Here is a 133,332-nt window from a genome sequence, read left to right as displayed (position 1 = left end):
ACAAAAAACAAATATATACCCATTTCAATTATTCATTTTTACCAGTGACACCAATATAACATCTCCACATTCACAAATATACATTTCTGACATTCAAAAACAAAACAAAAACAAATCAGCGACCAATATAGCCACCTTTCTTTGCAAGGACACTCAAAAGCCTGCCATCCATGGATTCTGTCAGTGTTTTGATCTGTTCACCATCAACATTGCGTGCAGCAGCAACCACAGCCTCCCAGACACTGTTCAGAGAGGTGTACTGTTTTCCCTCCTTGTAAATCTCACATTTGATGATGGACCACAGGTTCTCAATGGGGTTCAGATCAGGTGAACAAGGAGGCCATGTCATTAGTTTTTCTTCTTTTATACCCTTTCTTGCCAGCCACGCTGTGGAGTACTTGGACGCGTGTGATGGAGCATTGTCCTGCATGAAAATCATGTTTTTCTTGAAGGATGCAGACTTCTTCCTGTACCAGTGCTTGAAGAAGGTGTCTTCCAGAAACTGGCAGTAGGACTGGGAGTTGAGCTTGACTCCATCCTCAACCCGAAAAGGCCCCACAAGCTCATCTTTGATGATACCAGCCCAAACCAGTACTCCACCTCCACCTTGCTGGCGTCTGAGTCGGACTGGAGCTCTCTGCCCTTTACCAATCCAGCCACGGGCCCATCCATCTGGCCCATCAAGACTCACTCTCATTTCATCAGTCCATAAAACCTTAGAAAAATCAGTCTTGAGATATTTCTTGGCCCAGTCTTGACGTTTCAGCTTGTGTGTCTTGTTCAGTGGTGGTCGTCTTTCAGCCTTTCTTACCTTGGCCATGTCTCTGAGTATTGCACACCTTGTGCTTTTGGGCACTCCAGTGATGTTGCAGCTCTGAAATATGGCCAAACTGGTGGCAAGTGGCATCTTGGCAGCTGCACGCTTGACTTTTCTCAGTTCATGGGCAGTTATTTTGCGCCTTGGTTTTTCCACACGCTTCTTGCGACCCTGTTGACTATTTTGAATGAAACGCTTGATTGTTCGATGATCACGCTTCAGAAGCTTTGCAATTTTGAGACTGCTGCATCCCTCTGCAAGATATCTCACTATTTTTGACTTTTCTGAGCCTGTCAAGTCCTTCTTTTGACCCATTTTGCCAAAGGAAAGGACGTTGCCTAATAATTATGCACACCTGATATAGGGTGTTGATGTCATTAGACCACACCCCTTCTCATTACAGAGTTGCACATCACCTAATATGCTTAATTGGTAGTAGGCTTTCGAGCCTATACAGCTTGGAGTAAGACAACATGCATGAAGAGGATGATGTGGACAAAATACTCATTTGCCTAATAATTCTGCACTCCCTGTAATGTTGTACTGTGGACATTTATGTGCTTTCTGTGCAGAGGAGTTTTTTTGTTTCCTGTTCTCATGCTGTCCTCCTATAGCCCAGCATGAGTAGAGGTCTCTTTTTTCCTCTTGTACTTTCCCATTGTAGTGTACATTTCAGTGTTTTTTCTGTAATGCAACTGTTCTCTGACTTTTATCCCCATGCGATGTCTGTGTTGTGTGTGTATGGGGGGCGGGTTCATTCCACTGCAGGGCAACCTGCCACTGCATGTGGCAAATAAAATTTGAACTTGAACTTGAACTACAAAGATATGATTTTATAGACTATGATAAATCACCGTAAATTACACAGGATATAAAGTGTTTAAAATAAGCTCAACATTATCCATCAATGTTAGTACTACTGTGAACCACATAACTGTCACGGGTCTGGGTCCGTTGGACCCAGTATGTGGAGTTTCATGTTTTTGTTATTCCATGTTTGAGGTTATTATGTTTTGGTTTTAGTTTGCATCAGGGATTGTTTTCTTGTTCTCTTGTTGTGTTTATGATGATGATGATTATGATGTTTCTTATTTGAGTTTCATGTTTAAGGAATCGTTCTCGGTTGTATCTCACGTTTAGTTTAGTTCAGGTTCCATGTGTCATTCTGTCTGTCTCTCAGTGTCAGGTCTGCGTCTTGGTGTGGTGTTCTCATTTCCTGTTTTATTGTGAAGGTCTGGGTCTCATGTGAGTGTGTTCAGTTTTACCTCTGTCTCGTCTTGTTGATCATTCCCAGCTGTGTCCACCACCTGTGTGTAATTCCCCTGTGTTTCTCTGGGTGTATTTAAGTCATGTCCTCCGTCATTGTAGTTGCTGGTCCGTCTGTGTATTCCACCCTGCCTCATCTGCGTTTCTACCATGTCTCACCCGTGTGTTCTCCCTGCTCTCCGCCGTTAGTCTCTTCTGGTCGTTCTCGTTAAGGTTTGTGCTCTGTAGTTTAGTTGATCCCAGTATAGTTTAGTTCTAGCTCCATTTGCCGTTTGTATTTACTTTCACGTTCAATAAACCACCTTTACACCTTCACGACTACCTGCATTTGGATCCTCCTTCATTTCCTCCACACGGCTCACCTCACTCGCCGTGACAATAACACTATTGAGGAATATTTCTCTAAAGAATAAATACTTTATTTTAGAAGTTTAAGCTCGTCTTTTTTGGAGGTTGCTGGGTGGGGGAGCTATAGTCTCAGCTATCCTTTCTGTACAAGTACCTGCATGCCACGCTTTTAATGTATATGGGGAAAACAGGGAAATGAAAGTTCAACTGGAATTGCACATTTGAACTTGAAATTCCAAATGCTTTCATCCAACATTTTATTACTGAAAAAGTTTCATAGGCTATACATTTTGGGTTGCTGGTCTAGGTTACCATTAGCAATGCTACTAGCTGGTGCTTTTTACTTGAACTGTTATCTTAATCAGCCAGCTTACATATAGATACATATATATGTGCAAGAACAAGTTCTTTATAAAAATGGGTATTTGAACAGCATTTTCAGTGGTTTCATTTGGCTCTTTCATCATGAGAGCTTTTCAGATCTGCTGCAGTTAGAGGACTGGTTAGGTAAAGGCAACTAATGGTATTATAAGAAGTTGCTAGCACTGAAAGTTGGAAAAAGAAAACAAGCGCCCTTATATATTTAGATGGGTGCTATTTGGTTATTGGGTCTAAATACCATACTCATGAACCCGATGTGTCCTGTCTTGAAGACAGCAGCCTGGGGTATAAATTTAAATGCTGAAGGTAGTTATTCAGAAAGGATTCATTGCTTCGTACGTATTTGACAAATACTATAAAAATAGATTTTTTAAATGATTTAAGCTTTCCTACTTTTTATTTTTATGTCATTTTCAGGCTTAAGAATATAATGTTTAAAAAATCAACTGTAAATTGCACCCTAGTATGTCTAGCAAAAAGAGTGTGTGTGCGTGTCCATCCATTCCTGCAGTGCAGTGGTGCATCCAGGGAGTTGATAGGAGCTGAACTGTAATTGTGTCAGAGCAAAGACCCAGAAAATGCAGAGAGACAGCCAGATAGATAGAGACAGTAAGAGAAAGACAGAGTCCCCCCATCGTCCTAAACTTAGCTAAATGTCATCCATCAAGGCATTTTAGTATTTTGTAGTTCAGTCTGCTGCACATGGAATGCTGCGGAATTTGTTTGATTCACCAGCTTTCCACTTGCTTTACATGTTCTGTTATCAAGGCTCCAGCTGGTGCTGATCATAGTCTAATATCATGTAACCTTGAATATATTATTTTGATTAAATTAGTAATAATAATCTGTGTAGGATACAATGCAGCTCCACTGAATAGGAGGTTTAGAACAAAGCAATGCTGTTTCTATGCCATTAATACCAGGCAAATTAAAATGATGTATTTAAATGGCCTGTATTTGTATAGCACTTTACACTACATTCAGTCATCCACCCATTCACAGACTGGTGATGGCAAGCTACATTGCAGCCACAGCTGCACTGACAGAGGTGAGGCTGCCGGACACTGACGCTACCGGGCCCTCTGACCACCACCAATAGGCAATGGGTGAAGTGTCTTGCCCAAGGACACAACAACCGAGACTGTCGGAGCTGGGGCTCGAACCGGCAACCTTCCAAATACAAGACAAACTGCCAACTCTTGAGCCACGATCGCTTTGTATAGTCAAAAATGCAAAAAAAAAAAAAAAATACTGACTGACTGTTTTTTAAACAGAAGTTCATTTTGGTGACATTTGAATATTTTTTTGTTTTAAAATGCTCATACTTCATGTTTATAAGGGCAAAGAAACGTGTTTTGGAGAGTATCACGATGCATGCTCTGTCATGGTCCTGACAGACTCATTTTGTGAGTTTTGTTTTGGACTTGTTATTAACTTCTTAGAAAGTATAAGTTAATTATATTCTAGTTCCTGAGCATGTTACTTTCCACACCCTCTGTGTTTGTAATTATAGTTTTTGGTATGTTCATGCCTGTCCTAGTCTCATCTCCGTATTTTTTTTCTTCAGTCTCCCTGGTCATGTCTCCATGTCTGTTTATCCCCAGTCCAGGTATCAAGCCCAGGTGTCTTAATCTGAATCTCATTATGTGCATGTTACTTCCTGTTTTATTTTGACAGTCTGATTCTGTTCAGCTGTGTTCCCAGGTATGTCCACTCTGCCCTAATCTCTAATCTCTCTTGTGTGTATATATTGTCTGCATCTCCTCTGTTCTCTGTCGTGTTGACAATTCAAGCTTTGTGTTTCTGTGTTTCTCGTGAGTTCTGTGTCATCCTTTTTTTGTGTGTGTGTATGGCTAAACTTAAACCTGATGTTTAGCCGTGTCTGCAAGTCCTGAATTTGTGTCCTTACCTTGCCTGCCATACCAAACCCTGACAGAATGACGTGACCAGAAATGGACTGAGCGGACTTTGGAAGACCTCAAAACCCCACTGCGGGTTCTAGGAGGGGGGAATTCTGGCGGGTCCTGGAGCATGGGTTGTCTTTCAATTGCCCCTAGGGGTTCCCCAAAGTTGCTTTGCCGCTCACTCTCCAGCCTTACCGCTTACCAGCTCCTGTTCCCTGCTGCTGGACAGCTACAGGTACTTTGGTGTTCACCTGAACAACAAACTGGACTGGACTCATAATTCAGACGCCCTCTACAGGAAAGGGCAGAGCAGGCTGTACCTGCTGTGGAGACTCAGGTCGTTTGGAGTAGAGGGCCCACTCCTGAAGATCTTCTATGACTCTGTGGTGGCCTCAGCCATCTTCTATGGTGTGGTCTGCTGGGGCGGCAGCATCTCTGCTGGGGACAGGAAGAGACTGAACAGGCTGATCCGAAGGGCCAGCTCTGTTCTAGGATGCCGTCTGGACCCAGTGGAGGTGGTGAGTGACAGGAGAATGGCGGCTAAGCTATCATCCCTGTTGGACAACATCTCCCACCCCATGCAAGAGACTCTGACAGCACTGAGCAGCTCCTTCAGTGGGAGACTGCGGCACCCACGGTGTGGGATGGAGAGATTTCGCAGGTCTTTCCTCCCCACTGCTGTCAGACTCCACAACAAAGACTTTTGCAGCTGATCAAACCGTCACACGTGCAATAAGACTGCTATATGTGCAATTCTTGTACAATTCTTCTTCTGACAAAGTTGTACTTTTGTATTTTCTTACTCAGTTGTATATAGCTATTTTATTCTATTGTATATATTATTCTATTCTATTTTATTCTATTGTATATAGTATTTTATTTTATTTTATTTTATTGCATTCCAGTGTTTTCTAATTTCTGCTACATAACTTTGCACTTTTGCTGTAACAAAACAAATTTCCCACCTGTGGGACTAATAAAGGTCATCTTATCTTATCTTATCTTATCTTATCTTATCTGCTTCACACTTGGGAAGGCGTGGCTTACGTTGGCGGGGGAGTTTGTTTGGGTGACCTGCAGCCTCACTCCGCTGCAATCCTTCATCCTGTTTATTGGGGCTTCCTCATTCCGAGTTGCACAAGCTCTATGACTCACTGCTGCAGCCGAAGATCAGCACTTCTTCACCACTTACCTATTTGTCTGTCAGCTTTCCATTGCCTCGCCTTCCACCCGACTCCTCTGGACAGCAAGCTCCTCAGAGGAGGAACTGCCGTTTCCAGTGGCAGAACGGGCAGCCCCTGTCTGTTTGGAGGGAAGCGGTGAATGAAGTTGTGTGGAGTTTGTGTGCAAGTTCAGCAGTGCCCTAGCTTCTAACTTTTTCCCTTGCCTGAGTTTTTGAATTTTTGTATTTTGTTGAGTTTTCTGAATATTACAGCAATAAAGCTGCCTGTTTCAGTTTACCCATTTGTTTGAGTCCTGCTATTGGGTCCTGCCTTCCCTGCCACATGGCATGCCAACCTTCACATGTTCTCTTTGTTACAGAGCCTTACGTCAGCTTACACCTTTTTTTTTAATTTTTTTTTTATAAATATTAGCTGCTCCTTCTTGTTTAAGTTCCTTGATGTTATTGTTATTTTGAAGTTTTTAGTTTCATTCAGGGTCATAACCATGTGTCCAGTGATGTAGTGTTTAACAGAATACATTGGGAAGTGAAAGGCCACTTTAGCTTTTATTCAGAGTTATGATCAGGATTTATAAATCAGTAAGGTTCCTAAAGGTATTGTATTTAATGTGTAGTAGCTGTGTTTACAGAATACACTTCTGTAGAGACTACGTCTAGAGTAGCAATACAATCAAAATCAGAAAGGACTATTTTATACAGCTTACAACTTTAGCAGTCGCAGCTGGGTATTTACAAAAATGGAAGAGTTTTGAATGCATAAAATAATGCAATAAAAGAAAAATAACAATAGAGAACTTGAAATTAAAATAGAGTAAGGGAAAAACAACCTCATGTGTCAACCTAACCTCCTAAACACAACCCAATCACACGCAGGGCAGATTGTAACTTTGCAGAATTATTTTCAATGTTAAAGCCATCTAGTGCATCACTCATTAACTCATTCCAATTGTTGTTTTGTAAAAAAACAAAACAAAAAACAGCTTAATAGCTGGTTATGCCATGGTTCATGTGTAAATAGGTTGGCACAAAGTAATTTAATACGTTATGGATAGAGAGGGGACAGCAGATCTTACCATGTCCAGTCTAATATAACAGATAAGCTGACCAGGTGTAGGCTCAGCTAGCACAAATCCCATTAATACAGTTTTGCTGTCATTGTCAACTAATAGTAAATACATTTTGTTAATTTTACCTCCTAGGACCTGGCATCCACATATGTGGACATCACATTTTGGGATGTCTAGACCAAAATACAAAATTTTGCTCTACAAGGGCCTGATTTCCACTTATGAGGACATTATACTGCCCCTGTTCTATCGAAATGTAAAGCAAATATCCTCATATGTGGATCTCATTTCTCTCAGAAACAAAAATCAGGTGAAAAAAATAATAAATCTGGTAATTCTTTGTTTTTACATTAATCAGGTCCCAAACAGCCCAAATAGCAAAGAGAAATTAAAAATGCATGCCATGAAAGAGTTCGGGTCTTAGGAGGATAATAGATATTTATTTAAGTATCGAGATAAAAATATTTTACAATTCAAAACAATGTTTGCTTGTAATTGGTGGGGGCATCTGCCAAGGGGCAAAAACACAAACTATCAGAGAGTTAAGAAAATCACATAGACAGTGAATAGATGTCAGTGGCGAAGAAATGCTTAGTGAATTATGCAGCCTGATCCTAGAGCAGCATAACAAAGGGATGTTTGAGGATCAACAGATGCCTATATGCTTTATTAAAAAGGAAATTTGAAGCCTAATCCTGTAAGTTCTTCTCAATATTGTAATATCAGCTTTTTTTAAATGACTCTGGCAGTGTATTTTTGCTGTTTTTAGAGGTTTTGTGTTTTAAGTATAGATTCTTGGCCTTGACAACATTGTATGTTCTTTCAGACTTAATACGAATTCCCCAGTTTTATATAACACACACTCAGTGTTGGGAAGGTTACTTTTAAAATGTATTCCATTACAGAATACAGAATACATGCCCCAAAATGTATTCTGTAACGTAATCCGTTACGTTACTCAATGACAGTAACGTATTCTGAATACTTTGGATTACTTAATATATTATCATGCTTTTTACAACAACGTGAATGTACTATTGCTGTGTGATTTATTACTATTACTGAAGGTCCGCGACTCCGAACTGTAGTAAAGGGACCTCTGACTAATACGGCGGGGTCCCTGTCAGCTCGTAGCCGAAAAATAGCTTTACTTTGTTGTGTGGGTCAACTTTTCTTGCGAGAGACAGAGAGAGGCGTCGAAAGGCTGCTCCAACGGAACTTATTGTTTTCGGAGAAAAACACGAACACAGTGTACAGTCGAGTCTTAATAGCTTACTTACAACTGGGCTCGTCAGGCACTCTTCTTGGCTGAAGTGGTTATTATTATATTTACATGCTTCCAGCTCCCGTTTTTCCTCGATGACAACTCGTACCTTTCCACTCCCCTTTTTCTCCCTCCTCGCGCTCACAGACCCATAACGTGTATGGCAGTCCACTCTCCCTGCAACACGGACTACACTGCCCATGATGCTACATTCTTTAGAGCTATGCTTGTAGCATTCTGCCTATTAGCTTAGCACAACAACAACAACAACGAAAACGCGCTCTCTCACCCAGGAAACACACAGTCGCAGAGAGAGAGAGAGAGCGTCGCCCTGTAACCATGGCAACCGTAACGCTGCCGCCTGGAACAACAGAACGTAGCTGTCAAACAAAACCCAAACAGTCCTGACCCACCACAATATGAAACAGGAAAGTACCGCAGTGTAATCCATTTATTTCAACAAAGTAACTGTATTCTGAATACCACCTTTTTAAACGGTAACTGTAACGGAATACAGTTACTCATATTTTGTATTTTAAATACGTAACGGCGGTACATGTATTCCGTTACTCCCCAACACTGCACACACTGTGTCTCTCTCTCTCTCTCTCTCTCTCACACACACACACACACACATTCTTTTACACATTGTGCCAATAGAGGGCATTAATTGTGCCTGACTGTACACATTTAACACATAGTTTACAAGCTAAATTTGAGCTGAATTCAGAAGAATTTAAAATGAAGCCAACACAAATAAACAATTATGTATAAAATTTGCTATTTCATGATCGTGTCTTTTCAGGCTCTAATTAATCTGCGTCTATCATTTTGTATATGAGGAAATAAAAATATAAAATATTGCTAGTGGTGATGTAGAGGGAGAATATTGAGTTTGTCAATATTGTAACACAAACACAAAACACGAGGATTCAAAGCAAAGAAGAGAGTGAAAGGGTCAAAGACAGACTAATGCCCTGAAATAATTTGAAGCAGATCAAATTAGGAGATATCAGCATAGTTGACAGCTTGAGGATGAAAATTATTCCTCTAAAAATAGTCATAATGATAGCTTGCTTTGCAAATTAGGCAACCGAAAATGTGATTTAATTGCTTTCAATTCAGACTAACTTAGCAGGGTGTCATGGTTAGAAGACGGGGTCGCCAGCCCACATGGTGACTAAACCCAATCTCTGCTGAGCAAGACAAGATTTGCAGAGGATTGTGAGCTGATCATTGATCCTTGAATCAGATACAATGGGAATTAAAATGCAGAGAATAAATATATCTGCAAAAAGTCATTAAAAATGGCTGCAGGTCAATAAAGCAAAGCCAGCAGATTTGTTAAGTCGGAGCCCATTTCACAGAGACAGAAAGGGATCTGAGATCAAACAGTAAGAATTCAGGTAGATGTCTAAACTGCACAAAACTGTCTACCTCTTTATCTGTCTGAAGGAGGGTTGACTGACTCACCCAGCATTGGTGACTCCCCTCACTTCATGAGAAAATACTTGTCTTTAGGTGGAATTCAACAGTTAAAAGAATATTTTCCTGGGAATATCCAGGAGAGGACAGCAGACCCTATCATAACATCTCAGTGCAGTTGGGTCTGCTAACTTGTCAGTCAGTCAAGCCCAAGATAGTTTATTTTTTGCTTCCATCACTTATTACCACCAGTCAATGTCAGTGACTTTGTATTTTGGTCATATTGGGGAGCTTCTCGGATGAGAGGTGAAACCATTTGACCTTAGAACTGAAGAAGCTTCTCGGATGAGAGGTGAAACGTCTTCAAGCAACTTAAAGAAGTCCAGACGCTTTTCTTTGCAAGCTCCTTTGACTACAATGACCTGGATGACTGAGAACCTTCACAGACATTGGGGATATGATATTGATGCTGATCTGTTGATCTTCAACATGAAGCAATCGTTTTGAGGAAAATGCAACTGAAATATATAAAATCAAAGGTTTACTTATTCAAATAATTAATCATCAGAGAAAATCTGCTCGTATAAACTGAATGTAGACCAGTCAAGGAAATCCCATTTGAACGTTCCTACTAATGTAGCAAACTAACATAGAAAAATGACATGTAATGAAATTACTTAAAGTCAGCATTTTGGGAAGATTTTTATTATCATTATTATTATTATTATTATTATTATTAATTTTAATTTTTAATTTTTAATTTTTAATTTTTAATTTTTATATTTTTATATTTTATTTTATTTTATTTTTTTGAATGCAGGACAGCCACTACAAACATATGACTTTATAGAACATGATTAAACTGCCAGTAAGATTAAATTGTCATGCCAAGTCTAATAGAACAGGTAAGCGGAACAAGTGCTAGCTCCACCAGAGCTTTCATATTAGCACCTCTGAGAAATCACTTGATTAACCAAAAAACACTGATGGGAAATTTCTCAGCAGAAAAACCCCTTAATTTCATTTTACTTTCATTGTGAGGTTTTCAAAAGCAGTGGTTCTAAAAAATTCCACGACCATTTGGCAGCTACAGTAGATAGTGAGATAACTAAGGTAGTAATAAAATATATACAGTTCTACTGCCAGGAAAGCATGCAGAGAGGGGAAGACCTCTGGAAAAAAGGACAGTGTTATTTATTACATTTGTATTCTATTTTATTTTATATCTATTTTATGTATGTATTCTTATGTATTCATGGATTGCACTGCTCGTTACTGTGTGTTTTCATTTAAGTTTGGTGTTTCAACAAGTTGTTGTACCTATTTCACATTTTTATAGAAATATAATGACATCTACAGAGATGGGCAGTAACGCATTACAAGTAACGCGTTACTGTAATCTGATTACTTTTTTTAGCGTAATGAGTAAAGTCAGAGATTACTGTTGCAAAAAAGTAATTAGATTACTGTTACTTTCCGGTAAGCACACTGCGTTATTGCGTTACTAAAACTGATTTTTTTGCGAGAGTGTCTCATGACAATGACGTAAGCGCATGCGACGTCCATGGTAACAGACTTGAGTAGATCAACAATAGATAATATAGAGTTTGTGAAAGTACTGACCTTACTTTGAGTTTGATTCTGTGAAAAGTGACAAAAACATTAGCGTCCGCTGTACACTCTGTGTGGGAAGAAAACATCTATCTAAAGCGAAAAATTAAACCTCAAATCTGAGCGAGCAATAAACACGTTGCCACGGGAATGTGAAATTCACAGAGAAACACCCAGATCCCCCCACTGACATGACCGCTGCAGCACCGGGCAAATCTCCGACTGCTCCGCTGCTGCTAAACAGGTGACAAGAGATTTAAAAGCGACAGGACTCAGTGCCACTGAGTCTTTGATTTTATTTATTCTTATTCTTTGCTGTGTTTTATTTGCATCTATTTGAAAGAATGAGTGTAAACACAAATTATTTTATTTTATATGCTGGAATATGCAGAAAATATAAATCTTAAACAAATTTCTTCCAGTCAGTGACTGTTGCATATAATTTAATTTTTGCTTGATGCAATGTGCATAAAGTTAAAAGCTAAAAACTAAGTAATAAAGTAACTGTTGCGGAGGTGTGGTCCCTGGGTCAGCTGCAGGGGAGGAGTGGTGCAGTGAGGTCAAGGGGGCGGTACCGGGAGGCAGGTGAGTAACCAGTGTTGGCGATTGACTGATGATGGTGTTTCTTTCCGTTTCCCTATATAGTACGGCAGAGTCGAGTGGGGAGAGAGAGAGCAGGACTGGAATGGACTGTTTCCCTTGAGCACAGAGCTGTCAGTAAAATACAAATACTCGTGTCACATACTTTATAAGTGGTGCCGAAACCCAGGAAGTGGGATGTCTGACCTACACAATGCATCACCCGCTCAGCCTGTGCAGTTGTTGGCACAGATGCTGGCGGGGTTGGCAACAGTGTGCAGAAACACCTGATTAAACTGCAGGAACACCCAGGTCCTGGAGCAACTGGTTGGGGCCGTTGCAAGTCCCCGCCTCTGCCAGTAGCGATGCACTGGATGGGGGGATGGCGACGATCCCCAGATTCTTTTGGAGGCATTCCGTGCAACGGAGGAAGCGTGCCAGTGGCCACAAGCGGAGTGGGCCCCGTGGCTGATTCCACTACTGTTGGCGGAGGCTCAAACGGCAACCCTAAGCCTACCGCCGACCTCACGGGCCAGCTTTGCTGAGGTGAGCCGGGCTGTGTTGGACCGGATGGGCCTCACCCCGGAAGATCATCGCCGGTGGTTCCGAGCCTGCAGGCTGACTTGGGAGGATTCGCCGTTCGCATGGGCGGAGTGGTGGCTGCAGCTGGGGCAGTTGGCAGGACAAGCCAAGCTGGTGGACAAAGTTGTGCTTGAGCAGTTTGTGGACGGGGTGCCGGCGGAGACAGCTAGACGCATATAGTTAAGGCTGTGGTTAGCCCGCGCCTGTTGCATCCCCTTATCTTGGGCATGAATTGGCCGGGGTTTCATCAGCTGTTGGGGCAATACGCGGGGATGCAATCATGACCATTAGTAGCGTGTAGTGTCTGCGTGGCACTCAGCGGGGTCGTCCGACACTGACTCCGGGGAGGGGGAGACAGCGGGCCCTTCAAGGGAGGACCCGCCGGCTCTGGAAATTACCCCCACGGGAGATTTCCCACTGGAGCAGTCTCGTGATGACACCCTATGCTCAGCCTTTAACCAAGTGATTGAGATTGATGATCATGTGGTGCGCCCTGAAGCCGTCCGGACCTACCCACGATTCATGTTATTAAAAGATAGGTTGTATTGACTATGTGCACGTTAGCATATGCTACTTCCGGTGCGGAAACTCCTGTGGGGAGCTTTGTTTCCGGTGTCCTATTCACGCCCTGTTTACGGTCCAAAACAAGTTAAGCAAATGAATGAATCAAGCGGCGATTTACATTTCTATAGATGTCTTGGGCATTTACCCAATATATCTGTAAATGATGTTCATCGACTTGTCGATATTTTTTCCCCGCGCTTCAGAGCAAAAGAGAAAAGGGATGCAAATGTTATATATCTCAGCTGTCCATCGTTTATCGAGGGTGTTATGTTCTAAAAATAACCAGCGATAGGTGAAATCAAGTAGCCAATTTTATTTTTTGACGGTGCAAAACGTTTCGCGGACATCGTGGACATCCAGTACTGCACTTCAGAGTCACACTGCTAGCGATCGATCACCTGTAGTTTGAATGCTGAACATTTGCCTGTTTAAATCATAAGACCAGTCACTATACAGAGATGTGCTTCTGAATGTGGACGATGTGTCTTCTGCATTCAGTAATGCAGTTCTGCTTGTGTTGAGTGATGTAAACAACTGATCGATCTAAACTCTTTAAACGTCAGAATTGATCATTAGATTTTTTATGACACAACAGTGGCGAGTGTTCCCACCTTCTGCTCTTTGTAACTTAACGAGATCTTTCCGTTTTCGAGTTTTGGACATGATTTTGGAGTATATCTTCGCAGTAGCGATTGACCGCAAAGTAAAGCTACCGGAAATGTACAACCCCACATCCGGTCTCAAACCAGGAAGTTAGCATTTTCTCGTGCACAGGGTCAATTGAGTGAGTCGTGACGCTCGCACACGTGGCTATCGCTTTGTATTAGTTCTGGGGGATTATGCAATGCGATACCTGGAAGCAGTGCCACTGCGCACCATCTCTGCAAAGAGCATGGCACAGGCATTGTTTCAGGTCATCTCCCGAGTCGGTATCCACAAGGAGATACTGACTGACCAGGGCACGTCGTTCAGGTCTTGCACACTGCGGGATTAAAAAAAGCCGGGAGGATGGTCCGAGCCCTGCAAAGAATGCGATTCAGTACGTGTTGAACCTGAAAACAAAACTCTACCCTTTGGGGAGGTTATCACGGGAGAATTTGCTCCAGGCTCAGCAGCGTCAGCAACACCTGTATAACAGAGGGGTTAAACTCAGGCAGTTTTCACCGGGAGACAAAGTGCTTGTATTATTACCATCTTCTAGCTCAAATTTACTAACCAAGTGGCAAGGACCCTTCGTGGTCACACGGCGAGTGGGGGACATTGACTATGAGGTCGCATGGTCAGACAGGGGAGGGGCCACACAGATTTATCACCTCAGACTCCTGAAAATGTGGAGGGAGGCTGAGACCGCTTCTCTGGTGAGCCTGGTTAAGGAGTGAGATGAGTTGGGGCCGGAGGTGCAAAATTCCATCATTCCCGCCTCCCTCCTTTGTGATGACCGTCTCACTTTGGCCAAGAGAGCGGATGTTGCCGCGTGTTCTCCCCCCTGCCCGGCCGAATGTCTCTCATTGAGCATCATTTTGAAGCGCAGCCTGGTGTGGCGGTGCATCCACAGCCCTACAGGCTTCCTGAACACAAAAGGCAAATCGTTCAGAGGGAATTTGCTGAAATGCTGAAAATGGGAGTAATAGAAGAGTCACACAGAGCCCCCATTGTTTTCGTGGTGAAGAAGGATGGGTCTATATGGTTCTGTGTCGACTATCGCAAGGTGAATGAAGTGTCACGCTTTGATGCTTATCCCATGCCCCGGGTCGACAAGCTCCTGGACCGGTTAGGCACGGCCCATTTTTTCACGACACTGGATTTAACCAAGGGCTACTGGCAGATTTCCTTGTCTGCGAAGTCCAAGGAAAAAACGGCCTTCTCCACTTTTTTTCCCGTACAGTTTTTACCAGTTCGTTACGCTTCTATTTGGCTTGTTCGTAGCCCCCTTCCAGCGCCTAATGGACCGGGTGCTGTGTCCACACGCTGAACATGCTGCCGCCTACCTGGATGACGTGATCATCCATAGTGACACTTGGGCGGAGCATTTGCAGCGGTTGGCCGCGGTCCTGGAGTCTCTGAGGCAGGCGGGGCTGTGCGGTTGGATGGAGGGAGGTACAGTATCTGGGGTACCACTTGGGGGGCAGGCAGGTGCGTCCGCAGGTGGAGAAGACAGCGGCTATTGCATCCTGCCCATGCCCCAAGACAAAAAAGGAGGCGAAGTGGTTCCTGGGGCTGGCGGGTTACTACCGCTGTTTCGTGCCAGGGTTTGCAGAGCTGACCAGCCCCTTGAGCGGGTGCTCCAGATCTGGTCCATTGGACACGGCCGTCAATAAAATACAAATACTCGTGAGCACAATCACCGTGTGTGACGCATACTTTACAGTAACTAATTACTTTTGAAAATAAGTAATCAGTAAAGTAACTGGATTTCTTTTTTGAGAAGTAAATAATAATCAGTAATTAATTGCTTTTTTCCAAGTAACTTGACCAACACTATATGTGTTATATATGTTTCAGCACATTTAGCTTTTTATAGACAAAATGAGCTGCCTGTGATGCATCGCATACCAGTAAAGAATGTGTTTATACATCTGTGGATGTTTAGACACAGTTAAGTCCAGGTTAGGTTTTTATATTATGTTTATGTTAGATATTTTTTGTGATGTTGCCTTTGTACACCACCACAGATTGAAGTGCAGACTTAATTCAATGAGTGTAATTTAGGCATTAAAAATAAGAAATATTTAGATTTTGACCTCATAACTGTGGTGTTATCTGTTTAAGTATATCCGGTTTTATGCCGAAAGGGGTTAGGTACCGGAAGTGACAAATAAAGGTCGAAGTTGTTTGCTCTACAAGGTGTCGTCTCTTTCCCTACCGAGAATCACGACATGGTGTCAGAAGTGGGATGGTTGTAAGTGCCTTATCATCGGGGAGTGACAGCAAGCGACTTTGGGAGTGGTAAAGAGTTTTCTCGAGACGAAAGATGTCGGACGAAGAAGCGGGAGCTAGCGCAACAGTTACGCGGCCTCGCACGCCACCGCCCCACCAGCGAGCTAACGGCGGCTACAATGCTAACGCTAACCTACCCCCGAATGCCACTTTCACCATCCAGCCCCCCCGAGCTGTTCGATTTCTCGAAGCCACAGCAATGGGAAAAATGGATACGGAGGTTTGAAAGATTTCGACTCGCAAGCAACCTACACCTTAGCTCCGAGGCTAACCAGGTGAACACTCTCATCTACTGCATGGGGGATGAAGCAGATGATATCCTCCGAGGACAAGCGTTATCTGACATACAGAGACAGCAGTATCAAGCAGTAAGAGACACTTTGGAGATGTACTTTGTTCCCAGGAAAAACATTATCTACGAGAGAGCCCGCTTTAATCAGAGAACACAGCAAGCTAATGAGACTGTAGACTCGTTTGTCACTGCACTTTACGCTTTAGCTGAAAACTGCAGTTATGGTGCGCTGCACGATGAGTTAATAAGAGATCGCCTCGTCGTGGGTCTGAAGGACATCAGCCTAGCAGAGAGACTTCAAATGGACAAAGATTTGACGTTAGAGAAAGCGGTTAACCAAGCCAGGCAGTCAGAAGCCATCAAGAAGCAGCAGTCGGACATCAGAGGGGAAAATAAAATGGAAATAGACGCTGTGTCAGTTAAGCACAAGGAACAAAGGCATTCAACGTTCAAACCCCGTGGAGATCGCAAATACACATCAAAGGACAAAACATCTAATGGGAGATCATGCTACAGGTGTGGGAAAACCCCTGCACATGGTAAAGATCAATGCCGAGCGAAAGATGTATCTTGTCACTCATGTGGTAAAAGAGGTCATTTCAGTAAAGTGTGTAAATCTGTTAAATCTGTGCATGTGATAGAAGCCGAAGAAAGCGATGTTACGCCCGTGTTTCTTGGTTCTGTAGACGTAGGCTCAGATCCTTGGTATGCAGATCTCACTATCAGAAACCACAAGGTCAGATTTAAGATAGACACAGGAGCTGACGTATCTGTTATCCCTGCCCAGACGTTTTACAGCATAAACCAGAACAAGACAGGGTTATGCAAACCAGATAGACCGTTGTTTGGTCCGAGTGGTTCCCCACTTGACGTGTTGGGTATGAGCAGAGAAACACTTTGCAAAGGTGAACAGGGAATACAGGAAAATGTGTACATTATCAAAGATTTGCACGTAGCACTGTTAAGCAGGCCGGCAAGCGTCAAGCTGAACCTAGTGTGTAGAGCCGACAGTATTGACATGAATGTGCTGCACGAAAAATACCCGAAACTGTGTCAGGGTTTAGGCTTAATGCAACAACCTTATTCAATTAAGTTGAAGCCTGAGGCTGTGCCTTTTTCCCTGGCCACACCAAGACGGGTCCCCATTCCACTGTTAGGAAAAGTGAAACAGGAACTGGAAAGAATGGAGTCCATGGGAGTAATCAGCAGAGTAGAAGAACCAACGGAGTGGTGTGCAGGAATGGTCCCGGTGCCAGCAAAAAACGACTCAGTACGTATTTGTGTTGACCTCACCCACCTCAACGAAGCAGTGTGCAGAGAAAAGTACATCCTGCCTTCGGTTGAACAGACTCTAGGTTCTCTGGCGGGAGCTAAAGTCTTCAGCAAGTTGGATGCACCCTTTGGACGCTTCTACTTCAACAGACTTCCTTTTGGAATAGCGTCTGCCCCAGAACATTTTCAGCGTAGAATGTCAGTAATCCTTAATGGGCTGCCAGGCGTGGTCTGTCACATGGATGATATTCTCATTTGGGGACAGGATCAGCAGGAGCACAACGCCAGACTGCACACAGTGCTCAGTAAACTTCAAGAGGCCGGCGTCACACTAAACATGCAGAAATGTGAGCTGAGCAAACAGGAAGTGAAGTTTCTTGGACACATCTTGTCTGCGGAAGGAGTGCAGCCTGACCCAGACAAAATTAGAGCAATCTCAGAAATGAAAGAGCCATCAAACGTCAGTGAAATGCGCAGCTTTCTTGGGATGGTAAACCAATTAGGCAAATTTATCCCAGGACTTGCTGAAAAAGATAAGCCCCTAAGAGACCTGCTCTCGAAGAAAAATCAGTGGGTTTGGAGCTGCGCACAGCAAAAAGCATTCAAGCAGCTGAAAGGCGATCTGACGTCAACTCCCATTCTTGCTCTCTATGACCCAAACAAAGAGTTAAAACTGTCTGCAGATGCTTCCTCCTATGGACTGGGAGCAGTCCTATTTCAAAAAGAGGGAGAGCAATGGAGACCTGTTGCATATGCATCTCGTTCTTTAACGGAAACAGAACAGAGGTATGCACAGGTGGAGAAGGAGGCGCTTGGATTAACATGGGGGTGTGAAAGGTTCAAAGATTTCCTCATCGGGAGACACTTCTCCTTAGAGACTGACCACAAGCCACTCATCAGCCTGTTAGGCCAGCAAGCCCTAACCGAGCTTCCACCCAGGATCCAACGATTCCGCCTAAGGCTTATGAGGTACAGCTACACCATCTCACACACTCCTGGTAAAGCACTCCTCACAGCAGATGCACTGTCACGTGCACCCGTTAACCAAGACCCTGATTCAAAAGCTACAGCTGAATTTCTGGAAGACACAAATATTTATGCGGATGAAATTGTCAAATGCATGCCTGCTACCTCGACATACATCACACAGGTAAAAGAACAGCTAAAAACTGACAGCATATGTTCAGAGGTCATGACTTTTTGTCAGAGCAGCTGGCCAGAATACAGCCATCTCATAGGCCCAATCAAAGCATATTGGCCACACAGAGAGACCTTAACTGTACATGACAATCTGCTACTGAAAGGCACCAGACTAGTAATCCCCACTGCTATGCGCCACTCTGTCCTAAGTGCCCTACATGAGGGGCACCAGGGAATGTCTAGATGCAGAGAGAGAGCCAGAGAGGCAGTGTGGTGGCCTGGTCTGAGTGGGCAAATAAATGAACTTGTGAAAAACTGCACCATTTGCATCAAAGAGCGTACTAACCCAGTACAACCTTTAATGCCGAGCCAACTCCCGGAGAGGCCATGGCAAAAAGTTGGTGCAGACCTTTTTACACTCAATGACAGCAACTATGTGCTTTTGGTGGACTACTACTCGAAATTTGTGGAAGTAGCCAAACTTACCCCCACCAGATCGGAAGATGTTATAGTACACCTAAAATCTGTCTTTTCCAGACATGGAATTCCAGAGCTTTTCTACACTGACAACGGACCTCAGTTTTCAGGACTACAGTTCAAAGACTTTGCAGCAACTTATGGGTTCAGACATGTAACAAGCAGTCCTAGATTTGCACAGAGCAATGGCGAGGCTGAGCGTCATGTCCAAACTGTGAAAAACCTGCTAAAGAAGGCAAAAGACCCATATCTTGCACTTCTAGCTTACAGAGCAACACCATTGGCTAACGGATATAGCCCGGCGCAACTACTGATGGGACGGAGACTGCGCACGCCAGTTCCCCAGCTTCCTTCCCTGCTCAATCCCAGCCTGCCCAATAAGAATACAGTGTTGGCAAAAGCGAGAGAGAGAAGGGCGAGGGACAGTGATGCGTACAACAGGAGACATCGGGCGACTGAACTTCCCCCACTCGCACCGGGGCAACCAGTGTGGATTACAGACTCTAGGCGTGAAGGGACTGTCCTCTCCTCTCACTCCACACCCCGCTCCTATATGGTTGAGACTCCTTCAGGAGCCATCAGGAGAAATAGACGTCACCTCCAGCCATTGCCAGAGTCCACACCTAAGTTACAGACCCCATCAGTCCCAGAGAAAATACCCTGCCAGCTCCCAACCTATCGACGTCTACAACTCTGACTCCCAAGACGGAAGTCCCAGGTCTTGTCAGAACTAGAGCTGGCAGAGTTGTCATAAAACCACAAAGATTGAACTTGTGAGAATAAATAAAGCAAAGCATCTCGAGTTAAATATAGAGTAGCTATGTTTCTGCAATAGGTTCTAAGAAGTAACGAAAGTACAGTTTCCCATATGCAGTAAATGTTTCAATAAGTTGTTGTTTTCTGCGAAAGGAGGATGTGGTGTTATCTGTTTAAGTATATCCGGTTTTATGCTGAAAGGGGTTGGGTACCGGAAGTGACAAATAAAGGTCGAAGTTGTTTGCTCTACAAGGTGTCGTCTCTTTCCCTACCGAGAATCACGACAATAACCAAATAGTGAAAACCAGCAGGCAGTCGTGAAATTCTGAAAAAAATGATCAACCGATCTCCACACAGCGTCACCACCATCTTATGCTTATGGAAGAGCAGCTCCCTCTTCCTGCAGTTTGTAGTAACCATCCCACCCCCCGCCCCAACCACAGCAGGTTATTTTGTGTGTGTGTGTTGATTAGTGGTGTGGTGGGGGATGGGGAGATAAAAGGTAGATAAAGTCATATCTGCACAATATGGCTTCCAGCTGTTTATGGTCTTCATGTAAAGCTTTAGGTAAATGAGAAATGTACGGTTCCTTAATTAAACAATATAAAGCGACTTTAAAATGTCGTCCTTTTTGTCATGCTGCCTCATTCATGTTCTTCTCTTACTGTCTTGTTTTCTACAGGTACAGCGACATGGCTACACCCGCTGTGGCATTTAAGTGCATTTGAATTGATTTGAGAGCGAAAGAGAAAGAAATAGAGGGAGAGGAGGGAGAGAGGGAAGGGTGTGCGTTGCCATGACAACTGCCATAATAATCTTCCTAATGATTGATGTGCTGCGCTCCATTTCTCCCTGTTTGGACTCTCTCCCTCTCTCTCTGTTTTACTTTTTTTCATTCTGTCTGCCCGTCTGTGTCTCTCTGTGTGTCAAAGACTTTGTGTCTTGTTTTTCTGCATCCGTGCATTATAACATGATAAATGCTCATGTGCTAATGAACAAATAAGCAAACACAAACAAACTGATGCTCATTAAAATCTTGGCGGAAAAAGGAGAAATTGTCATTTTACAAAATGCACCTTTGTTAGAACACATTTTCTGCTTTTGTACTGCCATGAATAATGTAGAAGAGAAGAGAAGAGTATTTAATATGATGTGGCCTGTTTAGGAGCTTGAATCAATCCCTCTGTGTCATTGCATTAGACCATTCAGGCGTTGTGTCTGTCTGTGGGTGGCTGGGTGGGTGTATACAGTGTCATAATAGATAGCCCTGCAATATACTATGCACAAATTGCTCCATAAATGTTGAAATGGATTACTTTACTAGCCTGTCTGTATCCAGCCGTTTGATTTGAACTAAACTGAAAAAAGTGTACGTCTCTTGGTGAATCTGTTACTCTTTTATTTTGGCCTTTTGAATATGAGGTCTTTTATATGTGATGACATCTTTTTATGGCTTGGGGGTAGAAGGGGGTAGCACCTCTACCTGCACCCTGGTAGAGGTGCTGGCACGGACTTTCTGTCATAAAAATGTCACTTTACAACATAAATGAGAAATTCAAAAATGTTAAAAGGAATTTGCTTGTGCTTCTTCTTTTCCTGCAGATATGTACACTGGTGGCTGCTTACATCAGACAGAGGGAAAGTCAGAGGTTAGTGCACAAGTAATCCCTGTGAGTCACAGCTCAGATTTTAGACTGCTATGAATGCTACATTTCAGATTTTTTTTCTAATTTTGCCTTTGCATGATGTCAGCAAGAAGGGATATACCTAATATGGATATGTGTGGCACACGACTCTGGCTATAAGCAGAAGCAAATCCCACCTACCTCCTGTTCAAACTGTCTGTTAGGTCTTTGCTATTGGCTTTCAAGGGGAAGCCAATAGGAAAGACAGTTTGAAAATATGAAAATATAATCCAGTAATTAATAATGGAAAAACATGGAGCTGGAAATCTTGTCTAGATGTAAAATATGTACAATTTTACAGATGGCTGACATTTTTTCCAACAGTATTACAACATTGTTTTGGTAAGACACCCTCCATGTCCGCTTCCATCTCATGAGTCAGTGGAAGATTATAATATGGAGATCTTAAACTGTTCTTCTTCACAAAAGCAGCCTGTTGTGTGTTTCACTGCAATGCTGTTTGAACTGTTTGCTATCTCCAGAACATTAACCTGAACATTCAGTTCTTGTGCCTTATTCATTTTCTAAGTCCATCATTTTACTGGTGGTTCTCTTCTGTTCACACATCACCCATTCAGCTTTGTCATGACAGGGTACGCCAGTGTGTTTTGTAAACAGACTCAAATGCAGACACTGAGAGAAGAACTGTAGTCTTTAAACAAAGGCGAGCCTTTATTAGGGCTGATGATGACAAGTGCAAACAACATGAACAGTGACGAGAACTCAACTAACACCTAAACTGGAAAAAAAACCTAAAACTAACAGCTAACGGTGATAACTATGAATCAACTACGAAGACTATGAAGACTAAGACAAGACGTGGAAGGTAAACAGATGACCTGACAATGAACATAGGAAGACAAAGACACTTAAATACACACAGGAGGTGACAGGGGAAGGGAAACACATGGGGAAACAGCTGACTAGAATCAACATAATGACGCCACAGGGGAAGTGAAACTAAGGCTCACAAGGCTCTTTCAAAATAAACCAGGAAACACTGAGAAAATAACAATAATCAAAGAATAAACCTAAAACACACAAAATACTGTGACCCAGTACTGTGACAAGCTTCCCATTGAATGTGTTTTTGTTGCTTTTAATAAACCTTGGATATACTTTGGATATGAAATATGAAGTTTAAAAGAAAAGCTGAAGTCTTTTTATTATTTGTTTCACCTTTTCTGTTCCTTTCTGTGTCTTTTTGATTTGACATATGCAATTTATTTCTTTGACTGCCAGTTTTCATGGTGTATTTTTTAAAGAAAAGAGTCATTAATCATATTTATGTATTAGCTTATTTTTCAGACTATAAGGCGCACTAAAAATCCTTTAATTTGCTCGAAATTTTTCTCTAATTTTCTCGACAGTGTGCCTTATAATCCGGTGCACCTTATGTATGAATTCTGGTTGTGCTTACTAACTTCGAACGGATTTTATGTGGTACACAGCCCTCATAAATCTGACAAAAAATGTTTTAGTTCAACTTTGGTAAGCTACGAAGCTGCACCGCTTGATGGATTGTCGGAGCATTACGGCTACTGTAGTCAGGAGCCTTGTAGAGTAATACGTACTATGCTTCAACATAATATTACTGTATTGTGTGTGTATGAGGACCCCAAAAATAGCACCTGTTAAGAGACATGCTTACGAAGCAGATTTCAAATTCAAGGCTATCAGTCAGTAAAACATGGGAATAAAGCAACTGAGAAGACGAAGATTTGGATTTGTGGAAGAGGAATGAACCGAAAAAGTAAGTGTATTGTTCTGAATTTTATGTGTTACAACTGAACAATGTTGAGAGTTATTGTGAATGAGTTGAATAAAGTTTGACTTATCTGACTGTTTAGTTTCACTTAATACGCATTATGGTCCGAAAAATATGGTAATTGAGTTCTACTTATGTAGTTCAAATTCACAACAATAACTGCCTCAAGGCTCTTTACTTTTTTAACACCTTCAGTTCTAGAGAGAAAACTCCACAAATTTGATGATCCCCTCAAGCAGAACCACGCTTGGTGAGGAGTTGGTAGTTCAGGAGAAAGAGAAGACAAAAATCTATCTTGTAGGTCAGAAAATGTGCATAGTTAGATTCAGCAGGTCATTAAAAATGCTATTGAAAAATGCTATTATGCTATAGTGCTAGCAGGGTATAGTGACAGTGTTGTGCCCAAGCAACCGTTACCAGTATTACCAGTATTACCAGTTAACAACATGATCTTTATCAGTAGAGAGAGATTGACACAGACCAAGTGCAGCCCCACAGGCAACTGCATTTTCCCAGTGGCCACAGTCTTAGCAGGACAACAAAACATTGGAATGGTCTTCCAATTTCCACGATCAAGTTAATTTAATCATCCATGGGAAACACTGGACTGAGTCTGATCTTCATTGTCTTGAAGGAAGACGAGGCTAATGAATGTGGTTTTAATGTTTGGTAAGACAAATAAGGAAGCATAAAAAAACAACAACTTTAGGGTTTCACTTGTTAACATCTACCAGGTTGTTGGTAGGTTGGAGTTGGGTTGTTTTTAGGTATGCTGTATAAGCAATGTTGGGGAGTAAAGGAATACATGTACTGGCGTTACGTATTTAAAATACAAAATATGAGTAACTGTATTCCGTTACAGTTACAGCTTAAAAAGTTGATATTCCGGATACAGTTACTTTGTTGAAATAAAGGGATTACACAGCGGTCTTTTCCTGTTTATATGTTAAGCTATGCCCTCTCTATATTTGGTAATTCCACGCCAGTGGAAACCCAAACAAAACACGCATTAAGATGCTCTAATACCTGTGTCTCAATCCTTGTCATCTCTACTTGCGGCCCGCATAATGACGTGAAGAAATATTTTTAAAAATTATTGTTCAAAAAATTATTTAATATGAAGGCAATAGGCAGAGTGCTACAGGTATAGCCCTAAAGAATGTAGCGTCATGGGCAGTGTAGCCCAGTTGTAAGTAAGCTGCTAAGACTCAACTGTACACTGTGTTCGTGTTTTTCTCCAAAACAATAAGTACCGTTGGAGCAGCCTTTCAACGCTTCTCTCTGTCTCTCGCTAGCAAAGTTCACCCAGACAACAAAGTAAAGCTAGTTTTTTCGGCTACGAGCCGACACGGAACCTGACGTATTGGCCAGAGGTCCCTTTACTACAGTTCGGAGCCGAGGACCTGTTTTATATACGCCCGGAATAGTTTTCTATATGAGATCGCTTCAAAAAGTGCAGCCTTAACTAATGTGCACCTACTGTTACTCATTTTATATGAAAATTTTAAAATCTAGTTTGTATTGGTATGGCGAGTAACCTTCAGTAATAGTAATAAATCACACAGCAATAGTACATTCATGTAGTTGTAAAAAGTTTGACAATATATAAAGTAATCCAAAGTATTCAGAATACGTTACTCTCATGGAATATGTTACAAAATACATTTTGGGGCATGAATTCTGTAATCTGTAGTGGAATACATTTTAAAAGTAACCTTCCCAACACTGTGTATAAGTGTAAATTCCATCCCTTAATCCTAGCCCAAATAAAATGTCACCGGTGAAGGGTTTACTGAGTCTAGCATAATATTATGAAATAATAACTGAATGCAAAGCGTATTGAAGGGCATTTAAAATATCTTCTAGGAGCTGTAACTAAATTCGACAAAAAAATTTAGAAAAAAGTTTGAATTACAGTGAATTACAGAAATGCATTAGATATGAAAGGGAACACACAAAAAAGCCTGAAGTTGTAGGACCCTCTTATATCAGTGTGCATATTCTTGTTCTGATTAGTTTTTTGTTTACTACTAATCAGTTCAGTGCCATAGTATCAGTTCTTTGCCTCACCTCTCTGTCACCTTGACAACTAGCAATTACTTTAAAATCATGTGGTCCAATTTATTATTCCCTTTCTGCAACATACACACACTCTTGTTATATCGGCGTGTGTGCAAGTATGCGCGAATAGGGCAACCTGTCAAAACGGAGTAGACCTCATCGTCACATTGTTGTCAATGCAAACTGACGGGCTGTCACCAACACTATCCCTTCTCCCTCTCTCTTACTTTCTCTCTCCAAGCCCCGTGGTGTGTGGTGATCACATATAGACAGCAGCCAAATAGAAGCTTGAGTCTCTCTGCAAATACATATTAATGCACAGTGAGCTGGTATTGGATTTTTTCAACACTTTTCAAGTCTTATTGACCTCACTTTAAGCAATTTAACATGAAAACCCACACTCATTCATGTATGCATTCATAAAGAACACATGAGGAGTAACTCAGGGTTCAGTGGCTTCAGATTTATCTTGGTTAAAGCTGAAACATTTATTAAACCCCCCCCCCCCATTCTATCCAAACTTTATCAGGTATATGGGCGAAGTCACATACTTGCTCTCCAGTCTGTCTCTTGGAAACAGGTCAAGGCTACTTTTTCTGACAGTTAACATTTTTCAGCATTTTCTGTCATTTTAAGCTTACCATCATCTGCACTTCCTGACCGATAAGTAGTGAAGATGCTGGGACACACTTTCGACATATTCACTAGTAATGATTTTATTTCTACCATGGCAGCAGAACAATTAACATACCTTGGGAAAATCCTGTAGGTTAACTTGTGCTAAGGGAATTTTCAGATAAAACAGAGCAATACAAACTCATAAATTTCAGCCGTGACTTGGCCTGATCACAACCGATCTCAGCTTATGTCTTTTATGATCTGCTTGGGTTCGCTGGAAATTTGGATCCCGAAAAAATTTACAGGAAACAAGAGTGTAAGCAAAATGGAAAAAAAGCCATGAATGATACCTGCTGTCTTGTGTAAACACTAAAAATTAACGAAAATTTGTCTATGGGCCACATAAAGACGAGTTGGGTTGTTGATACTTGAGAATCATGCCATCATGTCATTTGGAAGAAAGTTTTTAGCTCCTTATTATCAATGTTGAAGAACTTATCTGAAGAGATGGATGAAGACAGTGAGCTATTTGCTAAAAAAAGGGTAAATATTCATTTATTCATTTGTTTTTTGTTGTGCTTCTTGCTGCTTTCCCCCACGAAACACAAATGAATGAAACAGAGTAGTCCTATAGTTTTAAGTCTGTTAGAGCAGCAGTCCCCAACCCTCAGGCCACAGACTGGTACCAGTCGTTTGGTACCGGGCTGCGAGAGTTGATACTTGGATATTAAATCTATGGTTTTCATGGTTTTTATCATTAACTTGGTTTCCCTGGGTCTTTTCCCGTGTTGTAGTTGTGTGTCTTATTTTGAAAGAAATATTTACGCGTTAACACAGCGACCAGAGAGCATTAAGGGGCAGAGAGGAGGATGTTACTCTCAATGTTGTTGGTGCATTTCAGGAGGACGCTGCTAATAAAGTTACACAATTACAAAGTGAATTTTGCAGTTACTATTATATATATATATTCACAAAATACCACAGTTTTTGTCTTGGTCGTATCATTTTATTTTGTTGTATTTATCCGCGACACCTTAAAGGCTGGTCCATGAAAATATTGTCTGACATTAAACCGGTCCGTGGCCCAAAAAAGGTTGGAGACCGCTGTATTAGAGGGTCAATTATTGTACTGCAATTAATGTAATATTTATACTAAACTAAACAAGTTCATGATTTTCTTCAGGACTGCCAGTGACAGTGATCTGATAGACCTAACCTCCACTAATTCAAATCTCACAACTGGACCTCAGCACTGTGTTTGTGCTGTTGCCCCCTTTTGGAGAATTTTAATGGACTTATCTGATAACAGTGTCACTTTCTCTGTAGCACAGTCCAGCATGTTCTTGCTTCCATTTTTGTGAGTAAAATTTGAGCGTTTCATTGGTATATTAGCACAAATTAGGCATAACAAATGCTAACTAAGTTTGCTAGTGTTAGCTGATAACTAGCACTTGTTAGCCGATAACTAGGCCTGCTGACTTCTGGCAAAAAAAAATTAAATCAAATTAAATAAAAAAAAATTAAAATAAATAAAAGACTGGCCAACTTGTCACTGTGGTGACCTCTTTTATTTACAGTTTTTGGAGTACATAAAATTTTTGTGTTAGCGCTAACAGATTCTTATGAACAGAGACCACAGAGATGCACAATAAATGTTGAGTTATCCTGGAATTACTTACGTAGATGCAAACCTCAGTTTGATATTTGAAATCAGTGAATAAATAAAATGAATACATCAAATTGTATCTATTTGGCCGCCCCTCCCTGAGCCTGGTTTTCCTGTTAAAATTGAGTTTTTTCTTCCCACTGTTGCCAAAGTGCTTGCTCATAGGGGGTCATATGATTGTTGGGTTTTTCTCTGTATGTATTATTGTAGGATCTACCTTACAAAATACAGTGCCTTGACTGTTGTTGTGATTTGGTGCTGAATAAATAAAATTGAATTGAATTGAATTTGCTGCACTGTGCTTTGCTATGCTGAGTAAGATGAACACATGGAAATGCTACCAGTCTCTATCTCTACATACATTTTAAAATAGAAGCATCAGTGCCGCCCTGTCATACTGACTGAGTTTTACCTTCATAGAAGCATAGATTATCTCAAAATGCTTCACTGCAAACCTCAACTAATTTCCTGTCACACATATTCCCTGTCAGCTATCTGAGTGAAGATGGAAATGGCGAATGACAGTCTGGGCATGATATGATGTACAGCAAAAACTGAGGGGAGTGTTTCTGCAAACCGAAACAATAATAGTTTGAGAAGGAAGTGTAAGTGCACATTTTATCTTAATGTAATGAAGTCAGAGATAAATTCTTACTGAAATGATCAGAAATGCTCTCACTGACAGACCATTGTTTTCTCCCACAGCATCCCATCTCACAGTACAATTTTCACTTATAGTAAATGCATACTTGTGAGTTGAGCCACTGCTCCTCCTCCTACCTGCGTATGCAAATGTTAAAATTGTTTTTCCCCAAAACAGGATTGTTTGTTGACAGTGTCCAATGTTGCTTCAGCCAGACACCTTTTCTTATCTCTAAGAACACCAATAAATAGCTCTGACAAAACTACTTGCTTGACTCTCTGCAGATGAAATTACCCCAAACAATCTCCTGCCAAGTGGACTTAAGTGACACAAATGTGGTGTTGCACCAGTAATAATTGGGAAGATAATCCAGTCTTACAAAAATATCATTTCAAGGAAGACCTAGCTTTGTGATTCAAGGAAGGAAGGAAGGTTCAAGGAAGCTTCATGATTAAAACCGGAGAGAATTTGATAAGTAAAGTTTTTGTCGCCATTCTTTCTTGTTTTTTATTTTTTGCATTTTTGCTACACTGAAATGTTTCAGATCATCAAATAAATTTTAACCTTTTAACACCAAGTGTATCATATTTGATACGTGAGTTTTTGTGAGTTTTTAGAACTTCTACATCAGTAGGATTTTTCTTTCTCCTCTGAAAAACTGAAATAAGTTGAAGAATAAATATTTAATGAATACATTGCAAAAATAAATCAATAAAAAAATCAATCAATCCCTGATGCAGCAAATATGGTACAAATTAAAAGTTGTAAATGCAAATTAATATTTCATTTATTTTCTAATGTCATCACTAAATGTTCACTAAACTCCATTTTCAAAAAATTTGAATTTTTTGGCAATTATTTAATGGTTCAGGTTTAAATAGTTTAAGATTAGGGTAAGATAATCTGAGTAAAAGCAAAATGCAGTGTTTAAACGGTGATTTTAATTATTACGGGGAAAAAAACTATCCAAAAGTAACCGTCTGTGTCCAGTCCCCCTAAAGACTGGATCTATGGGGCAAACACCTTTGTACTGTTTTTTTGCACCCTTGCCAGCAAGAACAGTGTTCAAGAATTAGCATCTACTTCTTGCTCAAGGATACTTGGCTCGCAGCCTGGAGCAAACTGGGATTGAACCACCAACCTTCAGGTTAGCAGGTGACCTGCTCTACCAGCTGAGTTACAGCCACCCCGCTATATTGAGTCATATAGAGGTGGGTGTGCTGGTGTGTTTCAGATCATTGTCCTGTTACATATACTAAGCAAGCTTGAGATTCAGGGCATAAATTGATGGCTAAATATTCAGGCTACCATGGTGTTTGCTGCTAAAATGTTCCTTTTATGAAATTCAGTCCTGTGACACCTGACTTTCACCCAAACCTTCCAAAAAAAAGTTCCACTTTTGTCTTGTCATCTTTTTTTTTAATCTCTATGATTAAATCATGAATTGAGGCCGCAGTTATTTTATTTGCATTCTTTAGCAGATGAGCTGTTGGTGAGTTGTGGATTCAAATTTGATGCTAACTCTGGACTCAGGAGAAAATGTGTCCTAATGTAGCAAAGGACTTGTATGTAGATTTGCTAGATTTTAAAGAAAATCTAAATGATAGACACAGAGTATAAATGATGAATAAGCTAATCACTTAAATGCTAAGATAACACAAGTGAATTTGAAGACAACGTGCTGCAGTATTTTCACCATACAAAAATTAACCTGAAGTTGATCAGGGGGAACAGTTAGAAGTGACTGATAACAATCAGTCATTATATTATATAATAAAAATCATATATGACAGCTACAAAAGTCTTCAGACAAAATGGCTTGTTTAGTAATAATGTAATTTCCCATTTAACATCAGTAAGTCTGTTATATACTATAAAAGAAATAATACCACCACCATCACAATTTTAAAAACCTCAACAAACTAGAAAATTAACTACTTCTTTTATACCACTGCTTAGTAGAGTCAGCAGCCATCAGTTATGTAACCAAACAGGCCCAAACAGCGTGAGGCAGAAAGAGGAAGTTACCCCATAACACTGAAATGTATATCCTGGAAGACGTGTGATTGGTTGAATTATTAAGAGATCTTAATCTGAGTTACATTTATTTTGCCTGCACTCACAGCTGTTAAGTACAGTACAAACACAGGGCTTTTTCTCTGTACACATGTACACACTGAAGCTGACACTGCTAAAACATAGTCCAGTATTAGAGACACACACATACACACACACACACCTTGTGTTAGCTTTAATTTTATGTGTGTGTGTGTGTGTGCGTGTGTGTGTGTGCGTGTGCGTGTGTGTATTGACCAATATTGGTGAGTTAAGCATCCAGAATAGCTTCAAGGTTCTTGTGTTAGATTCTACAAGTATGCTGGACAGGAGGAACGAAGGTCATTCTTCCAAAACATATTCCCTTACTTGGAAGTATTGTCACTGTGAGGTAAGGTCAATATATAAAGTAGCTACATAATTTCTCTGGAAATCTGTTTAGGTTTTCCCAAATACAAACCTCACGTCACGTCATGTGAAATCTACCAGCAGTTAAAGTAGTATATAAAACTGTATAAGCTTAAGAGCAACTGATTGATTTGCCTTTGATTTCAGTTCCAAACAGGCTACTTCTGTATTTATGCACATCTAATCTGTATTCATGCGGTGTATATGAAGCCATACAGAGGGTTTATTCTAGTGTGTGTGTGCGTGTGTGTGTGCATGTGCTATACAGTAGCATAATAAATAGCCTTGTATGAAATAATGATGAGATGGGGTGTAAAACAGTGACTGCGGGGAAAAATAGGTCTGAATGATGCATCAACCTTCAGCTAAAAATGTGCAAATGAATTCAGTGGGCATTCATCGAATATGAGACTGTCAGATCAGAGGAGACTGCCTGTGTGTGTGTGTGTGTCCAGATATTTCTCACATTATGGCAACAAAGCAAGTACCTAAATATTAAGATGAAGACATATTTGAGTAATGCTGGATTTGGACTGCATAATGTCAGAACAAGTATGGTCTAATCCTGACATCAAAAGGCCTCGGTTGAAGATGAGAATGAGAATAGGTGTCATGTATGATTTTGTCTTCTGTCATACTGGACAAAAAGTGGGAACGCATCTGGCAAACTTCACAAAGTTTAGGCAGAAGAACAAGTGAGATGTTTTTTGGTCTTGCACAAAGATTCTGTCACTTTTGTGAGACCACAGAGCTGTTGCAGGTGTTCCAAAGGTTAACTGTGAAACACAGGGCGTCACACAAGAAAAAAACTATAATACAGTGCTGTGTGTTTATTTTCTCATCCTGCAAGTGGCTAGCTAGCACCTCCTTGCCTGACTGTCCAGCAATGGGTAGTCTATCATTTTGAGAAAAAAATAACAGCTCTAGGTTTGACAGCAAAAAAAAAAAAAAAAAAAAAAAAGACAGCAGCATAAATTAAAGTAAACTTAAGAAAGCTTGTATATACATAATACAGGGGAAAGACAATATACGGTCTGATTGTGCGCCATTATAACACAACTAGCTTTCTTTTGCAGTCGGTTAGTGTGAATATGACTGAGAGAGGCTAGAGTTGCACCAATGACACGCTGTGCTGTCCTCACCACCTGTTGCAAGTCTGTTTCTGTTCTCTCCAGAAGGTCAGAAGGCTCTCTACTGTTGACCAACAGAGCTGATCAGCAGAGGAAAAACCTAGAAAACCACACAATGGCGCTTGTGTGAATGGGTGAACGAGACAAGTTGTATAAAGTACTTTGAGTGCTCAGAGTACAAAAGTGCTATTTAAGAACCAATACGTTCAATAAACAATTTATACAGTGTATCCTTTTGTATTTTTTTTTGTGTGTAGGAAAATTGCACATTTAGTATATTTTCTGTCATGTCTAGCTGAGGAACTTTGATCTATATCTGTTCCTACCCTTCTTGTTACTCTACTAAATAAAATATAATTGGAGTGTTTCCTGGTTGAGTATAGTTATTTCTCTGAGTCTCTACTGGGTCTTTGGCAACCCCACAGTAACAACAGAGCAGGAAGTTGGTGTTTCTGGCCAAGAAACAGTCAGGCATGAAAAAAAAACAAGTTTTTTAATCATGAAAAAAATTAAGAAGACAGAATCTAGAACTTTACCTTCAAGAATCTATTTTGTCCAAATCTATTTTGACCAAAGACAGATATAAAAAGACCTTTGTTCTTTTTATATCTGTCTTTTTATATCTATCAAAATAGATTCGATTGCAATTGCATTTCATAATAACAGCTGTAATCGGTTAATTGTTGAAATGTTGCAGACACAAGCAGTGCCAAGTAATCATTTTGCAAAAATTCTAGGTTAGCCGACTCTTTTTGAAAGGGAAATTAGTTATACTCAACCTTTCTTCATATTTATTTATTTATTTTTAAAGAAAAACTAACCTCAGGCTGTCTTGCTAATAAGAATGAATTCAAGCCAAACTTACAATTTGCCATTACAATCTGTTTTGAGTACCACTAGTTATTCCTTTTCATTTCTTCTCAGTTTATTTGGACAAGATAATTACTTACTTTTTCTTGTCTGCTGTAATGGAATTATAGTGATACACCAATTTTGTGGAATATAAAAAGAAACAAACACAAATTGAGTTTAACTAAATAATGGTTAAGTTCTCAATAAAAATCAAATCACTTATTTGACTTGCATTAACAACCATTACATTTTCATTTCATTTTCTGTGATCAGAGGCTGTGTGTACCTCATTCAAAGATTCAAACATCTGACTCTGATGGGTTTACAGCAGCGGTCCCCAACCTTTTTTGCGCCACGGACCGGTTCATGCCCGACAATATTTTCACGGACCGGCCTTTAAGGTGTCACAGACAACAAAATAAAACTAGTACCGGTACTGAAAAAAAGAAGATTTATTCATAACACACGTGAAAAGACCCAGGAAAACCGAGTTAACGATAAAAACGATAACAAAATAACGCTGAAAACCGATAAAAACCCTGAAAACCACACATTTCACACCTGAGCCTCAACTCTCGTGGCCCGGTACCAAACGACTCACGGACCGGTACCGGTCCGAGGCCCGGGGGTTGGGGACCGCTGGTTTACAGTACACGAATATGAATCATGCTTACTGCCGTAGTTGGTCATTCTGAAAAGTCTGCTATACATACTTTATTATTTATTGGTATTTCTGGTGATTAATGAAATGCTTTATTTAAACACATGTACAGTTCTGCATATGCTGCACTGCCTCTGTTTGTTGTGCCACAGCATTACGACTCACTCCATACAGTATGCTGATAATAATATTTTAAAAAATTGTTGTTTTTTTCAACATTGAATACACAGTCTAACACATATTTTACATATGAATCTAAAATTGCTCTATGTATGTGGATATGCTTCAACTATTTATGTCCATTATCCAATCAAACACCACCTGAGATTGGTCTCACAATCTGGAATCAATACTGTTGGTCCAATCCGAAGTAAAGTCAGGGTTCAGGCTGAGGCCAATGTCTATCAGTTTCTGCAGGAAGTGATTAGTGCGTTGCAGAAAGATGCAACGAAAAGACATAAAAAACACAAAAACAGAAACAAGTGCACAGTAGATGGGAGCACTGTGCAAACATCTGACTGATGCCATAAGCTCATCTGGAAGTTCCGAATCAAAGTATTTTCCAATAGATGTTACAGCTGGAAGTGTTTTTCCAACAGCAGGAGTTCCCTAGCTGCCATTAGAAAGAATGCATAGCAGTATCTGAATGTACTTACTCCAATAGAAAAAGTGAACCATAGCTCAGGTTATGACCAATTATTCAGACTTTCAAGTTCTGTTTATTATTAAATTTTTTATTTATTTTAACTCTTAGTTTCCTTAATGTTTATCTTTTCATCTTTGTATATTTCCTGGGTCTTTTTAGTCCTGAGTTCCTAAATTCAGCTTTTAGAATTTTGAATTTCTTTCCTTTAGTGTTTCTTGGGCCAGCCTTTTGTGTCAGCTCCCTCATGTTAAATTCATTCATGTGATTGCTTTTGCCCTTTATTGCCCTTATTTTTGTAGTTACTTGCATTTAGGTCTTCTTCTTACCATACCCCTTTGGGCCAGTTAACAGACACCCAGACACCAGACAACCTCGGAGTGATTTTGGATAGCTCTCTTAAATTAGAGAAACAAATGTCCTCAGTGATAAAAACCAGCTTTTACCAGTTATGTTTGATATCAAAGGCAAAGCCCTATCTTCCTTTAAAAGTACTTGAAAAACGTATTCATGCATTTATCACCTCTAGACTGGACTACCGTAACTCTCTATACCTGGGCCTCAATCACTCTTCTCTCAACCGTTTGCAGTTAGTTCAAAATGCCGCTGCACGCCTTCTAACAGGTACTAGAAAGTATGATCACATCACCCCAGCTCTAGCTAACTTACACTGGCTCCCTGTCAAATACTGTATAGATTTTAAAATTCTCTTGCTTACTTTAAAATTTTAAACAATTTGGCACCCAGTTATCTGACTGAACTCCTCCGCTTGTACAACCCCAGGAGAGCACTAAGATCATCTTGCCAGATGCTCTTAGAACAACTTAGATCCCGGCTGAAGTCCAGAGGTGATCGGGCCTTTGCAATTGCAGCACCTAGACTCTGGAATAACCTCCCCGCACTTCTGAGTCTATCCATTCTTTTAAAACTCACTTTTTACTTTGGCTTTTGAATCCAATTAGTTTATCTATCATCAGGCCTGTTATATGTCTGTCACCTTTGATATTTGTTGGTGTGTCTGTTGTTGGTTTGTTACTTTTTTCCTGTGCATTGCCTTTTAATGTCTCGCTGATTTTTGCTGATTGTTAAGCACTTTGATCAAGCCTGTTGTAAAATGTGCTATATAAATAAGTAAACCTTAAACCTTAATTCTTGACACTTGACGTCACATTCTTGATCTCAGCAGCACATTCAAATGAGACCTAGCTACATAGATAAATCTTCCAAAAATATACTATGCAAATATAAGCTGTAACTTATGGCATTTACCGAAAAACCCATGCATCTCTACGATGAACATCACTGTGCTTTCATCCATCCATATTTATCACGTCTACTTAGGAAGCCGTAGCACTGATATAGTCTGTGCTATGTCTTGGTATAAAGATGCTCACTGCTGACCCTCATAATGACTGGCATTTACGCTTTTAAATGATCAGACTGAAACCCTTTTGTTTCACATGCTTGATTAACCCAAGCATATATTTTTTCTAGCTCCAAATCAAAACTCTCTAACTCTACAATGGTTGCTGTTAGCCAAAAACAAACAAACAAACAACAACAACAACAACAACACATTAGCAATATCTCACTGTGTTCTTTTCTATGCAACAGTTGCCTTAATAAACTCTTTTTTTTTTCTGATTTCCTTCCTCTTTTGCATAGTCTCTTTCCCACTAGAAAGCTGTAACACATATAGCACTGGCTGTTTTCATTCAGGAGTGCATGGCTGTGCCATGAATCTATAATGTAATCCCCCAACATGAAGGGACACACATCATTCATATGCTATAGTACACTGCAATTTTAACCCAAAATATGTTGGAAAGTTCATGCATGGCAATCTTAACACTGTATGAGGCAGAGTGAGTCATGGAGAGAGAGAGAGTGCGGTCTTTTGTTTGTGCACATATTTGTGTGTGTCTTGACATGTGTGTTGCAGCACAGGCATGTGTATGGGTTTGCAGTTCTGTCCTTGCATCTACTCTTATATATAGGTGTGTGTGTGTGTGTGTGTGTGTGTGTGTGTGTGTGTGTGTGTGTGTGTGTGTGTGTGTGTGTGTGTGTGTGTGTTGACTGGCTCAGTTCATGTGCACATCGTGTGTGTATACAGTCTATGTATGTGTGGAGTTTTATAGAGAGGAACTGTGTGTGGGGGAGGAGAATGTGGAAGTGAATTATGCCTTTTTCAGAGGGGAGGGGTGCATATATGTATGTGTGTATTTGGGGGGATGGGCAACTCAAACACTGTATGTTCGCTAAGTATGTGTGGGCTGGTTTGTGCTGTGTGTGTTTGTGTGATGTGAGAGTATCAGGGATGTATAAAAATAAGAAAATGTATTTTATGATACCTGCTTGTGTGTGCAGTATGTTCGTGAGTGTTCTGGTATGAGCACAGACATGTTTCCTAAGAGTGTGTGTGTGTGTGTGTGTATTTGGACTGCACACAAATGCTTATATGTGGCTGTGGCATAATTATTCCATATAGGGTATAATTATGTGGGGTTCTGCACATACTTTTTGTGTGAGCAGTTTTTTTTATATTTGATGTGCATGTGTGACCATCTGTTTAAGTTTACTGTGTGTGAATCTGCAAGATGAATATATTGTGTGTGTGTGTGTATTTGTGCGTAGGAGGAGAGCTTTTCTTTGTTTATGTGCAACTGTGTACACATATGTAATTGCAGATACTGGCTATATGTTTTGTCATTAAATATCATGCAAACATGAAAGGAATCATTCCTCTTTCGTTTATATTGAATGGTCTCTTTCTTTCACTCTAAAACACACAGCCTGCTTCCTTGTTTCTTTTACAATATCCCTACCCTATGATTATCTTGTTTCATCTCCATGATTTACATGACTTTTGAATTTGACACTATTTATACTTTGCCCAAACCTAAATTAAGGGCTACACTATCAATTATCTGATTTAAAATGAGCACAGGAGACTATAAAAATAAGTCTTGTTTATATCCATACACAAACAATTTAAATGCATTACTTTTCTACCACCACATCTGAAATTAGAGACAACATTGCAGTTTTTACATTTGCTGTTTTTAAATGAAAGTAAATGATTTTCACAGAGAGACAGACCATCACACTTTCTCACATCAACAGCTATAATATGGTAAATTTAGAATAACCACATAATAAACTTGCCCTTTGATGGACTGGAGACCTTTCTGGGAGGAGGGGGACCCCAACCCCAATGCAACCCCTGATGCCCCCCCCTCCCTACCAAAGTTCACACTCATTTATTTGTTTTCCCGTCCACAACTAAACCCAACACTGTCCCAGAGTACCTCCCAGACTGAAAATTAGTGTCATTATTTCTGCTTTTGAAGTCCTCCCCACCCCATTATTTTCTCTGTGGCAGCGTTTTGGGACTTCAATCCACCTTTTAGGAATGCTGTTTGGGACATCTGTAGACAAAACAACAAACAAAAACTGTCACACCATACTGACCTGATAACAGACTGAAAAATGACAGCTGGGCTGAACTGTATTCTGATCTGTAATAAAGTAGATGCTGCATCAACAAAAAGAGTTTTAACCCAGTATCTGAACCTTTCCATCGATTTTCTGACAAATTTCATAGAATGTGCTATGATGCTGATCAAAAACAAAAAAGATGAGCTAAAGGACAAACAGACTCTGGCTCAGCTTCTCCAGACAGGTTGACCCACTGCTTTCCTTTCTTGTTTCTTTACATTCTTGTTTCTACAAGTGCATATTCTGGTGCATATTCATCGTGTGTAGTCGAAATTTGACATTGCACAGCTTGTACTTTTGAAGAGAAAACCTTTGTCTGTTGAAGTGATATCAGTTTCCATTTACGTAAAGGCATTCTGACAGAGGAATAAAGAGAGATGGTATACTCTGCCAACACCAGTTAGACTGCATTGCTCAAACTGAAAAATTAAAAATTAAGTGCAGTTATCACAGGCCCTTTAAACTCTGGTGGAAACAGAGTTTTTTTTCTGGCTTCTGGGTGTTTTTTTAAAAATAGTTTTATTTGAATGTCAGGAGAATGTATTTTAAAGGTTCCACATACCACCTTAGTTCGATAGATTGATCTGCTGCCAGTTCAGGCTTTATTTCTGAACTAGCTCTCAGAAACTCTTTGGAGATCCAAGGAGAAATATGGACCACCAGATTGATGATCATGGCTCCACTGCTACCAGAGCCAGCTCAGACAAGAGAAATGAAAGTAAAATTTAGCTTACTTGTGTGGCATCAAAAGAAATGTGAAAGACGGTATCAGGCCTGGCTGGCCTAACCTGTTTTTTTGTACAGTGAACCTGTAGCCTGAAAATTTGCATTAGGCTACATTCTGTTATAGGTTCACTGTAGCTACCACCAGTGTAACCACCGAATTCAGAAGAGAATGCAGAAGTGTAATTAAATTTACCAGTCAGTCACTGATAGGGTGACCAGGTGTCCTACTTTATGAAACATTGCACAGCATTTCCATCTTTTCTGCCCCTGTCAGACATCTCTAAAGACTGCCTTTTATCCAGTGGCTGTGAAGAGAGCAGGAAGGGCTGCCATTATGGGCCAAGTCACACTATGCATATTTCAGCAGACACGATGGAAACTACCACAAAGAAAGGGAACTGCAGCTACAACAAAGACTGATAATATTCTTATCACATGGGTGAAGCTGGTGGAAGGCAATTCTCAGTTTTTGCTTAGCTTTCAGGTGTATTGTATTTACTCAGAAAAGGAGTGTGGAAAGTTGAATAAAAATATTGCTAAAAGTCCTGTACATGCTAAACATTGTTAACCTGTGTAGTTTTGTGTATTTGTTTTTCATACATAACAACATTTCAGTGTACCTCAGCAGACTGAGTCATTAAGCATGTACAATTCTGGAGTGTTCTGGAACAGGTTCATTTCATAGAAAGTGGGAAACAACAATATTCCTGCCTTGTTGTCTCTGGCAAACCTATGTCCTGGTAAGACTAAACTATAATGATTAGCCAAAGTTTAACAGATAAGCCAACAAGCTGGACAAGGTGATGACAGTCAAAATTAATACATAGACAACAGCTAACTGTACAGCACCTGGCTGGACCTTATAACACTCTCCCACCCCTCTAGATGGAGCACGTGCTACCATAAGCTCCATCTTTTTTTGCCAAGGTAGCTGCAAACGCCTCATACAGTCAGTTACCACCAAAATAAAGTCACTCTCTGGGGAATAGTATATTCTTTTAAATCATTCATCATTATTTTAGTCAGCGTGTTAATTCTACGAAAAACCTGAAAAAGGTAATATTTGTATTGTCATCGCTAAGCTCTTATTTTTTTCTCCTGACAGAACCCGGGCTTTGTGAGGTGAAACGTACTTCCGGCTTCGTTGTGGCTAACTCTCGCTAACTTGACAGAAAAGGTCTTTGTATGACTGGTCCGCGAGGCACCGCAGCACTGAGCACACGCGCGGCGGCGGCAACAGCAGCAGCAGCAGCATCAGCAGTAGAGGAAAATTCAAACAGAGTCCCAAGCAGGGACAGACAGGGTCCACGACGTCCCCTGTCCGAACCATACACAGGGCTAACGGACGCACTAGAGGAAACGGTGCTTTTTAAAAGCACTACTTCATTTTAACGTTTGTTTTTAACGTGAGAAGTACGTGAACAGGGAACTTTGCTCCCCAGAGCAGCAGTTTATTGGGCAGGAAAGCCGGTGTGTGGAGAACAGCGTCAGCCTAAAACTTCGCTGCCTCTCACAGCTTGGTTTAAGAATTATTTCACCAGTTACTTCTGTCTTTGAAAAAGTTGTTTTTTAGAGTAAGCTCAGGTTTTTGTCAAATCTCTTTAATTTTGAAAATACAAAAGCAAGGAAAGAAACTCGGAAGAGAAGTGGATGTATTTCCAGCCATGGATGTAACAGTTTACCCGCCTCCTCCTCAGCCTCTAGCCGGGCCAGACCACAATAGATTGGGACAGATTTCCTACCCTGACCCGGCCTTTGGGACCAACAAGGTAAGTGGGGGAAAGAAAGCAAACTACCGCACATAGGCTTCTTCTGTTAGCAGATAAAATACACTTTTGTGTTGTCTTATTCTGACTTATTAGTCCCTCTCAGCTGTCTCCCCTCTCCGTGTTCATGTTCCGCGCCCTGCCAATTAAGGGGTAATTAATTGGCTTGTTAGGCTCCAGTTAATTATCGTAGTTACTGAAGGTAACTACATTTGAGTGCTTCTTTTTATATTTTTCACTCACTAGAGGGTGCAGAGCCTGTAATTTTATTCCGACGTTGTCGTCTGTGATGTGATGACACCTACAATTAAAAAGACGCCCACTGGTAATAGAAAGGCCATCGGGTTTAAATATGCTGCATATTTGAAGTCCAAACAGAAGATGTATGTTTGGAATGAAAGAGATGGCAAGCATGAGGGAGGAAACCAGGATCTTTCTTTGTAGTATGCTTACAGAGGTGATCTTGTGTAGAATTTGCAGTACTCATTTCTGATTCTATCTTGGTCAAGGTGAATGGAGTTTGGGAAGCAAAGGTCAGGGTTAGATTTACAGCAGAAACCTGGACCTGATAGGGATCCAGGATGGGTGGATGTGGATGCTTAGCTTATAGGTAGATTGCAGTTCAATCAAATCATGCCCATTTGACAGTGAAAAATTGCCTAATTATTTAATTAGGTTTAGCTAATGACTGCATCCAGATGAATTGACTGCTACTATTAACCTCGATTATCCTCTGTCTCAAATAGACTGGTTCATTTTGTAGTTTGGTACTTTTAAATAGAAGTAAAAAAAATAGTAATAATGAGTTCATTACAAGTAAAAAAAAATACTGACTTTAATGAATTATTAATTAATAAATCATTCTAAGTCAATTGTGCACCTGTAGTTAAGGTGTGTTGAACCCTTTCTCTCTATTTTCTTTTATACTTCAATCTGTTTTATTGACATACCATGCAAACAACAGCAACTGGAAGTTCAAATTAAATACTCATGTCATATGAAATTCTAACAAACCTGTGCAGTAGTTTTCATGATTAAGGCCTTTTAACATCAAAATATCCATCAGGTCACTGACAAAGCATGTAGGATTAGTGTTAAGGTTGGATTTCATTCTAGCCACAAGCTAAACATGCAAATGTTCAGAAACTAGAAGAACTAAGTTTCCAAAGCGGGTTATATACATTCAAGTTTGCATTTCATTTTTTTTGCTGTAGAAACTTTTCAGCTAGTGCTGGAAAAAAGGTTGGAGGTTAACCTAACCCAGACTCTACTCGTAATCCTAGATTGGTTGCTAGTAACCTACTTAAGAGGGTAAAATGTAATGCGCACCGGGGGAACCAACAAAGGCAGGCCTGTAGCCTGATGTAACATTACAGTCATTACTTTTGACTCCACCTTTGCTTTGTTTCCACTGATGAGTTTAACTGAACTCTTTCTCATACGGTTGGGTCTGTGCCATTGCGTCTGTGCCCTAAAGTTCAGCCCTGATTATTTCCAAAGCTCTGGAACCCCAAAAATGCCACCGTCAGGATAGTTCCTTCATTGTTGGCCACATGAACAACTGGAGACCATCTAATGAAACAGTCACACCAGCCACGGTGCTGTTGAGCTCGCTGACAAGACAGATGTTAGAAAATATTATATACCAGAGAATGACACTTCAAATGGAGAGAACTTACTTACAAATCACAAATTATGGGATGGGGCTGTGAAGTGGAAGTTGATTAAAATCAGTGAGAACCCATATTTCCTTTGGTGAAGCCCATTTTGAGTTCAAGACTTCTTGAGTTGCTTGAAGTGGTTAACCAATGATAGACATATTTAAATTAGTATGCTCATTGTTAAGTTCTTGTTCAATAATAAAATATGCTGATATACGTGTATATGTGCTGGAATAAGAAATATGCTCGGCTGATGGAGTCTGTGTATGCCACCGCTCTGTTTGGATTATGAATCAGTTTGGTAAAAGTGGGGAGACTATTTCTTGACTCTGACATGACCGTGCTGTGTGATCTCTGATGGTGCACAAATGTAATTTTTCTTTGAATAAAGTACAAAAATAGCAGATTTGGAGAACTTCTAAACTATATGCAGTTTGTAGGTCATGGAGCAGAAGTGATGACAAAGCTGTTGTGACCTCTGACCTTAATCTGTGGTTATTGGGCGTAAGCAGCACATATGTTAGTTATTCCCCCATTTTTTTTTGATTTATTTATTTGTTACCGTAATGACTAAACTCACTGTGGTGTATACTGGGCTGTGTTTTTAAGCTCATAATCACATCAAGTGTGGAAAGGCCCCATATAGCACTGCGCCATGTTGTTGCTAGTGTGTATTTGTTTCAGAAAGAGGGAAGGAGAGATAGAAGATAAGAGCTCGGAGGATGTGGAGAGAGAGCAAGCTTGTGTGGTTGGGGGTAGGGATTGGAAAGAGAGAGAGAGTTGTTGGGGGTAGGGATGTTGTAGATGAGAGAGAGAGAGAGAGAGAGAGAGAGAGAGAGAATGCGAGTGAGGGAGAGGGAGACGCGCGCGCGCACACACACACACACACAGAGGAGGTAGAGTGTGTGTAGTGGGGGTGGGGCCACCAAGGTTTGTACTATATTTTTTTTTTTTCCTCTGTGTCTTTTGATTCACGGCCCTGTCGGCCTGATAGAAGAGATCATATTACTGCATAGAGGGGCAGAGAAAAACTGAAGAAAAGGGAGAGAGGCCAAAAGTAGGAGAGTTGATTAAACATTAATTCAGTTCTTTTAAAGACGTACTTGAGCTTCTTGGTTGGCTCTGAATCTGAAATGAGTGACTGTTTTCAGGAATTCAACCTCAAATACAGAGCAGTTTTACTTTTCTAAAGTGGCAAAATAAGTCTGATTTCACCCTTTGCTCTTACACCAAAGGGTGTAATGCAGGCCATTTACCATTTACACCCTTAAAATACACTGCATTGAATAGCTTCACGGTGAGGCCCATGCTACTTTTAGCTTGTGAGTCTCTCTGTGTTACTGTCTGTGTCTGTTTGTATATCTTTGGCAGAATGTAGTCTTAGAATCCTCACTTCATCAACAAATGGATTAAACAAGATAAATTATCCATCAATCCAAAATAATCCATTCTGATTAGAGCTCTGCATTAAGGCTGCTTTATAGCCAATTCATAACAACCTATTTCTCAAGGTTGAGTATGACAGCTACTGATAATGTAGGGTGTTTAATAAAAAGAAAAATATTGGTGCAAAATTAATCAGTAGCTTGGTTGTGTGGAGAAATGTAATAAAAAAACAAAACTAAATATAAAGAGATAGTTTACAGCCGAGCCTTCTGGCATGCAATTGGCTGCAAATAAAAACCTCGAAGAATTGCAAGTAAACTGTGCAGCATGTCTGAATACAGTCAGAATTTTTACAGATGTGTTGCTACATGTTAATGGGTGTAAAGTTCAATAAGAGGTTGTTGTCACATAGGGTTGGGTGATTGGACAAATATATCGATAGTTTTTACAAGGGCGATTTATTTCTTTATTTACCAGTGAGTAAGTTTGCTAATAATGATGGAGCTAATAGATGCAGTCAACAGAAAAAAAAATAGCACTGTTTTAACAGCACCCTCTTTCATCTGCGAGCAAATGCACCCTCCTCAGAGTGCGCCCAAATGCTTGTTGTTGGAGCTGCAGAAGCTGGTGATAGCCTAGCATACTCAGCTGGATGGTGGACACGTACATGCTCATGCAAGTTAGTCGTGTTTGAGTATTTTGCTCGCAAAGTACTCAAACACTTTGCTGTGTGCCACTTGTACATCTGCACAAGTGGCATGCCGCTTTGGTTACATCCTTAGGTATACCTCTTTCATCTGGTTTAAAGCCAAAGAAATCCCAAATTGGTGACTTTATATATATATATATATATATATATATATATATATATATATATATATATATATATATATATATATATATATATATATATATATTAGGGGTGCAACGATACACAAAATTCACGGTTCGGTCGGTTCGATACTTTGGTGTCACGGTTCGATATTTTTTCGATACAAAAAAATGTTCATGCATTTTTAATTTGTCATTTATTAAAATTATAAATATATATTTTAACTCAAAAGTACAGTTTTTAAATTTAACCCTAACCCTTGTGCGTGTTTTTTATTTTGACAGCGAATGCGCACCTGCGGACCACTTATGTGCAGCCCTGGTTATTTAGCTCATCATATTGCAGCCACAGAAATTCTTTTGTCCATGAAACCATAAAGCTGCACTTTCTTTTTGCCTTATAGTCTGATTTGTCATAACTTCTCCGTTTTGTGGTAAGCTTTTCTTTGGCTGTCACTTCTTCACCCTGACCTGTCTTATTTGGCTCAGCAGAACTGAAATGCTTTTACACGCTCACTCACATAAGCTCAGCGATTCTCTGCGCGATCAACCTCTCACATGTTTAAGCTGCGGGAGATTTCACTTGTCATGTTTGCATAGTAAGCTAACGATTAATAAGACGATGTCAGAGGAATTGGTGCACAAATTATCATCACTCACAGATCAGTGCTGTCGCTCTCTATACACAGTTCGCACGATTGCAAAGTGAAAGCAAAAAAACAAGCGCAAATTCAAACGCGACTTCAATATGTCACATATTGACAGTGGCTCACCGATGCCAATGACATAATTACCCAGCTACATTTCTGAAAGAATGCAAAAGCATTGACATATATTTTTCCTACAATAGCCCGACGGGCAGGGAAGAGAGATTTTGGTAGCCCGACTGAAAAAATCGCTAGCTCCGGGACGTCGGGCTAGCGATATTGCGAGCCCTGTATCTGATTGAGGAATCACTCATCTTTGGAAAAGAGAGTTTATTACAGAGAAATGTCTCTTTCCAAATTAAAAGCTATACTATCCGCTTCTTCTGGGCTATATTCTCAGCAGCATAAGGAGAATCATGTGCTAACAGCTGTCTAAATGACTCGGCTAAAGTTAGTAGCATGCTTGCTTTTTTTTGTCTGCTTCCACTTGTCTTTGCACTAGGATGATGTCGGCGTAAATGTGCAGTCATATTCGTTGTGTTCCCACTAGTGCTTTCAGGTTAATCTCGTTGAAATGACCTTAACGCCACAACACGGCAAATCTCCGTTAACGAGCTACCGCCGATGTTTGGGGCTAGACTGCAAACACGTTAACGAGCTAACTGCGCTAACACACTAGTTCACACCAATGTAATTGAGCATTGCATGGCACATCCAACATACTGTTTTACTTTAGTCCATGACTCGCTTACCTTCAGGGTCATACGTCACATGAAAACCAAAATAATTCCAAACGCCAGATCTGAATGTTGCAAGTAGAGCTTAACTTCTGTCTCGCTAGCTTGCCCTGCTCTCTTCCTTCTGACCATGCTGTCTGTGTTGAGCGCTCAGTGGATCTGCGCTCGACAGTGCAGCCTAGGCGGAGTAGTCGAACACAGATTCACTGAGCGCTCAACACAGACAGCATCGTCAGAAGGAAAATTGATAAAATAAATTACAAATGTTGTATTGTTCGATACATATGCGTACCGAACCGAAAGCACTGTATCGAACGGTTCAATATCGATACGAATATCGTTGCACCCCTAATATATATATATGTATATTTTTTGTGCTGTCAGCGTTAGCGCGGCGTTATCACGACTAGCGTGATTAACAATTAAGGTTTGCGCAGACAGAGTCAAAATCCTGGGGGGGGTGGAATTAGTTCGTCCATGTTTGGACTTCTTCTGTGTTGTAAACGCGCAAATCAGTCCGTGCATGATAACATTGCCCTGCCCATGCGCAGACTTTTTGACGATTGCCGGTTGGAAAATTGCCGGTTGGAAAATTTTTATACATCGCCCAACTCTGTTGTCACATGATTCTTCCACCTCTGTCCAACATTGCTTGTGCTTTTAATATAGAGCTGGGCGATATAAGATTTTTTCATATCACGATATGTTTTTTCATTTCAGGTGATAACAATATATATCACGATATAAGCCAAATAACTATATTTGTAAGATTTAAATGTGCCTTTGCTCACAAGTAAAATGTGAAATAATCAGCAGCTTGTTTTGATTTAAATATTTATTTCCCATAATAAGTTCAACAGGGTAGATATACTTAAGGAACATGAGACTTTTTCAGATAAATAAAGGCAAATATTGCAAACTACACAAAAGGCAGCTGCTAAAGCGTTTAAGTTTCAAAACAGAACAAACAAAACAGACTACTAAATTGTCAATTCCACTTAGAAACAAAATATTAATTCTAAAAATAAATCTTAGTTTGTTTTACAGAAGAACAGACAAAATTTACTAACTTTTGTCAATATCAAATAAACTGAGAACTAAAAGGAAATTCTCAATCTCTCCTTGTTGTATAGCTTAGCTTTTCAAACAGTTTTAACAGTTACTTTAGTCTGACAAAAGCCGAATGATGAATTAGCGCTTTCAGTCAGAGATTGAGCATGCACCGGTTTTGTCATGATCCTGGGTCCTTTTGACCCAGCGTTTTGTGTTTTCTCTTCGTGATTTTGGTTCTGTTCTTCCTCTGGTTAGCGTTTACTCTGTTCTGCCCGTGTGTTCCTGTATCTAGTCCGCGTTTCTTAGTTGTGTCCTTTCATGTGTAAGTTCCTGTTTTATTGTGAAGGTCTGTGTCTTATGTGAGTGTTTTCAGTTTGCCTCCCTAGTCTCGTCATGTTAATCACTCCCAGCTGTGTTCCCACCTGTATGTAATCTCCCTGTGTTCTCTGAGTGTATTTAAGTTGTGTCTTCTGTCATAGTAGTTGCTGGTTCGTCTGTGTCGTTTCCCCTCGGTCTCCCTGCGTCTCTCCGTATGTATTTCCCCGGACCTCCCTGCATCTTCGTTTCTGGTTTGTCTTATTAGTTTACCCAGTTTAGGTTTCTAGTTTCATGTTTTGCCACCCTTGCTGTTTGTATTGACCCACTATTATAAATAAACACTCACCTGCACCAGAACTGCCGCCCTTTTGGTCCTTACTACAAATCCACACGGCTTGCCCCGCAAACCGTGACAGGTTTATTGTATTTTCAGACTTGCTTTTGGCACAATTTACAGTGCGCGCTACTCTGTTTTTTGTCAGACTTGAAATAGCCAAAATACCTTCACACTACGGAACTTCTATGGCTCTTCCGTTCGACAGTCTCTCCGGCATTGGAACCATCATCTGTTTTCTCTTCGGTAACCTTCGGTCACGCTCTCGGTTGATTTTTCTCTAGTCAGCACACTCATTTCCTCCATTACCCGGGCGGCACGGCGGCTGGCTGCTTCCCAAACAAATACACATGTGCGGCTTGGTACTTGTGCTGTACGTAACAAGTCACATGACGCTGCGGCTGTGATTGGTTCGGCTCTGTCTGCGCTAGTTAATTTGGATTGGCTGTAGGGGTGGGCGATATAAACGATATATGATAGAAACGATATAAATTTAGCCAACGATAGAGATTTTGACTCTATCGCGATAGCGCATGTTGATGATGTCATCAAGCTGTGCCTGTTTTGGTCGAAAGCATCGCAGCGGCTAAAACCATTATCATCTGCAAATTATGGCGGGCGACAGTCATAGCAAAGAGATGAAGCACTCTTGAAATATGGGGAAAGCCAAAAACTGCGCTTCCTCCACTTCCGTAACATTGATTCATTAATGTTGAATTCTCTCGCAGCTGTTCTGTTCCCATGTTGTTGCAGTATATTAATAACTAACCTCGTATTGTGGATGAATAATCTCAGTTGTTCTCCTGACTGAAGTTTGGCCCATGTATAGCATCCTGCTATACGATTGCATTTGTCCCTGACCATCAGAATCCCTCACATTAACTTTTATCGAGTGGAAAAAAAGTTGGCGTTCATCCTCCAGCTTCACTGTGCTAATGTTATGCTAACATAGCTGTGTCGCTAGCAATCACGTAGCACAACATTATATACCAGGTAGTCCAACTTCAGTAACCCTGCAAACGCCACTGCTGTTTAGTTTTCTGTCTTCATTTATGTTGGAAGTGGTAGCAGAGCTGTACGTTTTAATTAGTTTCAAAAATCTCTGTCAGAACATGGTATGAAATGTTTAGGTGTAAACCAGCGAGCTGACTTCCTGTTAACTTCTAACTCCGTTAAATGTAATAAATTCTGTTTTTATGGATGCATGGATGTTAAACTTAATTGTTACACCCGATAAAGCAGCAACGCTGATGATTTTATTAAAGATGAAATAATTTAGACAGTTTTTAAAACTTAGTGTTTGTTTGACTTTGGGACCTGAAGTGGACGGAGTTTTGGACCCAGATTACTCCGCGAAGCTCCTCACTACGGCAGCCGTAATGCTCTGACAATCCATCAAGCAGTGCGGCTTACCAAAGTTGTACTAAAACATTTTTTAACAGATTTCTGCACGCCAAAATCGGTTCGAGGTCAGTAAGCACAACCAGAATTCATACAAAGGGCACACTCTCAATTTTTGAAAAACATTAAAGGATTTTAAGTGTGCCTTACAGTGTGGAAAATACGTTATACATATCGTGATATATATCGTTACCGCACATGCTTCAAATTATATCGCGATATGAATTTTAGGCCATATCGCCCAGCCCTAATTGGCTGTTTTTTTTTTTCTTGTTTTTTTTTAAGAGGACAGGAGAGATGAGGCCTATCGCAATAGTTTAACTTTTCTATCGAGAAAAAGTTATTTCGCAATACATATCGTTATCATTCTATCGCCCAGCTCTATTTTAATATACAACTTTCTGCATATACACTGTTCTCCACTTTACTTGGGCATTTGTCCATTGGTAAATTGATTGCCATTTGCAATTAATTTAGTAATAAACAATTCCCCTCTTTCTCATTTTAAAAGTTCAGTTGCTGTTGTCGTTGTGTTCCTGAATGTTTCATCTGCCTCTCGGAGGGCTTTCAGCTGGCAGTTCTTGTTCTACTCAGAGATCCTCTCAGTGAACAGGAGGGCAAATTTAAAGTGTTCGTGTCCACAGGTTGCCAGTATCCTGTTTAGAGTTTTGGAATGGAAGTGTTATCACAGAAGGCCAGATGCCTGAAGACTTGATATGTAAGGTAACGTCTTCTAGCTTCTGAAACTGTGCTTGTTTATGGCTAAAAGCAGGGCTCGCAAAATGTCAAAATCCCTGGTAGCCCTTCGGGCAGGCACTCTTCAGTTTTTGGTAGCCCAAAATAAATTTAAGTAGCCTGAATTTAAAAAAAAAAAAAAAGGACAATTTTTAGATTGATGTTTTGTTTCCTTTACAATCTAAAAATATTTAAAACACAAATTACAACAACAAATTACAATCATCAACTCAAATATTTTGGTTCTAATTGAACAGAAATTTCTATGAACTTGCAAGAACTGTGTAGAACATGAATCAGTGTTCAGTAAGAGGCAAGTGGAACCAAGTGGAACCAAGATCTAGGACATTTGCTTTTTGAAGTTTGCAAAGACTGCTAAATCTTGCCAATGGCTAGCTTTTTCAGGACTTCTTGTTGTGCTTGGTTTATTTTTAGTATGTTTTTTGCAATTGGTGTTAGTTCTGGGAAAGATACTGCAGACTGAGCAATAATGCATTTCTTGCATTTCTCATGGGTTCTGATGGGGGTCTTTCTTAAAATGACTGGTCCTAGTAACAAAGGCGCTTGTCAACTCAGAAATCGAGGGAAACTCACAACACACCCGGCAGAACATTATGTTATTTAGCTCGTCATATTCCAGCCACATAAATTCTTTTGTCCATGAAACCAAAAAAGCTGCGCTTTCCTTTTGCCTCATAGTCTGATTTGTCATAACTTTTCCATTTTGTGGTAGGCTTTTCTTTGGCTGCCCCTTCTTCACCCTGACCTGTCTTGTTTGGCTCTGCAGAACTAAAATACCTGCGTAAATCCATCTGCTTTTACACACATACTTGCAATTCTCTGCGCGATCAACCTCTATCACATGTTCAAGCTTGCTGCAGGAGATTTCACTTGTCATGTTTGATAGTAAGCTAACCATTGATAAGACGATGCCAGAGGAATTGGTGCGCAATTAATCTGTGACTTACCAATCAGTGCTGCTGCTCTCTATACACAGTTCGCGCGATCGCAAAGGCGAAAGCAAAAAACAAGCGCAAATTCAAACGCGATTTCAGTGTGTCACATATTGACAGTGGCTCATCGATGCCGATGACATAATTACTCAGCTACATTTGCGAAAGAATGCAAAAGCATTGACATATCTTTCCTTCCTATGATAGCCCGACGGGGAAGGGCTGAGATGGATTTTGGTAGCCCGACTGGAAAAATCGCTAACCCCGGGACGTCGGGCTAGCAATTTTGCGAGCCCTGAAAAGGTAACCTAAACATAACTTTAAGCAGGGATTACCTACTTTCCACATCCATGAGTCCACTAGGGACTGCTAGGGACTTGGTGTTCGCTTGCTCTGTGGTAGAGTATCACTTCCTGTTCCTGCTCAAACACAGTGGTTTTAAATACATTATTTTTTCATAGTATAATCTTCAGGTGCTTCGTCCGAAGCACACTTTCTGTGTACTCACTACCTAATTTATAGCCAAAGTATTCACTCGCTGTCTCTGTACTGTTTCGCTAGCTTAGCTTAGCTCGTAGCCGACTCGTTAGCACCATGGCTACTTCACCTGTCCCTCTTGCACTTTCTTGCTCATTGTGTCAGATGTTTAGTTACTCCTCGGCTTCCCTTAGCAGTAATGATATCTGTAACAAATGTAGCATATTTGCAGCTCTGGAGGCCAGGATTGCTGAATTGGAGACTCGGCTTCGCACCCTTCGTTCACCCGTAGCTAGCCAGGCCCCTGTAGCTGGTGCAGCCGAAGATAGCGTAGGCCCCGCTAGCTGTTCCCCGGCAGACCCCAAGCAGCTGGGGAAAGAGGGCAGCTGGGTGACAGTGAGGAGGAAGCATAATCCTAAACAGAAGCCCCAGGTACACCACCAACCTGTTCATGTGTCTGTTCATGTTTTCCCCACTCAGCGACACACCCGCCGGGGGTCAAACTCTGGTAATTGGTGATTCTGTTCTCAGACATGTGAAGCTAGAGACACCGGCAACCATAGTCAATTGTCTTCCAGGGGCCAGAGCAGGCGACATTGAAGGAAATTTAAAACTGCTGGCTAAGGGTAAATGTAAATTCAGTAAGATCATAATTCACGTCGGCAGTAATGACACCCGGTTACACCAATCGGAGGTCACCAAAATCAATATTGAATCTGTGTGCAACTTTGCCAAAACAATGTCAGACTCTGCTGTAGTTTTCTCTGGTCCCTTCCCAAATCAGACCAGGAGTGACATGTTTAGCCGCATGTTCTCCTTAAATTGCTGGCTGTCTGAGTGGTGTCCCAGAAATGATGTGGGCTTCATAGATAATTGGCAAACCTTCTGGAGGAAACCTGGTCTGTTAGGAGAGACAGCATCCATCCCACTTTGGATGGAGCAGCTCTCATTTCTAGAAATATGGGTAAATTTATTAAACCCCCCAAAATATGACTATCCAGAGTTAGGACCAGGAAGCAGAGTTGCAGTCTTACACGCCTCTCTGCAGCTTCTCTCCTCCTGCTACCCCCCCAAAAACCCATCCATGTAGAAGCTAAAAATGACAGCCTCAACATGGCATTTAATCTGTTATTAGACTCAAATGGCTTCTCTCAAAATGTAAAAGAACCCACCCACCACTTTAATCACACTCTAGATCTTGTTTTAACATATGGCATAGAAACTGAACATTTAACAGTGTTTCCTGAAAACCCTCTCCTGTCTGATCATTTCCTGATAACATTTACATTTACATAATGATTACACAGCGGTGGAGAGTAGACTTTATCACAGTAGATGTCTTTCTGAAAGCGCTGTAACTAAGTTTAAGAATATAATCCACCCACTGTTATCATCTTCAATGCCCTGTACCAACACAGAGCAGAGCAGCTATCTGAACGCTACCCCAACAGAGGTCGATTATCTTGTTAATAATTTTACCTCCTCACTACGTACGACTCTGGATACTGTAGCTCCTGTGAAAACTAAGGTCTCAAATCAGAAGTACCTGACTCCGTGGTATAATTCTCAAACACGTACCCTAAAGCAGATGACTTGTAATCTGGAGAGGAAATGGCATGTCACAAATTTAGAGGATCATCATTTAGCCTGGAGAAATAGTTTGCTGCCTCCGCAAAGCCAGAACATCTTACTATTCGTCACTGATTGAAGAAAATAAGAGCAACCACGGGTTTCTCTTCAGCACTGTAGCCAGGCTGACAAAGAGTCAGAGCTCTTTTGAGCCAACCATCCCTTTAACGTTAACTAGTAATGACTTCATGAACTTCTTCACAAATAAAATTCTTATCATTAGAGAAAAAATTACCAATAATCATCCCACAGATGTAATATTATCTACAGCTACTCTTAGTACCATTGATGTTAAGTTAGACTCTTTTTCTCCAATTGATCTTTCTGAGTTACTTCTCAATAATTACTTCCTCCAAACCATCAACGTGTCTTTTAGACCCCATTCCTACAAAACTGCTCAAAGAAGTCCTGATATTAATTAATTCTTCAATCTTAAATATGATCAACCTATCTCTAATAATCGGCTATGTACCACAGGCCTTCAAGCTGGCTTTAGTTAAACCTTTACTCAAAAAGCATCTCTAGACCCAGCTGTCTTAGCTAATTATAGGTCAATCTCCAACCTTCCTTTCATATCAAAAATCCTTGTCAAACAGCTAACTGATCATCTGCAGAGGAATGGTTTATTTGAAGAGCTTCAGTCAGGTTTCAGAGCTCATCACAGCACAGAAACAGCTTTAGTGAAGGTTACAAATGATCTTCTTATGGCCTCTGACAGTGGACTCATCTCTGTGCTTGTCCTGCTAGACCTTAGTGCAGCATTCGATACTGTTGACCATAATATCCTATTAGAGCGATTAGAACATGCTGTAGGTATTACAGGTACTGTGCTGCAGTGGTTTGTGTTGTCTCTATCTAATAGACTCCAATTTGTTCATGTAAATGGAGAGTCCTCTTCACACATTGAGGTCAATTATGGAGTTCCACAGGGTTCAGTGCTAGGACCAATTCTGTTTACATTATACATGCTTCCCTTAGGCAGCATCATTAGAAGACATAGCATAAATGTTCACTGCTATGCAGATGACACCCAGCTCTATCTGTCCATGAAGCCAGATAACACACACCAATTAGTTAAACTGCAGGAATGTCTTAAAGACATAAAGACCTGGATGGCCGCTAACTTTCTGCTTCTTAATTCAGATAAAACTGAGGTTATTGTACTCTGCCCTGAAAATCTTAGAAATATGGTATCTAACCAGATTCTTACTCTGTATGGCATTACCTTGGCCTCCAGTAATGCTGCGAGGAACCTTGGAGTCATTTTTGACCAGGATATGTCCTTCAACGCACATATTAAACAAATATGTAAGACTGCTTTCTTCCATTTGCGCAACATCTCTAAAATTAGAAATATCCTGTCTCAGAGTGACGCTGAAAAACTAGTTCATGCTTTTATTACTTCCAGGCTGAACTACTGTAATTCATTATTATCAGGATGTCCAAAAAAACTCACTGAAAAGCCTTCAGCTAATCCAAAATGCTGCAGCAAGAGTGCTGACAGGGACTAGAAAGAGAGAGCATATTTCTCCTGTTTTGGCTTCCCTTCATTGGCTTCCTGTTAAATCCAGAATTGAATTCAAAATCCTGCTCCTCACATACAAGGTCTTAAATAATCAGGCCCCATCTTTTCTTAATGACCTTGTAGTACCATATCACCCTATTAGAGCACTTCGCTCGCGCTCTGCAGAACTACTTGTTGTTCCTAGAGTGTTTAAAAGTAGAATGGGAGGGAGAGCCTTCAGTTTTCAGGCCCGTCTTCTGTGGAACCAGCTTCCAGTTTGGATTCGGGAGACAGACACTATCTCTACTTTCAAGATTAGGCTTAAAACTTTCCTTTTTGCTAAAGCATATAGTTAGGGCTGGACCAGGTGACCCTGAATCCTCCCTTAGTTATGCTGCAATAGACGTAGGCTGCCGGGAATTCCCATGATGCACTGAGTTTTTCCTTTTTAGTCACCTTTCTCACTCACTATGTGTTAACAGACCTCTCTGCATTGAATCATATCTGTTTTTAACCTCTGTCTCTCTTCCACAGCATGTCTTTTATCCTGTCTTCCTTCTCTCACCCCAACCGGTCGCAGCAGATGGCTCCCTGAGCCTGGTTCTGCCAGAGGTTTCTTCCTGTTAAAAGGGAGTTTTTCCTTCCCGCTGTCGCCAAAGTGCTTGCTCATAGGGGGTCATATGATTGTTGGGTTTTTCTCTGTATCTATGAAGCGCCTTTTGTTGTGATTTGGTGCTATATAAATAAAATTGAATTGAATGTAGATGTTCAGATGTAGTTTGTTTTGATTTATTTTCCCCCAAAAAGTACCTAACAAAAAATCTGCGGGCAGATCTGCTTTTTAGATTTTGGTCTCCCTCTCCTCCCTGTACCTCTGTGCCGCTAGTGAGGCACTCCTTCTTTCTCACCCTCTGTTGGAGAGTTAGTAGGCACCCAAAGTGTATGCGTTGTGGTAGAAAAACAACAGACATGTTCTGGCACACTCTGTGATTGATCATTAAACTTGTAAGTTTAACCAACATTGCATCAGGGGCAATGACTTATGTGCAGTTACAGGTTATTTAGTTACACAATGTAGTGCTCATCCCCACAGCCAGCTGTGAAAATATAAAAGTTATTGTCAATGTGTTATTTTTGTAAATCTTAGAATTCACTAAATGTTTTACACCCTCTTGTCTTATTTGTAGGGCATCATTTGTGTTGCACGTAACAATGATTGACATCAGCTGGACTGTGCTCTCGCTGCCAGATGGCATGGTGTATTTTTAATTGGAGCAACAATGTGTGCTTCATTCTTCTAGTTCATTTCTGGGTTTTGTACTTTTTGTTAACAAAGAAACAGAAGGTAAAGAGCATCAGGCTCGTCATCCCTGTGGCCAGCTGCTAGTTTTAATGAAAGTATATACAGAAGTGAGTTGTGCTGAACTGTGATTGGCTGACAGCGCTCATAGTGACTCTGAACAGATGTGAAAAGGAGAAGGTAATTTGATCCAAAAGTGAATTCACTGTAAATTTGAAGTACCGTGAAGTAACATAAGTGCATATATGTCAACACAAGTATTTGTGGTGAAACTGTATGCAAGTGAGAAAGGAATGAATAAAGACTCACTGAGAGAAAGAGAGAGAGCCTAATGTAAACATGATGATTGGGTAAGCTGGGTGAGGTATTTCTAAAGCAAATACTGAGGAAAAAGTGAACATGGTGGAAAAAGGAGGGCATGAGACAAGAACAGAAAAACATGGGGGATAGACAGTAAGCTGTAGCTATCGAGTAATTTAGTTATTTCAGTATTCTATGGATTATTTTGTTGATTATCAGATAAATACTTTTGTGTTGTTAATGAGCAGCAATAAATATTCTAAAGAAAAAATACAGGTCGTTCAAATCAAACTGTTCATTTGTTTAAAAATTGCAGTGTTTTAATAGTTTAACTGCATACAACACCTGTGAAAAACCTAAACCCTCGCATTGTGTTTACATGCAATATCATAATCTTAAAGAAAACATTTTCTTAAATGTAAAATAATCACAAGTACAGTCATGTCAAGGTGTACATGCAACCTAAAGTAAGGCGTAAAATCAAACTGCCTTTACTATGGAAGGCTTTCTTACATTAATATGTAGCAAAGGAGTTCTGACAGTGTTGTGTCTCCTGGATATGAGGGAGATTTGGTGTGTGTTCCTGTGAGTGTGTTTACATGTTTAAGTGTGCAAGTGAAGGAGTGAGTGTGTGTGCCTTTAAGCCTGTAAAAAGAATATGTGGTGCCTGCAATGAAGAATGGCGAGCAGTCTTCTTTGCCCTGTATTTTGATGCAATGTTTCCTGGTCCAGAAAAAAGGACTTGATGATGGTGTAGATGTTAATAGATGTTAATAATTAATGTTAATAATCATTCAGTGTCCAACCTAGCAGCGTTTTACCGGTCAAGGTATATTTTTACTGTCCTGTAGAAGAAGGGGGTGAAAAAAGCTCTTGTTTTTATATTTTTAATTAATCTTAATACTTATATTTTATATTAATCTACATAAATATGGCCTCATACACCCAGCCATGCCTTAGATTTAACCCTTCTTGCTGAGGTATCAGTGCTTGTAGGACGGCTGCCTAATTTAAACATCGTGCCAGACTAAGCTAACAGTTCATCTGCATATTTTATTTTAACTTCTGCAGATCTTTTTTTGCTGTGTAAAACAAACAGCCATGGATGGGCGCAGCTACAAAGTTTGCTTTTCTTCACTTGGATCTTATTGAACAGGGGGTTTGATTTCTGCGAGCTGTTGTCAGTAAAGGTTTTAATGGCAGTTACAGTAACAAACACTGCTCTTTTTGCCGTCTCTTCATTCGCCTCTTTGCTCTTAACGTGTGTGTGTGTGTGTGTGTGAACGCGTGTGTGTATAGACCGACTCTGGCTTCATGTTAAACTCCTTCCATAGTGACAACTGAAGCATTGGAGCAAAAAAATTTGCGTTGAGGACTTTTTATAATTGAGTTATTCAAGTTACTCGATGAATTGTTGCAGTCCTAGTAGACAGCGAGGGGAAAGATGAGGATTTGTGAAACACAGATTTTTTATTTTATTTTTTTAAAGAAAGAAAAAGATGGAATAAGAGAAAATAGAGAACTGAACTTGTCACTAGGGCGGCTCAATTAATCGAATTTTAATCACGATTACGATCTGGGCTTTTAACGATCATTAAAAATGACTCAGCCGATTATTAGCCCCTCCCTCGTGCTGCTCCGCGCTGCTCCGTGTGGCAAATCGAGCGCACCTCTCTGCATTTCGAACAGGCGTCACAACAATTAAGAGGACCCGAGGAAAGCTCGGAAAGCTAAGCAGAAGTTATTTGGAGACAGTGTTTTATTTAGCGAGTTTTCAGACCCCTTAGCGACTTTTTCTCTTAAAAAAAAAAAAAAAAAAAAAAAAAAAAAAAAAGCCCTGAAAGCGCGTATTGCGTTTACTCTCAACAAGCAGCGGGTGCTGTAACGCAGTCAGTTCTTCTTTTACTCTTATGCTGTTTTGTGGATCACAATGTTTAAAATTAAAACTACTTATAAACACACACACACACACACACACACACACACACACACACACACACAGTAACTCCACCAGAGTGCCTATTTTGGGTCACTTTTGCCGGTCCAAGCCCGGATAAAGGAACAGGGTTGGAATTGTGACATTGAAAAAAAAAACAATAATTGCTAAAAGAAATTTAATTTGTAGTTCTAAATAAACTAAATGCATTTAGGACGTTTTTTTACTCACTTTATGTCTCTTCCATGATGTTATTTCTCTCTCCAACAACATAGGTTACAATTAGATTAGCATGACCAATTATGCAAATTAGGCGATGACGTCATTTAGCGACTTCCAGCGACTTTTAGGACAACCAATAGCGATTTTCCTTACTGAGGAGTTGGCAACACTGTTTGGAGAGGAGAGTGACTGCCGTTGGTTGAAAAGAGAGGTTAAAAAAAAAAAAAAAAAAAAGCTTCAGTGGTGTGGAAACATTGTGGGTTTACGGAGTCAGACGTGGATCAAGTAGACATAGTGTGTAAACTTTGCTACGGTGTAGTAGCTGCACCGAAGAGCAACACTGCAAAGTTCACTAAACATAGATGTTTACATTTTTCATTTATTTCTTATATTGCAAACATTTGCACTGTTATCAGTATTTGCACACTATTTTATATTATTTTTTAAAGTCATTATTCAATACATTGTTATTGTTAACCCTTTAAAGTCGGTCAGAGCAGCATGCTCCGTTTTGTGTAACTATTTTTAAATCCCTGTAGAACCTGAACCATGTAAGCTAGCGCAATAATTTTTTTGCATATGAAACTTATATCTTATGCCATCAGCTTGTCCTCGGTCACGGTTTCCTTCCACATATAGCTTTGCAAAAATTGCATAAAAAGCACTTGCAGGAACAAAAACATAATATTCCAGAAACACGCTTTGCCGATCCGATCAGCTGTTCTAACACTTCCCACATTGAAACAGATGTCAGCCGAACTATCGCATTTCCGCCATTTCCTGCCCGAAACCGGAAGTGACGTCATTTTCGCGGAAAACGACGTTTTCTACTTGTAGGCCTTAAAAGCCTATACTGGTGTTTTTATAAGTCATGTTTGACTTTTCTGAATAGTTGCTGGGATGCTTAGAACTCGAATTGCACTGCTGGAAATAGTTTATTTTGATGCACGTGCTGTTTTCTTTGCAAATTTGCATCATAGGATTGTTTTTTTGTTTTTCCTGCAGTATATAAAAATTGCTGTATCTCCAAAATAAAACTATGAAGACAGTCAAAATAAATTTCCTGTTGTTAGAAACTATTTTTTGCAACTTTTTTGTATTTAAAGTTTTGAGGGATAAACCTCTTAAATTTCTCCAAGTAGAAATATATGTATAAAAAACAAAAACGATTTTCAATTTTTTTGTAGTTTATTGCACTTTTTTGCAATTAATGTAGTTACTATGGACTTAATGCATACATATTATTAAAATATGGGCTATAACAGTTGTATAGTAACTTGAAATGCTCCCACAAATGGCACTACAGCATGCAAAAAAATAATATAAGCTCTGGCGGACTTGGTTCTATGGTAGGTCTTAAAGGGTTAAATAAATATCGTCAAATAATCGAGATCTCAATTTCAGTGAAAATAATCGTGATTATCATTTTTGCCATAATCAAGCAGCCCTACTTGTCACATCTTGCACATATTTTAGATTAGTGCATATAATGTACTGTATAATGATTATTTTCTCTTACTGAACATGGTAACTGAACTATAGGTTTGGCTCTCTTTACTTTCTGTAGGTTGTTAGTAAGTATTGTGTTATGGCAGGTGATGCTGGATTGTTTGGTGACAAAGAAACCACATAGCAATAATCAGCTGCCTCTCCATATCACTTTATCTGACACTTTGACATCAATGTCCATCAATGGTCTTACTGCCTCTGGTTCAGATCCCGGGCTATTTTAAAGTAGAATAAGTTTAATTTGCTTCTTTACCTTCATATGCACCATTTTGGCATTAACCATCTTCATCCAACAGATGTCTTAAGAGTGCTTACTTAAAGGCTGCTGGCATCCCAGATCAGTAGCTTTTGAGATGGTTTATGTGCAGGTGGTTATGTGGACTCCCCATTTCACCACAAGTATGAGTTTTTCAAGAACTGGGTCACAGCCTCTGCTATTGCTTCCTAAAACTGGCTTTCAGCTTCCTTCTGAGGAAGTATCCGACCAATCTAGGGGTCCAGGACATACCATGAAAACAGTGAATTGACAAACTTGGGAGCGTCAAATCCTTGGGGTGAGCCAAGGCTTAATAATACAACATCACCAGTTAACAGACTCTTAGATGTCAACTGAGGGTTTTCATACAACCCCAAATTAACCCAACAAACATGCTGGCTTTTACCAAAGCCGACAGGTTATTTGTTAAAGCATTCTAAGTCACCTTGGGGGACTTTACATTATCATCATCACACCCTGTTCTCCTCAGGCTCAGTGTACGCCTGCAGGGAACATGCTCTGTGTTCATGTAATAATAAATCTGCTCCACATGAGCTGGCTGACTTAGCTTACTGTATATTGTAATTGCTGGCTCACAGCCATGTCATAAACAGACGATCCTCTCCACTGTGAAAAAGAATGCACTCCTCACCAAACCCTGATGGAAGTATTAGCATTTTTAAAGAACAATCGCTGTCAATCAGGATTACAAAAAATGAATTAATAGGGATTTGGCAGTGACTTTAAAATGACATATCAGCAGTATGAAAATGTGCTTCTGTGCACAGTGAGTGAGAACAGTGAGTGAGAACTAACCTGCTCTTTGAGTAACAAAGCGCTATGCTGGACTGCTAGAATGCTCTTGTCATTAGGGCTGCCACAAACGATTATTTTGATAGTCGACTAGTCACCGATTATTCTTGCGATTAGTCGACTAATCAGATCATGCATCCATTGGACGTAAAACGTACAGATTATTGCAGCAGCATGCATCTGCTCTTATACAACTATCATTAGCTTACAGCTTTAAGTGTTTAAGGTATGTGAAACTAAAAATAAAGACAAGATGATAGTTTATTAAACTTTTAATGAAATTTCAAGTTTGAAGCCACCCGAAAACAAATATAACAAAATAGCATTTTGTGCTCAGTCCTCACAACTATATTGAACTTTGGGACTATATAGTCAGTATAGCAATCTACACGAGATTATTGTTCATAGCCAGGAAAGTTAGCTTTTCTACATGTTCTGCAGAAAGGCTTGCTCTCTTTTGAGAGCAGATGTTCCCTGCTGTGGAGAAGATCCGCTCCGATGGGGTGGAGGTTGCAGGAATGCACAGAAAAGATTTAGCTAGCTTTGATAGTGTGGGGAAACGTCCCTCATTTTCGCTCCACCATTTAAGAGGATCATCCTTTTTAGAAACTGTGGCTTCTTTAAAGTACAGCTGAACTTCACTTCTCACAACTTGGACATCTTGGTCCTCCTTAGATGCTTCTTCCTCATTGTCACCCTGACTGTCTGTGTCAGACTCAAGGAGGTTGTCCAGAGCAGTCTTTTCAGTTCTACCTGAACCATTGGCTGTCTGCACTTTTGCACGCTCATGTGTCCCAGCATTTGCTTCTTTGACAGCAAGCACTTCAACAGTCCCCTGCACTCTGATGACATCTTCAGGAGCCAAAAACTTCAACTTTCTGTATCTGGGGTCCAAGGCAGCTGCGAGAATAACAGGGTTTTCTTTGTCTGCTGAGAAAGTACATATACTCCCCCATCTCTGTGTTATGCCTTTTTCTGCACTGGCAATGAAAGATTTTCCTGAGCTCGTCTCCAGTTGGCTTTGGTGTACAGCCCGTGTCAGCCCTTTGACCACCTGTGGAAGACCTGAAACCGTTGTGTACTTCTGTCCACTAAGGTAAACAGTAGCAGTCTCAAAAGGTGCCAAACCTTGCTTCAGTTCTTCAAGCAGCACCCACTGCTCTGGCTTCAAGTCGAAGTAGTGTTTCCCCCTTGGCGTTACCTCGGGATCTGAAAGAGTGGCAGTGAGAGGCCAGCGCTGTTCGAGGAGTCTTTCTATCATGTGGAATGTACTATTCCATCTTGTACTGACATCTTGGATCAGTGTATTTTTCTTCACATTCATTTGCTCCTGTTTCATTTTTAGTCTTGTACTAGCCAGCTCGCTTCTCTTAAAGTGCTCCACTAGCTGCCTAGCAGCACCTAGTGCTCTGCTGGTGGTGGTTTCTTTGAGAGCAGTATTGACTATGAGCTGGAGTGTGTGTCCAGCACAGCGGATAGAGGCCCATCCATGTTTTTCTTCAAGCAGTCGCATTGCTGCCACCATATTGGAACCACTGTCATGTACTACTGCTTTTATTTTGGCAGGCAAGATGTCAAACTTTGTTAGCACCTCTTCCATCCATGTCATTATATTGGCACCAGTATGCCTCTCCTCAAGAGGCATGGTATCAAGGATGAAGCTCTTCATCTTCCAATCTTCACTCAGGAAATGGCAAGACACACCAAGGTAGGCCTCTGTTGCACGACTGGTCCAGACATCAGCAGTCAGGGTGAAGAAACCTTTGACACCACCAAGGGTCTGCTTTACCTAAAGATATGAGATGATTTGGAACAATAGTAAGCATTAGGGAAATATATTACAGTATATTTTTTCATTATTAATAATGCTTGTCAGTTTATGCATTAAGATTTGAATTTACCAATTGAATAATTCAGTTACATCAAATACAGTTACGTATGTTAAACAATAAACATTCAACATATCAGTAAAAAACAAAAAACAACAACTTTCCATTACATGCTTTAACCAAGATTAATTTATTGGTTGGTCAGTCAGCAAGTTCTTAATATTATTTCATCATGAAATGTATTAAATTCTAATACAAATTGCTATTTTGTGTTTGTGGTGTGAGAGAGTGGAGAGAAAGAGAGACCAACCTTCTCAAAGGTAGCATCATATTTCTTTTCCATCAATTTGGTGAAGTGGGATCGGCCTGGTAGGTAGTTATCATGGTAATCTGGGTTGAACTGCTTGATCATCTCTTTGAAACCTTGATCATCAACCATAGACAGGGGTCTCATGTCCGTCACCAACATGTTCAAGATTGATTCAGTCAGGACATCTGCTTGCCGAGGTGTACATGTTGTTGGCTTGGTGACAAAGTCGTCCATTGAAGACGAACGTATTTTTTTTAGCAGTCCTGTAATGTTAACAGCTATTAATATAAGCAATAACAAGTAGTGCTCTCAGCGTTAATCTCGTCAATACGATGTTAACGCGGCAAATCCCCGTTAGCGCGAAAACGCGGTGCGAGGGCTGCATGGCACTGACTAACGGGGATTTGCCGCGTTAATGCGGTTATGGCGTTAACATCATACTAACGAGATTAACGCTGACAGCACAAATAATTAGCAGCTTGCTGTTTATAATAATGTTAGCAGCTAACTAGCCAATTAGCTTACCGAGACGACTGTACCACTTCGTCGTCGGATGCCACGACGTGCTTCCTTTTTAGATGCTCGTGCATCGCCGTTGTACTGCCATGGAAGGCAAGTTCCATTTTGCAGATTTTGCATTGGACCTTCTTTTCTTTTGTTTGGTCAAAATGCTCCCAGACTTTCGAGTTTCTTTGCCGAGTAGCCATGATAACGGAGACTGCTGCTTCTTCTTCTTCTTCTTCATCTTTGGCGTTTAACGGTATCCTTGTAGGTGCATTTCCGCCATCTTCTGTTTCAGTCCGTTATTACACTCTTAAATCCTACTGTTATTCCTGCACCTTTCAGGATTTTACGGCATTTAAACGATGTGTCGACTATTAAATTAGGCGTCGACGATTTTGATAGTCGACGTAATCGTGACTAGTCGACTAATCGTGGCAGCCCTACTTGTCATATATCAGCAGTGTTGGGTATTTAAAAAGTTGTACAGTACCTCTACAATAGTCTTACTCCTATAGCACTCTCCAAAGTGTCGGCATTTCATCTAATTATCTATCAGAACACAACCAATCAATCTGTCCGTCCGTCTGTCCGAGTTGGCTGTCATACACGCTACTGAACATCATGCCAACCCCCCCCGCACGATTGGGTGAGTTTCAGCACTGTTGCTTGTGTGCCGGTGTGTCTGAAAGTGTTTCAGTTGGTGGAATCATGGGGACAGGGTGGCGAGGGACTCCTGGTTGGTGGAGGGATGCCAAATGGAACAGATGGGCAGAGACAGTGCGCTGCCAGAAGGGACTAATTATCAGGATTTCATTTCCAAAACAAACATATTGCAATCAAATCACATACTGCATTCGTTGCTGCATTGTTCTGTGTGTGTGTGTACTGTATTAGTGACAATGACTTGGATCAATTGTCGTGGAAGAGATTGGATCAGTTCCCGATTCATTATTCAAGAGCTGTTGCGGCCCATATTTATTTATTTTTATTTTTTTTAGCACTCAGCTTTTGTTCCTGATCATACAATCATAACTGTTGCAGTGAACTGCTAATTACCATGGATAGATTGAAATAACTTTGTCACATTAGAAATGTGTAAACTTGTATCTGTTTTGACCCTGTTTCCTCTTCTCTTATAAACTATCTGAGACTTCAAACAAACTTTTCTGTGATTCTGCTGCTCATCTCAGTGCATGGAGTGTGACGTGTCAGTGTCAATTTAATTCTCTCAGGAAAGGTCAGACTTTTTTCACAAAGGTGCTTGTTTATGATGGATTTTCATAAATGTTACTATCACAATGTAAACCTCAAATCCTGCTGCAAGACAGTAAACATAGCAAAAGTGAATGCACGCTCTGAAGTTCTTTCAGGTATTAAAATTTCTTGCAGTTATATAGGAAATGCTGGTCATGCCATGAGGAAATTGTGCATAACATCATTGTATAATTAGTTGTGTAACAAGTTAAAACTGTGTAACTGTGAAAGCTTTCTGGTGATAAAACTGCAGACATTTAGGTGTGATCTGATTTACAGTCCCCCACAGCTCTAGAGTGACTTTCACTTCATAGTTTAGCAGTTCACTGTTTACTGCTGTCCAACACAATTACTGACATCTGTTACATTGACACACTTGGAGCAGGCCCTTAGTCCGACGGCATTTGTTGTTACCCCTGCCTCTTACAGTTATACCTGTGTCCCTGAGATGAACAGCTTAGGAACATCCACTTTCTATAACATCATACAAAACCAGTAGGGTAAAAAAAAAAAACCTGTCTGGAATATCAGTGGGTCTGCTATTCGTGCTGTGGCATCTCCTTCACCTAAACCACAGTATTTCCAGCAGCGAGGACATCATCTAATGCTCCATCTTACAAAAGGCAAAACTTCACACTGTTTATTCTCCCAGCATTTTCTACAGTTGATGCATTAAAAAAAAAGTTGTTTTTATGCATCACTGTTGGACATTAGTTTAACTCACTGGTTGAGCAGGTGGATGGCATAAATACAGTGGCCAGAGTTCGAGTCCAACTTACAGCCTTTTGCTCTTGCTCTGTAAAAACAGCAGAATACTAAAGGCCACTATGCATTCTCTGCTCAGCACCAAACAGCAGTGGGTTTTTGGTTTTTTTTGGTTTTTTTTTACAGTGAATAAAACATTTCTCAATATCTTCTTCTCTTTTGGTCATTAGTAATGACACATCGCTATTAGAAGCAATAGACCTCTGTAAGTGTGTTTTTTGATCACAGGGTCTGCTGAGCTGAACGTTTGTTATCAAACAGGCGCCAGATCTTCTAGTATAATAACACATACCATTATCACTACAGTAGCTGATTAACATTAAGGAGGTAAAGAGTCAGAGGCCTTCTGGAGTTACGGTGGACCAGAAACAGAACAAAAAGAGAGTGCATATTAAACTAAACAAATTAACAGGTAACCACCAGCACACTTGCAGTTGAAAGTTTGTGTTGCTGGCTAACTGCTGGATGTGTACACAAGCACATTAATCTCATTATGTCAAAGTGATAGCCAGTTGTGTTGGTGTATTGAGTAATTTTGGCAAAGGCTTGAACTACACTTTAACGCTAAACTAACTTTTTTATGATCGTGCTAGATGGTGTAAAATCATAGACTGTATTTAAAGGATGGTTTTCAGATCTGAAATATGAAACTGATGCAGAAGTTTTGTTAAACAAGCATCCTTTGTAATTGCCAGTGGTGGGCAAATGTCCTGGTCTGATGTTATAGAAGTCTAAATAAGAGTGATTCTTTAGCTCACTTGATCTGTGGGCTCAGCAAATATTTTCCTAAAGACTGGATAGTCTGTTTTGAAGTCTTGTTGAACACAACATGGAGCAGATTTAAATGAAATGTGTATAACAGAATGGGTGACTTGTAAATCTTTTAAATTCATATATTGTATTCACAAAAATAAAGAAAACATTAATGAAAAATCCGACAAAGAAGACCTGGGACTGTTGAGGAGCTAGAATCCTGCATCAGACAAGAATAGGACAATACTCCTCTCAACTAGTCTCTTCCGCTCTGGAAGTTCAGACTGTTGTTAGATGAAGAGGAAACGCTACAGTGGTAAACATGGCCCTCTCCCAACTTTTTTTGCTATCCAAGTGAAAATAACCTTGTTTTTTCTTTAAAAAGTACATTTTCTCACTTTAAACAGTTTGTTTTCTATGTTCATAAAATATGGGATTATGAGATTGGAAAATCATTGCATTTTGTCTGTATTTACATTTTAGACAGCACCCCAACATTTTGGGGATTTGGGGTTATATATAAAGTGTAGAGCAAAAGATTTGTCCCCTTGTTTAACACCAAATTTGCCAAATGTGTTAATAGCCTTTTATTTGACTGCGTTGCCTTCGCAGACCTACTTGCCTGTGTTTTGCTAGTCGAAACAAGTAATTCTTGAATAAGAACCTGTGTTCAGGCTTTTGTTCGCTGGTGGTAAGACGCTGTAATTTACAGAAAATATATTAGAAACTCAAAAGACAGTTTGTCTCATGAGATTTATTCAGATTTTATACTTGGATTACTCTTAGCTCCAAATTTAAAAAAAGATTGCTGCTATTTACTGGCAGCATAATGGGGAAATGGCCACCACAGAGCCAGCATAAACACACAGAAAAATATGATTAAACAGCTGTTTCAAGAATGTAAAATTTCCCTTCACACTCAGGCACGCATATTTGAAAGATATTTACATAAAAGTGCACACACAGTCTAAATTTACAGTCAGGGTGAATACATTTAGCCAATAAAATTTGGTTTATATTGTTGTCGGGGTGACAAAGATAAGACAGATAAACAATTGCAGAGCTGAACTATCATAGCTCCCCACATAAGCACGTACAGACACACACAAAATAAGTCTTCCTGTCCTTCTCCATCTATCTCTCTGTACACACTTGTATTTTGATTTATGTCTCCTGATGCAGTTCAGAGTGAGCTTAAATCTATTCACTCTGGTCCAGCCAAGTAGTTTCAACCTCCACCCAAAACCATGAGTGATAAATATGGTTACTTTGTCTTTGTGACACATTTAGTCAAAGATCGCTTCACAAGAAGAGGACATGTCATGTTTCCCACTCCAGCTTGAGCTCTGTGCAAAGAGTAAGTCGAATCCAACGCTGCAAACACGCTGAGCACAGATCGTTTGTTGTACACGCATCTGCAGTTTTTATTGCTGTTCTAACACCTAAAGCTATGCCGTGATCTCTTTAAGCTAAAATTTTACTTTATCCTAAAAATTAAGCTTTTTTTGGTTTTATGATTGGGGATTGATGATTCCTCACACTTAAGATGTTTTTCATTTGATTTTCAGACTCAAGTAGATTACAATATTGAGTGCGAATTAATGTAAAAAACCCCTGAATGAATTTCTGTAACCCTCACAAATGACTTCTTTTGATCTCGTTTACTACACATTTTATTTCTAACCTCTCCCCCTTTCTCTTCCACATTCTGCTCCCCTTTTTCTTGATGCACTGTATTCCACTGTATTCTTTTCCTTTGTCCTTGTCTGTCATCCTAATAGTCTCTCTCTCCCATTTCTCCCCCTTCCTCCGACCCTGACCCACTTAGCTGGCTGCTTGTTATTCAAACCTTTGCTTTACCCACACAAATACAGACTCACATACACAGAAATGAAGAAAGGGAGCAGCAGAGATGAGAGAGTGTGAGAGAGAGAGAGAGAGAGAGAGGCATGAGAGGGGAGAGAGTAAGAGATAGGAATTTGGTTCGACTACAAACCTTGCCATCCTTTTTTGTTCTCTCAGTGGTAGGTTTGAGATGCACACTGATAACTTTTACAATCATTTCTGTTTTGTGGTACGACTACTGATAAGCATATAAGTGTAAGAATGTCTGATTTTAACAGCAGAGTGAAATCGAAGACAAAACACCCAAAACAACACATTTCCACATAAAAGCCACACTGTGCTAATGAGGGTGCTTCCCAATCAGACTGACGCAGAGCTGCTGCCTCAGCCGTGAACTACTAAACCCCAAATTAGTTTTAAATACTAAATTAAACCTAGCTAGCTAGTCTTAATCAGGTACTTACGGTCGACAGGGTTTATAAAACTGATGATTTTATATCTACAGGGTATAAGACATTACACTAGGTTGGTTGGTTACAGAAATGCCGCCCAGAGAAGGTCACAGGACATATAGACCATTCATTGTACTGCACATTAGGTCTGCGCCAGCAGAACACCATCTCCAGAATTGCCAGTATCTTGCTAGTTGGGACTATTTTTGCTCTCCCCCCCCCCCCCCCCCCCCCCCCCCCTTCTTTCTTTTCTCGCAATATATTGAAATGAATGTGTGTGTGTGAGGATCACAAAAAGCGATCCTTTATAAAGTAGCAGAAAACAGAGCTTGCTGTGATTAAGTGGTTAGCACAGCAAGATTGTTCCTGATCTGAATCCACTGGCCTCTCTGTGCCTGCATGGGTTCTCTGTTGGTACACTAGCTTTCTTCTAAAGTTCATAGAAATGCATGTTAGGTTAATTGGCTGTAGATGTGGTTGTGAGTGTGACTGGTTGTCTATCCGTCTCAAATGTACCCTGCCTCTTGCCCTGGGCTGTAGCCCCACCGTGACCTTGGATTGGGGAAGTAGTAAGTTTTCTTTAAACAAAAACACTATTGCAATGCTAATAATAAGAAACACAGACTTTTGTCTCAAGCTTGTCTCAAACTTATGACTTAAACTTTGCCAACCTGACACCTAATTTGCTACAAATTAGCTGCTATAATACCCGTACCCCCCACCCTAAACTGGCTAAGTAGTTAAGAAAATTGATGGATGGATTTTTAATATAGAGCTTAAAGTAATTTTGTTTGCAGAGACACTAGTTTCTCCCCTCTGCTCCATGTTTCACCCTGTGTGTATGTGGTGCATAAACACAGACTGTATGTGGATGGAGAGAGGAACAGAGCGATCGTATCTCACATCATCAACTGAAAAGGATAATATAAGGTCGGTTGGTTTATAGAGAATATAACCCAACTGACTGTATGTTAATTTTGTTGGAGAAAATCCAGTAACCAGCTTGTTGCCCAAAAAAGTAATGGTTTCAAGTTGTGACTTTTTTCTTTTAATTTATATGAATGTTTACAATGGTCATACAACAGTACTGTAAACTGTAGCCATCTGCAGTGGGGATGATGTGAACTCTCTGACATAATGTCTTTAGGAAATTAACAATAAATGGCAGCCCAGCTATCAACCAGCTCATTAGTAACCTAAACAGATGAGCTGTGTTTTTGCTGAGATTGAGTATGTTGCACTGCTAATCAGCATTTGTGACTTTTTGCCCTCAAACATAATTGTGGTTTAGGGTTGCAACAATTCATCAAGTAATTTGATTGTAAAAAATTCTCGACACACATTCTTTGCCTCAATGTTTCTTTTAAGGCACGGCTCTGTAGCAGATGTTTTAAATGATGTAAACAAAGAGCGTTTCACCCTCATTTGACGACTAAAATCAGACCTCCAATAGAAACTTATTTATGAGCAGCCCGTGAATAAAAAGTGTGAAAAAACTGCCCACGCAGCCCCCAGTTTTAAGCAAAAACACTGATAACACACTACAGAGAGGCAGTGACGCTGGCACAGTTTAACGTAGAGGGAGTCTTTTTACAAACAGTGAGGAGCAAAGAGGCGGAGTCATTATTGAATGAAAGAAAATGTTTCTAGCTTCCAAAACAGCAGCGCTGTTTCTGTGATCAGCATTAAAACCTTTACTGGGAAAAAGCTGGTGGGAGTCCTTCATCAAAGCACCTGATCAACAAACTCAGGCGTGAATAAAAGCAAACTTTGTAGCTGCTCCATCCACCACCGTTTGTTTTACACAGAAAAAATCAGCAGTAAGCCTCCAGAAGTTGTAATAAAATATGCAGATGAACTGTTATCTTAGTCTGATACATGTTTAAATTATACAGCCTAATGACGGCCGACAGCAGCCGTCCTATTTTACATGGAAGCCGTACCTGCAGCAAACGGGTGCGTCAAAAGGGGGGGATGGGGTGTAGTAGACCTTATTAATTTCAAGGCTTTCGTAACTTTTTTAGATTGAAAGTGAAATCATATAAAATACTGTAATAATTCAACTGCATTAATATTTAAAAATATAAAAAATTCACAAGCCAATAAAAATGAGCCAACAACCTGAAGGTTGTTAAGTAGGCCACTGAATGATTATTAATATTAAATATTGCCTACACCATCATACGATCTGTTTTCAGCAGCACAAAAACATTGCCACCTATTAATGTCAGAAAGCCTTCCAAGAAGACAGAGTAAGGGTAACATTTTTATGTCTTGCTTTAGATAATTATCTTTTTTTTTATTTGACTTTGATCTTTTAATGTACTTGAAATTATTTATATATTTTTGCATGTAAGAAAATGTTTTCTCTAAAAATTAAATTTCAACATATAATCAAAAGGTTGGATTTTTTTTTTTTTTGACAGATGTTATATGCAGTTAAACTTGGAAACATTGGTCATTTTAGAAATTGCAATGAGCAGTTCATTCTGAAAAAACTGTTTTTTTCTCTTTTGAATATTATTGCTCATTAATAAGACAAAAGTATTTTTTACACAATTACTCGATTAATCAATGGAATAATCAGTAGATTACTCAATTACTTAAATAGTCCACAGCCGCAGCCTTATTGTGGTTAATGAATTGAAATGTGCAATCAGTAATAGTCTCTACAAACGTAATGCCCCCACAATGATACTAGTGAAATCAAGAAATATTTGTCCTTGGTAATGTCGATGGCAAACCACCACCTATTGGTACCTCGGTCAAATAAATGTTAGTGTTTAGGTTGAGGCTGCATCATTTTAACACGGTTGCTGAGCGAATAAGCACAAATTCAAGTCATTGAAAGCAACTGAGATCTGTCTGTCCTTCTGACTTAATGAAAAGCCTAATAGATTCCACTCTGCCTCCCAGACTGAGCGCCCGTTGAAAAGAAATCATCACCATTTCGCTTTTTTTCACCTCTCTGCCCTCATTCTTTCTCATCTCCTCTCTTCTCATGGTACTCACTGTAGGTTGAGAGCTGTATTTGTCTTTTAGATAGCAAGAACACATTAGCCACTTGGCTTAGCATGTATAAATGAGTATTTGTACCCTGGTTTGTAAATGTGGGTCTTGAAATTTTTCATGTTTTTTATGTAAAGTTCAGGAATTGATGAATTGTTATTTATGATTTGCAGAGGGTAAGTGTGCATGGCATTAACACCACAATTTACAGTCTTAAGGCACCAGCATCAGGCTGAGGTTAGATCATACGTCAAAGCAGGTGGTTAAAATAAGAGCTGAGGCAGGTGCTCACATTGGTTGTGCTCGTGTGAGGGATATTACGCAGCCACAAGACTAGAGGAACCTTCTTAAATGAATGCAAGCGGCACCTGAAGTGGAAATTATAAACGTGGATGAATTTGACAGCTGATCAGTGGAAAGTAGCGCAGACTGTATTGTCAAGCTGTTGCAATACATCCTCCCAATAATAAATTATACTGATGCGAAAAAGTATTTTTGTTTTTTAAGTATTTGTATCCTTACACACTTGGCAACATACATCAGTTATGGTTAACTAACAATTGTTTTTGTTATCAGAGCAAATATATTTACTAATACTTGGCTAATAATAGTGGTTTGAAATAGCAGCCATACTCCTTAAACTATTTTGTATGCAGATATATTTTAACCTATATTAGTTTGTTTTCCACCGTGTTTAATGAGATAAAGAAAGAATCAAATGTAGTAACAAATGGTAAACTTGTCAGTCATCAGTCTTGATCCATGATGGTTTTTTGCATGTTGCTATTTGTGTATATTTCTGAAGGGCTTCCCTGTAATTTTTGTGTGTGTGCCTGTGAGATTTCATATATTCAGGTCAAAGGTAAATGGAAGAAGCTAGGTTAGCAGTGAAGTCAGCAGGTCTGCTTGTTTCTTTTTGTCCTCTGATTTTTCTGGGAAACCCACACAGAGAAAGAATGGCGAGGAGAGAGATGCAAATCTCACCTTTCCTGTAATTGTTATGTTTTTTTGAGGACGTGTTCCTTGTAAGGCATTAAAAATTAACTGTTAATTCTACCAGGCAACAAGCAACACTGTTCTTTGACTTTCTGTTGACTCTGTAAACCTACACCTCATTTGCATAATACCCAACAGCTGGCAAATGGATAGAGCAGCTACACCTGTCTGTCCACCTGTCACCTGTGTGTGTATGTGTGTGCGTGTGTTAGTCTACAAGAAACAGTGCTTTGCTTTTACCCACCTGTTCAAATGTTGTTCTTCTGTTTGTGTTTGTCAACCAAGACAATGATTATCTACCAAGGATACCATGATTGATTTGAATATGGTTTCTGGATTCAAATACTGTTTTGTTTAGTCCCATGAGTTGTGTAGGCTTTTATTAGTAATAGTCACTGCTGTTTTACACTAAAGCAGTAGCAGTCAGTACCTTTATACCATAATAAAAGTACAGCACACCTAGCCTAGTCTGGCTTTACAAAAATGTGTGAACAAATGTGTTGTTCTTAAGAGCTCAAAGAATTGAAGTGTAGTATTGTAAATAGGAGGCCACTGTTGTCAGTTTGTGAAATTTCTTCCCTCTTAGTAGGGCTGGGCCATATCATACCGTCCACGGTAATACCAGTATAATGTTGGGCAACAATAAAAAAATGAAATATCGCGATAGAATATGGGTAAAACGCACATGCGCAGTGCCTTTGTTTTCATACGCACATGGTGGAGAAAGCATGGCGGAGACATACAAAACAGCTGCTTGTTTAAGTGAAAATACATTGATGGTTTTTGTTTTGTTTTTTTACACTAATAAAGTTGTGGAGTTGTAAAGTATTTTGTCTAGTGTCAACTAAAGAATGTAGCTTCATGGGCAGTGTAGTCTGTGCTGCGGGGAGAATGGACTGCCATACATGTTATGTGTCTGTGAGAAAAAGCAGAGTCGAAAAGTACGAATTGTCACCGACCAGAAATGGGAAGTGGAAGCATGTAAATATAATAATAACCACTGCAGCCAAAAAGAGTGCCTGACGAACCCAGTTGTAAGTAAGCTATTAAGACTCGACTGTTCGTGTTTTTCTCCGAAACAATAAGCTCCGTTGGAGCAGCCTTTCAACGCCTCTCTCTGTCTCGTGCTAGCAAAGTTGACCCAGATAACAAAGTAAGGCTAGTTTTCGGCTACGAGCCCGACACGAGCCCGACACGAACCCGACGTATTAGCCAGAGGTCCCTTTACTACAGTTTGGAGCCGCGGACCTGTTTTATATACGCCTGGAATAGTTTTCAGCGATTGCTGCAAAAAGTGCAGCCTTACCTAATGTCCACCCCACTCTTACTCATTTTATATTAAAATTTAAAAATCTAGTTTGTATTGGTATCGCAAGTAGCCTTCAGTAATAGTAATAAATCACACAGCAATAGTACATTCATGTAGTTGTAAAAAGCTTGACAATATATTAAGTAATCCAAAGTATTCAGAATACGTCACTCTCATTGAGTAACGTAACGGAATACGTTACAAAATACATTTTGGGGCACAATTAATGTAGCACCATCCACGTGCTATATTGCTAGTTGTTAAGTGTAGTTGCACGTTTAGAGCAGCTGAGCTATTTGTATGTAGCTCTGCACACAGGAAGAGAGAGGCACCATGGAGTTTATTACCCACTTCCAACATGAAGACAAACTAATCTGTATGTATAGCAGCAGGAGAACACAAATCATATTTAACCTTATTTACATGGAACAGTGAATGACTGTTAACTTGCCGACTTAAGTGTTTAGATATCAAATGAACAGATGAAGCAGATAAACAAAATACAAGAGAAAATTTCATATAAATCATTATTTTGCATGTTGATAAAAAAAAAAGGTTAACTGGAACAGTAGGCTAATAGAGACCATAGCAGTTAATGAATTTCGTTTTTTATCACATGAATAGACCTGCTGGGGGAGTCAACCTAGTCTATAAATACACTGCCAGAAACATGTATTTAATGAGCAATTAGAATTATCTTCTTCACTATGAATTTCTTTGAACATTAAATGCAGTTAAAATGAAAAACAAATAGAATACTGAAATGTAAAAACCATCTTGTAGACTGTTTTTCTTCTAGTGGCTTGCCTGTGACATGCAGTGACATTAAAACCCTTTGTTCTTTACTGCTGTCTGTGATGTAGGACAAATAAAAGCTATTGTGAAAGAAAGGGCTTCACAGGAGGAAGTGTTGTGCAGATAAGAGAGAGAAATAAGGAAGTAAAAGGCCCTGCATACAAATAGGATGCTCTGTGTAAATATAATGTTTTATTCTCATAGTATATGAGTTGCCCTGATATAGAGTAATATTTCCTGTTGTGTAACAGAAAGTTATGTAACGTGCTTTAACAAATGTCAGTCACACAGTGACTTAAAATGGCAGGATCAAAATTCTAGATTCAGCATATCAAATTTGCAAACAACAAATACTAATATCTGTCATTCTGAAAATGTCAAATTCTGAAATAATAGGGTTGCTTTATGGTGACTGGCAAAGACAGTCACTGTTAAATCACCTCATCTCTGCTTGTGTATGATGGACATGGACAGTAATAAAACAGAAGTGTGTTTACGGCCCTCTTACTCAGGCAGGTTGCAGGATTTTCAATGTCTGAAGAAGATGGCAAACAGATAGTTGACTGGCAGCCAGCCAGCAATCTGCTACCTCCATCTTTACTTATTGTGTCCTTGCCGGCTTTCCGTTATGTGTTTGCTGTGTTTGATTATGGTTTGTTGACATTGTTGCTCTTGCTTTTTGTTCTCTCCAGCTGGATGGGGACACCATGTTCCTGGGTATGCCAGAACCAGGCCTTGACTTCGCCTCAACCAATCAGGTGTGTGTTTATGAGACTGTGTGTGTGCATTCATTTGTGTGTAGAGACAGAATGTGCCCAGTGAAGTTGTTTGTTTGACTTTCTGCTTTCAAATCACACTGAGCTGTTCTCTAAATTCCTTTTAAAAGTATGTCAGCAGTAATGTTGGATGTTCCATATTTTATTGAATATGGTTACTAATGAGAAACCGTAATCAGAACGCATAGAGTGCATTTTGAGAAAGTTGCAGCTTCTCTGACGTGCAGCCAAATTATCTTGGGGATATCTTGCACCATGGATCAGTGTAACATGGTGACTTCATGGGATGAATGTTACCTTTTTTCTAAAATCATGCAGTGTGGTTGTCATTTATCTGGAGTAAACAAAGGCAGCAGGTGTGTGTGTACCGGTTTAGACATCGTTGTGGGGACCAAAAATTGAAAGTTCACTATACTTGTGGGGACCAACAGCCTTTATGGAGACCAAAATGCCGGTACCCACAAGTTGGAAGGCATTTTTGAGACTCTAAATATGGTTTTAGTGTCAGGGTTACCATAAGGTTATGGATACGTTTAGGGTAGGGGTTAGGGTTAGGCATTCATTTTTGATGGTTAGGGTAAGGGGCTAGGAAAAGCATTATGTCAATGAGATGTCCCCACAAGGATATGACTACACACACGTACGTGTGTGTGTATGTGTGTGTGTGTGTGTATTGGGGGAGTTTGATACAGCATAGTATTACAATGTATGTAGCAATGCAGGGATATCAAATATTGATATTTTATTAAATAAATAAAAATGATCTGGGAATATAACAAATGCGCTAATCTTACATACCAAAATCCTGAGATGACGTTAGACAAGCAAACTTACATTAATTTGACTCCACTGAAAACTCAAATTCATATATGTGATTTTAGACAGTTTATCACAGTTAATTGCTGTATTATCAGAAATGGACTGCATGTACTTGCCAACTTGACCCCATTCAGTTGCTCACTGACATCAAACTGTCTTATGACGACATTTATGGCAGATTTTATTGACAGTGTCTGAGAATACTATTTTGGAGTTTAAAAAAAATGAAGTGAGATAACTTTATGTTGTTATGTAAGTCAGATTTGTCAAAGTTTAACTTTCAGGACATAATTTGCAGTTGAAAAATGGTGATAGATACAATACATGTTATTGCAATACTTACCATATCACAAATTTTAAAAATCCCAATAATACTGCATTGTGAGTCAGGGCTGCAGCTATCGATTATTTAAGTAATCGAGTAATCTATCAATTGTCTTATTAATGAGCAATAATAAATATTCAAAAGAGAAGAAACACTGGTGTTTCAGAATGAACTGCTCATTGGTTTCCATTTTAGAGATTAGTGTTTTATAATTGTATACAACGTGTAAAAACAAACAAACAAACAAACAAAAACAACACTTTCATTGTATTTATCATTTATCATTTTACATTTATTAATGTATCAAAATATTTTTTTTACTTCAAAAATATGTAAATAATCTCAAGTACATTAAAAGATCAAATTTAAATAAAATAAGATAAATGCAATCTAAACTACAGCATGCAGAAATGTAGCTTTACTATGTGATCTTGGAAGGTTTTCTGACATTAATAGGAGGAGTGCGTGTGTGTGCGCGTGTGTGTGTGTCACTGTTTGAATATACATAAGTTGGGTAGATTAGTTTACTAAGAGGGGGAAGTTGAGATTTAGGGATTAGTTTGAAAAACCAATGAGACAAAGCAAGTCGTATCACCTGTATTCAAAGTTGTTATAAGGGAACTCGTGATGCAGACTACTTTGTAAACAGCTGCACTTTACACAGCAGGGCATCACGGGAGAAGAGAAAAAGGCCTCCTATATATATATATATATATATATATATATATATATATATATATATATATATTAGGGGTGCAACGATATTCGTATCGATATTGAACCGTTCGATACAGTGCTTTCGGTTCGGTACGCATATGTATCGAACAATACAACATTTGTAATTTATGTTATCAATTTTCCTTCTGACGATGCTGTCTGTGTTGAGCGCTCAGTGAATCTGCGTTCGACTACTCCGCCTAGGCTGCACTGTCGAGCGCAGATCCACTGAGCGCTCAACACAGACAGCATAGTCAGAAGGAAGAGCGCAGGGCAAGCTAGCGAGACAGAAGTTAAGCTCTACTTGCAACAGGCAAATTGAACCTCATTCAGATCTGGCGTTTGGAATTATTTTGGTTTTCATGTGACGTATGACCCTGAAGGTAAGCGAGTCATGGACTAAAGTAAAACAGTATGTTGGATGTGCCATGCAATGCTCAATTACATTGGTGTGAACTAGTGTGTTAGCGCAGTTAGCTCGTTAACGTGTTTGCCGTCTAGCCCCATGCACGGAGCGATCGGCGGTAGCTCGTTAACGGAGATTTGCCGTGTTGTGGCGTTAAGGTCATTTCAACGAGATTAACCTGAAAGCACTAGTGGGAACACAACGAATATGACTGCACATTTACGCCGACATCATCCTAGTGCAAAGACAAGTGGAAGCAGACAAAAAAAAGCAAGCATGCTACTAACTTTAGCCGAGTCATTTAGACAGCTGTTAGCACATGATTCTCCTTATGCTGCTGAGAATATAGCCCAGAAGAAGCGGATAGTATAGCTTTTATTTTGGAAAGAGCCATTTCTCTGTAATAAACTCTCTTTTCCAAAGATGAGTGATTCCTCAATCAGATACAGGGCTTGCAATATCGCTAGCCCGACGTCCCGGAGCTAGCGATTTTTTCAGTCGGGCTACCAAAATCTATCTCTTCCCTGCCCGTCGGGCTATTGTAGGAAAAATATATGTCAATGCTTTTGCATTCTTTCAGAAATGTAGCTGGGTAATTATGTCATTGGCATCGGTGAGCCACTGTCAATATGTGACATATTGAAGTCGCGTTTGAATTTGCGCTTGTTTTTTTGCTTTCACTTTGCAATCGTGCGAACTGTGTATAGAGAGCGACAGCACTGATCTGTGAGTGATGATAATTTGTGCACCAATTCCTCTGACATCGTCTTATTAATCGTTAGCTTACTATGCAAACATGACAAGCGAAATCTCCCGCAGCTTACACATGTGAGAGGTTGATCGCGCAGAGAATCGCTGAGCTTATGTGAGTGAGCGTGTAAAAGCATTTCAGTTCTGCTGAGCCAAATAAGACAGGTCAGGGTGAAGAAGTGACAGCCAAAGAAAAGCTTACCACAAAACGGAGAAGTTATGACAAATCAGACTATAAGGCAAAAAGAAAGAGCAGCTTTATGGTTTCATGGACAAAAGAATTTCTGTGGCTGCAATATGATGAGCTAAATAACCAGGGCTGCACATAAGTGGTCCGCAGGTGCGCATTCGCTGTCAAAATAAAAAACACGCACAAGGGTTAGGGTTAAATTTAAAAACTGTACTTTTGAGTTAAAATATATATTTATAATTTTAATAAATGACAAATTAAAAATGCATGAACATTTTTTTGTATCGAAAAAATATCGAACCGTGACACCAAAGTATCGAACCGAACCGAACCGTGAATTTTGTGTATCGTTGCACCCCTAATATATGTATGTATGTATGTATGTATGTATGTATGTGTGTATGTGTGTATGTGTGTGTATGTGTGTATATCTATCTATCTATCTATCTATCTATGTATATATGTATGCAGTTTTCTCACTACGCTCTCTTTGTAAATACCAACGGTATGTTTCTTTACGCCAAAACCCAAATTGCACTGGCACAGCACCCCTATAGAAAATTATTTTAATCAAATAATTGTCATTGTCAATCAGAAGTATTTCCTGGTAATCCTAAATGTGGGAATAATTGTTTTTCTTTGTCTTCTGTGATACAAACTTCAAATCCTTGAGTTTTAGATTTGTGGGGGGAAAAAAGCGCTATGAAGGGTCTGCTTTCATTTAAATTTCAACTTACCTGAAAATATGGTCATGAAAAATGGGAAAATTTCCACTAGAGAACAATTGTTCATTATATAAAGTGAGATCAACATAGTAAACATCAGCTGTTACAAGATAACTTAGCAACAGCCCTAGAACAGTACACTGCATAGACTACACAGCAAGTGGGTGTTGCTGCTTTTGAAAGTACACTTCAAGCTCCTAAGGGAAGCCTAAGATGTGTGTTTGTTAGTGCAGAATTACCTCACCACCAAGCAAAGCCTATATTAATAAGATGCACTACTATAGATACATTATTCATAGAGTACAATATAGAGAATATTGTGCAGTAAAGAAATACATGATTTGATGTTTTATTCATAGTGTTTTGCCATAAGAAGATGGGGAGTTGTGTGTGTGGAATAAGAATTTATGGCTTTATTATTGAATCACCACTGCCTTTATAAAGGCAGGTTGTTGTGATGAATGGAACCAATTTCAGTCAAGTCTGACCCTCATCCTTGTCATTTTTGGAAATGTTAATGGAGTGGCAGTAATGTTAGTGTATTAATGCAGAAACAAGGAGAAAGACAGGTGAATCAGTGCTTTGGACGGCATAAAAATAATACGTGTAGGTATGCAGTCTAAAGGTATTGTGATTTTTTTTTTTTTTTTTTTTTTTCTACAGAAAATTCTACATGAAAGAATTGGTAATGTAAAGAATTGGTAACGGTAAAAAAAGTAAAGGTGACTAATTGTTGAATTCATTTCACTGATTAGCCTATGAAATAAATTCATAGACTAATCAACTAGTATGGGTAAGACAAGACATCGATGCAGAAATATAATGCGTTGGCTTCCTGTTCCGCTTTACAAAATCACTGTAATGTGATACCATCTAATTATGGACACTGCAGTGATGAGGAAAGCGAGGATGGTGTTTACCATCACATGCTTATATTTATTGTAGAAAACTTTAAATAATGTGAAAATTGACACATTAATTGGTCTGGAATCTCATGCCCATGGGAATTCTTTTTTGTACATCATTCATGCGTATACAAAAAGTTTTTGTGTAAGAGAGTAGCTGTATAATGATTAGTAACTGCAACTTGATTTCTGAATTTAGAAATCTTCACATTACTGCTTTACAGACAAATGCACCCAGCACTGATTTGAGAGTTACATTCTGATTCCTACAGTAGTTAGTCTAACAGTAACAAAACACTCAGAAAACACGCACTGGTCAAACATTATCTGTTCTATCTTAATGTAGCTGCGAGCCATTTGAAGCTGTCTCAGTAACCAAATGGTATTTTAAATGCCTCTGACATGTGTGGAACTTTGTGCTCTCTATGACCTTTCACATGTACATTGTCTTCTTTTGATGCAGGTTAAAGTTCACATACATGCTGTTAATACTTCCACGCAGTGCAGCAGAATTTTATGAGAAGTCATCTGACCCTCTTTTCCATGTTGCTGGTTTACAACATCATGGAACAGATGATTATATATATATCATCTGATAATGGTGCTAGGTGTTAAAACCCCCCCAAAACAAAACAAAAGAAAACTCACTTTAAACCTCATGGTAGTGCTAGAGGAAAAGTCAGGGCATCAGCAAAGTCATGAAGATTCGTGGGCTGATACAGAATATCAAGCATAACAGCACAGAGGCAAATAAAAGGGTGGGAAAAACTAAACTGCTGAGTGAAGTAAATGTACCAGTATGATACAAGAAGTACAATTTATAGAAAAACTGACCTGCAAATCCAAGAGTATGGAGGTTGTATTCGAGAAAAGATGGATTTATATCATGAAAATAACTTTCTTTACAGTATGTGATAATGTGAACATGTTTATATCCAATAACAAATTAGTTTTTGGTCGGTGGTTGTTGTGTTAGCAGGAGAGTTTGAAATGTGAGTGCATAGAAATGAATCACAGCAGCACAGTGGTGTTAAAAAGAACGTGGTGATCGCCACATTTACTCAAAGTGACTAGCCTGTTTGTAGCACTGTGTCACAATGATGTTTTTATGTGTTTGTCTCGGTCTCATTGCAGCTGTGCAGCACCGGGTAACCTTTTCTTATCGGGGATTAGCTGTGGAGGAAACAAACAAGCAATTTATTTACAGCTTCTCTTTCTCTCTTTCTGCTCCTTCTATCACCTCGGTATCATTGCAGCCCAACTTTCACATAAAGCAAAGCAATATTAGCCATTTATAAAGACAGAACTTTACTTATGTGAGTGAAAACTTGATCTCACTCTGTCTCTGTGTGTGTCTCTTGCTTTCTCCTTGCTGCTTTTCATGACCTTTTGATTTGACCTCTGACCTCCCTCTGACCTCTGGGCCCATTTGAATTTGTATTTGTCTTTGTGATTCTTCCCACAGTTTCGTGTGCCACATCCACCTCACCCTCTCAGCAAGGTGACACCACCCTCACAGCACTGGAGGAGAGACGCACACATGGCCGAAACACATCGCCTGCCCTGGGTGAATGTCCATACAGACACACACCTCTACATGCACAAAACCAAACACTTCCAGGTGTCCACAGAAAACTGTACCAAGTAAAAGCATTGACTGCAGATTATTTGGAATTTAGCATTTCACATCTATAACGCTTGCGCAAAATCAGATGAGAATTTATGCAGCTGAAGTGTTGGTATCATTGCAGCACTATCTCTTTGTCAAAGCCTGCAATACCCAGAATTCAACTGGAGTTGCACATTATGCTTACAGCAACTAAGTTAGGTGGAAGGCATTTGCCCCAATTTCTAGTAAACTCACGCCCAGATTGAAATCAGTTTGAATTTTTAGACTTCACTTGTACATGATATTTATTTTATTAAACGAACAGACTGACCAGAAATTGGTGAGTTCCCAAACTGTGACGCTTTGGCTTACACTAGCCAACCTTGTGGGAAAAGTCATTCAGATCATTTAAACCTTAATGCACAACTGATCTCTGGGATCAATATGTTTGCACCTACAGTTGTACATTGATGCTGCTTATTTTTATTTTCCATGTCTAAAGGTGGTGCAGTTAAGTATGACTTAACAGCCTCTAATCATAGTATTAGTCAAAGGTCATTAATTGTGTTTAAACCATGAACTTTGTATGTTGTATTGTGCGTATTTTGACCTGGTCTAAGGAAAAATCAGCTTTTATTCATCATATGAGGTATATAGTCATAATATATATTTACTGATGCAGCAAGATATGGTTTAGTGAGTGCATCTGAGACAAAAACAACAAAAACAGTCTCTGTACATCTCGTATAATTTAGCTTTCATGTGCTTTCATGAAAATCTGAGCTGTGTATCATACAAAAGAGGTTTGATGTTTATTATTAGATAGCTTTGACCTTGACCTTTAGGTTTTGTCTGTTCAGTTTACACAACAAACACTATAATCAAAGAGTCTGACAGATTTGTTTTCTTGCCTTTTTTACCTTCGTTAGTTCATGGTTTTATTTATTTATTTATTTATTTATTTTTTACATTTTATTTTAAGATATCAGTTTGTTTCCAGTAAAACTCGTCAACATATCTTCATGCAACATTTCTCTTCAGTCTGTGTTTTGCAGTGTGGAAAATCATGATGTATCAGTGAATTACAAATTTAATATGTCAGTGGAAGATATGTCGGGGCACCAAGTCTTCCAAAATCTAAAAAACACTATTGTTTCGATGTTCTTTGCTTTGTCTGTTTCTCAACAAGCTCCCGCGTTTTATCAGGAAGACAACTGACTGAGAAATTCAGCTTTCATAAAACCATACTGTAGCTTCTGTGTGAGTGTGTTTACATCCAGCTCTCAGAGGATACAGTCAGTGTATGTGTATCTCTTCAGTTTACTCTGCACAATCAATTTAAACATCATCTTTCTACAAGCACTATTTTTTTTTTTATGAAGACACAGGAAAGATTCACAGCACAGTGGAATCATTTTCTGTAAATCCCCACCCACGTGCACCAGGGCTTTATGCATCACACACTGCTGTATAGCTGCTGTAACAGCTGGCCACTAGTGGACATTAAAAAACTCTAATTACCACCCCACCATGTGTCAGTAGAATTTTAATTCTATGATTTTTGGCCTTCAGTGATAATGAATAAGGGATAAAATTAGATTTTCATTTTAAACCTGGTGCACTTTCACCTCTATCTAAAAGCCCAAATTCACTCACTGTTTGTCTCCGGATCATCAAGGGACTTGTCTGGTCCAGTTTTGGCTGTATGTGTTTGAGGTGTTGGTTGGCTGTTGACCGACTATCTGTGTGACTACTGTGCATGTATGCAAGGGCAACAGGTAATCCACCATGGCCCTAATCACCCCACTCTAGAGACTGTAGGCCACCAAAGACTTGCAGGAAGCAACTGCTCCAGCTGCATAATTGGCTTTACAGTGAAACAGCCATTAATCGGAGTCTGACTTCTTATGAGACCTTGATATATGACCTTGTGTCCCCCACCACCTTCACCTTCTATTTCTACCATTTATTTGTTTTTCATGTTAATTAGGCTACATTTAAAGTTCAAGGCAATCAACTGTTAAAAGACACATTTTGTAAAGTTCATTAACAACATGATTGTTAAGTAAATGAATAACTGTAGTAAAATAATCATGATTATATTTTTATTTTGCTATAATCCATCAGTCCTAGAACAGGTCTTATGAAGGATAAATCCCGTTTTAAAACTTTTGGTTCAAACTATCATCAAAGGACAGAGACAACACTGAGTGTCTACAGTCGTCTGTAAAACATAGTTGTGGTTTGGGGCTTCATTCCAGTGAGTGCTTTTGCAGATCTTGTCAATATTGATGAAATAATGATTGCATGTACCATCAGATTTGGATGCACCATGGAATACAATCTGGAAAGTGTCTGATTGACAACAACTTCATTCTTCAGCAGGACAATGATCTGAAAAAACACACAGCCAATGGAATAAAAGCGTGCCTGGATAGATTACCATCAGTTAAGAACTGACATCCCCTGAACCAGACCTTAACATTATTGATATAACATGTATAACATTATCTTGACGGAGAACAGAACAGCCAAAGAAGAGCTTTTGGAAAGAAAGCTTGCCTAAGATCAGAATCTGTGCTGAAGAATAAAAGTGGTCATACTGAATATTGACTTTTAAGCAACTCACAGTATTGTAAATTTAAGAAATTCTAACTGAATGCCCATTGGATACTTCACAAATCAGCAACCTGTCTGCAGCAAATGTATTTGATAACCTCCTTCTGTAAATGCTGGCAACATATTACTCACATTCATATGTGCTTTTTTTAAATTTTATGAAATAAACATGGAGTTGTGAGACATGCATTTGTAACACGAACACTACATGTGAGAAAGGGCTTAATCCTGACTACATTAGTCTTTCTAGGAGTTCCAATTGCACAAGGAACAGTCTATTGTACTACCAACATGAATGGAAGAGAGAAGGAGAAGAATAATTTATGCAGAAGTTGAAGGAATGACAGAGTTGGAGAGGGAGGGAGAGAGGCAGACAGACAAGCAGTATAATTTATGCACAGCTCAGAGCTCAACAGTGTAACAGTGATCCAAGAAAACGGACCATTCGGCTTGATGGTTGCCCGATAAACCCAATACGCTTGTAGGGCTATGTAGTTGGTCACACAGGTTTTAGTAAAATTACTGCACTAGATCAAGTTTTACTTAATGGTTTGGTATGTAAAGTTTTGTTTTATTTTAATGTAGAAGTGTCACGTACTCTCGCAACTTTAACAACATTCTTGCAAGATTTAGCTATTTTTCCCTTGTGGGTTATTTTTAAAAAGAAATCACCTCACAAAAGTCCACAGACAGCATAGGCAAGAACTGCTTTCAGAAATCGAGACACACCTTAGTCAGGTGAGACTGATGATAAAATGATAACATAATGCCTCCCGAAACTGTTATAGTTGTGCCATTTATAATTAAGCTATAGTTGAACTGCACTTGACCACACATGCACTGTAAACAATAAAATGGATGTGGGGCTGATCACAGAGAATTTGTGGGAAATGTACTATTTGTGAAATGTTGTTAAAACATAGAATATAATGATATTCATCGTAAGCAGAGTGTAAGCTGTGGAGAACCATGAGTAGTTTGAAAAGTTGCAGAGAAACAGATGGATGAGTACAACAGTGAAAATGAGTGGTACATTTCTTTAATTAGATGCTAAAGTTACATGTTGGTTGTTGATCCTCTTTAACAATAATTAAAGGCTAACATTTCAGATTAAATTACTAAGTCACAGAACATTAACAGTGCAGTTGATTTGCATTATGTGAGGTACTGTATCCTGTTATATGTCATTACTGATCTTTCATGTATTCAGTTATTTATCATTTATTTTCATTTTGACATTTCCCTAAATTATCTTCCAATTGTCTCTCGTCTATAGAGCCCAATTATTTTCATTTTGGCTTCACAGATTTACTGTTTCTGACCAGATTTTGGTCAATTAAAACATTGGTGTCCATAATTTTATTTAATGAAATAGCTTGGTAACATTTCAGTATGGCTAGCGACTGTGTTTGTTGTTTTAGTACAGTTTACTGAAAACTGAATTGCATTTATTTTGGGACTATTCAGAGTTGTGCTCGAGATTGTATTTACAGCAACAGGACAGAGCCAAAATAAGTATCAGAGAATAAATGGCGTCACTATTCAATCATGCAAATCTTCAATCCATATTCAACATTTTGATGCTCCTTTAAAGTGCAATTCCCCTTTGGGATTAATAAAACACTCTTTCTATATGCAGCATTTATCTATTTCGCTTCCACCGTATGACATATTGCTTGACTTAATTGCTTTTGCACTGTTTAGAATGTGCAAAAGCATCTTAAAATATGCCCCTGGCACCTAAAACTTTGCTACTCGTGTAAGAAGTTGATAAGTACTCAGGCTGTGAAGTTATGAAAAGACACAGTCAAGACATCACTGGTAATGCCAGTGCTGGTGCTACCTCGTAGCCCTTCTAAGCTGATACTGGGATTACATGACACACCCATAAAGACTTATTTAACAAACTTGTTTTGTAGATTGACTGTTGAATGGCAGCCAAATCAAAGTAGTTTTAAATTTGCCTAAAACTGAAAGATGTGAGAGGGAGCGATGCATGTCTGCTGTGTTCTGTGACCCAGTGCAGCAGTTTGACTCACTGATGTGAGTTAGCTTTTGTTAGTCTGCACAACAAGCTTCATGGCATATAATATGAGTTGTTGGTTATTAATAAAATATAGAGAACATGAGCACAAAATGAAGGGAAATGAAAGTATTTTTTTCAATTTGTTGATCATTTTGTTTTATTTTTATATCTTGTTTCCTAAATATTAAATTGAAGCGGAAACTTATAAGTGGAACCGTGTTTTAGCACGGTGGCAGTGAGTTCCACAGTGAACCTATACTGTATAACTCATCGTTTAGTTCACAAGTCATGCAACTTGTAACTCAACACTGCATGGGGGTTTGAGATAGAGCAGAAAAGAGTGAGAGATGAAATGGAAATTGAGGATGAGATTAGGAGAGAGAGCAAAAGAGGGGTGGAAGGAGAGGGATGGTGAGAGATGAAGAGCAAAAAAAGTAAGAGATGGAGAGACTGGTGTGGCTAGCCAAGCAGAAAAGACTGTCAGTCTCTATAAAAGATCTCCTCTGTCAGATTAGTATGAGAGGGCTTCTCTAACACTGCCTCTCTCCCTCTCTTTATCTCTCACTCCTCTTGCATGATTCTCTCACTCATTTCCCTCTTCATGTCTCCCTCTCATGTGTCTTTGCTCTCAGCATAATTTGTTATGATATGGGGACTGCTCCTGTTTTTTTTTTGGTTTTTTTTGTATGTCAGATTAGCACCTTTGTATTTTTTACACACAAAAACCTGCCTGTGTCTATTCTCTCAGGCAAAATGGGCTTGTACATATAAATTACTGTATTGTTGTGTCACTGAATGAGCAAGTATTTGTTCACGAGGCTTTTCTTTCAAGACGGGGAATATCATTAGCGATAATTAGTCTATGATACAAGCTGTGGCTGACGAAGACAGACTGCATGACACAATACGGAGCTGTAGACTGGAGTCTGAGGAAACAATGGTGTGTAGTTTTTCCACTCGCAGTCATTTAATAACTCTGACAGTAATGTTTTATGACTCTTGTACTCCTATAGACCCCTATGCAATTATTATTGATTTTCTTTAAGTTGTGCACTCTGCTAAAAGCAACATAGCCCAGTCACTTCAAGTTTTAAGTGTTGCCCATCATGTTATGTCAGCTACCCCACACCTGACTTTAACATCCATAACATTTCAGAAAGCTCATAGCAATGTTTGTTTGTTTAATAAGATAATATTAAGAAGCACTAAAGCCATGAATTTCAGCATTTCTGGTAGATCAGCTGATCTCAGCGCCAGCCCACAATAGCTGATGGTTTAGTTTATACCCTCCAGCGATCATATCCCGTATTTGCAAGCCACATGGATGCCCACATCTGTTCAAAGTACAGTGTAGATTCAACACTCTAAGGAAACAACGATGGATAGTTGGACTTTTTCCAACACCAATGAAGTGCCCATGAGGCAACAGCAATGTACATTGGCTTAATAAAATTAGAAGTCTAGTTGGCATTAAATAAATGCCTACTTCCCATCACCCCAGCCTCTGAGCCTGGTTCTGTCAGAGGCTGATTCCTATTAAAAGTAATAATAATAATAATAATAATAATGGGTTGCATTTATACAGCGCTTTTCGAGACCCTCAAAGCGCTTTACAATTCCACTATTCATTCACTCTCAAATTCACACACTGGTGAAGGCAAGCTACAGTTGTAGCCACAGCTACCCTGGGCAGACTGACAGAAGCGAGGCTGCCATATCGCGCCATCAGCCCCTCTGGCCAACATCAGTAGGCGGTAGGTGAAGTGTCTTGCCCATGGACACAACGACCGAGACTGTCCGAGCCGGGGCTCGAACCGGCAACCTTCCGATTACAAGACGAACTACCAACTCTTGAGCCACGATCGGAAAAAGTGAGGTTTTCCTTCCTGCTGATGCCAATAGCTTTTTCGTAGGGGGGCGTCTTGCCCCCTACGAGCAAGGGGGCAGGATGCTTGTTAGTTCAGGTCAGCCATGAAGTCAAAATCTGATATCATACCAGCAGTCATGAGCTGATGGTGATTTAGCTTCTACACATGTAAGGTGTGCTGTTTAAGCTACTTTACCCTGCCCAATGTTACTGCATACATGCAAGCTTCTTTGCAACCCACTTCCACTACAGCTTCTATTTTGATGCAATCTTTGTCATATCTGTTGTCACGGATACCTGCTCTCTTCTGTGCTGGGATCTTGCTGCTGCTCTTTCCATCTCGTACTTTCCATGTGTGACAGAACAAGGAATCCCTGAGCAGAACCATGTTGCTAATGTTGACTCAATATTTTATTTAATACAGTGACCCTGACTAAACTGTATTTGTTTATTTTCATTGTCCTGTCTGTCTTTAGTCATACCCAGTCAGTGGTTTGGGCGATGATGATTTCAACATTCCACCCATCACTCCTCCTACCCTGCCAGATCACATGGTACCCCCTCACCTCCCCCACAACTCCCCATCTGGACCGTATCACTCTCTGGACCCTCCCTCCAGTTCAGCTCCACACCACCCCTACCAGTTGCAGGGCATGGATTTGCCCAGCATGCCTGGTAACCAGGATGGGGCCACTATGTTGAGCCAAGATGGAAGCACATTCAGCCGGGATGGTGGCCCAATGACTAGCACTCTGTCTGTGGTAAGTGGTTCCAAATAAGTCACTGTGTATACACCTGGCATTTATGCTTTACTAGTAGGGAAATAAAATTTCAAAGATGGATTTACGAATATAACTACCAGAGTAGCTTTACATGATTCATTTCAAAATCGCCCCTTTACATTTGATGCGAGACCTTGGTGCAGGCACTTTAAGCCAGTTTTGTTCTAATTGGTGTCTACTCACAAACACAAGGTTTGTATGGCTCTTCTTGTGGTTTGTACACACAAGTTCACATGGAATCAAAAAATGCAGACCTACGCAAAATGAGTCTGAGTAGACTTTTTTTTTTTCTTTTTTCTTTTGGCTGAAGTCTGAGTTCTGTGAGTTTACACTGAGGGTTCTGCACACACAAAGCAGGGAGTCAATGTTAATGGAAAGTTACAATTTGCTGTAACATTGGCCTTAGTACGATGATAGGAACCTATTTGATTTAAAGAATTTAGTGTTTGTTTTTTACTCTTTCCAATTTTATGTCCTTGTGTAGTGTATTTAAATTATTTTTCAATTCAATTACATTTTTGTAAATTCTTATTTTTTTTCTCTGATACAAAATCTTTTTTTTCTTTTGACATGTTAGATGGTATTTTTACTGTAAAACATATAATCCTCAGCATGGATGCAACAGTTCCCTTGTTAGTTGTTATGTATTTACCTTGGAAAAACTGACTGAACTTTTGTTCCAACAACATCTCACATTAAAAGTGAGGTACACACTACATTTGCCCTAGATGAACAGTCATCATCTCGTTCCACTTACCATCAAATCATGCTTGATTAAAAGCATAAACATAATTCACATGATTAAAATCAATTAAACAATAAGAAAATGGATTTTGGATATTTAAATTTTATGTTACTATATATGTGTGTGTGTGTGTGTGTGTGTGTGTGTGTGTGTGTGTGTGTGTAATGTGCTGAAAATGTTTAAAAAGCACACAATGAGGTCACATTACCATGTTTGATGTTGAAAAGTATATGCACACACTCAGATGTAGATTCTCTTTTCATTCACGTATAGTTCGATACCGGGTTTGACAGCACTTAATGAACAAAATATGTTGTGTGGGTGACTAAATTCGGTAATGTGCGGTTGATTGGGTTGGGTGATCAGAGTTTACAGGAACACGACGCATACGGCAGCCACAATCTGAACTGCTGTTTGTGTGACAATGTGAAGCTTGAAATCCACTGCCAAGCTTTTCTTTACTTATTGTGTTAGTCAAGATAAACTTGTTGTGACAAATGTGTTTCCATGGATGATCTCAGAGACGTTTGTTGATATTTTTAAGTCTTTAAATCAGTTTTGGTTTTTGTATTTAGCCATATTTTGGTAATTCACATATACATTTAGATGGAGGAGATTTGACCATCGCAATAAAGGGTTTTGCATTTATTTCCCTCTAAAAACCTCTTTAATAATCTAACTACATACCCTTCATACACGGAGTTGTTGCCAAGTCCTAAATATCAGCATCTGTGGATGTTCTTTTCTGGGCTAAATATATCTGATCTTCAATGGCTTATAATTAGCCTAAAAAATAATCATCGTAAACTCAGCTGTGTTAGGCCATTTCAGTATAATATTAATGATTCCTTAAACAGATGCCACAGTGGTGCGGTGGTTAGCACTGTTGTCTCATACCTAGAGGGTCCAAGGGTTCAAATCCACTGGCAAGATGGGGCCTTTCTGTGTGGAATTTATGCATGTGTGTGTGGGTTCTCTCTGGGTCCTGTATGTTAGGTTAACTGGTAGACTGGCTGTAGGGGTGAATAGCTCTCTCTTTGTGTTAGCACTGCCACAGACTGGTGCCCTGACTCTCAACCTCTAACAGTTGGGATTGGCTCCAGCCCCACCACAACCCTAAATCAGATAAGTGGAAGAAGATGGATGGAAATCTATAAACAAAAACACATGATTGCAAAATTATCTTTTCAATTAGGTACAAAAAGTACAAATGTACTTATTTCAAGGAAATGGAAACTCCAAGAGAGTCAAACTGACAGCTTTATATGTTTTTAACTGTACTCTTTAATGGTTTATTCAGCTTAACTGTGTGAAAGAGGATATTGCCCAGGGCAGTGTTATTTGAAGGCCAATCATGGCAGCTGGTTGATCTGACATTTTCTTCTTATGTTCAATCTTCGTTTCACAGTAAAGTGAAACTCTTGCTTTTAGCGGTGACATTCACATGTGGCTCACTGTGTGATACAGTAAAGAAATGAAAGCCAGACTCGAGACTCATAGTTACTTGAACTGTCAAAAAAAAAATGGTTGTTCAGAGGAAACAGTATCAGTACTTGTCAGTCTCAGTAATAAAGATTGCTCCAATGTTTGTTAAGAATGAAACTTTCTCATCTCCCACTCTTGATCTTTCAGCCTTTTTGTCTCTTGTCTCCATATGAAGTGTACCTGCTGTAATATTAAGTATCATTTTGAAAAAACACAGAAAGCTGTCAGCTTTGACTTTAGGTGAATAGACTGTTGTAAATAACTTTTAAATATATTCAGATTTTTTCAGATTCAGACTCTTTGATTGTGATTAACCTGCTTGTTAAATGCGGAACAATACAGATAATTATTTTAATGGGCTGAAGGGAATAAAGGTAAGCTCTTATTTCTCAGTCTCTGTCTGTCTCAGTTTCTCTCTTCTCTGTACCTCAGTTTTATATTTTCATGCTAACATACATTTATTGCCAGTCCATGAATTATGGTTGCCTAGCAACCGTGCCTGGCTCAGCCTAATGTTGGGAGGGTGGTAGCAAGAAGGTGCGTGTGTGTGCGTGTGTGTGCGTGTGTGTGTGTGAGAGATTCCTAGGACGGGCAGGACTACTCGGATGCAGTTAACATTCAGATGTGGATGGCTCTGTTTTTATGTTTGGCTGCAGTCTGATTGGAAGTTGTTGCTCAGAATGGTGATTTTGGTGGAACTTGGTTCCAACTCATTCTGTGATATTTACCTTTACGAAACAGCATTTTTCCTTTTGTCTGTTGTATAGTGAAGGAACAAGCTATGAACGCAGGAATGAGCACCACTCTGCAGAAATGTGTCGCCCCAAAATTGGGCATTATGAATAAATACAAACAAATCATAAATGATAATACAGATTGCATGATGACATTTACAAGTTTACAAACCCTCTAGTATTTCGAGTTCATTGTGGAGCGCTTCGTACATCTGCTTTATGCGGTGTTGGGAAGTACTATTTTCCTGAACACCTGTCGCCTGAACAGATATTTCCATCTCAGCTTTTTAATTGGAAATCCAGAAGATGTGCTGCCATCCATATTATTATACACATTTCATATGATGTGGTGCAATGTAATTATTGCTTATCCTAATATTTCAGTTGCAGACACGCAGCAAGATTTCTAAATTTAAAATCTGTTAGACACAACTTACAACTGAGCAGTTGTAAGTCACTGTTCTAATTGAAGCTGCAGCAATTAGTTGATTAATTGATTATAGCTGATGGATGTGTGAAAATTGTTTGTGCAAAAAGGACAAATATTTGATGACTTAAGTCTTAAAGATGAGAGTTAGTTGTTCTTCTTCTGGTCTTTCATTTTGGTAACAAGTGATTAATCCTAAGCTCTCTTTGAGCTCTAGGATATTATCTGGGGATTTTGCGGTTACTTATTAAAAACATGAATAACAATGAAGGCAACGTTTAGGTGAAGCCTTAATGAAAGCAGTTGTGGGTTGAATTCCAAGCCCCCCCAAAAAAATATCAGTAGTAAAAATATCAAGTTTTTTTATTGATAAAACATTTAAAATTTCATTTAAACATTTAAAACTTTCCACATTAAATGTGAATGTTTCGCGCCTCTACTTGTCCTTGAGTCTCAGTGTCAGTAACCACAAGCAATGGTGCTGGCTTCAACAGGGTTTTACTTCCATATAAAAACAGTCTTGATGCCAAACAAAGGGAATATCACTTGTGCCATTATAAAAATGTTTCTTAACTGGGGTTTAATTAACCAGAGTATAAAATGACAAGAAAATGCATATTAAATTGGGTAACACAGACTCTTTGCTTTAATTAAATATGTCAGTCATTGTCACTATGCATTCACTCCCATTTAAGCCCATTTAGCTAGGAAACCCCTTAGATATAGATGTATAGTGATAAATAACACAATCAAAGATCAAATTGATCTTTGGAAAATAACTTTTTAAATACAATAAAGGTTAAAAGAAAGTACACCTTCTATCATTTCTATGATATTACATTTCAGGACGAAATAAAAAATTATCTTGTCCATAGCAGGTCTTACACTTGGGTAAATACAACATCAGACCAATGACTCATGGTGTATTGCACCACATCATTATTTAGTCAAACAAAGCCAAAATGCAGACTGTGAAAAACTAAGTACAAGTATTCATCTCTCGCATTTTTTGGAAGAATTTTGGTCCACTCATCTTTACATTGATGCTTCACTTTGTTTATACGCAGCTTTCTTAACCAGCGGCATTCCAATCACGTTGAGATCTTTCTTCCTTGGCATTGCGTTAACACTCACCTGAATGCTCCAAACCTGTAAAATGCCAAAACATTAAGGTGCTCGCACTTCCTGATGTTTGCCGCTTAGTGTCTTAACCTCTATGGAAGCAAAGGGTATGGTTAGTTTTTCACATGGTGCTTCTGCATTTTGACTAAATTGTTAAATAAATAATGGCAGGCTGTAATATATAATATGTTTTCTAGCTCATCTGAAGTTGTATTTAAATAATTTTAGGACCAAACCAAGGACCAGTTTATTTGTTATAGTATCCTGAATGTTATATGCGGTCTTGTTTACACATTAAACATATTGTATGTTCATCTATGTTTACTAAGCTGACATTTTGTTGTTTAATTGACTTGGAAAAAAAACCTTTATAAATCCTTTATTTGGCATGCTTGTTATAAAATGTCATGTAGGTAAATGGCTTTTCTGTTTGTTCAGGCATGATGGTAGCTCTTGCTGGCAGTTTTGAGATTGCATGCAAAGGAGTGATACAGATTGTATTTGACTAAAAACAGGAACATATTTAGAATTTTTCACCTCTACTTTTCATAATGAAATCCAGTAATAACCACACCTGTGTGAAGGTGTGAAAATACCGCATACAGCACTTGTTTCATGGCATGAGTCAGTCATTACTCAGCCTTCGGGGGTTTCCCCTCTGTGGCTGTCTTAGGCCATCATCAGAAATGACCCCCGCAAAGGAAAATCAGATTTTTTTTTTTTTTTTCCTCCATCGATAATGTTTTTATCTGTGAAACAGTTTTGTTATTTTGTGCCTACAGCCTCTGGTATAACCTTGCGACCTTTATTTCCAGTTAACTGTTGCTACTCGTGATGTTACGGGCATTTGTTACATATCTTGCTCTGAATTTTCCATTGGTACCTTTGCTCCTTTTCTTTGTTATTCAGAATCAGGCAGTTTAAAATTTGTAATAGAGTTGAGCATAGTAAGATTGTAATCAAATAAAATAACTAAAAATTGATTTGTAATTTTATTTCAGTAGGTATAGTAAGAAAATATTAGATTTTTAATGAAGCTCTAATATCATTTCCTCTTTTTATAGTTTTGCTGTCAAATAAATCTGGCAAAGAGCAAAAGCATTTGTGGAAAGTTATGGCGATAGGGTATTTTGACAGTTTATTACTATGACATTTATTAAAGTCCCAACCCAGGCGATGTCAAACCACAGCTCGTATTTTCAGCATTTCCATCAGCACATACACATCGTTCTGAAACCTGTTCCCATGTAAGAGAAATGTCACTCACAGTTCTATCGAAACGCCAAAGCAGAGACCGCTGCCGAGACACAGAAGCCGAGTTGAGGTAACATGTTCCCAACAGGGACACATCACACTAGACCACATCCGTTATTATTCACATGCTTACTAAGAGGAAACTCTAAATACAAGCCATCATCGGAGTCCCGTCTTCATATTTGTGATCATAGGTGTCAAAGTCCCCACATCTGTGGTGTTAGCAGTGATAACTTTTGTTTTCCTGAGAAGTGGACTGAATATCGCTGATGACTGGCTCACTGCAAGAAGAGCTCAACCTTAGGAATGGCAGTAAAAACTCAACTATTACAAGTGTTCACACAAAAACGGGACACAAGGAGATATCTTTGTATCAAGTCATTCATTTCTATAAGTAAATGATTTTCTATATTTAATAAATATGTTTTGACATCTACTTAATAACATTAACAAAAAAGATGAAATATTATGTTTTGAGTTTTTTGTGGGATTTGTTCAGCATTGTTCAACCCTTCATTGTGTTCATACAGTTAATCAATTGACTTTTATTTATATAAATTCACAACAACAATTGGCTCACATCAGTTTATATTGTAAGGTAAAGAAAGTTTTTAAGTTTAAAGTTTGCTTTTTTTTTTTTTTTTAGTTATATAAAATAATTTTTTGTTTGTAAGGGGGAATAAATAACAGAAAACTCAGTGAAAAGTGTTGGTATCCACCATACCATTGTTATAAACGTAAGCCCGGGATTTGACAGACATTGCAGTCTAATAATTAAGGCACTCACGCAGTAAGGTAGTACGTTATTATTTACTTTGCACTCATCCTCTCCCACATGTGAAGTTTTGCACTAGCTTCTCATGGGAGTAGCAGTGGAGTTTAAGATCTGTAGTGAATACTTTTGGGCTTCTGATACCATCTTTCCTCAGACCTGTCAGTTGTTACCACCATTACTGTGAGATTTCATTATCAGTTAATCCTGGACTGCTGCATAGCAGAGACAAAACCTGATCAAATGAGGGATAGAATGTCCACACACAGAGGCCCAGATCAAGGATGCTTCATTTTTTATTTTTTTTTAAATTCTTATCCAAATCAACTAATACTGATTGGATTTTGCATCCCAGGCTGTAGTGCATTACATAATGTGTTTTGCCTTTTTGGAACAAAGATTCTACAATAATGTACAATAATGAAAAGTTAAGAGAGCTGACAGCAGATTGGAATATTTTAAACATAAATGCAACAAAGGGAAGTCATCCACTTTTTTCACTGCCATAATCACTTGTTTTGTTTACACAGATGCAGCAGATGGTGAATTCAGATTCTCGGTTTACCAGCAGCCAACAGCCAATCGAAGCAGCGCTTGGGCCCAAGAGCCAATCAGGCATGAGCCAGCAAAACCAGTTGTCCACCATCAACCAATCCCAGCTGGGACTGAGTGGGAACTCTGCTACCCATAATTCCCCTTCACCTCCTGGAAGTAAATCTGCCACTCCATCTCCCTCCAGTTCAGCACACGAGGACGACAATGATGATGGACTCAGGGTAACAACACACAGACACATGGACGCAGCATCTTCTGTTCAAATGACTCACATCTTGCTGGGCTGTAACACCCAGTTGTGTTTTCTTTTGTGAGTGCATAGATACTAGAGAGCTATTTTAATAATGTTATGTGTCATCATGGAGGCATTCTCCATGCATATCAACTAGACAGAAATCAGCTCTCTCGTCGTTGGCTGTCTCACACCGCTCCAAACTAACTGCTCGTTTTCTGGGGAAATGAAACTATTACTGTGCTGCTGAATAATATTTACCAACTTTGTCACACACTATAGTTAGGAAACGGTATAAGCCACTGTGCAGGTAATTTTTTTCTCCAGGAAGGGAAGGGTGGAAAATAAAAGAGCAAAAATGAGTCTGATACTCATACACATCATAACAGGGGCACCCCTTTATTGAGCCGTATGCAAGCTCAGGAAAACCCAGTGTGCTTATTAGACAATGCAGATTAATTTATCTGGCGGCTTTTACTCACAGATGGTTTAGAGTGCTTTAAGGAAGAAAAATTATTCATAAGAGCAATATTAAAGGCATTAATTTACCATGATAAAGAAAGTGCAGTTGTGGTGCAGCATTACAGGCTAAATATGACCTTCTTCATAATCCAAGTGAAGGATCCTGCCTGAGGACACAATTTTCAGCCAAAGATTTTGGTTATGCCACTGGCCAGATGGTGATGTTACGTGAATCAGATAACAGCAGGAGGATTTTTTTTTCCTATGATGTAAGGCTGCAGACAGATGAATTTGATTAAAGCACATACTGTGCTGATGAAGCAGCTTAGATGAGTTTGTTTTGGTTAAGTGAAAATGTATTTCTCTATAGAAAATCACTGCAACAGCTAGCAGCCATCAAATCATAGAGAAAGCAGCACAACTGATACCACTTTAATATAATTTGTAGACGCAATAATGTTGCTCAAGAGTCATTATTGCAGCTTGACCAATCGTGTCATTATGATGTCATAACTTTGCACCCTGGGTCCAGTACTTTCCTTCATGAGACTGAAGTTTGTGTGTAGTATTATTTTCACACTTGCTGTTTTCAGTCAAACATTAATTACTTAATTATGTTTAAACGCCCTTTCTCAACATTTCTTTATATCATTTCTTGTCATTTTTAAAGTGTTATTGAGCACTAGTTTTCCAGCTTTCTGAATGTCTTTCAAAGTTATGGTTTGGACATTAGCTGCTTTTTCACTCATTTTCAGAGAATTGTTCACTAAGCCACTTAATAACACTGACCTCAACATATAACATATTAGATAACATAGCAATGAATGACGCAACTGTAAATTGTACCTCTAGGCACATCGTTACTAGCAGCCTGTTGCAAAAACATATGACTACATACTACTTCTTTAGGTAAATCCATGAAAATTGTCAAAGATGACACAATTTGACAGGCATTTTTGCACTAACAAGGTGGTTTCCAAAAAGCTATTAGCTAATAACTTGACGCATCTCAGCATGGTATACAGTGTGCCCTTTAAAAATGTGAGCAAACTGCACATCAGCCCCCGACGTCATGTGCACCTCAAGCACACATTTATACAAGGATTTCTTTAACAGTATAGAAAATTCTTCTTCCTCAGCTGGGCTTATGTTGTTATGACATAAAGTATATGATCTGAACACTGTTAAATGATAATCAGTAATTAGTGAAAGTTTCTCAGAAGAATAACTTAGAACCATATAGACAATAACGTTTGTGCAGATGTGCTGCTTTTGCTGAGGTATTATGGCGACTTCACCCGTTTAGCGCAGCAATGACTGTAACCACTCTACTGAGAGGCTCTTCTGCTGGTGGGGACTTTCCCTAAGACCATCTCTGCGGTTTACTTATTGCTTAACATCAAAGATTAGCTGAGGACATGTTTTAAAAACAGTTTTGGTGTGAATTGTTCAAATGCAAACTTGCTGACAACAGAAAGAAAATCACTCACTCTACAGTTTTTAAGGATATATTTAATTTACATTCTAACATTTTATGCTTTACGTGTTATATACAAATTTCTCTTTGTCAGTCTATTTCGGGGGTATCCAAGTAAAATTTAAGGAGGTCCACTTAGAGAAAATTTCCTCAAACATTGGTCCAGAAAATCATAAAGTTCCACATAATTATATATATTTAAAATATGTTTTCAAGTAGACTGACAGTTGTAAAAGAAAGTACAATTTAACAGTATTTTAACATTTGCAATTAACTTTTACAATGGACTGGCAGGTACTCTAACAATAAAATAATAATAAAATGTTCTTTTCTCATTTCAAGTAAAACAGGATTTGGAGTTTTTTGGGTTTTTTTAAAAAAGGTGTCTTCAAATAAAATGTTTAATTTTGAGAAATGAAAAGGTTTCATTTAAGTTTCCTTTTTTCTTCTTTTTCCTTAACTACACTTCACATGCAAACCATCTCGGTGTTAACACTCCTTTTCTCTCTGTCTGTTTCTCTGAATTACTGTTTTCACATGCGCTTTTTTGATTGGCTGAGATTGTTCTATGTTTTTCCTTAATAATTAATTACAATGACAACTGTACAGACAAAGGAGGTTAAAATAACCTTACCGTAAACATAAGAAAAGCTGAAAAATAAAAACAGTCTGTCAAAATAATAATAGTCGCAGTCCACCTATTGGTGACCTAGGATCTATATATTCATCCATTCACATTTTCTCTATATACAGTGTTAACCTTTATTCTGTTTCGGCAGGGAGAGAAGAGGCCAGCAGCAGCGGACATCTCCAAGAAACCGAAAACGCCAAAGAAAAAGAAACGAAAGGACCCCAATGAACCAGTGAAGCCAGTGTCTGCCTACGCGTTGTTCTTCAGGGACACCCAGGCTAATATCAAGGCACAGAACCCCAATGCCACCTTTGGGGAGGTGTCAAAAATTGTGGCCTCCATGTGGGATGGTCTGGCAGAAGAAGAGAAACAGGTAAGGGGAGGGAAGGCTGTACTAAAGTAGGAATAAGGGATAATAAATAGGAAAAGACAAATTTCACTGTATCTCAGTAGTTCAGTTTTTTGTGACATCTCCCTTCATATGTGAAACATTTCCAAAAATGTCATTAGCACCACCCCACCCCCATGACTCATATTGATTCCGATGAGTGTCACTGCTTATATTTGGTGGTTTGCTGCACAAAATTGCAACCAAACTGATAGTAATTCTGCAAAGTTCTAGTTAAAACTGATACTGTGAAGGCAGGCTCTTCACTTTTATAGAGCTCATTTTGAAACAAAATGATTAACACGGCCCAAAGCAAGCACATCAGAAAATCAAATACTGCACAGAACATAAGCATAACACACACTAAAAATCATTAAGCAGAGAGAGAAAACATATTAAAACAGATCAAAATCAAATCAGAAAAGGCTTACCGATAAGTTAGTCTTCGTTGGTCTGTGAGTGACCGACTTAACCTGAATACTCAGGCAGTTCATCCCACAGCTTAGGGCTCTGACAGCAAATGTCTGCCAGCTGCAGTTTTAACAGATGTCCTCTGTTCAAAGATCTCAGGCTCTATCGAAGCTCATGTCTGACTAGCAGGTCATATAGAGGACGGATGCCACGAAGATCCTTAAAAATCAGCAGTAGCATTTTAAAAGCTGAGTACCAACAGTGAAATGAAGCTAAAACAGGTATTCTCAAATTAGATTTAACAGTAAGTCGTTTTTTCTGGTACTTGCATAATATACAGAACTGATTCTCATTCCTCTCATCTGTGTTTTGTATTTGGTATCAGTTTACAGTAAAATCCAAAATTAGGATGCAAAATTGAGGTTGGGATGATGGCAAATGCTATTTTTATATTTGTGAGAGAATGTTGACATTAGTGATTTGTTTATATCACCACTGTCTAAATAAATCAAATCAAATCACTTTTATTGTCACATCACATGTGCAGGTACACTGGTACAGTATATGCGAGTGAAATTCTTGTGTGCGAGCTTCACAAGCAACAGAGGTGTGCAAAAAAAAAAAAAAATACAATAACATAAAACAAGCAAAATATAAGAATGGCTAAATCTGAGAGTAATAAATATATGTACATGTGGCGAGAATAAGGCACGGCGGGACCACGGAGTATCATTCAGAGCCATCTTTATTTACATTTCACCACAACAAAAACCTAAACCCCTGAGTCCCCGTGTTTTTAACTAGGCGGGCGTGATTAAGGATGCCGTGCAGGTGCGTCCGCCCTCCCTGCACGGCACCGCAGACCACGCCCCACCACATACCCCCATCGCCCGATTGAGGCCGGGGAGCCATCCGGCCGAACCTACTCCCCCCCACCGCCAGTGGGAGTGGGAATCAGCCCGGACAGCTGGCGCCCCCAGGCCCCGGCCAAGCAACGGGGAGGTGCGAGTTCAGGTGGCCGCCCGCGAATCCAGCGGCGCAGGCCAATCTGGTTCGGAAGTCGGACGCGTGGCAGGTGCACCCGGCGCGGCCGGCACAGGCGTGAGCCCCAGCTCACAGGTGGCTGGGCAGAAGTGTGGAGTGTACTGGCCTCTGGTGGTGGCCAGTACACTCCCTCCGCCGCCACTCCCGGCTCGAGCAGCCCCTCGCCCAGCTTCTCCTCCTCCTCCGCCGCTGCTGCTGCTGCTGCTGCTGCTGCTGCTGCTGCTTGCGGCTCGAGCAGCCCCTCGCGCGGCTCCTCTTCCTCCAGCAGGCGCAGACCCTCGCGCGCCTCTTCTGCTGCCTCCGGTTGGAGCGGCTCATCCACCGCTCCCGGCAGGAGCAGCCCTTCACCCGGCTGTTCCCCCTCCTCCGGCAGGCGCAGATCCCCGCGCGCCTCGTCTGCCACCTCTGGATGCTGAGGTGCCTCACGCGGCTCCTCCACCGCTTCACTGTCCTCGGGACACACCTGTGGGGGTGGCGCCCAGGCCCAGAGCAGCGCCGCCAGCTCCCCAATTTTCCAGGTGGCGCTCGGACTGGTCCTGCAGCTCTTCCTGCCGGCGACGCACCTCCGCCGCCTGCTCCCGCTGGGCGGCCGCCATTTCGGCCACCCTCTGGGCCAGCTCCTCCATTCCCTGGCTCCGATACGGACCCGCCGTGCTGCCTCCTGGGTTTCGGCACCAATGTGGCGAGAATAAGGCACGGCGGGACCACGGAGTATCATTCAGAGCCATCTTTATTTACATTTCACCACAACAAAAGCCCAAACCCCTGAGTCCCCGTGTTTTTAACTAGGCGGGCGTGATTAAGGATGCCGTGCAGGTGCGTCCGCCCTCCCTGCACGGCACCGCAGACCACGCCCCACCACAGTACAATATAAGAGTGTATGCATTACTGGATGTGTATACTAAATATGTTTTTCTACGTGTGTGTGTGTGTGTGTGTGTATATACATATTTTACAAATTAAATAGAGTAAACAATAAAATAAAATATATAAAATATACAGAGGTTGGTAGTTGAACATGTGCAAAACAAGTGGCATTTATATACAGTGTGGAGTGCAGATATAGCTTCAGAGAAGCACTAGCATTACTGCACTCTTGCCCTTGAGGCATAACATGCTCATTTTATTCTGTGACATCATAAAGGAAGCAAATGCAGAGTGCGTGAAAAAGGCGATAAGTGTCAGCATCATGTTTGTGACAGGAATCAACCGTTTATTAGGGGAATGTGAGCTCTAACAATACCAATGAGATTCACAGTCATTAATGTGAACCTAACAGTTAGGGCTGGGCGATATGACCCAAAATTCACATCTCGATATTTTTTAGCTGGATGGCGATATAAGATATATATCTCGATATTTTTTTTTAAAGCCATAAGTTAAGAACAAAAAGAGAGTTCTTAGTCACACTGTGTCCCAGATGTCACACGGGCACTTTTATTTACATACAGCGTAGATGTACATGAAGAAATTACTCAAAAATAAATTATCAGCATTTACTAAATAATCATGGTCCATAAATAAAAGAAAACAATGTTGTTTTTGTGCATAACAAAAAGCTCACAATTGTGCAGTCAAAATGTAAACTAATAGACGCTGAGCATAATAACAAAGAGACAGATTTCACAGCTGCACCACGTCTCTGAACAGGTGCCATTTGTGGTCCTTATACACACACAGTACGTATCACTCCGCGAGGCTCCTCCTCAGTAGCCATAATCCTCCGACAATCCATCAAGCGGTGCAGCTCCGTAGCTTAGCAAAGTCATATTAAAACATTTTTTGACAGATTGCCGAGCGCTGTGTACCACATAAAATCGGTTCGCGGTCAGTAAGCACAACCAGAATTCATACATAAGGCGCACTGTCGATTTTTGAGAAAATGAAAGGATTTTAGGCCGTGCAGCCCCTCCTGGCTGCATGTCGTTAGCGCGGTTAGCTCGTTAGCGCGGTTAGCTCGCTAACACGTTGACGCCGTCCAGCCCCACGCACGGGGCGATCCGCGGTAACTCGCTAACGGAGATTTTCCGCTTTCATCTTGTCATTGCCTGCAGGTGAAGCTATGGGGGAGGCGGAGTTGTGTTCAGTGAAGGAGAGGCGAGGCCGAGTAACGTTGCTTAGAGACAAAAGTGGACGAAAGAGAGGCAAACCTGCGGCTCCACAAGTATAATTATAACGTAACATAGACTATATCGATATAAACGATATTGTCACATCTTATATCTCGTATGAAAATATATCGATATTTTTAAAAAACTCGATATATCGCCCAGCTCTACTAACAGTTATACAAGTGGCATGTCAGCTGGACTGATCGCTGCTGGGCTTCAGAGAGTATTGGCACATGCTTTGGGAATTGATAAATTTGTGTTATTAGAAAAAGACATTAGCTCAGCACTAGAGTGATATTATTATTATTATTATTATTATTATTATTATTATTCTGATTAAATCCAACCTAATTTTTGTAGTTGTGCCTTTTGTTTATCAAATGCTGTGATGAAGGTTCACACTTTCAGAGTTAAATGTTTGCGTTTCAGGTGTACAAGAAGAAGACTGAGACAGCTAAGAAGGAGTATCTCAAACAGCTGGCTGCCTACAGAGCCAGTCTGGTTTCACAGGTGCGCTTAACACACTGATGCACGCCAAGTTAAGTTACGGATTATAAGAGTGAAGGGTCAGAAAATTCCTGATTTTCAGTTTTCTTTTTTCTTCTTCTACAGAGTTACAATGACCCATCTGAAATGAAACAACCCCACTCTTCCTCCTCATCTTCCCCCTCTTCTACCTCCATGATTACACCCAAACATTCAGTGTACCCTGGTCACCCAGGGCAGCACCCTTCCTCCAGCCCACTCAGCCACCCTCTCCCTCCTCATCACCATCAAGGCATGTACATGCCCTACCCTCACCCCTCACACCCTTCCCACACCTCGAGCCCTGGCCTCAGCCCCCATCTTCCCCCTCCCCACCCTCAGATACATCCCCAGCTCCAGGCTTTGTCCTCCAGAGGGACAGTGCCACGAGCCAGCGTCCCCCATCAGGGAGCCATGTCCCTTGGCACTGTAGCGGCCGCATCCACCCCTCCTCTCCAGATCAGCCCTCCGCTCCACAGCCAGGCACACCTGGGAGGGCTGCACAATCCACACCATCAGCACCAGCAGCTCAGTGGCCACTCAATGGGAATGGCACACTCCCCTGCTATCACACAGGTCAGTTGCACTTGATAAATCTTACTATGATGATAATGATACATGCGTGTGTATGTATGTGTGTTTCCTAATTTCTCCTACAATCAATCTGCAGGGACAAGTCGCTGCCCTGTTTCCATCAGATGTGGGTCATAAGGTCATTTATGTGTGTGTTGGACCGTAATGGTGACGCAGCATTTGATTCAGTTTACTAAAAGATTTTGTTCACTTAGAATGATTCCATGTCTTAATTATATGTATCTGTTTTAGCATAAATCTTAAATAACTCCAAGAACCTGCTCAGCAACCGTTGTGTTTGTGCGTTTGATATCGGTTTGATGTGGAAGTAGGAAAAAAGTGCAATGCACCAACCACATTTGCTGCATAATTGGCAAAAGTCATTTTTGCTAGTAATACTTTGAGATGGTGTGAGGGGTGAGGACAGCTACAACACACAGATACTGCTGTTTAACTACATGTAAGAACATGTGGTTACCCATCACTAATGGTGTTGCTGGCAGGTGTTTGAAGTCTTTTGGCACAGGTACCATGTGTTACGTTCATTGTCTAGACGTGTATTGAACGCAACAAGAAGTTGGCCCACTCACACTCCACCCAAGCAAGAACACAAACAACAATATCTTTTAAAATGCTAAGCAGCCATTTATTTGCTTCAGCAGTGAGCAGTGCCAAAAATAACAAACAAAACTCCCTAATGGTCCCTACGCTTTCCTACACAAAATTAAAACCAAACAAAAGACAATTCACTTACCTAACTTTCTACATGAAAAACAGGAGAAAACTTAATCAACAAAAATGGCTTCTCACGCCTACTAGGCTGCTGCAGTGAACAATATATACAAGGTGAACTAAATACTCAATCTAAAATGCTACTTTACAAATCTATTTACAGCTATTTACAAAACTAAGATACCAACACCAGACACACACACGGTTATACTTGCAACTCACTCTGCACAGACACTCTATCAAAAAAAAAAAACGAATCAAAAGCTCATGCTATTTGTTGGATGGTGGAGGCTAGTAGAGAGGGCTAGGTGGCTGTCATCTGGTAGCTAAATACTGGAGGTGATAGCCAATTATCCAATCCAAGGACAGGAAGAGACTCCACCCAACTACTCGGCAGGCACACCCAGGTGTCCAACTCCTAAAAGAGAAAGGGGAAAAAACCCACAGCCATCCTCTGGTGGGAGGAGTCACGCATAAAACAAAACACTGACAACATTGGATCATAACATTTCCCCCCACCCAAAAATCAAACATTTAACCCCAAATGAAATGTTTGATTCATGACCTAGAGAGGACATCAGCCATGACGTTCTCTAAGCCCTTTTTGTACCGGATGTCAATGCTGGAGGAGTCCTGGAGGAGTAAGGACCAGCGCATAAGGCACTGGTTGCTGTTCTGCAGGCGACGCTGATGGCTGGACGGGCCCCTCGAGCCCTCCAGCCGGAGCAGGCTGCTGAAGCGGTCCCTCGGACCCTCCAGCGAAGACAGACGAAGGCCGGACGGGCCCCTCGGACCCTCCAGCGGAGACGGAAGGCTGAAGCGGTCCCTCGGACCCTCCAGCGGAGACGGAAGGCTGAAGCGGTCCCTCGGACCCTCCAGCGAAGACAGACGAAGGCCGGACGGGCCCCTCGGACCCTCCAGCTGAATGGAAGGCTGAAGCGGTCCCTCGGACCCTCCAGCGGAGACGGAAGGCCGAAGCGGTCCCTCGGACCCTCCAGCGGAGACGGAAGGCCGAAGCGGTCCCTCGGACCCTCCAGCGGAGACAAAAGGCTGAAGCGGTCCCTCGGACCCTCCAGCGAAGACAGACGAAAACTCACTCTGCACAGACACTCTATCAAAAAAAACGAATCAAAAGCTCATGCTATTTGTTGGATGGTGGAGGCTAGTAGAGAGGGCCAGGTGGCTGTCATCTGGTAGCTAAATACTGGAGGTGATAGCCAATTATCCAATCCAAGGACAGGAAGAGACTCAACCCAACTACTCGGCAGGCACACCCAGGTGTCCAACTCCTAAAAGAGAAAGGGGAAAAAACCCACAGCCATCCTCTGGTGGGAGGAGTCACGCATAAAACAAAACACTGACAACATTGGATCATAACACATGGCTTTCTCCATCACTGATGTGGATTTGCCTGAATGTTAGTGATTAAATGTCTAAATGGCTGAATGTTGTCACTTTAAGATTAGTTAAACCGACAATGTTACACAGCTGAAAAAGGACTTACCTCGACTGTAACAGAGTCAATCAGTCTGTCAGTCAGCCTCTCTGCCTTTACTGTCAGTGTTAGCTGCTCATTTAGTATTTCTGCGAACAGAGGGGAAAAAGAAAAGATGAACAGCTATGATATGAATTCATGGAAGACGGTCTCCTCCAGAATAGTTAAAATCAGAAGATTAACACTGAGCCTCACTTCCCATTTGATCCCCCTTCCTTTTTATGGTACACTTTTTAATCCCCAACTCCCATAATCCCTTTCTCTCCTCCATTTTGCATATTTTTAGAAAAAGAGAGAACCGAAAACACAGAAAAGTAAAAGAGAAGGCAAAAATGAGAGGACACAGCTACAGAGCGCTAAAAGTTTTATTTTTTTTTTACTGAGTCAAGAGTGAGAACTGATGGGGGAAGGGAGAGAGGAGAGAGAGAGAGACAAAAGAGGCAGATGGGGTCTTTGTGAAGGAGTGAAGGAGAAGAATTTGCTCAACAATAGATGAATAGGTGAGGTAGAGGAGGAGGGGGAGAGGAGAGCAGGGGGAACCAAACCACCTGCTGTCCTCCTCTTTCTCTTCTTTCACTCACAACACTCAGATTAACTTCCCTTTCAGTCCCCCCTCCCCCACATACACACTTTTGTCATTTTACACACTCATTTTTCCATCTCTCTCCTCCCTCGAGTATCCTATGGTTAGAGTCATGCTTGCTGATGTTTTTCCCCTCTTTTCCTCTTCCTCCTAACTTTACATTTTCACTTTTTTCCCTCCCTCCTCCTGGGAGATAGAATCAGAAAAGCTCTCAAAATTCTGTAATTACTGCTCATGAACCTGCGACCCATCCCTCTCCTTTTCACGTGAGTTTCATTCAGAACTTCATTCCTATCTCTGTTCATCTGAAACCATTCTGCCAAAGATGTGCTAATAGCTGGCTTTCAGAACCCATCAGCTGTCCATGGACTAATTCAAGTTGAAGGAGGAAATAAACAGTATATCATTAAAACTTTCCTTAATGACACTTTAATGCAAGAAAATTTTTTTTTACTTTTTACCTGCTTTTTTCAAGTACTGTGACTAAATTTTCACTAAAGTTATGTTTGGCACAGTGAACCCTCTCAGACTATTCAGGACAACTTCTCCTTTAAACCTTTCATTTTTTTCTTGTTAAACACTTTTATTGCTATTGTCTGAATGCATCTAGTGTAACAAAAGAGAGACCCCAGTATTTTTCTTCAATGCTACTTTTCCTGTCTCACCATCAACAATGAGCAGCTGTGACATAGACTCGTTCTATGACACAAAGTCCACATAAGGACAAAAACACTTTATTATTATTTTACTAGCAGCAATATTAGCAGGCAAGCAAGTCACAGTGCATTTGTGACCTAAGTGGGGAAATAGGTGAAATAAGTTAATCTTTTTCCACCTTTAGCAGGAACTGTTTTGTGTTACAGGTTGTTAAAATAATATTTATTTATTTATTTTTTAGATATTTAATTGTCATCGTATTGTTGTTGCTGTGCATGCTAGGAATCATAAATGCATGGCATCGCTACATAAGTGTAAAAATGTGCTGTATGGTTGTCGCACTGGGTCTCAAGCAGTTTGTTAGCACTAGCAGGTAAGCTAACTTTTTGCCAGATAAAAACAAATTTTATCTATGAAATCAAACCATCTCATCAACCAGTATAGATAGCACCAGTATTGTATTTAACTATCGGTCATCAGCAGGGAATTTGAAACGTGGGGCTTGGGTTTAAGAAGTTTAAGTTTGGGTTTAACATAAACTTTTGGCTTGTGTTAACGCTACCATGTTGGCTAACATGCTAACGGCGGTCTGGCGAGGAAGGAGCGGCTAGTAGGTCCAGCAGGCATGTGGTGTGGAGGTTAGCCGGACAACTCGGAGGCGAGTCACTTAAATAGAACAAAAGACCTTTAGTTGGTTATATTAACAGAACAAGACCATACAAGCTAGGTGTCCACGGCTCTACTCTATTCGTACATGCATGTGCCGGGGGTAGGTAGTCGCCGGCGCCAGCCCATTACAGTGGTACGGTCTCTCTAAACAGATGCTTGGCTTACCACGTTATACTATTTTGTGCCCACGAAGTAGTATTTTGTGGCCACAATTTATTTATTTTTTGGACCATGTCATCAGAGGGGATCCGTACATACTAACCTTCTTGCTAACATTATTGCTTTCATCTAAGTGGAGATACTAGTTGGCTAGCTTGCTAAATTATTTCACCAGCTAATGTGATCTGACACATACATTTATATCTGGGGCCACAATATGTTACTGTTTTAGAACCCTCCACTGCGGCGCTCACAAATCCTGTCCTGTTGCAAGCTTTGAAAGTGGCCACTCAGAGAACAAAGTGGGCTTGTAATTATGATTGCGTTAAAGAATGAATATTTTCAAGGTCTCCTTTTTTGTCAGATACATATTTGAAATCACTAACTTATTGTTAATGGTGCTCCCTCTTGAATTTATTTATTTATTTTAAATAAGTTATAATCGTTTTGTTTGTTTACACCTTGAGGCAGTTGTTGTTGTTGTGATTTGGCACATTATAAATAGAATTTGAATTTAATTGTTTGGGGTTGGTTGTTTGTTTGTTTGTTTGTTTGTTTGTTTGTTTGTTTGTTTGTTTAGGGCTACCTTCCCTCCCTCCAATCTGACTACCAGCCAATAGGTGGAGGTATCATGAACAGTGGAGCAGTGATGTCATCATCAGTGGATTACCACCAGATGGGTCGGCATACACCGAATCATCACCCCTCTCTGGACTGGAGCACTGATTACCATGGCAACGGGTGTGTACTAACACTGCACTGGATTGCAGGTGTTTAAAAAGAAACCCAATACTCAACAGACGTGTTGTTGTCTGCAGTGATGTTAGATGATGTGTGGTTACAGCTGGCAGTGGCCACATCCGATCAAGAAAACATGGTTCATGGAGGGGGAAAAAAATAACATCAAAGATACATTTCAAGAGCAGCAACAACCCCTTTCTGACTACACCTTTCCTGTGTGGAAGTCTGTGACATGTTATTATAATCCTGGATAACAAAACTTTTAAAAGTAACTTGTAACATAGCAGTATTAGTACCATTTAAAAAGTTGGCATGTAACATTATATTCCATACTGTAAGAAGAGAGATTGTTAGTCAAAGTTTGCATTTAACTTTCACTTTTGCATTTAGCATATCTACCACCACATAACCAGCAAAAAGCTTGGTAATTTCTATTGAATTAACAGCTTTAGCCAAAGTAAAAGTTAGCTAACTGTGATTTCAGGGCTGTCCTGCCCAGTGAGCCTAACCACTAGTGTTGTGGAGCTGTAGTTAGCATTAAGGTAACTCTTCCAAATGCAAAGCAGAGCTCCTTAGCAGCTGATAGACACTTATCGTTGGCTGACACAAAATAATGCAAATACTTCCACCATGGAACAACCAGCCTGTCTGCCATTGCTCACTGATTCAACTGCACTATTATTAGATGGGTTTCTATCTAGGTGCAGCATATATTTAAACAAAATAACAGAAAGAAAATGTTACCTGTCCAGATGGTGCTGCTAAACTGTTAAAGGATAAGAGAATACAGTGAGACGATGTCAATGAAAGACAAAGGAAAGTTGGTGTTGAAAACATGATGGGAATGTGGTGTTTCTATTAGTCTTTCATATATAATAATGTGAGGAACATTTACCCACTGCTCTTGATAGCCATCCAGTGAAGCAGAAGCTTTTCTATCTTAGCTAAATATAAAAACCTTTTAGCAGTAGTTCTCAGTTTCCATATGAATGTAGAAAAATGCCTAAAAGCAGATGCGTGGGATTACACCTATTAAAATGAAATACAACTGTATTACCTGTAATATTAACCAATGTGTACTCTGCAGTCTACATTAATCACTTTAAATGCATATCACCTCGGCATACAAAAGATTTGGATTAACGTAAATTAATCTAGAGTAGAAATGACCAAAACCAGTTCATATAATCTTATAACAGACTTGATTTTTCTTGAGGCTCGTTAGGAAACAAAAGGGGAAAAACTCATGGTCATCATTGAAACAATGAAGCGTGTCAAACATGTCCTTATTGATTCTCCTCTCTGCTTCCAGGGCTCTCCAGAGAGACAAACCTCTGTATCTGAGCTAATCTCAGGACCAAATGGCATCAACCTTCTGCCAAGCCCTTCTACTGCCACACCACAGAACCTCCAGCTTGTTCTCTCCATCCTTAAACACAGCGAGAGCCAAAAATCAGACTCACAGTGGATCGTCTAAATCCGGAATAAATTAGTTTATCTCTTAAAATAATAGTTCCAGCAACAGAAGAATGGAACATTTCTCGAGAATGCTGACAAAACATCTGCATTTGGCGCTTTCTACTGTCTATTTACTGCATTGTACCACCATTGAACTGAAAATGTGTACACCAGCATGGAGAGGTATATTGGTGTATATACTCCAACCTTTGTCTGATTTCCCATCTGCCCCAGTTCCTCTTTTGCAAGGATGGTGTTTACAATTAGTTGCTGTAAATTGCTGTAACATAATCTTTTCAGTTGTCCATATAAGGACAATTACTCGTTTCTTTTTTCTTTAACTCATACTTGCGGTCTCCTTCTATAGCCAAAGTCAGAGGAACGGCAAAAAAAACAAAATGTTATTAACCAAATACGACACAAATTGTGTTTGATAACTGGTTCTTTAATCACATGAACGTTAGCCCTCAGTTTGATGCCGTCTGGTCTGAAGTCCCACTCGGTGTCTGCAGAGACAGAGAACATATGGTTACTGTGAGTGTGGAACACTGCGATAATGACTGAAATCGCACCGCTTCGTTCGGCTCAGGACAAATTGGAAAAAGATCTGGAAGAGCACCTGAAGCTGTTTGTTTAACCAGGCACCGACTGTGAATAATTGTGTACGATTAAAGAACGTTTGTTGTTCTCTTGATGAAATCCACTGTATTTTAGTCCATGAAATAATAAAATGTCAAACAATTGTCTGCTGAAAAAAAACATCCCTTTGTATGATGACAGCTCCTCCTCCTGGCATATGTCTGTTGATAATATTGATTTGGATCCAAACTGTGTGAGTGTGTGAAGTGTTAATGAGAACGCACAAGTGGGTTGCATGGTCTCTTTTGTCATCTCTATCTCTCTGTTCACAGAGGCTATTTAAGAAACTTTAACTGTTGCTGGGTTGGCTGTGTTTAAATTTGTTTTTGTTTTGTTTTTTTTAAATCAGCTTTTGTTCTAGTGTTAATGATAATGAGACATATCGCTCTCGTTCTGTATCTCTTTGTATTAATGTGTTTTTTGTTTGGTTTTTTTGGCAGATGAAAGCACTCTGGGCAACAGCACCCATTATGGTTTCCTTATTTTTAGATTCTAATAATGTGTTTGAGAATAAAGTCAACGCTGCATTGACATGCAGTCATTACTCCAAACCTGCCTCTTTCATGTTATTTCTGAGTGCTTTGTGACAGCTGTTTTAATTAACTGCACATAATAGCACAGCCCTTTACAACTCCTTTGACACAATACACCTTTGTCTGTATCCTGCCCCTTCATTTATTTAAAGTAGTTTGCAAGTGCAAAACAAATACCTTTGAAGTCTCGCAAAATAAGTATTTTTAACCTTTGTTAGGTCAAACAGAAAATCCTACTTTAGTGTTTCTTTTCTTTTGTAGCCACACAGCTTTAGTTTCTTAGTTGGAGACATCAGTGAAAATGTTAATATTTTTTAAATGGTCTAATACGTTGGCTTGTCACATTGTGTTTAGTATTGAATTTCAGATTTTTGGATGCCATTAATATATGATTTATAGGGTTAAAAATAAAACCAGCACTGATTAGCCAAAAACTAATGGACTCTTGAGGCTGATTCCAAAAGCCCCCCCCCCCCCCCCCCCCCATACAGAGTCTATATGTGAAAGATGTCACTATGCCACTATGATGTCACCAATTAGTCCAGCATGTTGTTGGTGGTGTTTGGAGCCAAGAATTGTTCACAGTGGTGCAACAGAATGAAGGGCTAAGTGCAAGTGTGTTTAGCAAACTGTATGAGAGCAAATTCATAATTAGCATAAACATGGATAAGTGCAATTAGTGCTCATCAAAACTGAAGTATAAAAGCTTATTTTGTTTTTAAATGTTCTGTAAGAATCCAGTTATTTGGCTTTAATTGAGGTGTGGGCTTTAACATTAAGCCACAAGAAAATCTACATTTTAACCCTAAAGCACATTAAAGCACACTAAAGCACTGCTCAGCTTTTAACACCATCCTTCCACACAAACTGGTGGCCAAGCTACAAGACCTGGGGCTTCCATACAGCACCTGCATGTGGATCAACAGCTTCCTCTCGGGCCGCAGACAGAGAGTCAGAGTTGGCCATCACACATCCTCAGCCCTGAGTCTCAGCACTGGCTCACCCCAGGGCTGTGTGCTCAGTCCACTGCTCTACTCTCTCTACACACACGACTGCACTCCTCGCCACCACAGCAACATCTTTGTGAAATTTGCAGATGACACCACAGTGGTGGGGCTCATTTCCAAGGGAGACGAGTCTACGTACAGAGACGAGGTGGAGCAGCTGACGTCATGGTGTAAGGCCAATAACCTCCTCCTCAACACTTCAAAAACCAAAGAACTCATAATAGATTTCAGAAGGAAAAAGGCAGAGATCCAACCACTATTCATAAATGGGGACTGTGTAGAAAGGGTGGCAAGCTTCCGCTTCCTAGGAGTCAATATAGAGGAGAACCTTTCCTGGAGTGTGAACACCTCCGAGCTGCTGAAAAAGGCCCAACAGAGACTGTACTTCCTGAGAATTCTCAGGAGGAATAACATCACACAGAAACTGCTGGTGTCCTTCTACAGAGCCACCATTGAGAGTGTTCTAACTTACTGCATATGTATTTGGTACACTAGCTGCACAGGGGCTCAGAGGAAAGCACTCCAAGGGATCATTAACACCGCCCAAAAGATCATTGGCTGCCCTCTCCCCACACTGGAAGTTCTACACAATGCCCACTGTTTTAAAAAGGCCCAAAACATCATAAAAGACACCTCACATCCTGGCCACTCCCTGTTCGAACTGTTGCCCTCAGGCAGACGGTACAGGGCAATCAGAGCAAGGACTAATAGACTCAAACACAGCTGTTATCCAACTGCAATAACACATCTGAATACTACAAAAAAAATGTCCATCACGCCACTCTTGTGTTAATCTATGCATGGCCTGAAGCATGTGTGTGGGAATGTATGTGAATGTTTTATTGTTACATCTTATTAGTATTTTAAGTATTCTATCTATTTTATTTATTGAATTTTATTGTTTTATTTATATTTTGATATTGCTAGGGATGATGCAATGATCGGGGACCATTCTTCATTTCGTTGTTCTCGTGACAATGACAATAAAGTTTCTGATTCTGATTCTGATTCTGATTTTCTACCAGGTTGTAAACGGGCTTTTTAATGCTATAAAGTTATGGGAGTATGACTCACACATGGTGCCAGCCTCATGTGGCCAGATGAGGAACTGCGGTTTTTGGCACTTCATAGTGTCCTGGTTTCTACATCCATCTTTTTCTATCTACTCTTTAATGATAACAAGCTAAAATAGATGTAGAGGAAAGATTTAAACCATGCAAAGTGGAGGCTGATTGGCTTAAAAAAAGGCAGGTGAGAAAATGATTGGACTAGAGTTATGATATCAACATTGAGATGAACAGTGTGGTAAAGCAGTAGTCATGTAAAGAACAGAAAAGCAGGAAGATGAGTGATTGCAGATCTTTCTTACTGAACTTACCATAAGCTTCGTATTTTATTTATTTTGTGCTATTTTTGTTAAACTATTTCTATACATGTCCATTTTTCAGAAGAAAAAACATCTACCATGGGCGTGGGAAGAGTCAGAGCCACAACGGAGCCCACTAGACATTACTTCTCTTGCATTCAACATTTGCATTTCATGTAGATGCTTGCAGACACAGTTACATTTGTACCAAGGTGTACAAGGTGGCAGCACAGGGTGAAGTTACTGCACAATAGTCTTATCTTACTGTTTTTGGATTGCTCATATGTAATAAGAATATTACGGTTTTCTTGTCCTTCTGAATTGACATACCTTTTCTACCTATTTCTCCACCTTCTGCTTTCTTTCTTTCTCCTCTGTTGGTGTGGGTGCGGATGAGTTTGGTGTTACTGTGTGTTTCAGAGGTGAGGTCTTGCTAGCTCACCTTCCTTCCTTGTTGGCGCACCTGCAAACAGTTTGGTAGTTACCCACCTATGTGCAATCTAATCAATAATTACCTGCTACTTAAGGCTGAAATAAATCCCTCGTTGTTGCTAAATTGTTGGACTGATGTTCAGGTTCCTTGGTTCCTGATTAGAGCTGATTTTGCTGTGGACTTTTTCTCATGACCTGGATTAGACTGTGGTTTTGAGCCTTTTAGGCTGTGTTCTTTTTTTAGTGTTCATAATTTTATTATATCCAAGTTACTGAATATTTGGAGTCCTTAGGTCCTGTTATAATTTAGTCACACTTCTAGAGTTTGTATATATGTGTCTGCATTTCCCTGTTTAGTTATGTTTAGTCACTTCCTGTTTTATTTTGATATATTCTTGTCTTTAATGTCTTAAGTTTAGTTTTATTTCTTCACCTGTCTCATTGTCTTTTTTTTATTATTATCGCTTGCATCCAGTTTCCCTGCTCTGCCTACCTCCCCCAAGTGCCTGTCCATATAAGAGATAAGATAAGATAAAACTTTATTAATCCCTCAGGTGGGTTCCTCTGGGAAATTCGGTTTCCAAAAAAGCACAGCACCGTCTGTATGTCTGCAGCACCGTCACCAGGCTTTGTTGTAGGTTGTCTCAACAAAAATATCTCTTCTGTCACCTGAACTCTTCCCCAGTGGACAAATATCGATACATTGTCACCTAAAGCTGTCTTGTGTCTAGATGGATCCATTGTACTCAGATGGGTATTGCCAAACATCATTCACTCAACTAAATCATTGATTTCAGGTGTTCCAATCATTTCATGACCACAGGTGTATAAAAATCAAGCACCTAGCATGCAAATTGTCTCTACAAACTTTTGTGAAAGAATGAGTCGCTCTCAGGAGCTCAGTGAATTCCACTGTGGTATCGTGACAGGATGCCAACAACAAAACAAGTCCAGCCCTGAAACTTCCTCACTACCATATATTCCACAGTCAACTGTTTGTGGCCTACCAACAAAGTGGTAGGTCTTCCAAACTTCATGTGGCCTTCAGGTTAGCTCAAGAACCGTGTATAGAGAGCTTTATGGAATGAGTTTCCATGGCGGAGCAGCTGCATCACCAAGCAGCAGCCTTATATCACCATGCGCAATGCAAAGTGGTGTAAAGCACGCTGCCAGTGGTCTAGAGCAGTGCAGATGTGTTCTCTGGTGTGAAAAATCACACTTCTTCGTCTGGCAATCCGATGGTTTGGTTTTTGCCAGGGGAACAGCACTACTCTGACTGCATTGTGTCAACTGTAAAGTTTGTTGGAGGGGTGAGGTGTGTGGGACTGTTTTTCAGGAGTTGTTGTAGGAGTTTCAATTCAATTCAATTCAATTCAATTTTATTTATATAGCGCCAAATCACAACAAAAGTCACCTCAAGGCGCTTCATAGATACAGAGAAAAACCCAACAATCATATGACCCCCTATGAGCAAGCACTTTGGCGACAGTGGGAAGGAAAAACTCCCTTTTAACAGGAAGAAACCTCCGGCAGAACCAGGCTCAGGGAGGGGCGGCCATCTGCTGCGACCGGTTGGGGTGAGAGAAGGAAGACAGGATAAAGACATGCTGTGGAAGAGAGACAGAGGTTAATAACAGATATGATTCAATGCAGAGAGGTCTATTAATACATAGTGAGTGAGAAAGGTGACTGGAAAGGAAAAACTCAATGCATCATGGGAATCCCCCGGCAGCCTACGTCTATTGCAGCATAACTAAGGGAGGATTCAGGGTCACCTGGTCCAGCCCTAACTATATGCTTTAGCAAAAAGGAAAGTTTTAAGCCTAATCTTAAAAGTAGAGATAGTGTCTGTCTCCCGAATCCAAACTGGAAGCTGGTTCCACAGAAGAGGGGCCTGAAAACTGAAGGCTCTGCCTCCCATTCTACTTTTAAATACTCTAGGAACAACAAGTAGGCCTGCAGAGCGAGAGCGAAGTGCTCTAATAGGGTGATATGGTACTACAAGGTCATTAAGATAAGATGGGGCCTGATTATTTAAGACCTTGTATGTGAGGAGCAGGATTTTGAATTCAATTCTGGATTTAACAGGAAGCCAATGAAGGGAAGCCAAAACAGGAGAAATATGCTCTCTCTTTCTAGTCCCTGTCAGGACTCTTGCTGCAGCATTTTGGATTAGTTGAAGGCTTTTCAGCGAGTTTTTTGGACATCCTGATAATAATGAATTACAGTAGTCCAGCCTGGAAGTAATAAATGCATGAACTAGTTTTTCAGCGTCACTCTGAGACAGGATATTTCTAATTTTAGAGATGTTGCGCAAATGGAAGAAAGCAGTCTTACATATTTGTTTAATATGTGCGTTGAAGGACATGTCCTGGTCAAAAATGACTCCAAGGTTCCTCACCGCGTTACTGGAGGCCAAGGTAATGCCATCCAGAGTAAGAATCTGGTTAGATACCATAATTCTAAGATTTTCAGGGCCGAGTACAATAACCTCAGTTTTATCTGAATTAAGAAGCAGAAAGTTAGCGGCCATCCAGGTCTTTATGTCTTTAAGACATTCCTGCAGTTTAATTAATTGGTGTGTGTCATCTGGCTTCATGGACAGATAGAGCTGGGTGTCATCTGCATAGCAGTGAAAATGTATGCTATGTCTTCTAATGATACTGCCTAAGGGAAGCATGTATAATGTAAACAGAATTGGTCCTAGCACTGAACCCTGTGGAACTCCATAATTAACCTCAGTGTGTGAAGAGGACTCTCCATTTACATGCACAAACTGGAGTCTATTAGATAGATATGATACAAACCACTGCAGTGCAGTACCTGTAATACCTACAGCATGTTCTAATCGCTCTAATAGGATATTATGGTCGACAGTATCGAACGCTGCACTGAGGTCTAGCAGGACAAGCACAGAGATGAGTCCACTGTCAGAGGCCATAAGAAGATCATTTGTAACCTTCACTAAAGCTGTTTCTGTGCTGTGCTGAGCTCTGAAACCTGACTGAAACTCTTCAAATAAACCATTCCTCTGCAGATGATCTGTTAGCTGTTTGACAACTACTCTTTCAAGGATTTTTGATATGAAAGGAAGGTTGGAGATTGGCCTATAATTAGCTAAGACTGCTGGGTCTAGAGATGGCTTTTTGAGTAAAGGTTTAACTACAGCCAGCTTGAAGGCCTGTGCTACATAGCCGATCATTAGAGATAGGTTGATCATATTTAAGATCGAAGAATTAATTAATGGCAGGACTTCTTTGAGCAGTTTTGTAGGAATGGGGTCTAAAAGACACGTTGATGGTTTGGAGGAAGTAATTATTGAAGTTAACTCAGAAAGATCAATTGGAGAAAAAGAGTCTAACTTAACATCAATAGTACTAAGAGTAGCTGTAGATAATATTACATCTGTGGGATGATTACTGGTAATTTTTTCTCTAATGATAAAAATTTTATTTGTGAAGAAGTTCATGAAGTCATTACTAGTTAACGTTAAAGGGATGGTTGGCTCAAAAGAGCTCTGACTTTTTGTCAGCCTGGCTACAGTGCTGAAGAGAAACCTGGGGTTGTTCTTATTTACTTCAATCAGTGACGAATAGTAGGATGTTCTGGCTTTGCGGAGGGCTTTCTTATAAAGCAGCAAACTATTTCTCCAGGCTAAATGATGATCCTCTAGATTTGTGACACGCCATTTCCTCTCCAGATTACGAGTCATCTGCTTTAGGGTACGTGTTTGAGAATTATACCACGGAGTCAGGTACTTCTGATTTGAGGCCTTAGTTTTCACAGGAGCTACAGTATCCAGAGTCGTACGTAGTGAGGAGGTGAAATGATTAACAAGATAATCGACCTCTGTTGGGGTAGCGTTCAGATAGCTGCTCTGCTCTATGTTGGTACAGGGCATTGGAGATGATAACAGTGGGTGGATTATATTCTTAAACTTAGTTACAGCACTTTCAGAAAGACATCTACTTTGATAAAGTCTACTCTTCACCACTGTGTAATCAATTATTGTAAAAGTAAATGTTATCAGGAAATGATCAGACAGGAGAGGGTTTTCAGGAAACACTGTTAAATGTTCAGTTTCTACGCCATATGTTAAAACAAGATCTAGAGTGTGATTAAAGTGGTGGGTGGGTTCTTTTACATTTTGAGAGAAGCCAATTGAGTCTAATAACAGATTAAATGCCATGTTGAGGCTGTCATTTTTAGCATCTACATGGATGTTAAAATCACCCACAATAATTATTTTATCTGAGCTCAGAACTAAATTAGATATAAAGTCTGAGAAATCAGACAGAAACTCTGTGTAAGGCCCAGGTGGACGATAGATGATAACAAGTAAGACTGGTTTCTGAGTTTCACAGCTGGGGTGGACAATGTTAAGCATCAGGCTTTCAAATGAATTAAAAGTCTGTCTTGGTCTTTCATTAATTGATAGGCTGGTGTGAAAAATTGCTGCCACACCGCCCCCTCGGCCTGTGCTTCGAGATTTCTGGTAGTTAGAATGACTCGGGGGTGTTGATTCATTTAAACTAACATAATCATCCTGCTGCAACCAGGTTTCTGTAAGGCAGAGTAAATCAATTTGTTGATCAATTATTAAGTCATGTACTAACAGAGACTTGGAGGAGAGAGACCTAATATTTAATAATCCACATTTCACTGTTTTACTCTTTGGTTCAGATGTGGATACTGTATTGTTCTTTCTTTGTAATTGTTTATGTTTAAGTTGTTTGTTGCTGGTTTTTAGTTTGTTTTTTGTCTTTTTGGAAGCTGACACAGTCTCTATGGAGATGGGTTTTTGGGGGGGATAGCAGGAGGAGAGAAGCTGCAGAGAGGCGTGTAAGACTGCAACTCTGCTTCCTGGTCCCAACTCTGGATAGTCATATTTTGGGGGGTTTAATAAATTTGTCCATATTTCTAGAAATGAGAGCTGCTCCATCCAAAGTGGGATGGATGCCGTCTCTCCTAACAAGACCAGGTTTCCTCCAGAAGGTTTGCCAATTATCTATGAAGCCCACATCGTTTCTGGGACACCACTCAGACAGCCAGCAGTTTAAGGAGAACATGCGGCTAAACATGTCACTCCTGGTCTGATTGGGGAGGGGACCAGAGAAAACTACAGAGTCCGACATTGTTTTGGCAAAGTTGCACACCGATTCAATATTGATTTTAGTGACCTCCGATTGGCGTAACCGGGTGTCATTACTGCCGACGTGAATTATGATTTTACTGAATTTACGTTTACCCTTAGCCAGCAGTTTTAAATTTCCTTCAATGTCGCCTGCTCTGGCCCCTGGAAGACAATTGACTATGGTTGCCGGTGTCTCTAGCTTCACATGTCTGAGAACAGAATCGCCAATTACCAGAGTTTGACCCCCGGCGGGTGTGTCGCCGAGTGGGGAAAAACGGTTAGACACATGAACGGGTTGGTGGTGTACCTGGGGCTTCTGTTTAGGACTATGCTTCCTCCTCACCGTGACCCAGCCGCCCTCTTTCCCCAGCTGCTTGGGATCTGCCGGGGAACAGCTAGCGGGGCCTACGCTATCTTCGGCTGCACCAGCTACAGGGGCCTGGCTGGCTACGGGTGAATGAAGGGTGCGAAGCCGAGTCTCCAATTCAGTAATCCTGGCCTCCAGCGCTGCAAATATGCTACATTTGTTACAGATATCATTACTGCTAAAGGAGGCCGAGGAGTAACTAAACATCTGACACAATGAGCAAGAAAGTGCAGGAGGGAGAGGTGAAGTAGCCATGGTGCTAATGAGTCGGCTACGAGCTAAGCTAAGCTAGCGAGACAGTACAGAGACAGTGAGTGAATACTTTGGCTATAAATTAGGTAGTGAGTACACAGAAAGTGTGCTTCGGATGAAGCACGTGAAGATTATACTATGAAAGAAGAATGTATTTAAAAGTTGTTAATTAAATTGCTAAGCAAATAAGCTACTCAGAAACACCACTGTGTTTGAGCAGGAACAGGAAGTGATACTCTACCACAGAGCGAGCGAACACCAAGTGACAGCGCCACCAAGAGTCAGAAGACGTTACAGGTCTGAAAAGTTGAATTTTCAATGAAGGGACTCTTAATGTTTCAGCATACCATATTATTTTGGATAACTTCATGCTCTGAAATTTGTGGGAATACTTTAGGGATGGCCCCTTCCTGTGCCAACATGACTCTGAACGAGTGCATGAAGCAAAGTCCATAAACACATGGATGAGTGAGTTTGGTGTAGAAGCACCTCACTGGCCTCAGTCCTGACCTCAATCCACCTCAGTTCTTCTTGTCCAACATCAGTGTCTGACCTCACAAATGTGCTTCTGGAAGAATGGTCAAAAATTCCCATAAACCCATAAAAATTACTTCCTAAACCTTGTGAAAAGCCTTCCCAGAAGTGTTGAAGCTGCAAAAGGTTGGCCAACATCATATCAAACCCTATGGATTAAAATGGGATGTCACTGAAGTGACATCCTTAAAGATTTGGTAAACTGCTCCCCATGAATTATCGCCACAGCCTCATCACACCAGGACATGATGTAATGGGAAAATATATCCATTACTCCCTGGCTGCTGGTATCATCGGGCCTTCAAGACAAAACTCTTCTTCTGTATCAATCCAAGACTGAATCAACTGTATCAACTTGACAAGACTCTTCTTCAGCATTAATTTCCAAGGTCTGAACCAGATCACTGTTAAAAGAAAAATCTCTTTTATCTTTTCCAACTGTTTTAAAATACTGCAAGGAGCCACTGTCTTTCCAAGGTTAGACTTCCTACCACCTGGTCCACGTCAAGGAAGGAAAATACTGGAAGACAACATTTAACTCATTTGGGTCACTTCAAGGACCATCGGATTTACCAATGCTCCAGCTGTTATCCAGGTGTTGGTGAATGATGTGCCTTGAGAGTTCCTCAACCGCTCCATACTAATCTGTCTGGATAATATTCCCATCTTGTCTCACACTATTTTGGACCATTAACGCCATGTTTATCAGGTACTCCAAAGATTACTTGAGAGCAGACACTATGTTAAGGGTAAGAAATTGAAGTTTCATGTTGAAGGTCAAGGTGTACCCAGCCAAGGTTCAAGCAGTGATGGAGTGGCCAGACCCCACAAGTCAAACAGTTGCAACACTTCATAGGGTTTCCTAACTTACTGGAAGTTCAGAGATTTTGGTAGACTTGCCCTACCTCTCACGAGTCATGGAATGCTGCAGCCCATCAAAAGCATTTAACACTCTCAAAGGACGGTTTTCCCCAACTTCAGTTTTGATTGGGCCAAGAGTTGCCCTCTCACAGCAACTGAACAACAAAATATAGTTAGCTCGCTAGTTTCCATCTAAATATAATATACCATGTTCTGACTGAGGGATTTTCGAAACAAATTAAGACGTATAGCTCTGCTATCACTTTCAACATAAATGAAGACAGTAAAGTAAACAGCAGTGACATTTGTAGGGTTACTGAAGTTAGGCTAGCTAGTACATGATCGCTAGTGACACAGCTATGTTAGCATAATTAAAACAGTGAAGCTGGAGGATGAACGCTAACTTTTTCCTACCCGATAAAAGTTAACGTGAGGGTTCCCGATGGTTACAAACAAATGCAATCGCATGACAGGATGCTGTAAACAGACCGAACTTGAGTCACGAGAACAACTGAGATAATCCATCCACAATACGAGGTTAGTCATTAATATACTGCTGCATGGGCTGGGCTGTAGTTACATCGTAAGGTTTTAAAAACTGAGCTTTAAAATGAATAGAGGTAATAAAAACCGAGAGAGGCCGACAGTGATCACTGACTGTGATCACTGTTGAGATTAAATAGAACAAGATACAACACATTAAAACATATTAAAAACACAAAGGTAGTTTGGGCCCGGAAGCAGGATTTGTCATGTCATCACTTAAAGACCGGATAGTTGATTGGAAAGGTTATCTGCCAGAGGAGAGGACTTTGGTTCCACAGTCAAGGATGCCTCCTTGGTTAGAGATTTTCATTGTAGGCATTCCAACAAGCCAGGTTAGGTCACCAGGAGCCTCTTATTGTTGAGGGGTGGGGTAGGGGGTACGTCATGGTCTCCTTGTCCTCCTGTGTTTACCATCGTTTTCTACCGTTTCTCCACCTTATGCTCGAATGTTCCTCTCCTCTGTGGTGTGCATGTGTGTTTGTTGTAACTCTGCTTGTTTGTTTCAGCGGCAAGGTCTTGCTGGCTCTCCTACCTTCCTTGTTGATGCACCTGGAAACAGTTAAGTAATGATCTACCTGTGTGCAATTTGATTACTCTCCTGCTACTAGGTCCTCAGTTGTTGCTAGATCATTGCACTTACTGTAAATGGTAAATGGCCTGTATTTGTATAGCGCTTTACTGTGGTAGTGTTCTGGGTTTTTGATTTGTTCTGGACTTATTCTGTACTCTACGGCGAAGCCATCATGGTTTCTAAAGAGAGAAAGTGGTGAAGAGAAAACCAAACAGGTTACCTGTTTGGGGGGTATCTGGAGTCCAGTCCAGATCTGTTTTGGTACCTTGAAAAAGAATAATTTTTGCCCACAAAACCATCTTTGGTCTATTATAAGTGTTAAACCTTTATACTGAGGGAAACCTCCCCCTCCACAGAATATAAACCTGTGTACATTTGACACTTTGATATTTTCGAAGATCATATCAAATGTTAAATGGTTTCATTCTCTCCTGTCAGCCTTTGTCTTTTTGGTAAAATGAGTTCAAATTCAACACTCAGGCCCCTAACCCTATCAAGCAAATTAGGTATTTTCCCCTCTGTTATAATTATGTCTCCAAAGTGCCAGATCTGAGTCATAAATCAAAAGTGCAGCTGCTGAAAGAGAAGGGTGCCTCCGTTTGTGTGTGCAGGTACACACTGCCCCCTAACAACCACAGGCAAGGACTGCAACCACTTCTTATATGACATACATTTCCTGGTGTTATTACACTATCCCTAAATCCATCATCGTCACGTCATCTAAGCTGATTTTGTTGGAAAAGCACCAGATTTAGCTGTGAAGTAATGGAGTGAATAAAATAGTGTGCATACAACTAGAAATATGTTGAATGGTAGGATTTTTTTGGGGGGGGGGGGGGCCTGCAGCGTGTTACTCTACTTTTGGAAAGTAAAAGAGTTACATGGGATGTAATGGGAAACAGACCAATGTAAGAAAAGAGATGATTTTTTGAAGAAAAAAAATCTATTGGTGCATAGCTTCATGTTACTTATACATTATATAGTTATATGCTGCAACATCCTGGCAACCTGTCCAGGGTGTATCCCTAAGGGGGAACCCTAAAATCAGGTGTTGTGGTGCAGCTGGGAGAGAAGAAATGCATAGAAAAATGTTTCATGAGTTGTTTTGTGACTTTCAGTCAATTTTCCTTTGTGTAAGGCTGCAATCAACTGGCCTGTGCTGCTACTCTGATATTCACTGTGTTTTGAGGATCAACCCCACTGAATTCAACAACATATAAGCAGATGTTTCACAAGCTCTATGGCTGATTTCCATCCCCTAGACACTAAGGAAGCTAGTATGAAAGGGAGTCTGTGAGTGAATCTAATCAGCATCATGACCTCAAATATACATTTTTTACTCTTGATGTAATGATTACATTAAACACCACAGCATGCTATGCATCAGCCCACCATAGTGCATCACTGCAAACTACACTGCTACTGCCAGCTAACCAGTTTAGCCTGTACAAAACCATACCAAACTTTGTAGTATGTTTTTATGCAATATATATAATTCAGCAACACATCATATATCAATCCAATATCTGTTTTGAAAGCTCTACAAAGAATTAGGACATTAAAATAGGCTTTAAATGGCCTGTTTATAAAGTTTGCTTGCTGAAAAGTCCTTACCTTTGTAAAAATCTTTCTCCATCTAGGTGTGTTACAAATTAACAAGCTGCTCCTAAATTCAGATCAAACTGAGGTATTTGTACTCAGCCCTAAAAATCTTAGAAACCAAATACTTACTCTGGGTGGCATTACTTGGCCTCCAGAAACACTGTGAGAAATCTTTGAGGTTTTTGTCTTTCAATACCTTTGATTTAAGCAAATATGTAGGATTGCTTTCTTGCATTTTGCAGTATCTCTAAAATTACAAACACATTACAAACAACAGATGCTAAAACGCTACTTATTGTATTTATTACTTCTAAGCTGGACTACTCTAGTTCATTATTATCAGGGTGTCCTATAAACTCCCAGTAAAGCTTTCAATTGATCCAAAGTGCTACAACAAGTGTACTGACAGGGACTAGAAAGATAGTTGTCCCATGATAACTTCTCTTCATTGGCTCCGTGTTAATCTAATAATCAGGCCCCATCTTATCTTAAAGACCTCATAGTACCATATCACCCCACTTTGCTAACAGACTACAGGCTTACTTGTGGTTCCCGCTCTGGGTTTTTAAAAGTATAATGGGAAGTAGCGCTGTGTGGAACCAGCTCCTAGTTTGGATCTACTTCTAAGATCAAACTTTCCTTTTTGATGAAGCTTATACTGTATTAGGTAACCCTGAATCTTCCCTTACTTAAACTGCACTAGGTCTAGGCTTTCTTCACTCACTTTGTTTTCATTCATCCATCCATCCATCCATCCATCCATCTTCATCCGCTTTATCCGAGGCCGGGTCGCGGGGGCAGCAGCCTAAGCAAAGAGGCCCAGACCTCCCTCTCCCCAGCCACCTCCTCCAGCTTATCCGGGGGAACACCAAGGCGTTCCCAGGCCAGCCGAGAGATATAATCTCTCCAGCGTGTCCTGGGTCTGCCTCCTGGTGGGACATGCCTGGAACACCTCACCCAGGAGGCGCCCAGGGGGCATCCTTGTCAGATGCCCGAACCACCTCAGCTGGCTCCTTTCGATGTGGAGCAGCAGCTGCTCTACTCTGAGCCCCTCCCGGATAGCCGAACTTCTCACCCTATCTCTAAGGGAGAGGCCAGCCACCCTTCGGAGGAAGCTCATTTCTGCCGCTTGTATCCGCGATCTCGTTCTTTCGGTCACTACCCACAGCTCGTGGCCATAGGTGAGGGTAGGGACGTAGATCGACCGGTAAATTGAGAGCTTCGCTTTTACACTCAGCTCCCTCTTCACCACGACGGACCGGTGCAGCGTCTGCATTACTGCAGCTGCAGCCCCAATCCATCTGTCGATCTCCGGCTCCCTTCTCCCACCACTCGCGAACAAGACCCCGAGATACTTGAACTCCTCCACTTGGGGCAGGAACTCATCCCCGACCCGGAGTGGGCACTCCACCCTTTTCCGGCTGAGAACCATGGCCTCAGATTTGGAGGTGCTGATCCTCATTCCCACTGCTTCACACTCGGCTGTGAACCGTTCCAGTGCGAGCTGGAGGCCCTCACCCGATGAAGCTAACAGAACCACATCATCTGCAAAAATCAGAGGTGAGATTCTGAGGCCACCAAAGCGAAAGCCCTCCGCCACTTGGCTGTGCCTAGAAATCCTGTCCATAAAAATTATGAACAGAACCGGAGACAAAGGGCAGCCCTGGCGGAGCCCATCACCCACCGGGAACGAGTCCGACTTATTGCCGGCAATGCGAACCAAGCTCTTACAACGGTTGTATAGGGATTGAATGGCCCGTAGCAATGGGCCAGACACCTCATACTCCCGCAACACCTCCCACAGGACACCCCGAGGGACACCGTCGAATGCCTTCTCCAAGTCCACAAAACACATGTAGACTGGTTGGGCAAACTCCCATGCACCCTCAAGTATCCTCGAGAGGATAAAGAGCTGGTCCAGTGTTCCACGACCAGGACGAAAACCGCATTGTTCCTCCTGTATCCGAGGTTCGACTAGCGGACGAACTCTCCTTTCCAGCACCCTGGCATAGACTTTCCCAGGGAGGCTGAGGAGTGTGATCCCCCTGTAGTTGGAACACACCCTCCGGTCCCCCTTCTTAAAGATGGGGACCACCACCCCGGTCTGCCAGTCCACAGGTACTGCCCCTGATCTCCACGCAACATTGCAGAGGTGTGTCAACCAGGACAGCCCTACAACGTCCAGAGCCTTCAGGAACTCGGGGCGGACCTCATCAACACCAGGGGCTCTGCCACCAAGGAGTTGTTTAACTGCCTCAGTGACCTCGCCCCCGGAAATTGGCGGGTCATTCCCCTCATCCCCAGACTCTGTTTCCTCCTCGGAAGACGTGTCAGAGGGATTAAGGAGGTCCTTGAAGTATTCCTTCCACCGCCTGACAATTTTCTCAGTCGACATCAGCAGCGCTCCGCCAGCACTATACACAGTGCAGGTAGAGCACCGCTTTCCCCTCCTGAGACGCCTGACGGTTTGCCGGAATCTCTTCGAGGCAGTCCGAAAGTCTTTTTCCATGGCCTCTCCGAACTCCTCCCACACCCGAGTTTTTGCTTCAGCCACTGCCCGAGCCGCATTCTGCTTGGCCTGTCGATACCTGTCGGCTGCCTCCAGAGTCCCACAGGCTAACCAAGCCCGATAGGACTCCTTCTTCAGCCTGGTGGCTCCCTTCACCTCTGGTGTCCACCATTTAGTTCGGGGATTACCACCACGGCAGGCACCAACCACCTTGCGGCCGCAGCTCAATGCAGCAGCTTCGGCAATGGAGACGCTGAACATGGTCCATTCGGACTCAATGTCCCCAGTCTCCCTCGGAATGCTGTTGAAGCTCTGCCGGAGGTGTGTGTTGAAGATCTCGCGGACTGGGGCCTCTGCTAGATGTTCCCAGCACACCCTCACTACGCGTTTAGGTGCACCAGGTCTGTCCAGCGTCCTCCCCCGCCACCTGATCCAACTCACCACCAGGTGGTGATCAGTTGACAGCTCAGCCCCTCTCTTTACCCGGGTGTCTAGAACATATGGTCGCAGGACTGGTGATACGATTACAAAATCGATCATCGACCTACGGCCTAGAGCGTCCTGGTGCCACGTGCACTTATAGACACTCTTATGTTCGAACAGGGTGTTCGTTATGGCCAAACTGTGATTAGCACAGAAGTCCAATAACAAAGCACCGCTCGGGTTCAGATCAGGGAGGCCGTTCCTCCCAGTCACGCCCCTCCAGGTCTCACTGTCGTTACCCACGTGAGCATTGAAGTCTCCCAGCAGGACAACAGAGTCTCCAGGTGGAGCACCTTCCAGCCCCCCCCCCCCAGGGACTCTAAGAAGGCTGGGTACTCCAAACTGCCACTCGGCGCATAAGCGCAGATGACAGTCAGGACCCGTTCCCCGACCCTAAGGCGCAGGGAACAAACCCTCTCATCCACCGGGAAAAACCCCAACGTACCGGCAGCAAGCCGAGGGGATATTAGAATACCCACCCCAGCTCGCCGCCTCTCACCAGGGGCAACTCCAGACTGAGACAGAGTCCAGCCCCTCTCCAGGAGACTGGTTCCAGAGCCCAAGCCATGCGTAGAGGTGAGCCCGACTATATCTAGCTGGTACCTCTCAACCTCACGCACTAACTCAGGCTCCTTCCCCACCAGAGAGGTGACATTCCATGTCCCTATTGCCAGTCTTGGCAGCCGGGGGTCAGTCCGCCAGGGCCTCCGCTCCTGGCCGCCACCCGGCACACAATGCACCCGACCCCTATGGCGCCTCCTGCAGGTGGTGGGCCTGCGGGAGGATGGGCCCATGTCTCCTCTTCGGGCTGTGCCCGGCTGGGCCCCATGGACTAAGGCCCGGCCACCAGACGCTCGCCCTCGGGCACCCTCCCCGGGCCTGGCTCCAGTGCAGGGCCCCGGTAACCCTATCCCGGGCAGGGTAAACTGTTCCCTCGATATTCTTTTTATAAGGGTCTTCGGAATCGCTCTTTGTCTGGTCCCTCACCCAGAACCAATTTGCCATGGGAGACCCTACCAGGGGGCAAAAGCCCCCAGACAACATAGCCCCTGGGATCCCTGGGACACACAAACCCCTCCACCACGATAAGGTAGCGATTCATTCATTGTGTGTTTATTCACCACTCTGCATTTAATCATTAGATATTATTCCACAGTATGTCTTTTGCCCTGTCTTCTTTTCCTCACCCAAAGCTGGTCACAGCAGATGGCTGCCTCCCTGAGTCTGATTTCTTCCTTTTAAAAAGGAGGTTTTTTTCTCCCCGCTATCACCAAGTGCTTGCTCAGAGGGGGTTGTTTGATTGTTGCCATTTTTTCTCTTTGGTACTATATAAATAAAACTGAAGTGAAATGAATTTTTTGTGACCACAATTTTAAGGTTGGAGCTCCAAAACTTTGGAACAGCCCTCCTCTGCCTTATCAGGTCAGCTCAATGTTTGGTTTGTATTAAAAAAGTGTTTTTATAAGTTACCTTTACCCTCATCTTTAATTTTTGGCTCTCATTCTTCTTATATGTGTGTTGAAGTGTGCATGCAGCAGTTAATGTAAGTATTTGTGTGTTTAAATGTACACTTATTATTAACACGTGCTTCTATCCAATCTGTGAAGCACTTTGTGTGAAACTGTGTGTTTTAAAAACAGATATACAAATAAAGTTATTATTCTTAGAAATGCAATGCCATCTAAGAATCAGGACCACAGACACCTTCTCTGTGATCATATCCATGAACAACATTAACAAGACAGTGACGTTCGACAGTATAATGTATCACAGTGACTCACGGGAGGAAGAAAGCTCAGACAGTAAATGGACCCCTGTGTAGGTAGCATGTAGAGCTCTGCAGTGTGACCAGGAAACTTAATCCTCTGCAAACAGCCATCCTAGGGCCAAAACTGAAACCCAATCCTGCATGCACACCAAAACCCCAGAAACCTGCTGCAATCTGCATAGAGGTCAAAGTTATCAAAATCAAATCAAATCAAATCAAATCACTTTTATTGTCACATCACATGTGCAGGCACACTGGCACAGCACATGCGAGTGAAATTCTTGTGTGCGAGCCCCACAAGCAACAGAGATGTGCAAACACAACAACACAAACGAGCAAAATACAAGAATGGCCAACCTGAAACTAATAAATATATGTACAATATATAATAGTGTATGCATTTCTGGATGTGTATACTAAATATTTTCCTACGTGTGTGTGTGTGTGTGTGTGTGTGTGTATACACATTTTTACAAATTAAATAGTAAAAAAAAATAAATAAATAAATAATAATAATAATAATAATAAAAAAATATATAAAAATATACAGAGTTGAATATGTGCAAAACAAGTGGCATTTATATACAGTGTGGAGTGCATAATGTTGAAGTTCCAGTAGTGAAGCTGAGGTGTCTATGACGTGTTCAGCAGTCTGATGGCCTGATGGAAAAAGTTACAGTGTTTTAGTCCTCAGATCACTGAAAGATGTTGTCTTTATTTCACTACTGTATTATAATTATAACCTCAAATGTGAATTATAACCTCAAATGTGTAAATGGCTGTTGTAAGTTAGCAGCTGAACGAAGTAAAAGCTCCGCCTTACATGAAACTGTGCTTCATGTCCACAAATAAATGTCGTCATTTTTAACTATACTGTCACAACACACAAGGAAATACCATCTGTAGATGAAGATCGTGAGGAACGACAGAAAGCTGCAGCAAAGCCACTAAATGGTTTTCATGTAATGTAATTTTATTCAAATGCTGCTTCAAAGGCCATGAATGATTTTAAAATGCAAAAATACTAATTGATAAAAAATAAACAATATGAAATCCTCTAAATCTCAAAATGATTCAGTAGTAACATTATCTCCTTTTACTCAGATAAAAAGTAGTTTAAATACTGAGTTAGCTTCTAACGTATTTTCCTCTCCAGAGCAGTGAGAGGACGGCTGGATGTCTTCTCAGGAAGCACCAGTCTCAGCTTCCTCCTGAGGGAGGGGGAGCCTCCTTCCTTAGGCAGGTACTCTTGCTGCAGCAGAGCAGCTGCTGTGGAGGATTCACTCTCTGTGGATATACCGGGCACACCTGATACGCCTGCCTCCTGCATGCTGGCTCCAGACCTTTCCACTGCAGGCACCTCAGTTTGAGCCACACCCCCTACTGATATATCAACTATTGTACCAACAGGTACATTCCCAGTCTCTGCCTGACTGTTACTAATTGATATGTTCTCCACTGTGCTCGCTGGTTCGAGTCTTTTGGGGGCAACCTCAGACATACAATCCTGCGAGGCAGGGAGGTTCTCTTTGGTCATGGATGTTTGAGGTTCAACAGATAGCTCATGCAGTCCTGCATTCTGAATGACTTGTCCCTGCGCTAGTTCAGGTTTTGGCTTGGCTACAAGAGGAGCACTGTCAGGAAGCATTTGGCTCTGAGAGGGGGACTGGACAACTGCAGGATTAACACCTGGGTTTGCTGCTAAGTTCAAGGGAGGTCCTCCGGTCTGAGGTGTTGCACTTGCATGGAAAGGGTTAGCAGCAGACAGAACTCCCCCTGCAGCTTCTCTAATAAGCATGTCTGGAGCACTGCTTGGAGCCACGTTAGGCCCACTGAATGCTATACTAGGAGCTGGACCTCTGGGGAACAGCAAATTTGATCCTGAGGCCAAGGTGCTGAGCAGAAAGTTCCCCCCTTGAAGACAGAGGTTGCTGCCACTTAGCTGTGAGCCAGCTGAGCCAAGCAGTGAGAGGTTGGTAGATGAATGCTGAGCACTACCCAGAGTCAGGCCAGTTCCTTGATACTTATTACCCTGCAGACTTTGCCCATGTCCACTAACAATAGTGGACCCTGATTGGTCAGCAGCACTGCTGCTTTGCACAGACTGGTTGTTCTCTGGGTATCTACTGTCTTCTGTACTTTTCTGGTTACTGTTATCACTTTTGGAAGTTGTTTTTTCAGAGGGTGTTTGGCTTTTCTGTCCTTCCTCTCCTCCGACCTCTTCTTCCTTGATTCCAACCTCAGCCGATGTCTCAATCTTGGAGGATTTTCTAATTTTTTTCTTGCTAGACTTTCCTTTTTCTTCCTTCTCCTCACGTTCTTTTCCATCCTTTCTTTTTTCTTTGCTTTTCTTGGTGCTGCTTTTCTCCAAAGGACCCTGCTCATTTTTCTTCCTTGGATGGACTTTGCTTTTTCTTAGTGGATTCAAGTTTAGTTTGACCTTCACCAACCGGCTGGACTGAACTTTCTGCCTCTTTTCTCTTCTCTTTCTTTTGTCTCTTATTACGTCCTCCTCTCTCTTGTCCTCAATTTGACTGTTTCCTTCCTCCAGGGTTCTTGAACTCTGCAGATCAAACGACACATTTCTGATTACTTTTCTCAACTCTGTGTTCTTCATCATGTCAGAGTGGTTATGAGCATTCCTTCTGCTTTCATTCAGCCTGTACTGAGAAGAGAAGCCATTAGGGAGAGCAAAGTCTCCTGGATTGGTCCCAATCTGCCGTTGTCTCATGTCCTGCTCTGTTCTGTATGTCCTGTGACAACTTTCACAGCGTAAACTCTCATATCCTTTAATCTTTACTTCTGCGTGTGTCCTGTGATTGTTCACATTTCTGCCGTTCTTGCGGGCTGGCAGGATCTCTGCTCTCTGATTAAAGGCTTCACTCTGTGGATAAGAAGATGAATTTGTATTTTCTTGAAAAACAAACTTGTTAGGGGTGTCCCTGTTCAAGATTCTATGCTGAACTTCTGTCCTTTTCCCCTCCTCATCGGGTATCCTTCTTATTTTTCTCCTTTCTCTGTCCACCTCTGCCTCAATCCCTCCATTCATCCTGTTTTCTCTTCTCATTGGGTTCAGCTGTGGTGCATCACTGCTGCAGTCAGCACAGCTGAAACAGCCACCGTTCTCATCAGTTCTAAATCTAAACTGGTCTCTGGGTTCATTTGCCCATGTGTCCAAAGTCATGGCGTCCTTGTTCCACTGCTGCCTGCTGTTTTCTTGCAAGAAAACATCCCTCCTCCTCTCTCTAACATCGAGGTGATTAACACGGTGGTTAGCTGCGCTGCTGCTTCCTCCTTCTTGCTCTTTCAGTCTTTTACTTTCTTTCATTTTTTTCTTTCGAGACACTTGATAGTAAATCAGAACTATCAGCAGAGTCAAGCCAACGCCACCTGAAGCACAGGAGAATGAGTATGATTGGGTATTAAAGGTTCTGCAATGTATTTTTCTCCTGTTTTTATTTTCGAATGTTGATCATTTAGAACTGTGTTGCTTCAGCTGGGTGTTCTGTGCTTATGATTCTCCATCTAATACTCTAATTCTCTTTTCTTATTCTTTCATTAATGTCTAAGAGTTAAATCATTGTTCTTTTATCCTGTGTTGTTTATCATTCTCACCAATAAAGCAGATGACTGCAGTGATGGCTAGATCTCGAGCATACAACTGAGGCGTTACGCTGGCTCTTGGCTCTATATGCACTGTGATGTTCTGATTGGACGGGACACAATTGGCATCGGTCAGCTCCAGCACGGTGGTTACAGCTGGGTTATCAGCGCTCGCACAAACCATCCTACGGCCATTGTAGAGGATCTGAGATCAGCACAAATAGAAAGAGAAAAGATTTAAGTCAGTTCAGGTTGTACTGGTGAGTGGATGTAGGTTCAGTGGGGGGAGTTCCTGTACCTTGTCAGGTTGTTGGATGAAGGTGGACAGGAAGTTGGCGAGCTCCAGCAGCTGACAGGAGCAGTTCCATGAGTTGAGGTCGAGGTTGAGATTTGTCAGCCAGGTGAGGTAAGAAAAAGCATCCACAGGAGCAGAACTCAGGCGGTTTCTGGAAAGATCCAGAGTCGTCAGGCTCACCAAGCCACGGAAACTAAGACACAGAGGGTTATATATATATTACATTTGGTTTGGTGAAGGTCCTTTATTTCTTTTAAAGAAAGGAAAAAAATAAACATCGTAATATTAACTGCTTACCTGTTTCTGTCCACATGTTCAATCAGATTATCTGACAGATCCAGATTCCTGAGTTCTCTGAGGTCATTTAGAGGGAAGGAACGAGAATCTAAGCTGGTGAGCAGGTTTCCCTCCAGTGTAAGACTCTGCAGAGCCTTGGCACCTTTAAACCAGCCACCCTGGATCTGCACGGCAACACAGAGTTGATTCTTACTTCATGTATTTAGTCCCAAAACTTAAAATGCTGTATGTTCTTTAAATGCACAAGAAACGTTGTGGAAGACGATAAACATCTACTACTATCTGCACATAGTATTTGGTTTTACTGTCTATGTTTTATATAAAGGTTATCTTCTTTCTAAATACCAGCAGGTAGAAAAAGGTTCAGCTTCCATAGGAAGATTACCCTGGGCAGCCTTGCTCTATTACCTCAGTAAACACTTTACTCATCATTTGTGACTTCTATCTCTGGTTTCAATTTTTGCTGAATACAATATGATGCTCATTTTGCTCATTACTGTCCCCATAGGTGTCCAGAAGGAGAAAAGGAGGATATGCTTCACCATATATGATGAGTTAGTCACATCAGGTCTTCAAAAAACTAAGATGCTCAGCTCGAACCTTCAGCTGGTAAAGTGACAACGGCTACATCCATCTTTTCCATGACTTACTATCCCTGATTAATGAAGTAATCACTTAACTGTAAAATCTCTCAACTGAAAATGCTA

General features: G+C 40.6%; 2 protein-coding genes across 2 annotated transcripts in view; one reads left to right on the top strand and one right to left on the bottom strand.

The window, feature by feature from the left end:
• Positions 1-39,390: 39,390 nt before the first annotated feature.
• Positions 39,391-111,016, top strand: tox (thymocyte selection-associated high mobility group box). Its single transcript, XM_040039527.1, has 10 exons — positions 39,391-40,048; positions 74,561-74,626; positions 80,947-81,048; positions 88,079-88,363; positions 95,454-95,699; positions 98,429-98,653; positions 102,664-102,744; positions 102,847-103,335; positions 108,208-108,368; positions 109,681-111,016. The coding sequence occupies exons 1-10, from the start codon at positions 39,944-39,946 to the stop codon at positions 109,715-109,717; spliced, it is 1,797 nt and encodes a 598-aa protein (XP_039895461.1). The 5' UTR covers positions 39,391-39,943; the 3' UTR covers positions 109,718-111,016.
• Positions 111,017-129,083: 18,067 nt separating this feature from the next.
• The window catches only part of lrrc53 (leucine rich repeat containing 53), a 7,729-nt gene continuing 3,480 nt past the window's right edge, over positions 129,084-133,332 (bottom strand). Inside the window, exons 6-9 of the mRNA XM_040039523.1 lie at positions 132,626-132,789; positions 132,332-132,521; positions 132,046-132,238; positions 129,084-131,820 (exon numbers count right to left, since the gene is read on the bottom strand). Of these exons, the coding sequence (XP_039895457.1) occupies positions 129,566-131,820; positions 132,046-132,238; positions 132,332-132,521; positions 132,626-132,789 (2,802 nt within the window). The 3' untranslated portion in view covers positions 129,084-129,565. The remainder of the gene's footprint in view (positions 131,821-132,045; positions 132,239-132,331; positions 132,522-132,625; positions 132,790-133,332) is intronic.

Source organism: Simochromis diagramma, unplaced genomic scaffold (genome assembly GCF_900408965.1).
Source record: "Simochromis diagramma unplaced genomic scaffold, fSimDia1.1 OVJJ01000337.1, whole genome shotgun sequence".
In the NCBI taxonomy this organism is placed as follows: Eukaryota; Metazoa; Chordata; class Actinopteri; order Cichliformes; family Cichlidae; genus Simochromis; species Simochromis diagramma.
The sequence above is the reverse complement of the archived record's forward strand: the minus strand, read 5'-3'. Positions and strand labels throughout refer to the sequence as shown.

Excerpts from the sequence above, each read along its gene's own strand:
- tox (XM_040039527.1), top strand. The coding sequence starts at position 39,944 with ATGGATGTAACAGTTTACCCGCCTCCTCCTCAGCCTCTAGCCGGGCCA. Across the intron at positions 95,700-98,428 it reads ACAATGATGATGGACTCAGG|GGAGAGAAGAGGCCAGCAGC; the intron begins GTAACAACACAC and ends CTGTTTCGGCAG. Across the intron at positions 103,336-108,207 it reads ACTCCCCTGCTATCACACAG|GGCTACCTTCCCTCCCTCCA; the intron begins GTCAGTTGCACT and ends TTGTTTGTTTAG.